Source organism: Amphiura filiformis, chromosome 9, assembly GCF_039555335.1.
Source record: "Amphiura filiformis chromosome 9, Afil_fr2py, whole genome shotgun sequence".
NCBI classification, from domain to species: Eukaryota; Metazoa; Echinodermata; class Ophiuroidea; order Amphilepidida; family Amphiuridae; genus Amphiura; species Amphiura filiformis.
This window is the reverse complement of record NC_092636.1, coordinates 245,311-389,489: the sequence shown is the minus strand read 5'-3', so window position 1 is coordinate 389,489 and position 144,179 is coordinate 245,311. Positions and strand designations below refer to the sequence as shown.

General features: G+C 37.5%; 3 protein-coding genes and 1 pseudogene across 3 annotated transcripts; 1 reads left to right on the top strand and 3 right to left on the bottom strand.

The window, feature by feature from the left end:
- Nucleotides 1-36,906: 36,906 nt before the first annotated feature.
- Nucleotides 36,907-66,631, bottom strand: LOC140160487 (tetratricopeptide repeat protein 36-like). Its single transcript, XM_072183722.1, is given in 3 exon segments — nucleotides 36,907-37,504; nucleotides 39,458-39,640; nucleotides 66,437-66,631. Coding segments are annotated over 3 exon segments (615 nt in total). The 5' UTR covers nucleotides 66,555-66,631; the 3' UTR covers nucleotides 36,907-37,190.
- On the top strand, nucleotides 66,591-94,668 carry LOC140160488 (SUZ RNA-binding domain-containing-like). The gene is made up of 5 exons (XM_072183724.1): nucleotides 66,591-66,716; nucleotides 90,864-90,913; nucleotides 91,305-91,464; nucleotides 92,590-92,693; nucleotides 93,210-94,668. The coding sequence occupies exons 1-5, from the start codon at nucleotides 66,663-66,665 to the stop codon at nucleotides 93,352-93,354; spliced, it is 513 nt and encodes a 170-aa protein (XP_072039825.1). The 5' UTR covers nucleotides 66,591-66,662; the 3' UTR covers nucleotides 93,355-94,668.
- Nucleotides 94,669-98,762: 4,094 nt separating this feature from the next.
- LOC140160445 (uncharacterized) lies at nucleotides 98,763-100,193 on the bottom strand. The gene has a single exon (XM_072183680.1). The coding sequence runs from the start codon at nucleotides 100,191-100,193 to the stop codon at nucleotides 98,763-98,765; it is 1,431 nt and encodes a 476-aa protein (XP_072039781.1).
- Nucleotides 100,194-105,717: 5,524 nt separating this feature from the next.
- LOC140160443 (high affinity cationic amino acid transporter 1-like) lies at nucleotides 105,718-143,006 on the bottom strand (annotated as a pseudogene).
- Between the last annotated feature and the right edge of the window lie 1,173 nt (nucleotides 143,007-144,179).

The following is a 144,179-nucleotide window of genomic DNA, read 5'->3' as shown; positions in this document are numbered from 1 at the left end:
TTGAATAAGACCAAATTTCTTGGAGTGACAATTGATGAAAATCTAACTTGGAAATTTTATATTACCAACATCTCAAAGAATATATCTAGAGGTGTTGGTGTAATAAACCAACTGAAACATTTTGTTCCCGAGCGAATAATGTATTCACTATATTGTACTTTAATACTTCCTTACATAAACTACGGTATCTTAGCATGGGGAAATACTTGTCAAAAATATTTGGAAAAGATTTTCAAACTTCAAAAAAAAGCCCTTAGAATGATATCGAATAGTCACTTTTAAGTCACTCAGCCCTATTTTCAAGAATTACAATTTGCTTAATGTTTATGATAGTTATGATCTCGAACTAAGCACTTTCATGTACAAGTATAATACCAATCTGTTACCAAAGGCCTTCAATAGTTATTTCGTTGAGCAGAGGAATCACCTCAGGTATCACACAAGAAACGCTGAAGATTACAAGATCTGTCTTACAAAAACAGAGTTTGCTAACAAAACAATAAGAACCGCCGGGCCAAGAAAATGGCATTCGATCGACAGATGCGCCAAAACGGCTACATCAGTAAAACTCTTTAGATCCCAAATTAAAACAAACCTTATGAAAATGTACACTTAATACCTCTTAGTTTTGATTTACTTATTTTTATTTTTATCCTTTTAAAACAAAAAATCGATTAAAATTAACTGATCTCTTAGCATTTATACTATATTCACAAAATGTCAGCTTTCTTTTTGCGATATACGTGAGCATATGTTATGAAATCCTAATTTGTCTTAAACTTATATTCTGCATGTTCTTTATTCATCATTTTTTTCCTGCTTAGTTCGTTCTACATGAATGTATGGAAGAGGGTGGGGGTGTTTGTATGTATGTAATTGTATTTTATTAGACAAATTAAGAAACTTAGGCTAAGGTTAAGGGGGTGCTTGTTCAGGCCTTTATGGCCTTCTGAGCATCTCCTCATTCAAATGTGTTGTTTTGCTGTTATTGTATTGTTGTATTTTGAATGAAATAAAGATTGATTGATTGATAATGTGTCTGACATCAGATACTAATGTTGTTTTCCTGTACATGGGTTCCCAATAATGTGTCTGACATCAGATACTAATGTTGTTTTTCCTGTACATGGATGCTCAATAATGTGTCTGATATCAGATACTAATGTTGTTTTCCTGTACATGGGTTCCCAATAATGTGTCTGACATCAGATACTAATGTTGTTTTTCCTGTACATGGGTTCCCAATAATGTGTCTGACATCAGATACTAATGTTGTTTTTCCTGTACTTGGGTGCTCAATAATGTGTCTGACATCAGATACTAATGTTGTTTTTCCTGTACATGGGTGCCCAATAATGTATCTGACATCAGATACTAATGTTGCTTCTGCTGTACATGGATGCTCAATAATGTGTCTGACACCAGATACTAATGTTGTTTTTCCTGTACATGGGTTCCCAATAATGTGTCTGATATCAAATACTAATGTTGGTTTTCCTGTACATGGGTTCCCAATAATGTGTCTGATATCAGATACTAATGTTGTTTTCCTGTACATGGGTTCCCAATAATGTGTCTGACATCAGATACTAATGTTGTTTTTCCTGTACATGGGTGCCCTATAATGTGTCTGATATCAGATACTAATGTTGCTTTTCCTGTACATGGGTGCCCAATAATGTGTCTGATATCAGATACTAATGTTGTTTTTCCTGTACATGGGTGCCCAAAAATGTGTCTGACATCAAATAGGCTACTAATGTTGTTTTTCCTGTACATGGATGCCCAATAGGCCCAATGTGTTTGACATCAGATACTAATGATGTTTTTCCTGTACATGGATGCCCAATAATGTGTCTGACATCCGATACTAATGTTGTTTTTCCTGTACATGGGTGCCCAATAATGTGTCTGACATCAGATACTAATGTTGTTTATCCTGTACATGGATGCCAATAATATATGTCTGACACCATATACTAATGTTGTTTTCCCTGTACATCGGTGCCCAAATAATGTGTCTGACATCACTAATGTTCTTTTACTTGTACATGGGATCCCAATAATGTATAATATTAGCTACTATATTCACCTGTTCCGTTGTTTTTATTCACACTACTTGCAGAATGTTAGGCCTAATATAAAAATGCTCCTACAGGTTTTCTTTATAATTTTCATGGTAATTTGTTTTTGAGTGCGCGGCTGCCGCGTCGTCTGCCGGACGCGTTATTTCTTTCTGCAACCATAATGGGCCGCAATGCGATAACACATAGTACATACATGTAATTATAGGCCTATGAGGCTAGATATAACACGAGTTTATTACCATTATTATTTCCTCTTACTTAAGGGATCTAAAATGAGCGTTTATTGCGTTTCGACAGTATTTTTTGTGGGACATGAGAGCACCTCAGACCTATCAATTGCATTCTGAATACGAAGCATGTCTTTCTGATATCAAATAATTTTCATTTTTTGAAAATTACAATATAATCTAAATTTTATGACAAATTATAAAATTTGATATTTTTCAAATTTTGATATATAACAGTCCTCGAAGTAAATTATATAAATCTAATGATATATTCTTAAAGTGTATGTAGCTGGGAGGAAAAGCCGACGGTCAATTGAAAGTTTTGACCTTTCATATTGAAGATATGGATTTTTCCCCCAAAAGACCTATTTTTTTTGGGTGTTTTGGGAAAAAATCCATATCTTAAATACGAAAGGTCAAATTTTCAATTGATCGTCGACTTCACCCTACATACACTTTAAGTATAAATCATCAGATTTATAAAGTTTACTTCAAGTACTGTTAAATATCAAAAATATCAATTTTAATGATTTGCCATAAAATGTGTATTAAATTGCGAATTTCAAAAATCAAAATTATTTGATATCAGAATGACATTCTTCGTATTCAGAATGCAATTCGATAAGTCTGATGTGCTCTTAATGTCCCAAAATAAATACTGTCCAAACGTTCATACCCCAGCCCTTAATAAAATAAAAGGCAATCGATAGAATTAAAATTCTACAACGGTTTACCTGGGGGTTCGAACCCACAATCTATGTATCCATAGTCTAATGCCTATATACGACTGTGCTATGATTCGTTGTGCCAGAAAGGTGTTTGTTTATGATACTTATTGATTACGGAATAAAGTGCATACACACAATATACTATTACTAGTATATTAGTACTAATAGTATATTAGTACTTGTGAGGACACGGTGGCTCAGTGGTTACGGCCTTGGACTCATAATCTGAGAGCTTGCTCGACGTGCGTTGGTTCGAGTCCCCGTCCCACCACCGGGTTGCGCCCTTGGGCAAGGCACTTTGCCTCGCTTGCCTCACCCCACCCAGGTGTTATGGTAAGCTGTTAGGGGTAGTCACAGTCGTTGTACTGACGAACCCTGCGCCAATTGTAGGCTGCAAACGTGGTTCCGACATATTCTAATAACGGCGGAATAAATGTAAAGCGCTTTGAGGCTGTTTACGGCATAAAGCGCTATATAAATATCTACATTTTTTTACTAATAAAATACGTATATATACTCCTAACCCTAACCCTAACCCTAGGCCTAACCCTAACCCTAACCCTAACCCTAACCCTAACCCTAACCCTAACCCTAACCCTAACCCTAACCCTAACCCTAACCCTAACCCTAACCCTAACCCCTAACCCCTAACCCGTACCCTAACCCTAACCATAAGACCCTAACCCTGACAATAATGAACCTTGCCTCGGACTATGCGGTTAGTGATATATTGCGGCCCATTATGGTTGCAGAAAGAAATTAAGCGTGCCGGACATGTAATACCGTACAACATCTGCCTATACAATCAAGCCCGCAAGCTAGGATGTAGTACCAGCCATAATTGGCATATTGATGATATTTAATGACTAGAATTTGTCATTTACATTATACTACCACGCATTCATTTCGTTGTTATCTTAATTCATACACAGTAATTTCGATTCCTGGAAAAGAACCAAAGTACAGAAGAGGAATTTTCGTGTGTTTTGTGTGTATTATTTTATGAAATATCTTGCCCGAATATAATTAAGCACGTTAACCTTAATGACTTCAAATCACTTCGTGTTTTTCATCACCGTAAAGGAGACTCTGTGGTAAACTCAAGTCACTGGTTTGTATCATCGTAATAGATCACAATTTTAGTTGTTAAAGATCAATTATAAACCTTGCGTAAAATATTTGGGAACAGCTCAGTAGTCCGAAGGTTAATTAGGGTAACTAGTCCGAAAAGTGTTAAAATTTACGGCATTTTACTTATAAGCAAAGGATAAGGCTAGGGTTAGTGTTAGAGCCAGGGCTAGTATTGGGGATGTTGTTTTTATTGTAGATGGGTGTCCAATAATGTGTCTGAGATGATATACCAATGTCCAAAGTTTATTTTAAGATGTGGAGGCATTTTGGATTTGACTCTGACCGCTAAAGGCTACGAAATGTCATACAGGGTAAAGAAAGCCACCTCATTTTGGGGTTGGGGTCAAAACTGCGCATTTTTGGTTCTACACAGGGGTACAAATTTCAACTTGCTCCGATTTTGGCAAAAATGGTGGCAAATTGATTGTCTTGACATAAGAATCAAGAAAAGGTACATAGTATTTACCATCTAAAACGTGTTCTTTACTTGTTGTATGCAATGAAAGTCAAGGAAGGGTCATATGATGGTCAGGGCCAGCCAATAGCGTTTGACACTAGGAGTCAAATACGAAATGCCTATGCCCCACTCAATAGTCACTTTCTGTGAAAAAATGAGGTGACTCGCTACTACCGTTTAGGCCCTTTACAATTAATTCTTAGTTTCCTGTTTCCCGCCCGCGTCCAAAGTAGAGAATTGCAAAATATTTAATTATTTTATTTTTATTTTGGATTTTCTCTTTTAAAATAACTTTGAATGACTTCCATTTGCTACTTTCTGACTTTGATCATATCAACTATAATGATGAATAAACAAAGAACATAACTGTACCATTACTAATGTATGAAATCAATCATAGTTGTAAAATAATTAAATGCATGTTCAAAATCAAAACGGGTTGATGTAGGTTGCGATCGCTTGTTTTAAAATAAAGAAAATAATAGATAATTAATAATTAATAATTAAAAGTCGCCTCATCCCTTGTTTTCAACCATGAAACAGGAAACTAAGAGTCAATTGTGAAGGGCCTTAATTTTTATAAGTCCCTTTGCTGCGATACCCAATTTCATTATTTGTCCACGAGGTACCATGTATTTTGAATGAGAGCACACAATGCACGATAAAAGCACCAGCTCTGAAACTAACATTAACTTAAATAAGGTTGATTTTTGCGTTACTTTAATTGTTTTTTTTCTGTTTAAACAAACATTACTTTAACATGTTTAAGTCCTTCATACCTCACTCGACCCCAACTCCAGTTTTTTTTAACCCCAATATGTCCAACTTACTGGATATTTTGTAATTCACTCCACTTCAATTTTTGCGCAATCCATTTCGACATTTGAAAAACCCGTTTTTGATAGAGAATAAACATCTTTAAAGTAAAGGGAAAATGAAAATAACAACAAATAGGCCTAATGTTTCTTCTCCTTAAACAAGACCAAGGACAATAACACTTTGGGTGCTCCATTTTATTTCAATGCAATGAGGTTAAGAAACTGGCAGTTGTTCTAAATATACCTTACACAGAGTGGGCTGACATTCAAATCATTTTTTAGATGTCTCTTGGACAAACATTAAAATTGGGTGTCGCTGTAAAATGTGTCATAAAAACAAAACGGTAAATGCAAATTCCGTGATTTTTTCACACATGATCTCTAATGGATATGTTATGTATAAAATGTTTTAAAACCTAAAAGGTTCAACTCGGTTCTTAAATAAAAATAGATTCTTTTGTCTATTGCACTTTTTTTTACTCACCCTGTATGTTTACAGTAATTGGTACACGATTATGCAAAACGAGCGTTCGTCGCTAACATTCATACATTCACACAGACAAGCGCATATTAAATTGGGCCAAAATAAATCGCTTGCTTGGCCTCCAGTGGGATTTTTTGAGGTGGGTCGGAAGGTCGGAAATATCTTGTTTATTATACTGTATTTGACCTGTTGGCATAGTCTCCTCCGCAGCCAGTTTGGTTACGCTCCCTCCACACAAACAGTCTGCCAATGGCCACTTATAACGCCGTTTCTGATTGGCTACACGTAAGTAGCCGTAGAGCTGTACATACGGGAACTTGATTGACCTCAGTCTAGCTGGCGAGATGGCGGGTCAAACTTGCTCATGAATAATAAAGTAGCCGTCTAGCCGATCGACCAATTGAAAGCTTTGTTTGACGTCAAGCTGGATGACGTCGGCAGAAAACCGTTAGCGAATCAAAAAGGACCAGTTCGTGACCATTGGCAGACTGTTTGTGTGGAGGGAGCGGAACCAAACTGGCTGCTGTGGAGACTACTGTTGGCAATGAACATTGGTCACGTGCAAAGATAAATCAATACCCAAGATACACCAGGGAGGCCCTATGTCACTTGATCGATAACGCAAAGTATCCTTAAAAAAACAAAATATTTTAGAATATCTCCTGAAATTCAGTGTTACCTAATAGAATAGGCCTATCTACTGATATTTTCCGTTATTTTAGAGAATGTTGTGCATTTTTGTGTTTTTTTACAATATTCTGGTCTTTTCTTAGGTTTTATTAAAATGTTTCGTTATTTTGCGTTATCGATCATGTGACATAGGGCCTCCAGGGAAGTGGTGTTATCCATCATCATCGTCATCATCATCATCATCATCATCATCATCATCATCATCATCATTACCACTACAACCACAGCAATCGAAATATGTTAACTGTAACTCGTCAGAAAAACAAAATGTTTAAAACAAATTATTGTTGTTTTTATTGCGCGCAAAGTTTGCAACAACGACGTCAACTAGGCCTACTAGCAGTACGACAGCAACTTAGCTCACTTCCGGTAATTTTTACCGGCGTGACCTCTGCTGTTACGTAACGTAATGTTGAAAATCAGGTGGCAAATACAGTTTTTCAGAAAACATCAAAAAATGGAATACACGAGTCGTTTCTCCCTTCATTTCCATATTGAGCCCATAGATAAGATATGAAACATGAGTATAGGCAAACAGTAACGTGTAAAAGTCCAATTATTGTGGAGAAAATGAATGTTTATTGTGCGCGAAGTAGCCGAAAAAATGAGAAAAAATGCATGTCACGATCACCAAAATGGTTATATTTGCAACTATGAGCCAACGCCGGTCGTATGCTTTTCTGTAATGATAGATATTAGCTAACTTGAGCTTGTATTAAATTTTCAGCGAAAATGATTGGTGGAATAATCGAGTCGTAGGTTGGAAAGTTGCTTTCAAAACGGCTTCCCTCGCAATCGTGCGTGACCATTAGTGACCAGTGTCCAGCAGGAGAATTAACAGCCGGCCTTGTCCATATAATCGATTAATAATTGTCAGGATCGTCCAGTTGACTACAGTGATATTAATTTATTCATACAAAATACTGCCCTGTCTTATTAAATATCGAAGTCAATATAAAACGTAATTTCAAGCCATTTGACTGAACTTACAAACAGTTTATAAAAGATTATTGTTGAACGAGACACTGAATTAGAAATAACATTGCAAACGGTATGAGAATAAGTTAGCAGGTTGTGATGGTCTAGTGGCTAAGGCCGTGCCTGAAGTGCGAGATGTTGGAAGTTCGAACCCTACCATAGCGGGTTTTTTTTGAAAATATTTATGATAGGAAGGGTTTCTGATCATTTGAAGCAGTAAAAATGAGGTAAAATAAAAGAAAGCATTTTTTTTATCTTGACCGCTTATGGTGTTCTATTGAAGATAATTAAAGTTACTCTAGACAACGAAACGCTGATTCCAATTATGTGTATGTCTGGGTAGGGTGTAAGAACGGTGAAAATTACAAATAATATTATGCCAAAATATCAGGTTTGAAATTCGTAAATTATGGCTGACGCTATCTTATTTTTTTTTTAATATGTAGGCCTACGCATAAAGAAAAACATTGCAAACGTGTCGCATAGAAATATTTTCAATTGATCATAATACTGACGGGCCTACACACATACACCATAGGCCTAACAGAACAAGAGAGAAAAAAATCGAAATGCTGTAGGATTCGAACCTTCAACCTCTCGCACTTCAAACCACGGCGTCAACCACTAGACCATCACAACCTACTGTACCATACTCGTATCTTTTACAATGTTATTTCTCATTCAGGGACTCGATCAACAATAATATTTTTAAAACTGCTTTTAAGTTCAGTCAAATGAGATGATAGGCCTATTACTTTTTATATTGACTTCAATATTTTGTAAGTCAATGCAGTATTTTGCTTGAATAAATAAATATCACTGGAGTCAACTGGACGATTCTGACGATTATTATTTGATATAATGACAAGGCCGGCTGCTATTTTGCTAGTGACACTTATCACTAACGGGACACGCACGATTGAGACACGGGCCGTTTTGAGAGTAACTTTCCAACCTACGACTAGATTATTCCACGTACCAATCATTTTCGCTGAAAATTTAATACAAGCTCAAGTTAGTTAATATCTATCATTACAGAAAAGCATACGACCGGCGTTTGCTAATTGCTCATAGTTGTAGATATAACCATTTTGGTGATCGTGACATGCAATTTTTCTCATTTTCCCGGCCACTTTGGACATGTTCAAGCTTCTTTATTTTCAATATTATTCAACTTTTACTCGTTTTTTGTTCTTTGCACAAATGTTTGGTATCTTATCCGTGATCATGGTACCCAATTTAAGCAAAAAGCGACCCGTGTCTCCCATTTCTGGAGCTATTTCGCTAAAACATGTTTGCCGGCCAAATTTTCAACATTTAGTTACGTAACCCGTGTTCACCAACCCGTAAAAAATTTCTATCGAACAAAAGAGGTCACGAAGTTGCCGTCGTACTGCTAGATGATGATGCTCAAATGAAAAAAAAATTGACTATTTATTTGAATGACCTTCGTATAAGCACATCATTTTATACACCAATCCGACTTCGCCATTACTGCGGTGTCCCCGATGTAAAACTGCGGTGTCCCGAGGTCGGGGGTTCCACCCATTATTGTGTGCTACACAGAATTGTACCCGGGAATTGTACACAACAGTGATAATCAATATACGATCATGAGTATTGAATTACGAATTAAATCTCCCGCTCTGGTACATCAGTGTTACCGACAATAGAGGGCCAAATACAGTAAACGCTTCTCGGATTGGTGTATTGGTTTAAAATACACTTCAGTATATAATTCTCCTAATTCTAATTCACAAAAGGTCCAGATCAGTTTGTCTCCAGCTACATCCGATTACGCTTTAAAATTGTTTGTAATCAAGTAGAAACATCTGAAGTTTTTTGTGTGTAAAATTAAACAACAAATACATAGGCCATCATCTGGAAAAATGATTAAGCACTAAATACGTGAAGATTAATTTGCCAGGTTCTTTGTAAATCACCAAAGTGAAACAAACAATTTCTTTTAACACGATCAAATCACAAACACTATATAATCTTTCAAAATAATTTTTATCGATAAAATTCCTCGATAATTGTCCGCCCATCATCGTCATCATCAGTCGGCTGCGGAGCAGGCGACTACAAGCTTTCTTCAACTATTGCGATCTTGGGCAAGCGAAACAATTTTGTTTGACTGCGGCACTGATCCCTTCAGTATCTCACAGGAGGTTTATATTGGGATATAAAGGGCATATTCTTTCACAGGTTCGTTGTCTTCATGACACAGTATTACTAGGCCTATATGACCGGGAAATTTGAGTTGATGAATCTTGACTCTGCATGGCAACCAGTGGAGTGGTGTTAGTCAGATTGTTGATGGTTTCATTAGGCTGCGTTCACATAGAAGTATACTATTCGGGTATACGGTGCACGTTTTGCAGGTTCACGCGTATAGCTTAAATCGAGCAAGGCAATTTCATAGTACCGGGTCACATAAGGCTACGATCGCATAGAAGTATACTATTCGGGTATACGATGCACGTTTTGCAGGTGGACGCGTATAGCTTAAATCGAGCAAGGTAATTTCATAGTACCGGGTCACATAAGAGCTATTCGAAAAGGCCGTATACCTGCGTTTAGTATAGTATAGTGGGAATCGCGCGTGTTCGATTTTAGTGCAGCGTATACCGTCCAAATTTTAAAAACCTAAACCATATGTGGGTAAATTCATTTTTTTAATAGATGCACTATCTAATTCTGCACATTATGACACCTCATTGAATGCAATGTGACCTCAAGAAGTAAAGTTACAAGCATTTGATAAGACGAAGAAAATGGGTAAACTGACATACTCGCTGTTCGCTATACGAAATACGCTCATTCGATCAGGCTGAGTTCACATAGTATACTCCTATATGAACTCAGCCTGATCGAATGAGCGTATTTCGTATAGCGAATACCGTATACCGTATACTTCTATGTGAACTCAGCCTTAGGAATCCGATCCACACGTTTGATGTTTAACATGACTCTGTAGCAAGATGTTGCAAAGGCATTCTCCGCCCATTATTGTCCACCTTAATGAAATTTGTCTGCACAAACTTCGATTTTGCAGATTTCAGAATGACATTTTCAAAACTCATTTTGAAAGAGGCATTAAGGTTATTTTTTTATAAAACAATTTCAACGTGCTAGAACAGGATTTAAAATGTGTTTTTAAAACTATTTTGAACAAATGTCATTCAGCAATTGACAGGTAACATGCAGGTAATTCTGGTCTATGACACCGGCAGCCAAATTTAGATTATAAAAGAAATGTCAAATTTTAATGCTAAGATGAGGTTAATTAGGATCGCAGCAAGCCAAAAGGAAGATACACATAGCAAATTTTGATCAATTTTGTCCCGGTATTTATACGAGCCCACTTCCCGAGTCGTTTAGAGTGAACTTATTTTTTTAATTTTTTATTCCAGAAAATAGATGCACACCCCATATAGAGGAGTTCAGATATCCGGACTTTTTGTCCAGTCGTGACTGTTGGAAATCCAGACTTTTAAAGTGTCCAAAGGTTCAAAATCAGAAATCCTTAATTTGAGAGCTCATTCTGGATATTTCGGTTATTTTTCCTTCATTAAATTGGATTTCCAAACTTTTTCAAGTGACATTGGCAACTGGAATTCCAGTCGTTTTCAGAAAGCAGACTTGGAAATCCGGACAGTTCTTTGATTGAAAATGTACTCCTCTATAGGGGGTGTGCAATTATTTTCTGGAATAGCCCAATTCCATTACCGTCCCATAAATGTGCAATTCCCGTCTCAATGGATTTAGAATGCTATATATGATTATATAACTGCGCGTTTGTGTAGAAATAAGCATAATTTCTCTGTATAATATCAAGGCAACCTTTAATATATACCATTTTGTTTTCCCATTTATTAAATAATTACTTCACATCAATTGTTTTAATGAAAATGCATTCTGTACGTTTTTACTAAATATAAATTCTATAGTTGTGATTATTTCAACCGTATGCATTGGCAGTTAAAGGGGGAAAAGAATTACTATGATTACGGGTGAAACAAATCAACAACAAATACAGGTTGTTTCCCACATCCTGACATGTTCTATTCTGTGAAATGTTTGGAACATCCATGAAAAGTAAAAATATCACATTATCATTATGTCCCTTTGTGGCAACTAAAATATACATTCAAAAATAACAAGCGAAAGTGCGAATTTCTAAGGGACCGTTCATTATTTCCACCGGAGGGGGGAGAATAGGCTACATGGGGAATCAGATGGTTTTGGTCAGGAAAAAAAGGGGGGTCAGATGGTTTTTTAGTTATTGAAAGGGGTCAGATGGTTTTTAATATCGGAGAAGTCTGCTCCCGGTCCCCTCCGGTAGAAATAATGAACGGTCCCTAATGTGTAAACAATATTCTTTTATCTTACCTATAATCATAGTAATAACATGAGAAATTTTGCTACCAAAATAATGCAACCGGTGTTTTCCTTTCAAAATATGTTTCGGAATATGAATTCACACCATATCGTCAACCTACTACAATAATTATAGTAATTTTAATTTTGACAACAAAGTACAAAAGCCTGGTTAAGGTTACACGAAGAAACGTATAAAAAACGTATAAAAGACGTATAAAGTTGTTGTCTAAAACCGCGTTTTCTCAGCAATCAAATATCGCAGTGAGTCAAATGTTGGTGCATGGATGTATCTTAACATTATTTTTGTGTGTTTATACAAATTTTTTAGAATCCGTTTGAAAATCCTTCGTTTAAATCATTTTTACGCACCATGTTCACAAGATCAAAAACACGTTCCATGCAGTTTTTTTCAAATATTCGCTCCGTATAAAACTACGCCGAGTGATTGTTTTCTCCTTTTTTGTATTGTATACTACAAATCGACAGAAGAAATAATGTTGCCATGGGGAAGAACCAAAAACAGTACCGATTAAATTTTATTAGCCCGTTTTTGGGAACAATTTTCGAGAATCTTGTACCACAAAACACTGTTATGTTACATTATCGATATCTGGATTGTGGAACATTAATTTAGATTTCTAACTTGCTACATTATTTCTCAAAAGTATGTCGATTCCTTTACCATTTGAATTTCACTCCAAATTTAAGGGGTATAATCCATACAAGATCCCGCCGAACGATTTTTCTTAAACTTCGTAACAATTAAATTTCATCGATATACTTCGAATATCTAAAATAAAAAAGAGGGGTCACGGAGTTAGTTTTCGAGAAATAACCATTTTAAAAATGCTGTTTTTGGGAAAAATTAGTACAGGCGTCTATGGGAAAATGGAAATTTTAGACATGTTTTCGATTATAACAAAAATCTACCCGAACAATTTTGCTTATTTTTGATATAATATGCGCACTGATGGGATATTTCATTAAAGCTAATAAAAAATAGGGGTCACGGAGTTACTTTTTTCGCAATTTGAGCAGAAATGGCATATTTTTTGGTTCAAAATACCAGTTCGATATCATAGCGCGTCACTCGCAAAAAACGTGTCGCAGCTCATACGCGCTATATTGTCCGCGTATGCAGGTGGTATCGCAAACACCTGCAGCATGACAGTGAGGTGATTTTCTTCGGTTTTATTAACCCTCTTGATTCAAAAGTTCTTTATAAATCGAAAACCAAAAGTGGTTAAGCCATGCGCCAACAAACAAAATGAGATATTTTACATAAATCTGTAATTTCAAATTGAATTGAATTTGAACTTTGTCAATGCTGCCGTTTTTTCTCGTTGTTTTGCATAGCAAAAATACTTGTAGGCCTACCTATGACAACTTTAATGACTTATCCTTCACTCCTATGCAATTTATAAACAATGTTAATTTTTTGCAGGCTATCACTGAATAGGCCTTTAATTATTAACTTAAATATTAGCGGATCCCGTTATTTATCATGTTTAGAATGATATTAATATTACTCAAATATCATCTCATTTTGGGCATGTACCCAGCAAACAAAAAAGTTTTCGACATCATTGGCAAAGGTTAGAAAAGGTTGCAAACGTTTAAATGTTGGGTTATTTAAAGGGTTATAAAGGGTATAAAACGTTTTCAAAACACTCAAAAACGTTATACTGCAAACATTCTAACATAATGTTATTTTAGTGTTGACAAAATATTTTGCAAAAACTATTTGCAAAACATATTTTTTACAATAACACTTTGAAAACAATTTAGAAAATATTATTGTAGTGTGTTTTCATACAAAACGTATTAAAACGTTTTCATAACCTTTATATAAGCCGACATTTAATTTACTTAAATCAAAACCCAAATGTTTAAAATGTTTTAACGTTTTTTGTGTTTGCTGGGACAACTTGGTTCGATCTACTTATCATTCTCGTTTTATCATTACATGATTAAGTTATAAAGTCAGTTGCACGCGAAGTAAGTCAGATGTGAAAATAGACATTTAAAAAAAAAATAAAATTGACTTCATGTGATATATATTTCAAATTACAGAATTTTACCTTAAAATACTATTGAAAAAATTTCATTATATTAATAATCAGTAAAATAAGAAACTACTTTATAATAAATAAGTTATAATACTAGTTAATAAGACAAATAAAAAAGGCCGTTTGACATCACCCCTTTTATATATTTTTTCGCAGGCCTACTGTGCCTGTTTAAATGGACAGTATGCATAAGAAATAAATATAGACCTAGTTTTATAATAATTATATATACCTATAGCCTATATTATTTTTTACGTATTATTGATTTCCTCTTGCCCAACCGTTACCAAAATTGAGTTAAATTGTGTTACATTACATTACGAAGTTACACTTTATAGGTAACCAAATGAGAGATGTGTAACGCTATAATACCATTTAATTACATCATAATTTTCTTTTCCATGAAATAATACATTTTTGGATTTCTGAAATGGGCTCACCCTAGTCTAATTAGGCCTAGGTCTATATATTTTGTTATCTTGGTTATTATTTTATCTTTATTTTCCCTCATTATTTAATTCTGTCTTTCTTTTTTCTTACCTTTCCTTCTTCTGTCTTTGTTTTGTTTTCCTTTCCTTTCTTCTTTTTATTCTTTCTCACTTCTTTCTGTCGTTGTTATTTATTTGATTGATTACATTAATTTTTTCAGTTTCCTTTATTCTTAAGGGGTACTACACCCATGCATTTTTTTTTTGCATTTTTTGCATTTTGTGAAGAAATGAGAAAAAGAAATTGGACAAAGTGGTATGCAAAATGAAGGGGCAAATCTTCTCGTTCAATTGGTGGCATCAGTATCAATGAAGCGTACATGCTTCTAATGATATAAGCCAAAAGGTGGTACATCACTGATGTTTTATTAAAATTCACTTCATTTTGGAAAGCTTACTATCAACGGATTTCGTTAAAATTTTGGATATGTGTTGCTAACACATTAGGGAAATAATGTTGATATGTAAAATGGGAATAAGCGGTCCCTGATCTCTTTTATGACTTCATGAACTTGGTGCTCCACAACTATCAAAAAACAACCGGTTAAAATGCTTCTATTTTCAATGTTGAGCTATATTTTGTATTTTGAACTTGCGACACCATTTCACTGAAACTTAATTAAGCCATAGGTAACAGGTTACCACAACCACACTACAGCAATGTTGAAAAAGATTGTATTTTTTGTCACCCATACCACCATATTAGGTAGTTTTCCGTAAGCTTCATTTTTGTGATTTTGGTAACTATTTTATATTTATTTGCCCAATTCATCTCAACTAGGCAATCTAAATTGTACTCACCATTTACATCCCAAGGTATTTTAGTATATCCACCTCACATATTTCCATTATATATCCAGTAACAGACAAAATATCAAAATTGATGCCTCATTATGACATGTATGATATCACAGACTACCACATGTTGATGCCTGAATTTGACCTGAACCAAGTGACCTATAACCTGACCTTTGATGACCTTATAGCCTTTTTTAATCTCTTTTCCTAACACCACATTATAGAAGATAAATACATGGTGTACTATTAAATTGTCTATGTGGAAGAGATTAGGCCTATTTAATTTATTCAGTGTTATAATCAGTGAGTACATTTCTATAGATGGTATAACAAAGGAGTTAATGTATTCTATTCATGCCCCCTACTTGAACATGTTGAAAAGAATAAATTATGGCCAATTTATGGTTTGTTATGAAACACACATCTGAGTTACCAGGATACATGTAAACAAAAAATATATAGGGCTAAAATGACTTACTATACAATGGTTTAAAAGCACCTTTTTTTATTATTATTTTATTTTTTTCTTTATTTCACATGATCCGTGCATATATTGCCTAGCTATAAATGAAAAAATATTTTTTTAGACCAATCAAACCAATACATGGGTGTAGTACGCCCTTAAATTTTCTGTTATTTCACTTTGTCTTTCTTTTTTTTATCTTCCTTTTATTCCTTCTCTTTTCTTTCTTTCCTTTCATTAGCTTTCTTTCTTTCTTTCTTTCTTTCTTTCTTTCTTTCACTCCTGAACTTTTCCTTTCTTGATTTCTTTCTTTAGTTATTTCTTTACTTCTTTGTTTATCTTTCTTTCTTTTACAAAAATCACTGGTACCGGTAAATGGCGATAAAAACATGGTACTCTCGCGTAGCTGAACTTCTTACCAGCGCCTGGCGCACACTCCACGCAGTTTTTAGTTTGACGCGCGCGTGGCGGCAAGAACTGCGAGGACAAGATTTCACAGACATTTCAGTTAGAAACGAGTGCGTACTAGACGCGTGGATTATACCCCTTAAGCTACTTTTGCAAAAATCGAGGTTTTTCGCCATCGATACCTCCGACATTTACAGCGGTGATGAGATTGTTTATCATAAGAGCCCCGATATAAGAGCCTGGTATTCACTATTCCATAATAGTCAGTTTGAGATCAATCGATTTCACAGATCACTCGACTAATAGGCCTACTATAGTTTTGAGCTGGAAAACTTTGGTACGTGTTCGAGTCCCTATGTGGTCCATTCCATCTATTTTATTTTATTTTTCTCTCACTTTTTCTTTTATCTTGTTCGTTTCTTTCTTTCTGACTGCAGCGATTGATTGTTTTGCCCGTTTTTTCATTATATAATTCAGGAATTTTTTAGGCTATAGGCCTACTAGTCTAATAGGCGCGGCCTATGAATATATTTTACAAATTAGATTAACAAAATATTGGTTGTTGGTTTTGTTACTGTTGTTGTAGTTATTGTTGTAGGCCTATAGGCCCCCTATATTGCATAATCAGGGTATAAATAGGCATACTAGGCCTATTATAGCCTATGGAAGCATTGATTTATTTCACGACAGATATCATCCAGGATAATTTTAAAAATTGAAAATTTAGAAAATCCAGAGGACACCGGGGTGAATCGGGACAAAACACAAAAAAGTTTTTTGACACCAAATTTTTCAAACCTAATTGATTGTTTTGTGTGTTTCTCTTCCCATGTTAAAAAATGGACTGTCAGTATCAGAATGGTGGCTTTGCACATGTGATACAGGAAATATGGAGCCCAGGACACTAAAATGAAAATTTCCTCCAATTGCTCCAAAAAAATGATGTGGTCAGAACTTTATCCCTCCCAGTGGAACCATTGGAGGAAATGAGCTGGAAATGCACAGGGACCTCACAAAAAGTGTCATATATGTGCTGTAAAAGTGAAGTCCAAAGAAATTTTTAATTTTGTTGATTTTTGTACTTTTCAGATTTGAACTTTTGAGAACGGGGTGAATTGGGACACAATGTACTGTAGCTTTAATGGTATTAAGTTTGGATTATTCTCTATGTGGCATCACCTTAAGCCTGTAATAGTTAGTTGTCCTCTACCCGGTACCACCCACCACTAATTTTAAAAACAGGAAGTGAGTTTTTACTGTCCCGGTACAAAATTTTACCACACCTAATTTTCAGAATTCCAGAAATAATTTTTTGAAAGGATTTTCAGGTTTTAAATAAATACGTACTTTGTTTTTAAAATATTGTTATTAATTTGTTTGTATCTTTAATGGTATAACTTGTATTAAGATATGTATTGGTAAAACAGACCTATTTGCACCTTCATTGGGCACAGGTCATTGGGTAGCTCTATAATTTGACTTAGAATTAGAAAATTAGAAAAACAAATTTGAAAGCCACCCACCCTTAACCCCAAAAAGTTTTGGAGGACAACCATTTGAACTATAATGTTGTTAGTCTTATCCTGAAGTTCCAGTAATTATTGAGTTAATTATGCTTTGAATATTGCTGTTAGAGTTGGAAAATGTTTGCCAATGTTCAATTTGTTGGACTGATAGAAATCATTCGTGAGTTGTTTTTAATGGCACTGGTTGCAAGTTGGTACCAGTATGGTATTGCTAAATTGCCCATAATGTGTTTGGCCAAAGGTTGTTTTGCTTTAGGCTGTATGTACATGATAATTGTTATTGATGGAAAATCACATGCAAGTAGCAAGAACATTTAACAGTTGTCTGCAATATGTGCGAGTTGTCCATTTTGACTGAAAGTCACAGCTCGCTCGTTATTTTTTCCTTTAAAAATGACACATGATTATCGGTATTTTTTTTTTTTTTTTTGGGAGAAATGCAGTATTTATTTGGTAAGAAACACTGTAGTATTACCTTATGTAAGTAGTGATAAGAAAAGAACAATGAAAACTTAAGTTTTAACATGAAATGTGAAGGTCAAAAGTTTTATTACTTTTTTACCGTAACAAGTACAGTCCAGTTGAGGGTACCAAAGAACATCCAAATTATGGCAGTAAACATGACATCAATTGTTGTTAAATAATGTTCTAAATTATTAGAGAAGTATTTAAATACTTGTTTAATGTCCCAATTCACCTCATTTGTGGGGATAAAGGGTACAAAACTAATTCAAACCTTCATCAAATACTATTTACTCTGCTGTCCTGATTCACCCCAAACTCGGGTAGGAGTAACAAATAATTCATGACGATGCGTGAGATTTTACTCATTTTGCGTGAGATTTACTACCTAGGCGTGAGATTATACTACCTTGGCGTGAGACCGTGAGAAAGTGACCCAATGCGTGAGACTCACGGCCAATGCGTGAGAGTTGACAGCCCTGCCTTATAGTAGTAGGGTTATTTCTCATGCAGCACATTCCCGGGGGTGCCACTGTAATGGTGAAGGGGGGTATCAGGCGCGTCCGTGGACTCACAAAAAGCACCCTAAACAAGTATTGCTGAGACTGAAATTTGCACCCCTAAACAAGTATAAGTAGCGTGATTTGCTACCCTAAACAAGTAGTTGTCTTTTCTCTACCCCTAAACAATTGAGGCAATTATTACCCCTAAACAACACTAAGAAACAGGTGCTTTTAACCATAAAATAAGTAAGAAGCTGTTGCCTTGGTCAATTTTGGAAATAACTTGACCAAAAACGTGTTTTTGCTTCCTTTATTAAATAAATGCATGTTCTGAAAAGCTTGAACATGTTGAATGTAAAAGTGTCAACTTCAAAGGTTCATAACTTGAAAACTGAGCCCCCTACGTACATATGAACTGTATCAAGAGATAGAGCTCTTTAAAATAAAGCTTTTCTGAAAAAATTGGACAGAGCTCCGCCGTCTGACAGAGAAATTTAAGGTTTCCAAGAGCTTGCTTTTTAATCACAAGTCACTTATTCACAGAGCTTACCTATAGTACTAGTAGTAGCCTCCATTAAAACAATAGGATGCACAACTATGTTTTCTCAAAATTTGAGTTGGCAAAATCCCTAAAAAAGTAAGTCCTAAATTTATTAATTTATTCAATTTGGCAACTGGCTAAATTGCGAAAAAACAAACAACCAGGTTTTGAATTTGGAGTTAATAGGACATCAGTAAAGTGGTCAAACATCGTTTTTTGGTATTTATCAATTATTAATTTAAATGAATAGGACTGGCAACCCACTAATTTCAGAAAATCATTGATCAATACATCATTAAAACAGTCAAGTGTCAATAGCATGGTTTAAAGAAAATATATTAATGTGCCCGTGCGCGTGCTGCACCATGAGAAAGTCACGACAAAACAAAGTCGAAAACATAGTAGGCTTATTCTTTCGCACAAATAGACCTAAATAGTTAACTTAATACCTTCAGAAGACAAAGCATGTGTAGCAGTTAGATAGTTAATAAAAAATATTAATGTGCATGAAAAATCGGCAAGTTGGAAGAAAATCATTTCGGAAACCATCTTGTAGGCCTATATAGTTTTTTTAATGTGCATGCATCATGCGAAAGTCGGGAGAAAAACAAAGTCCGAAACCATCTTGTAGGCTTATTTTTTGCACCGATAGAGCTAAATAGTTAACTAAATACCTTCAGAAGACATAGCATTAGATGGTTGAGTAAAATATTAATGTGCATGAAAAATCAACAAGTCGGAAGAACATTATTTCGGAAACCATCTTGTAGGACTAGCCATATAATTTTTTAATGTGCATGCATCATGCCAAAGTCGGGAGAATAACGCAGTCGGAAACCATCTTGTAGGCTTATTCTATTGCACCACTAGAGCTAAATAGTTAACTGAATACCTTCAGAAGACATAGTATTAGATGGTTATTACAATATTAATGTGCAGGAGAAAATTATTTCGGAAACCACCTTGTTGTAGGCTACAACAAGATGGTTTCCGTAGGCCTATTAAATAATTTTTTAATGTGCATGCATCAACGAAAGTCGGAAGAAAAATGATGTATATTTTTGCCAGTTTGGTATGGGTTAAGTGTCTAGCGTCGAAAGAATTGAGTCCGTTGGCAAAACCCTAGGGCAAAACTACCCTAAGTACGTAAGAGCTCCAAAAACATACCCTTTTACACCAATTTTACATGGATTTGATACCCTATTCGCGTTACGCACGTAACGTGCCCTAATCTGAAAAAATACCCTTTTTACGTGAATTTACGGACGCGCCTGATACCCCCCTTCACCATTCGAGTGGCCCCCCCGGGAGCACATTTTCTGTGGTGGATTATGTTCGTAACTGACCATAGGCCTATCATCAGAACGTTGCAAGTTCGCTCAGAGAGTTGAATGACAACTGAGCTCCACATTTATATACTCAGATGGAATAAAACATAATTTTAAAATAAAAGAAAAATGTGGAACGACTTTAATAAAATGAGCTCAATGCATTCAATCTTAGCACCCGTCTTAGCACTAACTAAAAAAGTAGAAATGCTTTTGATAATTATACTACTTACCCACAGCTAAATTGAGAATATAAAGTGCAGCATTTGACCGCCGATATTTCTTCCTAGAATACACAATAAGCACTAAAAAGTTCCCCACATAGCCAATGATGCAAGTGACGATTAAAAATGGCACTTCGAATCTTATTCCATCATTGTGTGTAATAGTCCCGGTAATAGCCGATGTGTTCATCGCGAGAGGTTGGGTTGTACTATTATATAATAGGCCTACAATATATCCCGGTTTCGTTGTTTTTTATTGACACTAGGCCTACTTGCAGAATGTTACTATGCTCCAACAGTTGATTGGTTCAAGTTTTCATGGTAATTTGTTTTTGAGTGCGCAACTGCAGTGTCGTAAGCCGTACCACATCCGAAAACGTTCTCTGTGTATTAGCATGATTAGCCCCTATCCAATCAACCCCGCAAGCTACGATGTACTATTGATGATATTTAATGACTAGTTCTAGTTACGCAGAATTTGTAATTTATATTACACTACCACGCATTAATTTCGTTGTTAATTCATACGTACAGTAATTTTGATTCCTGGAAAAGAACCAAAGCACAAAACAGGAATTTACTTTTTTTTGCGTGTATCATTTTATGAAATATCTTGCATAAATATAATTAACCATGTTAACCGTAATAACTTAAGGGATCTGGAATGAGCGTTTCGACAGTATTTTTTGTGGGACATGAGAGCACATCAGACATATCGAATTGCATTCTGAATACGAAGAATGTCTTTCTGATATCAAATAATTTTCATTTTTGAAATTTACGATATAATACAAATTATTAAAATTTGATATTTTTCACATTTTTGATATATAGGCCTAATAGTCCTCGAAGTAAATTGTATAAATCTAATGATTTATTCTTAAAGTGTATGTAGCTGTGAGGAAAAGCCGAAGATTGAAAATTTTGACCTTTCATATTGAAGATATGCATTTTTTCCCCCAAAAGACCAATTTTTTTTTTGTGTTTTGGGGAAAAAAATCCATATCTTCAATACGAAAGGTCAAAATTTTCAATTGATCGTCGGCTTTTCAATACACCTACATACACTTTAAGTATAAATCATCAGATTTATAAAGTTTACTTCGAGGACTGTTAAATATCAAAATATCAATTTTTAATCATTTGCCATAAAATGTGTATTACATTGCGAATTTCAAATAATTACTTGATATCAGAAGGACATTCTTCGTATTCAGAATGCAATTCGATATGTCTGATGCATGATGTGCTCTAAATTATGTCCCACAATAAATATTGTCCAAACGTTCATACCCCCATCCCTTAAATCACTTCGTGTTTTTCATCACCGTATATATGTATAGGAAATCCGGTGTACAGAATCTGGTTAACCCAATTCATTGTTTTACAGTTAGCAACCTGGACAACCGATTCTTTTGTCCTGCAAGGCTCACTCAGTCATTTACTGAGGCAATACAAACGATCGAATTTGGTGTTGAAATGAGCTAAATTTTGAGTTACACCTTTTCAATGTAAAATTAATTTTCTCGGCCAAATAAAAAGCAATCATTTTCATTTTTTCAGTAAATGTCAGGTCAAATTGTAGTGCTTGATACTTTTTTTTTTTCAAATCCTAGTGTTAAACTTAGGCGTGAAATTCAGTCATTTCGTGTAAGATTTTCGATTTTGATAGGCTTAAACTCTGCCCGCGAGCCTTTTCTTGGATCAACCTTTTAGCTTTTCAAAGTAATATAGTTCGCTAATGAAGGATTTTCCCCAACTTTCTAACGCACATCACCGTGAGCGATATATCATAGTTTTGTCAGAATTTACGTTTTGATTTCACAATTTTTTCACCGGCTGAAATTTTTTCAAAATCAACGCGTGAAATATAAGGCTAATAATACTAGCATTGTGGATCGATATCCCTGGGTTTAATAGGAATACCGGCATGATACAGTGTTGCCAGAACTTCCTATACTGATCATGTTTATAGCACGATGAGGATATTTCATCATCACGTGAGTGATTCGGACCAATGTGTTGAAATTTGCTTCTCCTCAAAACAACTTTGCCCGAAGGCTTACATGCAATTGGGCAATATTTTAAACAAAACTTTCTTTTACAAAACATTATATTACGCTGTATGTTTTATGATCAACAAACTGTTTGGAACACACTTCCAAAGAAATAACCTTCGTAACGCCCCGGCGTAACGCCCCAGACTTTCGTTATTTAAACGCCAGAAATAGATTGTCCTTATAAGAACCATCACAGATTGTGGCTTATAAGAACCGTTCATTATCATTGTTAACTTAAACAGGTTTTTGTTTTTAAACATCTTTATAAATTGATTGTTTTTATGTTTGTTTATAAATTTCGTGCTTTACGCGCTTTGAGTTCCTCATCAGAGATTGTGCCTTATAAGAACCATTCATTTTCATTGTTAGCTTAAACAGGTTTTTGTTTTGAAACAAAAGCCTGTTCAAGCAATTATTTAAAATTGCTTGCCTAAAACAGAATAACTTGGATGTTAATACTTGACGTAGTGTTTCAATTGTCATGAAGGTGACTGGGTATGGTGCCTTTTGTTTGTGTTTGTTTGAAACTGCTTTTGGAAACCCACCGAAAGTCATAGGCCCTAATGAAGCAGCCAAAACAATACCAGGTTAAACATGGAATAACCTTAAGGAAAAAAAACATTTGTGGCAACAATAAGCCTTGCATTGAAAGTCATGGTTAAAGTGTGTTGATTACCACACCAAAGTTTCCCTACATACACCCCCACTACCCACCTCACACACCTCTGCACCCACCCCACCCTATAGGTCTACATGTACATGATATTACATAATAATATATAGCATAGCCATACATTTAGGTATAGCGCTTAATTATGACAAATATGGTTAGGCCTACATGTCAAATTAAAAACAAACCCGAACACTGATGAATCTCTACAGAAACCCGAACACAAGTCTGAAGGGTGTAATGAAAATGGCAACCCGCGATGGGGGGGGTAGGTCATACAAAATTCACATGGAGATGGGAGGGACAGAAGATTAAAATCCCCTATAATAACACGCTAATTTTTCTAGGTTTGGACCGTGGATTTTCATGAACCTCAAGCTAGCTTTGCTCCAAAGCCAACCTATTTTCCATCCAATTGAAAGAAAAAATGAAAAAACCATACCATATGCCCTCTGACACTATAGTAAAGACCGGCACTATAGTAAAGGCTGGCGCGTCGGTCAGTGGACTTTCGCGGTTTGTGTGTGGGGTAGACCAATATCTCAGGTAGACAGTGATCTTTACTGCATAGTGGTCCTACTTTACTTGTTGGTGACTTGCCTATAGTGAAGCTTGCCTTCGGCAAGCTCTGTACAAATACATGTAGGAGTGGTATTAATTTTTTACAGAATGGATTGGCCTATATACATTTTCTTTACTAATACTAACTAGTCACTCGCTTGGGTTTATTTTACTTGGGGATCTCTGGATCTTCTAAGGTACTGCGAGGGCTCTGATCAAGAGCTACCTCAAGCGTGCGTCTCTTAATACGGACTAACCTAGGTAAACAAACACACAGACAGACAAAATGGTTTTCATAATCATGGAATCCATATAAATTGAAATTGCAGGCTATCACGGGAGCAAATTTTTAAAATTCACCTCATTTACCAGAAAACCCAATTGGGGATTTGGGCTACCAAATCGCTAGTCGGGCAATCTTCATGATCTTTGCTTTTCAATGGAAAATTGCCCTGGATGACAACAATGAAAATATCGACTATTTCTACTGGTTGCGCACGAGGTAAAAGCACCGAGTTTGACATTTTCAGAGCATGAAGGGAAAAAGGGTAAAAAAAAAAAAAATCTGACAAAACTATAATATATAGACCCACACGATGTGCTTTACAGAGGTGGGAAATATCTTTCTTTAGCAAACTATATTAGTTTGAGACGCTAAAAAATCAATTCCGTAAAAAGCTCGCAGGCGAACTCAAGGCCTATAAAAATCAAAAATATCACACTAAAAGATACAATTTGATGCTTAATTTTAAAACCAGGATTTAAAAAAAAATGTATATCCAAGCACCAAGTTTTTAACTGACATTACTGAAGAAAAAAAATATTGCTTTATATTTGACCGAGAAAATTAATTTCATAGCAAAAGGTGTATCTCTGAATTGTGCTGATTTTAACATGTATCGATCGACTTTTAGCGCGACTTAAGCGCGCTTCAGACTCCGAGTATTGTACGTACAATATTGTATGTACTGTATGTACGTTATTTAATCTATTGCCATTCTATTTCCAGTAATGTTTAAGTTCTAACGAATGTTTGATGACGAAAAATCGATAATATGTTACATACAATATCTAGCAGAAATATATTATCGATTTTACGTCATCAAACATTCGTTAGAACTTAAACATTACTGGAAATAGAATGGCAATAGATTAAATAACGTACATATTGTACATACAATATTGTACGTACAATAAAAAGTCTGTATACTGCTTAAGCATTTCTAAAGAATCGGTTGTCCAGGTAGGTGACTGTTTATATGATTGTAACATATATTCGCTAATATAGGCCTAGCTCAGTAGTCCGAAGGGTAATCATGGTCATTAACCTCCGAAAAGGGTTAGTGTTTATGGCATTTTAGTTCTAGGCTTAAAGTTAAAAAGTTAGGGTTAAATCAGTATTATTGATCGGGATAGCGCGTAGCGATAAGCTAGGGTTAGTAAGACAGGGCAGAGTTATGTTTAGGGTCAGGGTTAAGTTTAGGGTTATGATTAGTGCTTCGGTTATAGTAATGATTGTGGTCTATAGATTGTGGTTTATAACTTGGTATCTGATGTCAGACATATTATATTGAGCACCCATATACAGGAAAAACAACATTGGTATCTTATGCCAGACCCGTTAATGAGCATCCATGTACAGGAAAAACAACATTAGTGTCTGATGTCAGCGTTTTTTGTTTGGTAATCTTGAATATTAGATCGCAGGGTCAACAACATGTTTTAACATGAATTACCGAGCTTTAAAAAAAAAAAAGCTCGGTAATTCATTAATATTGTACTTGTACATAAAAATGCTAAGTGGAAGAAGTGCCCAACTCCATCAAAACTGTTTTTGAGATATTAAGAAAAAACTTAATATTTGGAAAAGTTTTATAGGCAGAATGTTTTCATCTTCAGGGGACCTTTGATACATGAACATTGGGCCCTTCTTCCACTAATATACTGCAAGTGCCAGTTCCGTAAGCAGATGTGTTATAAATAGTACATAAATTCGATAATAATTGCACAAGTACAAGCATGTAATATTCCTCTTTAACCAAATATTGGTGGGCCCTTCTTCCACTCAGGTAGGCCCCTATTCAATTCTAATTTGTAGGTGTCATTGGTTGCTATAAAATGTTATACTTTTAAAACAAGGGGCGGTATGACTTCTATAGTGATTATTGGCTACTGGCCTTATCGCCTATTAGTCTAGCCGAGCGACGGCTAGACTCCTGTTTCTTTCTTCTTCTTCTTAGTCTAGCGGAGCGGCGGCTAGACTCTTGTATCCCAGTAGTTTCTTTCTTAGTCTAGCCGAGCGGCGGCTAGACTCCTGTTTCTCAGCGGTTTCTTACACAGCCGTGACGTTAGTCACGGCTGTGTCTTTTTTCTTACAGGTTCTTTCTTTCTTCTGTCAACCTTTACATTTGCTCTAGCACTCCCATGCTTACATCGATTTTGACCTAACTTGGTCACAATGATCATTGACCATACCCCTACATGTCACATGAAACTTGTGGGGCCAACGGTCATGCAGGGGTCATAGGGGTCAAAAACGTGATTTCAACTAAAAAATGCATCTTCTCCCACAACTTACGTAGGAAAGCGACCCCACTTGCACACATGCATTGTTATTACCCAGTGTCTATGTGGTGTACACAGATTTGGGGTCAACGGTCATTAAGGGGTCACTTCCGGTATAAAACGAAAAACCTTCAAAAAATTTTATTAGCTAAGTAAAACATGGGACAGTAACGGTATGTTCACATATGATCTTCAGTCAACCAATGTATATTTGGTATTTTTTTTATTTGATGTCAAATCTCATTAAGGTGTCACTTCCGGTATAAAACGAGATACCTTTAAAATGCATCTTCTTCCACAGATTATGTAGGACAGTGACGCCACTTGCACACATGCATTGTTATTACCTAGTGTCTATGGGGTGTACACAGATTTGGGGTCAAAGGTCATTAAGGGGTCACTTCCGGTATAAAACGAAACAACTTCAAAAAACTTTATCAGCCAAGAAAAATATAGCACAGAGACGGTACATTCACACATGAATTGATGTTACTCAGTGTATACGTGGTATTTTTTATTTGGGGTAAAAGGTCATTAAGCGGTCACTTCCGGTCTGAGACAAAACCTTCAAAATGCCCCTTCTGCCACAAATAACATGGCAAAGTGATGCCACGTGCACACATATATTGACATTAGCCAATGTCTATGGGGTTTTCATATATTTTGGGGTCAAAGGTCATTAAGGGGTCACAACACGGCTGTGTTCGTGGTCTTAGACCACAGCTAAGTCTAGTTTCTTCTTTTTCTTACCTAGCCGGGACACCGGCTAGGTCTTGTGATGCTATCGGATCTTTACCTAGCCGGGACACCGGCTAGGTCTTGTGATGCTATCGGATCTTTTTTACACAGCCGTGACGTTAGTCACGGCTGCAGGTTCTTCTTTCTTTCTGTCAACCTTCACATTTGCTCTAGCACTCACATGCTTACATCGATTTTGACCTAACTTGGTCATAATAATCATTGACCATGCCCCTACATGTCACATGAAACTCGTGGGGTCGAAGGTCACGCAGGGGTCAAAAACGTGATTTCAACTAAAAATGCATCTTCTCCCACAAATAACGTAGGACATCGACGCCACTAGTACACATGCATTGTTATTACCCAGTGTCTATGTGGTGTACACAGATTTGGGGTCAAAGGTCATTAAGGGGTCACTTCCGGTATAAAACGAAATACCTTCAAAAATTTTTATTAGCTAAACAAAACATAGGACAGTAACGGTATGTTCACACATGAATTGTGGTTACCCAATGTATATGTGGTATTTTTTTATTTTGGGTCAAAGGTCATTAAGGGTCACTTCCGGTATAAAACGAAATACCTTTAAAATGCATCTTCTCCCATAAATTATGTAGGACAGTGACGCCATTTGCACACATGCATTGTCATTACCCAGTGTCTACGGGGTGTACACAGATTTGGGGTCAAAGGTCATTAAAGGGTCACTTCCGGTATAAAACGAAATACCAAATTAAAACATAGGAGAGTGACGGTATTTTAACTCATGCATTGTGTTTACCCAATGTAAATGTGGTATTTTTTTATTTGGGGTCAAAGGGTATTAAGGGGTCACTTCCGGTCTGAGACGAAAAACATTCAAAATGCCGCTCGGCCACAAATAACATGGCAAAGCAATGCCACGTGCACACATACATTGACATTAGTCAATGTCTATGGCGTTTTCATATATTTTGGGGTCAAAGGTCATTAAGGGGTCACAACACGGCTGTGTTCGTGGTCTTAGACCACAGCTAAGTCTAGTTCTTTCTTCTTCTGGCAACAGATTTCAAAATGCTTCTTCTCCTACATGTTACAGTCCTACAATGACGTCACTTGCACATATGCATCGGCTATATCCAGTGTCTAAAGGATGTTCACAAATTTGGGGTCAAAGGTCATTAAGGGGTCATTTCCGATATAAAACCAAATATCTTCAAAATGCCTCTTCTGACACAAATTACATAGTACGATGATGTCACTTCCAAATATTTAAAAATCACCGTTTTTACAAATTACATAGCAGAGTGTTGTCATTAGCACACATGCATTGCTATTAACCAGGGTCTTTGGGGTGTCTACAGTTTTGGGGTCAAAAGGTCATTAAGGGTCGCTTCCGGTCAAAAACCAAAAATCATCAAATATGTTCATTTTTTAAATCTCAAAACGTAACCAGACCAGAGTGACATAAACTTCATCGATGTATGCACGGTATTTTTATTATTTTGGTCAAAGGTCATTAAGACGTCATTTCCGGTTTTAAGCTAAATAACTTAAAGAATTTTTATCTCCATAAATAAGCATAGTAGATTTTTTTAATTTAAACTGTAACAATGCATTTTCTCGGTGTATATGAGGTTTTTTTTATTGGGGTCAAAGGTCATTAAGGAGGTCAAAACGTCAAATTTGCAAACGTCAAAATGTTTAAAATTACGGAAAAGTAGCTGTATCTCAGCCTATGGAAGACGGATAAAGCCCCTACATGCTACAGTGATGCACCATTAATGGTGTGAGATGTCCATAATAGCCGGTCAAAGGCCGGGTCAAAGGTCAAACTTTAAGTTAACACTGGCATTTCCGGCCCCGGCTAGGTCCAGATCTGTAACCAGATCTAGTACTTTACACAGCCGTGACGTTAGATACTAATGTTGTTTTTCCTGTACACGGGTTCCCAATAATGTGTGTGACATCAGATACTAATGTTGCTTTTCCTGTACATGGGTGCCCAATAATGTGTCTGACATCAGATACTAATGTTGTTTTTCCTGTACATGGGCGCCCAATAATGTGTCTGACATCAGATACTAATGTTGTTTTTCCTGTACATGGATGCCCAATGTGTCTGATATCAGATACTAATGTCGTTTTTCCTGTACATGGGTGCCCAATAATGTGTCTGACATCAGATACTAATGTTGTTTTTCCTGTAAATGGGTGCCCAATAATGTGTCTGATATCAAAAAAGTATACTTTGACCTATCTATGATGTACATGTTATGTACGGTTATGGAGTTATGGGCAAAAGAGTAAACATTGTGACCATCAAAATTTCAAACCCACCCCTGGAATTACTTTTTCTGCCAGGATTGTTCCTTCTGCAAAATGATTTAAAAAAACGTTTTGAATCAACTGAATCGGACAATCCGTTACGAAGATACAGCCTTCTAAAGATTCACAAAATTGGCCATTTTACCCCATTTTTAGAAAATCCCGATTTGCATATTCACGGAGCGATAATTGTGGGACTCAAGCTAAAGAAGGCATGATATGTATTGTTTTTTATTTACTAAATGTTCTTTTATGCAAATATTAAAAATCCAGGGTCATAATTGCTATATTTTCTTCTTTACATTATTAAAATGGCTGAATCACAAAAATAACTCTTTTGCCAGGACTTTTAAGGTCAATGTGTGATTTTCACATTTGAGGGTGCTATTATGTGCCAATTATGACCTTCAAATGCCTATATTTCCTAAACCACACAACCAAATTGACTGATTTTGCACAAGATTTTGCTCTGGGGTCTAGATTATAAAACTCAATATAGCATAATTGTACATCTTTGGGAAAATTGTTTTATTTGATGACAAAAATGATTTTGTGTGTAACTTTTTCATGCGTGACCGTACAAAAAGGCTATATTCACCTTCAACATCTAATTAGGTAGTCGGGTTTGCACAGAAGTTACTAGGAGACAATATATGGAATTCAAAATGCTCTCTAGTTTTCCAACTGCTGCAGATTCTGTTACATTTCTACCATACATTTGTGTATGTAGGCAGAGGTACACACAATATCAAGCATTGTGGCCACCCTAGTTAAAGGTCCAATTTTGCCTCCGTTGGGGCGAAAATGAAATTAGCTCTGATTTTGATGAAACTGGTCTCAAATTGTATAAACATAGCAATTAAGGTCAAATTGTTTCATCAATATAGATATTTTGATGTGTTACTGATGTACGAAACATCCAACATAGCATAAACTATTATTTTGCTGATTTATCATAGAAAGGTCAATAATTTCAGGCTTTGGGACTAATTCAACAAAAGCATTCAGACGTTTGACGTCACAATGTTACATTTTTGCTCATAACTCCATAATCAACCGTAGATAGGTCAAACTATACTTTTTCTGAATCCTTATGACTAGAGGAACACATTGCTCATTTTTTTAAACCAAGTCAAGCAATTTTGAACTTGACCTCTGTGTAAAAGTTCAACGACCTTTTCCCACCAAATAAGAGTGCTGTTGAAATCTTCTGTTCTGTATCTCCGCCAAATTTAACATGATTTGCACGGTTGTTACAGGAATTTATTGGACTAGAAAGAGAGCCCAAACAGGTGACACATGCCTTGGCCACAATAATATATACCTAAAGCTTGTAGCTGATATGATTAACACATAATGTTTATATTACATCGTTAAGTTATGTGTTTTAACTGAACTTTCTTTATAATGTAACAATGTAATGTAATTTCGTAGACAGAATACAAAACAAAAACAGCCGGTGCCCCTGGATCAGACCCCACCAAAAATAAACAATGACTCATGCTATATATGCCACTTCATAAAACTAATAATCCAACAATTGGATTCAATTTGCTTTATTTTCATGAATAGGCTATAATATAAAATATTCTCATTGTTGAGCTATCAAAAGATATTCAATTCATGCACCTTAAGGTGGTACTACACCCCTGATAAATTTTGGGACTAATTTTGCATTTTTCTCAAAAAATTACTACACATTGGTAACAAAAGTTATGTATATTATTGGGGGAAGGAATCCAATTAATTCACTGAAATTTCAGTGATTAAAGACAAGTGGTTCATTATACGAGGGCAGTCAGTATGTTATAAGAGTGGACTCGTGACGTCATATGTGGATTGTTTTCACAGCATTTCTCAATGATTACATAAACACTGTACCTTTGTCTTTCAAACAACACATGCAAAAATTATATCACACACATGATTACGTAACAGCATTAGCATAAAATCAATGGTCTAGAGTCACCTGGTGAAATTGAGTCGTTTTTGTTAAAGGAAATGAGAGGCTGAAATGAGGTATTGTGGTATTTTTTATATTTTCTCGGGAATTAAAGAATGGCGAATGCTGCCTTTTGGAACAGTAATAGAACACAAACTACCAGTTCATTAAGCCATGTTTGTTGGGCTGTAAAGGTTTTAGTTTGCTTAAAATGCCTGGTCAAATATGTCTTATTTTTGACAAAGACAAGATTTTTCTTTCTATACAAATCTTGATATTGCCAAAAACAGCAAACGTGGAAATTTAATTTTTTTCACCAGTTCTGTTGACTAATCTCCAAAAATTAAAACGGGAGACTCCCTAGAAAATATTTGAATCCATGTTTAAAATATAACTGTTATTCTACCATTGTTACATTTATACAAAAAGTAGTGAGTGCGGAGAGAGAGGCCATCGTTTTAATAAGAAATTTATTTTAAAACTTTTCTGTTCATTTCAGGTTGAGATCATCCATAAAAATTCATATAAATATTTAAATTAAAATTTTCATAGAAAATTGTAATATTTTAGGCCCTATTTACATGGAATTTTGCCATTTTCGTGCATTTCCACCATGTTGTATCGGTCATCCTACCTACGCATGCATGAATTATTGTTTGATTTGCACCAGTTATCATCGCACTGAGTACTAGCTCTCACACGTGACCAGTCATTATATTTTAGTCTGTTTCATTTTGGAGATAATTAATGTCATTTGTAATAACTGCTTTTTTTTTTTCTTCATTTTTGCAGAATAATTTTGCTTCCATTCAAGCCCTAAAGTTGTTTATGTTTCCAGTCTTCCCATTTCCACCACAGTTTAATGACAAGTCTCATATTTTACCAAATGCAAACTGAGGACCTAGTATTTATTCCTGCGAAAACTAGCCTTATGCCCTTGTACTTTCTCTGTTCTCGGACATTTTAAACACGTGTCTTTGCTGTAATTTAAAAAGCCGCCTTTTTGAGTGATTTGGCAGTGTCCCTAGTATATTGATTTTATGCTAATGCTGTTACGTAATCATGTGTATGATATAATTTTTACATGTGTTGCTTGAAAGACAAAGGTACAGTGTTTATGTAATCATTGAGAAATGCCATGAAAACAATCCACATATGATGTCACTAGTCCACTCTTAAAACATACTGACTGCCCCTCGTATACCGTAAAACCCGTCTACAAGCATATAGAGTGCTTCTGATGAAAGCTACATTAATCCAGGCGCCATTATGGAGTTTGAGCAAATAAATTACGGATCCAAGCATATACAAACAAGTATTATTTTAAGACCAATCTATTGTATTGGTAGATTTACGTTTGCTTCGAATTAATTTAGCTTTCATAAAAAAACACTATATATGCTTGTAGACGGGGTTTTACGGTATGTTAAGAAATGAGGTACATTCTAGCGGTACATTATTCAATGCTGTGTGACGACACACATTAAAAAGTTTATATGCAATGGTATTGACATCAGATACTAATGTTGTTTTTCCTGTACATGGGTGCCCAATAATGTGTCTGATATCAGATACTAATGTTGGTTTTCCTGTACATGGATGCCCAATAATGTGTATGACATCAGATACTAATGTTGTTTTTCCTGTACATGGGTGCCCAATAATGCCCATGGGTGTACAGCAGAAACAACATTAGTATCTGATGTCACACATTTTGAGGCACCCTACAGGAAAAACAACATTAGTATCTGATGTCAGACACATTATTGGGCACCCATGTACAGGAAAAACAACATTAGTATCTGATATCAGACACATTATTGGGCACCCATGTACAGGAAAAACAACATTAGTATCTGATGTCAGACACATTATTGGGCACCCATGTACAGGAAAAGCAACATTAGTATCTGATGTGAGACACATTATTGGGCATCCATGTACAGGAAAAACGACAGTATCTGATGTCAGACACATTATTTGGCATCCATGTACAGGAAAAACAACATTAGTATCTCGAAACGTCGGTTGATTTTTTGTCTGTTAGGTTTTGTTTGTCGACTATGTACACAGTGATTTTCATCACTTCAGTGTACTTTTGTACTGTTTTCCTGACACCTCTGTGGGTTCTGGAATTGGCAATTTTTGGCCATTAAACTTTGGCACTCGGCACCAAACTTAGCCTGTTTTTAGGCCTACATTGGTTGTTTGGTTTTTGTCTTATGTGCTCAGTGATTTTCATCGCTTGTTCTAGTACACTTTTTCTTCTCATGCCTATTTTGTCCTCCCCCCTTCGTACTGTCTAGTCCGTATTTTACTTGTTCCCCCACGTCAAGTTTGTGTCCTCGTCCGTTGGATTCACCATTACCTACTTGTACACATTGGTAACAAAAGTTATGTATATTATAGGGGCAAGGAATCCAATTCACTGAAATTTCAGTGATTCAAGACAAGTGGTTCATTATATAATGTTAAGAAATGAGGTACATTCTAGCGGTACATTATTTAATGCTGTGTGACGACACACATTAAAAAGTTTAATCAGGTTTATCAGGCTCGTTTTTTTAAAATACATTAGCGTTATTGGTGCGGGACAAATTACAAACAGGCAATTTTGTAAATTTTATACCAAATATGAAAGACAAAAACAAACAAACAACCCTGTTTTTCAAACTTTAAGGTTCCGCACCAAACTAGCTTAGTTCGTTTGGATTGTGATCCAAGGCGCCCACTATCATGAGCACGTCGGAGCGCATAGCACTTGCGCTGCGTCACGGGAGCACACCTATGATACTGGTGTCACGTAAAATGGATGGAAAGCCCCCAGCTATGGTCGCCAGTGAGGTGTAGGAATGTGTCAAGTCGGATTTGTGTTTTGCTATGGTAGTTAATCCTGTTACATCATTACTTCTATGGCGAATTTAACTTAAAACATACCAAACTTAAATGGAAGGTAACACAAACAAAAAACCTGTTCTATTGGCAGCGACGCAAAAAAAAAGGTCTACGGGCCTGATCGACCTAGATTTTCCATTTTTTCAGATTTTTTTTAATTTGTTGTATGCATGTAAAATCAGCATTATTTTGCCAAAAAGTATATATGATTTGATTTTTGCAAAATGTGTGCAAAACAAGGGAAAAATTACGCAAAAAATTGCAATTTATTTACAGATCAATAAAAATCCAAAATCTGGTTAAATATGCCCCTCATGTGACTAATTTAACCATATATATGGATTTTGGAGGCCATTTTGAAAAAGTGCCCTCACAAAAAAGTTCTCAGGTTACAGGCTTTTTACCCAAGAAATTCTTGTTCCCCATGCAAAACTGGTCCAGATAAACCATATGAGAATTTCTCGTTCTCCAAGTGGTACTTGGCTCAGTTTTAACCTGGTCTAATCACAGCTCCAACTAATTTGTGTGTCAAAGTTTATTGTGCAGGCTATTTTTACTGACATTTATGAAGTTTGTGGGTTGCAGCGTGTATTTGCTACAAACTCCATAAATATACCACTGCCTCTAGGCAAAACAAAATCATTGCAGTGAACCAAACCCAAAGTAAATATTTCAGAACCACCTTCACATTTTGCTCAACATAGCCTGGCTCTCACCAAATGAACAAAAATATATAATATTGCACTGCACACACACATGTAACCATATGGTTGCCTTTTCCTAAATGTTCATCTTGGTAAAACAATTAAAAACTGTTTTGATTTAAAATCTTGTATATTGTGTATCAAACTATGCAGAGAAACCCACTCGCACTTCATGTTTTACAAAACATTATTGTTGCCTTTCTCAATGACTGCATCTACATGTACTGATTTTATCGCGTCTGACATCATCTGTCAATCAAAGTCGAGCATGCGTTGTTTACAAGTGTTGTGACTTGCTGAACGCGGGTGACTTATTGTTAATTTTGCACCTTCAAACACACAAACCATCTCTAGATATGCCCGACATAAAAAAAAATAAAAGTTAGGTCTTTATAGTAGGAAACTTTCTTTCGCAAAGGCACCATGTCAACAATGCCTAGAAATGTTGCTTTTTGCCTTGTAAAAGTATGTAATTTTTCGCCATTTACTGCTATTCCTTTCCTCTGATCAGCACCACATAAATCGGCCTTCCTTTTATGCGCTATTAACCAATCAAGGATCGTAATCGACAGTAACGTCAGACGCGATAAAATCTTTTTATCTCTGGCTTTGATAATAGAGCGATTTCCAGCATGATTTTTTGGGTTGCCAGTTGGTTTTCCTTCTAGGAAATGCAGTCATTCCTCATCAAGTTTTGACAAAGGCAACAGTGGTTGCTGAAAGTCACAAGTAAATGTGCATAATTGGATCAGATACAACTTAAGTTACCTAATTGATTATTCTTCATCAGTATTGCAATACAGTCAAGCTATTACAGGTCACAAAATTATTTCTTAAACAATCAACAACAACAAAAACAACAAGATCCCACAAAAAAACAGATCAGTTTCAGTGATGATCTAGAATCAAACATTATTACTGAAGAAGAAAGTCACTCAAAACTTTGCACTTCCTGATATTGTTTTCAGATCAAACAAAGGACCACCTTTGCTGTATCGTATCACAGATGTAGAAACCTTAAAGGTGAAGCATCCAAACAAAACCTTAATGTGTAAGGGATATCCCAAAATCAAATCCCTCATGCGTTATTGACATGGAAAGAAATGTTAGGGGTTTGACAAGAAGTTTTGAACTAAAACTCGATACAAATCCTTAACACGTTTGCAGACTTGACCAAGATATCTGTTATCGAACCAGTAATTACCACTCAGAGATCGAGTTTCTTATGCGGGAATTGATTATCTCACGACCATCAAGTGCCACTTGAGAGATTACACTGGTCGACTCCTAGTGCATGACACTAGGATCAATAGTACTGCTGCATGAGACCTTGGTTTACAGCCAATACTGATAACAATCGGTGCGTCTGGCCATCTAAGTGACTATTATGCCTCAAACTCAATATCAATCTTGGGGATTTGGAGCCTTTCAGACACCATCCATACCTGTATCAAACTACACAAGGATTTTTCCAAATACATTAAGGAATCGGATATTAACGTTTTTTTTAACAGACCTCAAAGTAAACTTAATGGTATATACTTAAAGTGTATGTAGCTGGGATGAAAAGCCATTGATCAATTGAAAATTTTGACCCTTTTTATTGAAGATATGGATTTTTTCCCCAAAACGCCAAAAAAATAGGTCTCTTTTGGGAAAAAAAAATTTGATATCATAAGGACATTCTTCGTATTTGGAACACAATTCTATATGTCTAACATGCTCGCATGTCCCACAAAAAATACCGTCCAAACATTGCTACCAAAGCCCTTAAAAGGATTTCTCTTTCGAGGTTTGTTAAGGGATTCCCCACACACACAAGGGATTTGTTTGGACACCTCGCCTTTGTTACCAAATTACTGAGATAAACAATAACAATTTCAAAGCAGATTTGGGAGAGGTGGTAGTTATGAACAAAAGTTTATTCATACAATGTAAAATGTCTGTTGCTAGTCTGTGCATTCACCGGCTCTTAGTCTGTTGCCTGTGCATTCACCGGCTCTTAGTCCGTGCATTCCGGCTCTTATTTTGCCAATAACTTCTGAGAGCATTTGATTACACATGGCCGCATATGGATTCATTCGCACCACTTGAGCTTTTGAGAACTCACTACCAAGATTGGCGGCCTTCTTGAAGTCCTTCAATGCTTCATCGTCATGCCCCTCCAGTCTATGTATGGCGCCCTCTGAGTGTCACGCTTGACAAGCTGATTTACCTTGGCCATGGCTCAGGTTAATAGCTGAATTCAGGTCCTCCAATGCACCTGAACAGAAAAGTGAAAACATCAATTCAAGTTATAATTAATTACAATGACAAAATGCCCTTTGAGTCCTGTGAAGCCTAAAACCGATATCACAGAAACCAACATATTTAACTGCAGAGCGCTCAATCTGTTTAACTTTAAAATTGACTGCTCAGTGTTAGAAGTGGGTAAGTGCAATAGCTGCCATGTGTAGCTGCCAAATTGCCAAGAGCAATTATTGCACTTACCTACTTTTGGCACTGAGCAGCAGAATGTTCACCTCCACATTACGGTACATAATAATCATAAAAAGTTGTACAATTTCTGTGTTATTCTTTCTACCAAATTACTGGTTGTAGTAAATGGGTCATACCAGGGCCGTAGCAAGGTTGAAAAATGTGGGGTGGCCAAATTACAAATATATGCCCAAATTGAAATAAAGATATAAAGAAAAACATAACAAATTTCTCAAAAAGTGGGGCGGCCATGGCATCCCCGGCCGTCCCGCTTGCTACGACCCTGGGTCATACCACCTCAACTCCACCAATTAACCCCAGCCCTCGATCTGAAGGGGCACGGCAACTTTTTTAGGGCAAGTTGATAATTGCCTTGGATTTTCACTGAAAAGGCAAGGCAGCACAGCAGTTTGTAATATTTCAAGAGGGCATCACGGCAACTGTTGAAAATTTGAGACGGGCACCAAGGCAATATCTCAAAAGTGAAGAAAACACACAGAAACATAGATAGATAATTTTATAATGAAGGGGCAGGGCACGGCAAGTGACTGCCTTGGGTAAATGGCATATTTTGAGGGCATTACGGCAGTGGGGATGGGCACCCACAGCAAAATGCCATGGGTGCTGTGGGTTAATTTGAGGGCTGATTAACCCCTGAGCACTACCTGCCGATCTAACCTTGCCACTGATTGGTCAATTACATGATATCTTCACTTTAATCACCAATCAGAATGGAGTTTTGTAAATAATCCACCCCAATTTTTTGTGTGGTGAAATCATTCTAAAAATGTTGCTGATTGGTCCAATTGATAATAAAAACTTCTTTTTGACCAATAGGCAGGTAGTTCTCAGGGGGGTTAGCAGGTTGGCTGGTCACCCTCTCAGATTTTGTTTTAAATCACTTATATCAATGCCCTATGGGTCAACTGAACACATTTTAAATAGTAGGTCTCAACTCCTTGTCGTTTCTGAGTTCATTGAATTTTGGTTCTTTAGAAGTGATCTTCCCATTTAATTGAAATATACACAAAATTTATACACAAAAATGTACCAACCACATTTTTACCATGTGGGTAACAACCAAATTCACAACCAAATTCACAGAAGTTCAAAATTCCTGTATGAACTTCCTAGACACCAGAAACTCTAGTGGTGTCAAGCCATCTTCATGGTTAAATTTGAATCTCTCATTGAGATACACAGTAAATTGATTCTGTGTATTAGAACATTAATATCAATTACCAGTGGCGTGTCTGGGGGTGTTGGGTGCTAAAGCCCCCCGCACTTTGTGAAAGATCATGTAAAATCAGCTGTTTTTTGCCATTAAGCCCCCCGCATAACTCTGAAAGCCCCTCTGAGCCTCCCCGCAGGAACAGATCCTAGACACGCCAGTGATTACTGTGTATTTCAATGCAATCTCCAAACAGTTATTTAACCATGAAGATGGCTTGACACCACTAAGATTTCTGGTACAGAGGGAAAAAAATGAAGTTATAGCCCCTAAATTACTTAGGCAGGGACACATTGAATTAGTATGCATTGCTAGCTGTTCAACAGAATCAAAAGTAATTCAATGTACAACTTTATCCAACTTTGAAAAAAGAAATAAGCATTTTTTAAAGTAGCACAGTATTTCTCTGGTTTCCAACCTGGAATAACAAGTAATTTAGGGCCTATAACTTCTTATTTTCCCCTTCAAATTGTGTTGTCTGCAGTCGACACTGGTCACATTACTAACCTGCTACATCTCCCTTTAGCCTCAATGCTTGGGCTCTGTTGTTATAACATGATGGGTTATTAGGAGCAGTTGCAACGGCCTTGCTGAAGAAGTCCAAGGCACCGTCTATATTACCAGCCTCGGCACTTTTAACACCCTCAAGTTCCAATACTTTGGCTTGATGATCTGCTTCACTCACTGCACCTGTATCAAAAAATATAGAATATTGAGGAGAACACGGTTAAAGGTGGGTGACCCGATTGACAGCCTCATCCCCCACTTTTTCCTAGCAAAATGGAGATTTTGGCATCAGAAGAAAGCTCATATTTTTCTCATAATCCCAGTCCCAAATTTTAGGACTGAAATATATACTCTGTTTAGATGTTATAAATGAAAAAGTGATAGTCTCATCCCCAAATGTGGTATACCACACATACCACAATGGCCATAGACCGGTATACCGGTCCGGTCTATGGCCATTGTGAAACACATTATTACTTATAGTATCAAAAAGGCATTATTTGCCTCAGAATTTGGCAATTGCATTATTTGGGTAGAGGCCTCAATGTGAGGTACAATTTAACACAATACCAAAAACATCTGACCACCTACCTTTAAGTTTAAAGGAGTATTTCGTGATCCTAGCATCCTCTTTTTATGACATTTTTCAGTACATATCCACGAAAAAACCATATTCCCAAAATGTCAGTTGATTCCGATTTTGCGTTTGCGAGTTATGCATGATTATGTGTATTACACGGCTCCATAGACAATACGTTGTAATTTCGTTCTGGTGCACCAGAACGAAATTAAAATTTCGCGATATCTTTGCTAAGCGAATTAATCTGCAAGAAATATTTTGTACATAAACATTATGTAGCCAGAGTATTCCAGTGATATAAAAATCTCAACTTTTTTTGAGAAAAGTGGGGGATGAGGCTGTGGATCACGAAGTGCCCCTTTAATACAGTGTAGCTATTAGGCAATATTAGTCCAGTCAAAGTGGGTTTTGACTCACCACTAATTGCAACAGAATTGTTTTCACTGCTATGAATGTCAGAGATGTCCCCTGAACAGCATACAAAAAGTATACTAAAATATACTTGGTGGAAAGGTAGTTTTTGGCGGGAAAAGGTCATACAGGGGTCAAATTTCAAAATCGCTCCAATCATTTTAAAAACTATACCAAATTATTCCTCTAGTCATAAGGATTCAGAAAAAGTATAGTTTGCCATATCTGTGATGTACGGTTCTTGAGTTATAACCGAAAAGGTCAAAGGTCAAATGTTGGGTTCAACAGAGGTCAAAAAACTAAAAATTGTCTGATTTTAACCAAAATGGTCTCAAATTGTTAGAAACACAAACATAATTTATTTAAAGAATATTTGCACTGTTTAGGTTGTTTAATTACATGCGTAACATCGAAAACTAGGTCGGGGTCAATAGAGGTCAATGGTCAATGACCTCTTTTACCCTGCTACCTAGGTAACGAAACGTCCAAGATATGGCAAACTATTCTTATTCTGGAGTGTTTTTAAAGCACGAACACATTGGGACCATTTTTATGGAGATCGGAGCATTTTTTCGAAGTTGACCAATGTGGAGCCCAAAATGTGACCTTTGACCTTTTTGCTTATAACTTGAGAATGGTACATCACAGATATAACAAACTATACTTTTTCTGAATCCTTAAGAGTAGAGGAATGCTTTGGTATAGTTTTTAATAAGATTAGAGCAATTTTGAAATTTGACTCCCGCCAAAAACTACCTTTCCACCAAGTATATTTTAGTATATTTTTGGTATGATGTTCAGGGGACATCTCTAAAATGTATAAAAGTGAAAAAAATTCTATTGACTGGACTATATGGGTACACCTAAATAATGCATACTGGTACATGTTTTTAAGAACTTGGACTTGGACTTATTGCTTTCCTCCCTCGGATCCTGGGAACCTTGGAGCTAGCAGCCGTTTCACCATGGAAGTTCATATGCCCCTGTTTGTGACCATACTCCTTGCATTGTAGATTGATGTAATCCCAAGTTCTTGGCAGCTGCTTTTTTTATGTTGTCAAGCCAGCGCTTTGGGGGTCTACCTCTAGGCCTGTGTCCAGGTATTCTACCTTCAAGGGCATGTTTAGGGTATCTGTCCTTTGGCATCCGTACGATGTGTCCAAAGTAGAACAATTGTTTGGCTTTGATTGTGTATAGTATTGTGACCTGGCTGCTTGTTGCCCCTCTTATTGATGTGTTCCGTAGCCTATCTCTTCTGGAGACTCCCATTATCCATCTTAAACAAGACATCTCGAACACCAACAATCTCTTCTTGCCTCTTTTCTTGAGCGTCCAAGCTTCTGCGCATATGCTATTCAAAAGTATCTCATTTTGGAAAATGGATCTCATTTTGTAATCAGCTCAAATTGAACAGAATTGAGAAGCAATTTGAGATCCAAAATGAGATCCAATTGGAGTGTCAAATTGAGATATAATCCACCCAATTAGTTTTATTGGGTGCTAACTATTATAGTTGGTGAAGTATGGTACATGTACTACAGGGCTGCCAACTTTGAAACCTCAAAATCACCATAGTGCTGTGATCAAGCAGAAATCAGCATTTTGAAAATATACTTACGGTTCTCAAGATATTTCTTTATTCAAGGCATTTATTTTATTTGTACCTTTTGCTTGTCGAGTATCCTTTGACTTTATTTTGTTTAATATGCACCATCGGATAGATGAGTGCCACTGATGTAAAAGCAATTTCCAAATAAAAACTTGAAACTTAAAAACTACAACAATTTCATGGTAAATGCCATGCATAGCTACATTATGTATAGCCATGCATAGTTATGTATAGCCATGCATAGCCATGCATAGCTATGTATAGCCATGCATAGCTATGTATAGCCATGGATAGCTATGTATGGCCATGGATAGCTATGTATGGCCATGTATAGCCATGCATAGCTATGTATAGCCATATGTAACCATGTCATAGCCATGTATAGCTATGTATAGCCATGTATAGCCATGTATAGCCATGTATAGCCATGTATAGCCATGTATAGCCATGTATAGCCATGTATAGCCATGTATAGCTATGTGTAGCCATGTATAGCCATGTATAGCTATGTATACAGGGCTGCCAACTTTGAAAAATACATTTCAGTATTCCCAAACCTCAAAATCACCATAGTGCTGTGATCAAGCACAAATCAGCATTTTGAAAATATACTTACGGTTCTCAAGATATTTATTTATTCAAGGCATTTATTTATTTGTACCTTTTGCTTGTCGAGTATCCTTTGATTTGATTTTGTTTAATACAGTTTTGTTTGTATATGCACCATCGGATAGATGAGTGCCACTGATGTAAAAGCAATTTCCAAATAAAAATTTGAAACTAGCCATGTATAGCTATGTATACAGGGCTGCCAACTTTGAAAAACACATTTCAGTATTCTCAAACCTCATTGCTCCATTTTTTCAAATATTTTTACCCGATGACCCTTTTTAAAAAATCTTATACTCAATGACCCCCTTTTTTCAAAATATTATACCCAATGACACCCTTTTTTAATTTTGTTTGTACCCAATGACCCCCCTTTTTTAAATGGCGCTTTGTACCTGGTAGGCCCCTACTTCCCGACGCCGGGAGGCACATACCCGTCCCTTTTAAAGGGTGTCCCCCCCCCCCCCCGGGACTATATTATAATAGATAGTGGCCAGCACATTTATAAAGGACTGATTACTCACTACAATCTTCACTCTTAAACTGTGTTTGTTTTTCTGAATGTGCTGATCATGTTGATTGCTAGTCGGAAACTCCTGCGAAGCTATGGACATGGCATCTTACCTACTCCATTCTATCAGTGCCTTGTGTGTTTCTCTTCAATCATTTTGTTGAATGTAATTTTATGAATCAAATAAAAAAGATAGAAAGTGACTTCACATAAGTTATGTGTCATTTTATTTATAATAAAGAAGTTATTAAATTAATAAAGTAAGACAATTTATTTATCTATAAGTGCATGTCAAATGGGGTACACATTGTTCAATACTATAGGCCTACATGAATAAATTATGCCCATATTATAGCTAGGCCTAAAAAACGACACAGGATATGATAGATAACTACTTTCATATCAATAGGGGCCATATGATCACAGATTGTTGAGAATCTGTGATATGATGAAGATTTTGATTCTATAGATCTGTTATCAACATGATATCATGCTGTTCAGTGGTCAAGGAGTAAGGACCCCGGTCAAGGACACTGATATGACATCATAGGTGATGTAATTTTCTTCTGCTGACCATATGATGCTGTATATTAACTATTATTGTTACATTTAGGCCTATACCTAGAACTTTTTAAAGTCATAATTAGTTCAAACATAACTTTGGTAATACTCGCTCGTTTTCATTCGTTGAAACGGCAAAACATACTTACTTTTCCTTACAATCGAATACCAACAATTTTAAAACATTCCACCTCAGAGAGGGGTTGTCATGGTCCCATATACTGATATACCAGGCACTGAAAAAGTGCTACTCACCTTGAGTAAATGTTTACATAACTAATTAGGTTTAGTAACTGGTCAAGATGTGTGATAAATGAGTGAGATTTTGTTCATAGTCGGGGTTGCCAACCAACAATTTGGTAGCCCAAATAGGGAGAATTTGAGACACTATTTGCTCATGGCTCGTGCACAGAAGTAAGGGCCTATACACAGCACGAGCCCAATTGGTGCTTTATTGACTTACAGAATGTAAGGCAAAGCAACACTGAAAAGCAAACATCTCTTTTACAAAATCGCCAGATCAAGGAGTTTGTTTGTACAGTGTTTGTAATATGAAAAGCACCACAAACAGTCTGCATAGGAGACTATTCCATGAAATGTGGTAAACATTTTCGTAACAAAATGCTCCAAAAATGACACATCCGTCCGAATTTTCCTAGTTAAATAAGTAACAATCATGAACAATCATGCAAAGATCGCTCCCTCAAATTACTAGCTCCATTGCTCAAACGATATAGCAAGAGAAAGTAAAAAACATAGACAAATTTAGACTACGGCTATAGTTCATTTGCTGGCGCAAATGAGCTAAAAATGGGTGACGGATGTGTGGCCACATTGACCCCAAAATTTTCACCCAATGACCCCCTTTTTTGTTTTCCTGAACTCCCTCTCATCCAATGACCCCCTTTTTTGTTTTTCTGTCACCAAAAGACCCTCTTTTCCAGAATTTTAGACAAATTTTTCACCTAATGACCCGTCTTTTTCATTATTTTTTCAAATTTTGTATCAACTTAAATATTTTGACCCAAAATTTTTCCCCGTGTCACAAAAACCCCATTTTTTTGGTAAGATTTTCCCCAGTCTCATCAAAAGACCCCACATTTTGTGGGCCTTCTCACCGAAAGACCTCTTTTTGTGGTGTCTAGGCTCTCGCTAAAAGACCACTAGTTTTGAACTGCTGTCCACACATCCCCGTCACTTCCAAAGTCAAATGCCCCCACCCCCTGGGTTCAAAGCCCCGGAAGCTCAGCAATTTTAGGCCAATTTCCGTATCAATTTATCATCTGAGACAGGCTTTTTCTGTGTAGTCATTTCATGGGGGATTGACATGGGCGGGGGTGGAAAAAATTATTGAAGTATAGTGAATCCAGCACCTTTTGGCAAAAGATACTTGTATATAAGTTTATGGTACAAAATCACACGAAGCACTTTTGGGGCTAAAACGGGCAAATATGAGGTTAATTTGGTCAGAAACCCATATTCAGGCATCAACATTGGGTGGATAATAATAATAATAATAATAGCTTTATTTATACACGGTAAAACATGTTCAATACAGTATTGTTCTTCCACATGTCCGTGTGGATATTAAAAATATTACTAACAAACACAAGTTAATTTAAAATATATAATATATTAGTGTACATAGACTAAAAACTAAAATTAAATTAATACGATCTTTTACTAAAAGACAAATATTATAATAAATAAAATAGTAACCCTGCATTCTTCCTCATACAGTCACACTCTCACATGCACTCCTCTCTCACCCTCTCAACACACATCCTCCATACATCTTTCACAATAAAACGTTATAATATGATTTATGTACAAGTTATATTTAAATTATTAAAACACATCATCAAGACCACTATTGCACAAAAACATACAAAATGATAAATTATTCAAAAATATTTTTAGGAAATAAATTATTAAAACACATCGTGATAATTTGTGGATGATTGTATGGACCACCCCCCTGGCAAAAAATTGGGGGGATTTTTCCCCCCCCCCCCCAGGATCTACGCCTATATATGTATTTCCCACTTTCCCTTGTGGCTGAGTATGCCCAGCATTTATATGCCAAGTCTTTGTATGAACATTAAGCGTTGATCAAGGATCAAACCACTGAAACAGCTACACACGTATAAGAACATGAACACAGTACATCAACTGAACTTGTTTTTGTTTATGAAATAACTTCTTTTAATTTCTTCTGCTTCATTGTTTCTTTTCTTTTAATAATAAAGTTTATTGTATCTATACAATAAACAGATTTACCTCCTGTGAAAGAGACTAATCCTGGTCCAAAGCTTGTGCTTGGGCAAATCAATATGATTGATTTATTGATTGGTTGCCTAGTAATGGCTTTATGCAAGGGCCAATGAGGTTTAAGGTCTATTGTTTGAAGTGGCCAATGGGAAGTGTTCAATAACCTTCTAACACTGCCAGTTGGTCAGGGATTAGGCACATTTGCTATCTGTCATGGAAGGAGTAAGGTTGGGTCTCCAATGTGAAGAAAATTTTCCCACCCACCACACCCAAAAATTTAGGTTATATCCCAGTATTCAATACCTTTGTGGACAGTCACTTGGGAGCAGTAGTTGGATGGGAAGGCTTCCATGTCGTACGGGGTATAGAGGTATAGACCTAAAGGGTATTGCAGTCTGCATTTTAATGGTAGCTTCTGGGCATGGACAAATTACCAGGAAGAGGGCGGTTAAGCTGACCAAGGGAGCGGATTCAATAAGTGGACATTTTAACTTCTCTTGGAGAGGTTAGGCCATATTTGGTTATACAGATCTAGGTGTTCAGGAAATCCCTTTAAGGCCAGAGTAATGGAAGACACATTCGTTCACACCCAAATTTGAGATTTCTTGATAGTTGTCAACATTAACATGTATTCTTTCACTTGAAACTGATAAAATACAACTTGCTAATATTTACTCGTATTTTTGCTTGATTTGTTTCACTCTTTTCAACTCTAAAAAGTCACATGGCTCAAGACAGCTTAGTAAATTGGCGGAAATAATAAGTCAGAAATGCGTGAATGCAAAATATTGTGATTCTGCTGCGATTTGCTTCCCAGTGATTGTGGCATAACTCTCTGCGCGTATGTCCAACGCAGTAACGGTGCATTCGGTATGTTGCTCACGCCAGCAAATGTGGTGTAAACAAAACAAAAGTTTGCAGTCAAAATGCCACTTAAATTTTTTAATTATTTTAAATTTTGGCGCACTGAAAGCAGACATTGTAGATTTATTGGTGCAAAAAGATGCATATTTAGACCATGCACCAGGTACAGATTTTACAAGCGTGACAGTCGTACCGTTTTAAAATATAAGGACATTTTGTGCATAATTTTGACATTTTTTTACTAAAACGTCGATTTCTCAGAGTTCACTTTTGACAATATTGCACGATTTTTGTGACAAGATAATTCGAAAAATATGCAAGCAAAAGGTAAACTTTTTGCACTATCGTTTAGAGTACATCAATTCATCAAAGCCTAGGGAAGGTTTTCTCATTTTTTCAAAATATTTGTTTTAAACAAAAATATACACCATTATGTGCAATTTTTTAGAGTGACAAAATTGCTTTTTTCACATGTTTTTTCAATATTTGAAAAAAGAGACAAATTAAAAAAAAAAATAAAAAACCTTCCCTAAGTTCATGTCTCTTCTTTATGAAAAGCTAACTGAATTTTTTTTTACTCGAACGGATTTTTTTTCTAAGTTGTCACAAAAAATTGGGGTAAAAAGTGAACTTTTGTGATTTTTTCAAAAACTCAAGATTTTTGAACAAATCTGACATCACCATGGGATTCCTTGACTCATTTCCTTTCCAAAAATGTATAGTTTTATATACTTTTGACATACAAGTCAGAAATAAAGATGCTCGAAAAGGTCCATGTTCTCTCCCATTAAAGGGTTCTGTAGCTTGACAGTTAATAGTAACTTAATACATTGCTGTTAATTTTTTTTTTTTTTTTTAAAGTTGGGCCACACATGGCGAGTGTGGAAAGGGCTTTAGAATACCCTGGAGGGCCCCGTATCTTACAAGAAATTAATTTGGGTTAACTTCTCTGCAAGAAGAGAAGTTGGGCTACACTTGTGTGTGCTAAAAGAGCCAGGGAAATTTCGGGAGGGCCCCGTATCTTATGAGGAATTAAGTTGGGTTAACTTCTGCGAAAAGTGAGGTTGGGCCACACTTGCATGTGTGCTAAAGGGCTGAGGAAATTCCCTGGAGGGCCCGGTACCTTAAGGGGGGCTTGGTTAACTTCTTTGCGAGACAAGAAGTGGGGCCACACTTGTGTGTGCAAAAGGGCTTGGGGAAATTCCTGGAGGCCCCATATTCATTAATTCATTTTCATTCATTCATTTCTTTCATGCATTTATGTATTGTACAAGGAATTAACTTGGGTTAACTTCTCTCTGAGAAGTTGGCCCCGTATTCAATTCATTCATTTTCATTCATTCATTCATTCTTCATTGCATTCATTTATGTATCTTACAAGGAATTAATTTGGTTAACTTCTCTATGATAAGATAAGATTGGGCCACACTTGTGTGTGTGCAAAAGGGCCCGAAAAAATTCCCTGGAGGGTCCGTATCTTATACAATTACAAGGAATTAAGTTGGGTTAACTTCTCTGTGAGACGTTGGGCCACACTTTGTTCCGGAGAGGCTCCGTACTTTACGGGTAAGTAGTGTATAGGCATGGGCTCGGGAAATTACCGTATCTTATGGGTGAGTAATTTAAGAATTGGCTCAGGAAATTCCCGGGAGGGCCCCGTATCTTACGGGTGGGCCGACACTGTGTGTAGATGGGAACAGACTCTGTATTTACGGGGAAAGTAAAGACTATCCAGGTCGAAAATTGTGGCGGTAAAAAAGGGACAGGGCCACAAATTTAATCTTGAATCCAATTATATGAAAATAATTGGATCACCATAGGTCATTGCATAAGTGTTTACAAATAGTAATAATTAAGTAACTAATAAATTTGAGAAATAGTGCATGAGAAGTTGAGCGAAATATGTCAAATATCAGATTACTTTCCTGAATAATTCTGGCTTCAGGAAAGTAGGATTAATGTATACCCTTACCAAACATGAATGCCTATTTGGCATTCTGTAGGCATTCGCCAAGCCCTCGAGTGCCAAGGATAGCGGTACTAGGTGGTCACTAGCACTCAGCAGCTAATGAATGCCTATAGAGCTGGTTCACAGGCATTCGAATGCCTCACAAGAATGCTACCGAATGCCTATTTACTCATTAAGCCCTCGTTAAAGCTCAATACTATTAACTTAGGCATTCCTATAGGCACTCAGTGGCATTCGGATAAGTCATAGGCATTCGGTTAAAAAAATTCTTAAGTAATAAGCATTCCACTGAAAAATTTCTAAGTATTAGGCATTCGGTTAAAAAAATTCTTAAGTAATAGGCATTCCACTGAAAAATGTCTAAGTATTAGGCATTCGGTTAAAAAATGTATAAGTAATAGGCATTCCATTCAATTAGGCATTCTGCTAATAGCCTTGACTAGCATTCTTAGTGGTTGACCCAAGGGTCAAACAGGTGCATGATGGGAATATATTTCTAACTGCCATTTTGAACTGGTGTGAATGCAGAGATGATTGAATCTTAATCCTTTCATGTTTCCAGCTTTATTATAGGCCTTATTTTTCACTCTTTACATTTGGGATGTTACATGACAATGCATATTATGTGGACAACATCATACATGTATGGGATCCATGTATAGTTATCTTTGTGTGCAATAATATGCCACAATATGGATGGTGTAAGGTAAGCTTAAATATAGATGTAACTTTGAATATAGGTTTTTATGTAGGCAGTTTCTTGAAATATGGAATGGTCTAGTGTTAGGAAGGAGGAGCTAGTTAGCATATTGGGGCATTATTAAAACATTAATAATAATAGTGTACATTTATACCACGCACAAATCCACTAAAAAAAGCACTCATATGGCGCAAAATTAGGGGAATTGTCTTTTTTTCACTTCATTTATTATGAAGGGAATAGTTTGGACCTCCACAGTTGTTGATTGTTATTTAATTTTTTTCCAGGAGTCAATTTGGAGAATTACATCAAAGAATAAAAAGATAAACAATACTGAATTCTAAGCTGATTTGACAATTATATCGTTCAACCAGAAGAACTTGGAGTCACATCTCCGGTAGTGTCTACACTAAAAATATCATAGACTCGACAAAGACATACGCTGAACTAAAATGCCTCTGCGTCTGTCACAATGGATAAAAAATGGAGTATATTCTGGGCTTAATTACCATATGCGATTTTCTGCAGTGCAGTATATTCCTATTCGTCACTCTCGTATAATTGCTTAGCCAGCATAGCTATATAATAATACAGTGGTTCAAGTGCTTCACCTGTAAGTGGTTGGAATACCTATAAGCGGTTGGAATGCCTATAGGCAGTTGGAATGCTTCTGAGGCGATTGGAAATTTCATTGGCGGTTGGAGTGCTTCATAGGCGGTTGGAATGCCACTAAGTGGTTCGAGGCCTAGCTCATTTACATATTTCGCCTCTGAGGAGGGCTTATGAACCACTTACGAACCACTAGTAGCGGTTGAGGGCTAAATAAGTGGTTCGAGTGCTAACCTGTAGGCGGTTGGAATGCTTCCGAGGCGGTTGGTATGCTTCCTAGCGGTTGGAATGCTTCCTAGCGGTTGGAATGCTTCCTAGGCGGTTGGAATGCTTCCCAAGCAGTTCGAATGCTTCCTAGGTGGTTTAAATGCTAGGCGGTTTGAATGCCTCCTTGGTGGTTCGAATGCCTCCTTAGTGGTTCGAGTGCTTAGCTCATTTACATATTTCGCCTCTGAGGAGGGCTTATGAACCACTTACGAACCGCTATAAGCGGTTGAGGGCTAGCAAACAGGCGGTTGAGTGCTAACAACCGCCTATTAACTCAATATTATAGTATTGGAGGCATTCATTACCGGTTCTTTACCATTCAATGGAATGCCTAGTGAGTGCTAGGGGAATGCTAGTTTTTTAGGTAAGGGTACATGCACTTTTCTAAGGAATTTATATTAAAGGATTGACTCAATAAATGTATGTAAACTTCTCTTGAGAAGTTTTCTCTTGAAAAGTTAAGCCAAGTTTGATGTATTATAACGGTACCCTTTGGGTCCGTATTTTATTGGATAAGCTGAAGTTAAATCCAATTCTGGTTTACAAATAAATGGAGATACTCCTGACGGATATGGGGGTAATAGTTTCCAATATGTGATGTGGGGTGATCAAGCAAAATCAGTATGAAGTCAGGCATATTCAATTTTCATTTTTTTGCATGAAAAGCATTTGCAATGCTTTTCATGCAAAAACTGAAAATTGAACACTTATTTCCAAAGATGTTGAACTTGAAGTGTTTCAAAAACAATAGGGTCAATACGCCTATTCTTGGTCACACACCTATTCTCGGTCAGTTTTACCGCTGACGATCGTTGCTTTAATTTTAGCCGTATCTTTATGCAAAGCGCCCTTACATCCATATTTGGACGTAAAACAGCCATTTTAAGAAAACGACAACTCCAATTTTTATGCAACTTTCATAAATGGAATTCTAGACATCAATTACCGTACTGACGCGAGTATAGTCCCACCTTCGAGTAAAGTCCCACCCCAAAATTTTGTTTGTTTGTTTGTTTGTTTGTAAGTTATTTATTTTTTCGGCTTTGGAGTGTCCCAGGACCTAGACCTAAATGCTAGGATCATTCATGGTTGACCTAAAAAAAAATAAAAAATTTCAAGATGTTTTGTATTTTTAATATGAAAATTGATACTTGGTATTCTTGTCATAATCTATTAATGATTTCAAAATGCATTCAAATGCAATGCATTTTGAAATCATTAATAGACTATGACATGAATACAAATTATCAATTTTCATATTAAAAATACAAAATATCTTGAATTTTTTTAAATTTTTTTTTTAGGTCAACCATGAACGATCCTAGCATTTAGGTCTAGGTCTAGGGACACTACAAAACAGAAAAAATAAAAAACTTTAAAAAAAAAAAAAAAAATTTTTTTAAATTCGAGTATAGTCCCACCCCCAATTTTGAAAAATGTTGGGGTGGGACTATACTGGCCAGTCATCGGTACATACAAATCAGCACCAACTTTAACATAATTAGGCATATAATAATGATTATTGTCAAAAATATTGATTTTCAGACCCTCACAGACCCCCTGTCCAAATACTTGTTTTGGCGGCACCAACTCATTTTTGGCGATTTGGATGAAAATGGTGTCAAAATGCTCAGGAGATCATACTGCATCAAATAAGCCGGTTCCCTAAGAAATTTGAACACCAGGATTCCTTAACCCACCACTATTTACATAGAAATTTAAGGGGGAACTACACCCCTGCCCAATTTTGTGCCTAATTTTGCATTTTTCTCAAAAATTATAGCACATTGGTGACAAGTAAGATGTATATTATAGGGGCAAGGACTACAACTACTGCACTGGAAATTTAATTTCAGCACAGACAGCACTTGTGGAGTTACAGTCAAAAATGAGGGAAAACCAATATTTGATCAATAAATCAATAACTACTTGCCTTGAGTTGCTGAATTTTCAGTGCAGTAGTTGTAGTTCTTGCCCCTATAATATACATATCTTACCTGTCACCAATGCGCTATAATTTTTGAGAAAAATGCAAAAATAGGCAAAAAATTGGCCTGGGGTGTAGTACCCCCTTAAAAGAACTGGCCGGTCAAGGAAACCTACATAAATATGTTTTCTATACTTCACTTGACCCAAATATATGATTTTTTACATTTGTATGGTGATAAGACAATCGCACATGGAATTTTAGAGGGATTTTGATAGCAGTTCCATTAAAAAAAGCTGCTATCATCATGAGACTAAGATCTAGAAACACCACCGAAATGCTGTTTTGGGGAATTTTGCTAGCTGAATCTTTTTGATGAAAGCAGAGGGCTGACAGTAAATTTCGCTGATCCCTCCTGTACTTTTCTATGTCGATTTAACACACGATTCCTGCTGTTGTTTTGGTTTGGTCCCCCGGTATACGCATGGAAGTCGCCATTTGAGGTTTTAGCACCCGGCTACCATGACTACGCGTTCAGCATCGCGTACAGTACGCATTCCCAACTGTCAATCATTGGGGGTCAATCACCTCGAGCTTGACAACGATATCTGAATAGACTATCGCCAAGTCTTACGTGTATGCGCGAAATTTAGGTTAATTTACGTGATTGAAACAGAATTTTTCTTGATTGAACAAATTCATCAGGATCGGTAGAGTAAACTCGGTAACAAAGTTCTTTGTATCTGATCCAATTATACACTTACTTGTGAACGTTTCAACAACCACTGTTGCCTTTGTCAACACTTGATGAGGAATGACTGCTGGAAATCCCTCTAGCGTCGGTTGTCAGTAACTGCAGTCATTCCTCATCAAGTGTTGACAAAGGCAACAGTGGTTGTTGAAACGTTCACAAGTAAGTGTATAATTGGATCAGATACAAAGAACTTTGTTACCGAGAATTTTTCTTGTATAAATCTTGGCCCGGATAGCGGGATTGTTGGTTGATTTAATGCATTTGATAAATTAAGTTCATGGATGCGCTAAAAAATATAATTAAAAGTATTAAAAAAGCTGTTCAACATTTGATTTTAAATGCACTGTAGCAGGCTTGAAAAAGTCTAACCGTGGATGTATATCCTGTCTGGACGCATCACACTTCACGTGTGATGTGTCCTGCTATTCGCCAAACTCCGATAAGCAGTCGAAGTACTTCAAGGACGTCCCGTCACTTTAAGCTTCCTGAGAACACCTTTGTACTTAACTTACGAAACCACAAACTCACTAACTTCAACTTGCACTACATGTATTCATAACATAAAACATCTATTAATTATTACCGATCCTGCAGAATAACTTACATATATTGTCAATTTTATGGAATCCCATTGCTGAGAATCGACAATTCCACAGAGAAACGTCAGACATGCTTCATAAATCACAGCTGTTACGCCAAATTTATACCACTCGCTTGTTTTTACAGAAAAGCGATGCAGCATGGCACCGCAGTGCACCAGGGCGTGCCGTGTGCAAAATTTCTAACGGGCGGCATAACCCGTTTTGTGATTGGTTCATTGGTTGTATATTAACCATTTATCGCGATTGTGAAGCCAATCAATGAACGCGACGGCCTTCATGGGTAATGTAGAATCCGACCACGAAAAGCGAAGTTCGTCTAACCTGATTGGTTAAAAAAAACTACTTGGACCAGTCAGCATGCCCACTCAGTTCTTAACAGCCACGTGCAGGTGATTTCCATGTGGTGTTTCAGCGATGGAGTATAAATTCAGCTTGACAACTCATCTGGCAGGTACAAGGACAATACACGGAGACAATCACTGACATTACAACAAAAAACTATAGAAAGCCTTGAGAACTATTTAATAGATGAATCCATCTAAATATTTTAGCATTAAAAATATACAGGTTTTCGACCCTTGCTCTATCCAATTATTTCAATTATACCTTTGGGATACCTGGGTGGACTAGAGGAGAACTTAACCAAACCAAAATGTTTTTACCAGATGGACATTGTTGATGTTGTAAATAATTTAACTAGGGAAAACATAGTTTTGACAAATGGTGCCAAAAATTCATTTCATAATGTAGGTATGCCAGGCAAACCTTAGTTAACACATTTGCTAGTCAGCCAAATTCGCCGACAATGTCAATGCATATTTACATAGAAATTTAAAACAACTGGCCGAAGAAGGAAACCTACATAAATATGTTTTCTATATACTCCCTTATGAAAAAACAACGACCAAATCATGATCGTAACGATCAAATTCTTGATCGTTACGATCAAAAAAATGGTCGCGGCGACCAAAATTTTGACCGTCAATGATCGTACGACCATAATAGGACTGATAGAGAATGGTCGTAGAAATGATCATAACAAAAATGTTGGTCGTATTTTTGGTTGTAATCCAAATATTGGTCGTAAATTTGATCGTTTTTTAAATCCAAATATATTTGGTCGTAATTATTGCTTTGATTGTGAATACAGTTGATCGTATTTTTGGTTGTAATCAAAATTTTGGTCGTTTTTTGGATCGCTTTTTCATTCCAACTAAATTTGATCGTACATTATGATCACAATTTTGATGGTTGTAATTTTACGATCATTCAAGATGGTCGCAATCATGATACTTATATGATCTGAGAATTACTCAAATTCATCATTTGAAAATTACAATCACAAAATTTTCATAAGATTAGGAACACCTATAAATCTCAATCAAAATCATGAAAATGACCAGATATTATATTTAGATGAAATTTTCCTTTTTTTTGCCATTTTATTTCATAATCAATTTATTTCCACAGTAAAAATTGCTTTTACAATAAAATTGACTTCAAATGTTTAAATACAGAGATATGATATACCACGCATAGAACATAATTCCTGAAATGTTTGTTGATGCCACTTTGGCCACTTGTTCTGCATGAATTCGCCATGCACCCTTAGCGTTACATCGTTATATGTTATTACGACAGGTGTACATTACAATTGTGTAAAAGTTTATGGTGATAAAATATGAATTGCAAAATAAACATTGAATTTAAAACAGGCAGATATCATGCAACTACTTCAAGTTAATTGAGCTATTAAGCTGAGATATTCATGTATAGCAGTAAAACATAGTACTACTACTACTAGCAGAATATAAGGTACTGCATATTGTAATATCAATATGTTATGACTAAGTATGATGATGAGTATATACCTTACATACCAGCCGGGATAACAGCAGATTGTCTTTTAAACCAACTATAGTTTGATATTCAAACTTATTATAGCCTTCAGCTTCATGCAGCTACTTACAATTAAGAAATAAATGTCCTCAAATAATCATTGCATATTATCTTATACAGCACAGCATTTCAGCACTCATTTGTTGATGTTGCATTCTGTTTTATCAGCATTAACTTAGTGACAGCTAGTAGCCCATGACCTTTTGTGGTTCATTTTAATTATTAATTTTTGACTCATTTTTCAAAAAAAATTTACAAAATAAAAGTGACTAATAATTTTATTATCATATATGCATAAATATTTGTTACATTTTTCTCCAAAAATACAACCAAATAATATTTTGAAATAAAAATTTTCTCAAGGGTCAAAGCCCGTAGCCCCCATACAGCCAATCACAATTCACATGGCCAAAGGTCATGGTATATTCAAAAAATTGGATGCATGCAGTCATGGCAGTTGCAGAGCATGAGAGATCACAAATAATATGATATATCTTTTGATTTAAAAAAAGTTCATGAGAAAGAATGTGAGAAATATGATCTCTGCCTACATGTATAAGGACCATATGCATCCAGCCAGCGCAGGTAGTATAGTGAAATGAGATGGACATGAATGATGAAATGAGTGTTACATGTAGGTAAGCTTATTAAAGGGCATATGTATTTTTATGGAATTGAATGGTCATGATCAGATGATGGTTGGCAATCCTTTCTTTGCATGCACCTGGCCTGGATCAGGAAATTATTCTCTTCCATTGTCTTCTGCAACTACTCACACATCATATATGATTCGAGAATCGAGAACTTTTTACTTTAATAATAATGTTGAGTTATAATCAGTTATATTACATGTAACTCATGCAGTTTAGTTATATTAATTTTTATAGGCTTATACTACATGTACATGACTTTGTTTTAAAGATTAATTTAGGCCTAAGTGAATATCTTGTCCAGCATATATACCATTCATAACTGTTGATGCTTTTCTTGGACTTATGAAAATAATTCAGGGTTAAATGGTGCATGCATGGTTTGTACGTACTAGTGAGTCATTTTCAGTCGCAGCAGTGGGAAATTTTACGATCATTAAAATATTGATCGCGATAGAAGCAATCAAATGCAGCGATCAGAAATAGCAATCGTAATAATGCGACCGTTTTAATGGTCGCATTACACAAAATTACAATCATTATTTGCGATCAAAAAAACGATCAAAAGTTGGTTGCATATATGGTCGCATATTCGCGATCAAAATTACGACCATTAATAACGGTCAAAATAATGATCGCTGGGGTACCAAATGTGATCAAAATTACGATGATAAATACAATCAAATTTTGGTCGTAATTATGGTCGCAATTTTGGTCGTAATTATGGTCGCAAATTTGGTCGTAATTATGATCGCATCAACATGGTCGTTCTTTTCATAGGGGCTTCACTTGACCCAAATATATGATTTTTTATGGTGATAAGACAATCGCACATGGAATTTTAGAGGGATTTTGATAGCAGTTCCATTAAAAAAGCTGCTATCATAATGAGACTAAGATCTAGAAACGCCCCCAAAATGCCATTTTGGGGAATTTTGCTAGCTGAATCTTTTTGATGAAAGTCAATCTTTGACAAGATGTAACTTTGCTACGGAAAGTGCTATGAAAAAAAGGTTTTCAGTTTTGGCTTTGTTTACTCAAGGGCTTTAATTTGATGAATACTGGACACTTCATCCCCTGGACACTTCATCCCCTGGACATTTCATCCCCTGGACATTTCATCCCCTCGTGTTAAAACGATATGGTAGCGTTCTTTGAGCGTGACAGTGAATCAAGAATGCATATGAATATAATAATTGTTTAGAATCTTGAACTTAGAAGGAACTAATATAAGGAAATTAATAATCTTATTTATCCAATGTATGCACGCCGTGTTCTGAGCTATCACCAGCTGATCACACGCATAATAATAGCTAATAATCGATCAATGTTGAATGGCAGCAGGGCCTATGATAGACTAATAGTTAATAATAATAGTTTATACATTCAATGAATTTACCTAAATTGAACAGTGCATACGCGCATATCTTTTGTTATTACTGTGAGTATTGTTATCATTATATTATTACTATTATTGTTAATATTATTAGGCATATTACCCGGTATTATTATTATCATTATTATTATTATTATTTACTGTGGGTTTTTTTTGTTGATAGCTCAGACTATTTATTATTGTTATGTTAAGTGTATTCTCTTTTTCCTGTTATTTATGTATTTATTATGTATTGTTTGTTTGTTTGTTTGTTTGTTTGTTTGTTTGTTTGTTTGTTTGTTTATTTATTTATTTATTTATTTATTTAGTTATTATTTACCTAAAGTTGTTCATCTAACAAAATTAGCATATTTTTAATACTATTTATCTGTTTATTGTATATTGATAAATATGTCTGCATATATATGGAAGGATGGCAATATTTTTGTATTGTCCACTTGATGAGGTGATTAGCGCAATGTCATGTTATACAATAGGAACAATAGCCGAATGGTTACAGGAAGTTGAATTCTTTCAATCATTGACTGGTGTGCTATTAATCAATGGAATCTATATAACTATATAATCATTCGCGAATCTGTAATATAACCAGTGTCTGCAATCAGTGCGTAGCAGTAACAAAATGCTACACAATTTTCATCATTTGCTACACAATTTTGGAATGCGTAGCAATTTTGTACCATTCATAAGCATTCGCTCCCAATTTTGGTGAGCATTTTTGCTACACAAATAAAATTGCTTAATGCGGACCCTGAATATAAGCTAATATAACCAGAGTCTTATCACTGATAAGGTGCGATTAAAAGGTTCTGAAAGTAGTAAAGTACAAGGATAGTTAGAACTTGTAGGAGAATTAAATTAATACTAAGCGGTAAAGACTAAGGAGTACTATACATAAAAACTGGAATTCCATCAGTTCAACTGATAATAAATATCTGCATTATATTTTTCTTTTCTCCTGTTTTTGTCCATTTATTTTTCTTGCTTTCCTCCAAAGATCCCCTTTACCACCTCCAAAGATCCAATTTTTTCTTGTTTTCACCCAAAAAGCCATTTTTTTGCTCCCAAGACCATTTTGTGGGGACACTCTATACTGTTATAAGATTGGCAACCAAGTTTTAGAATATGGCTCAAAAAACTGCAGAAAGAACTGATTTTGGGGGTTTTCCGCACATGCATGTCATTTTACTATTAGCGTGCCCCCCCCTCCCCGGAAACTTTAAAGTTTGAACTACGTGATTCCCAACAGAGTTTACACTCTGCATCTGTATGGATTACAATCCATGGCCCCTAAAGACCGGGTTATAAAAATCGCACGACCGCAAATATTTAAATTTGATTTCTCTAAATTAAATTTTCTAGATTAATTTTCTAAAAGTAAGACAAACTCAGTTTCACCCATACAAAAATATTAATCAACATAATTTGTCAGTCGAGTATACATGTAAGTCCTATTTGTTCACCTGAAGATCATGTGGTTACTTATTTTGTTTATTTATTTGTTTGTTTATTTATTTTTTAGGAACTATTGCATTAATGTTTGTTTGTTCATTTATTTATTTTAGGAACTGTTGCATTAATCCAACAATTCAAACAACATATATTTGTATTTACTTCCAAATCTGGGTGTTTGATATACGTGTGTGCACTCTATTCATTATTTTATTTTTGCATGTCGTGTGTAGAGACCCTGTACGGGTGTTACTGATAATGATAATAGTCATTATCAAATTTACATTCGTAAGTTATTACGTATTAGTCTAATGTGAGATTTGTGAAAATCCTATCATTCAACAAAGAATTTATCGGGGGAAAGCTCTTTGACCGTTTCCAATTAGGGATTTTCCTTTTAACAAAGGAGCACCGGCGTGGTACAATGCCCTGCAGCATGTAGCAATATCCAGGCGGCGGATGACATGATCGAGCCGGCAACTTTCGTGAAACCGCCCGGCCGTATGGCATTTTCCATATACTCGGTTAGTTTTGTGGGGTTCATTATCGAACCCCAACGGTTTTAACTTGTATTTATATTATTTATCAACATAGGCCTATTTGTTTGTGATATTTCAAGCATTTTAAAATTTCAAAATAATCCCATTCAATTACACGGTTGACGATGAAAATTTACTGAATTTAGGGACTGCACGTCATACACCACCTGGCAATATCCATCGGCATGATCAAATACTATCATTTGCAAATCATTTGCAAATCAGATAGTCAGATTGCACCCTTTTTCATATATGATTAATATTATAATACTTTATATAGGCATGGTGTTTGCTAAAAATCAGTAAATAAATAATGTGCATGATCATGATGTGTATAGGCAAAAAAAAATGCCTTGTATGTAATGTAATGTAATGTAATGTAATGTATAGGCCGTAGGCTAAACATCATAAATGAAAGAAAGAACCATAAAAGAAACAAGTACGGAATTATTTTAGACAAGTGTCAATTGTGTGTATGACTAGCCTGATCATGCGAACGACATCAACTGGCCGAGCTAGTTTCCAAAACTACGTGTTTGATATTCCTAGATAGGGAAGACGGTGCGCCGTGAACAAGTTATATGTGACATGATCAAGGGAAATGAGTCACATGTCGATCCTGGTCAAAAATGAGTTTTACATGTTTCTAAAGAGGACTGTTAGTGCATTCAGAAACTAAAAACCTCATGTTGTTGACGGCATTTAATTGCGAAGTTACGTCAATGTATCAATTGCTGAAAACAATATAAAACAAAGGAATTTTAACATTTTCTTTGTCAATATCTCAAAATCAATATCAGCGACATCTGACTCATTTCCCTTGATCGTGTCACATATATGAAGTTTAAAATGCAATCATGAATATGCCGAACCACCTACATCTTCCAAATTTGGGCGTTTACTGTTTGGTATACCTAGGTAGGGAAGACCTACGGTCACATTTTTTAAGTTGGGACCCTAACAAGGGTGGATTTGTCACATTTTTTCGTTTATTTGCCATTCAAATGCTCATATTTCTCAAACAAGACATCACAATTGAGTATATTTAGTCTCATTTGGTCTATATACATTATGACCTTGTCTCTAGCTCTTGACCCCGCCTCTTGACATTCAGCTTTCTGCACACTAGTCATATTGAAAGAGAGAAGAAAGCAAGAGAGAAACTTAGAATGAAGAACTACCGGGGAAGGACTAAAAAAAAACTTCACCAAAAGACCCTATACCACCGAACTGTAATTCCATGCCCGGAGGTTCTATACACAGTATCAGCATAATACTCGTAACGCGTGGTGAGAAAAGATCATGCAGCTAGCATCAGAGCTCATCTGTAAAATGAGAATAAACCTATTATGTGAGGAGGAGGTGGTCCAGGTTTTGGTACATTTTATACCACTAAATCAAATTAAAAGACTAGAACAAAAGATGAACGATCAAGAAGGGTTCCCGTGTAAAAACTTTATTTGAGCATTTATCCCCAAAAGACCCTACCATGCATAATCTGAGACGAAAATACCTAGTCTCAGACCATATATCTAGCTGTATCCCCATCATCACCATGCACTACATAATATTCGTAAATGAATGAAAGAAAGAAACTTGAGAAAAAAAGGACTCTGGCGGGGAAGGACTCAAAGACTGAGCTTTTCACCAAACGACCCTTAAATACCATCGAGCTAGCTGTAACCCGTGCCCAAGGAACCCATGCACACAGCATTGATAGGCCTACAAGGAGGAGGTATGATAACTTGAACAAGAGTAGGAATGACCTTGAAAAGCGTCTGAAAAATACAAGATGTCAGTTATATTCCGGTCTGAAACTATCAGACAATATTTTAAAAACATTAACATCAACAATTTGCAACAAACCCAAATTATGAAAAAATCACCACAGGGTAGTTATATATTTCTCCATTTACGATCCAAAAGTGTCTCCTTTTGATATACCACGTCACAATTACATGCATGTATTTTAATGGGGCTCAACTTCGTCATTACTGTGGTTTCCTCATTTTTGACAATTAATGTTTCATTTCGAAAATACCTAAAGGATTTGATCCGATTTGTGCATGATGATCAGGCCCGACGCAGGAATTCATTTGGGGGTGCTGATTTTGAAAAAGTGGACCTTTTTCCAAGGGTGGGGGGGGCAATTTTGTGGAAAATGAACAGTTTCTTCCCAAAATTTGGACCTTTTTTGTCCACAAAAGCGTACAAACCTGATTTTTTTTGCTCGCTGCGCCGCAAATTCTGAAATTTTGGCACCTTTTGTATATTTTCCCCAATTTGGGGGGAAGGCGTGCACCTCGCACCCTTCTCGACTGGGCCTGATGATGATGGATGCATCATAATATTTGGTCGTGCTTATACACGTCACCGTACTGGAAGTCAAGTTGTCATTCACCGATTTTTTTTTTTAATTTCATGATAAATTTATGTGAGACCTTATACTTCGGGACGAATATACTTTCTTGCTGATAAAGCGTTAAATCAAAAATAGTATAGGCCTACCATTCCTTTTTATACAATTTTTTATAACCATGAGTTTTAAGTTCAGTCAACTTTCAATTGACCCAGAACACCCTCCCGGGTCCGTGGATAACGACTGCGACTGATACGTAGTCTAAGCTATTTTCTATTTTCATCGCCACCCCCGTGCCACTCCGTGCCCACCCCTCCATGCCAATGTATAATGTCATGTAGTTAGTGATATTTTTAATTAACCCCAAAACAACCTCTTTTTTTCATAGGCCTACATCATGCATTTTTGTAAAATTAGTTGATTTTCAAAAAAAAAAAAAATAGATAACGACTGGTAATGTAGACTAACCTATTTTCAGCCACTGTCCCACTCCCCAGAGCCATGGAACGACATGCAGTGATGTTATTAATTTTTTAATAAACCCAAGTGAACCTACATGAAAAGAGAAACTTGGCCCCCCGCTTGGCACTTTTGTCGTCTTAAGCCACTTGTGAGAATTGATATGGGAATATTCTAAGGATAATCCTGGGGATTAAGCCCTTATATCAGTTTTTATCTCCCTGTGCTTGTATCGACTTTAATTTGTTTCCCATTGTCATACTTGGATGCACACTGACCACAGAATGTTTTCATTTTATTTGAATTAGTTGTTTGGAGGTTTTGTTTTGAAGGACCATTGACTATGACAGAATATCCAATTTAACAATTTTGAAGTCGGCTTTTCAAAAATCGCCCAATATTTAATTGATTTCGCGGGTGAGATTTTCAAAGTACCGGTAGCCAAAATGTCGCGAAATCGCGGGAGCACTTTGTTTGTCGCGGGACGGAAGTCAAAAGTCGCCCCATTGGGCGACTAAAACTGGCAATATAGTTATATGTATATAGATGATTGAAAGAGTTCAACTTCCTGTAACCATTCGGCTGACGGCTATTGTTCCTATTGTATAACATGACATTGCACTAAATCTAATCACCTCATCAAGTGGACAATACAAAAATATTGCCATGATCCTTCCCTAGGGCCTATATGCAGACATATTTGATGTTATATACTTCATTAATATATTCTTGTTCATTTATTGGTTAAAAGCGGATCACATGACCAAAAATAGTTCTACCATCAGTACTCCTATCCGTAAATAGTACCTCTAAGCCGTAAATAGTATTTTCAATGTCCCGGATGAGCCGTAAATAGTACCTCCAAGCCGTAAATAGTACTTTTGACCATGCCTTCGCGTGCGCGCATTCGATCGCATTCGATGCAACGGAACAGTTCACGCACGCCGAAACTGCCATAGCGTCATTTGGCGCTGCTGTAATTGGTTAGCCCGATTTTAGGCTATTCGATTTTTTGAAGGGTAGGTTGTGCTTAAATTGGTCGTGCTGTTCACTCAGGATAGAAGCGGGAGAGTCAAAAGCGTCAAATGATTTTCTTTTAACAAATCAATGAACAAAGAACATATTAATGAAGTATATAAAAAAATATATACTGTTTTATTGAAGTTCTGGTTAAAACTATGGTCCCTCGTTAAGATCAATTAATACTATTTTCCTTGGGCTGCGCCCTCAGGAAAATAGTACTATTGATCTCACCTCGGGGCCATAGTTTTAACCAGAACTTCTCATGGCAGTATTTGTATACTATTATCTTTTATCACTATCTTATTTTAAATATAGGTCATGTGTCTTATGGTGGGACCACAAAATACCTGGTGGCGTTACATTTTTCTCTCCCCTTTCTGATTTAACTTGTTGTCACAAAGCTATTCTTGGTCCAATTGCATCAAGTTTGGGCTTATTATACAGCTTGATTATTCTAATTTTCAAATATGTTTCTCAATTTGGAATTCAAATTTGTTTAATTAGTGCAAAATATTAAAATGTTAACGAAGGTAAACCTGGTGGATATGTGGTAGAGGATATGTGGTAGAGGAATATGTACAATCTCTATGGCAAATGCTTTGAAGACATGATATCTTTTTGAATTTTAATTATATCATTGTCAAATTGTGTGCTATACATGAAAATCATACCTCAAATGAAAGCTTGTTTATTCATTATTCATATTCAGCTATTAATTTTATCTAATCGTGTTTACAAGTATTCACTGAGAACTGCAAGTCGCAAGAACCATAACTTTTTCCTATTCACTTACACACAAATGCCAAAATTTTCAGTCACAACATGCGTTTTGGCTCTCAATTGTTGTATCTTGAGAATTATACACCCTAAAATAGGAAAAGTATACATTTTTGTTTTTTTTTTTACCCCAGGAATCTAAATATGCAGTTAAAATAAATGTAGGATACACTCTAAAGAAAATATTTTCAAAAATGTAATCAACATTTTGTGCATGAAGTTGCGTATATTTCCGCACCCTGTATCACCACTTTGGTCAATCATAACATAGCAAAAGTATACATTTTATTAAAGCTCATAGTGTGGCCTGTCACAAAATTAGATTTCATTTGAGGTATTCCATATCAGTAGCAAATGCAATAAATAATCAATTTACTAGTAAAATTAAATTTTTTCATGATATCACCCTATATATTTTCTTACGCACCCTGTATACCAACTTCAATTTTGCATAGTTGGATTCCTTGGAACATAAGCTTTCCAAAATGTATAGTTTTGCTGGTGTGAGATGTATAGTTTTAGATATGTATCAATTTTAGTGAAAAGGAAGACAAATGATCAAAATCAGTGCTTGTAACGCAAATGTGCCCCACCATATGACACATGACCTATAACATACTATCCACATAACAGATACATGGTTCCCATAAAAATGTACTAATTTTGTTAGATGAACAACTAAGTAAATAATAATAAATAAATAAACAAACAAAATGAATAATAAATACATAAATTATAATAATTATAAATAAATAAATAGCCTATAGATACATAAACAATACACAATAAATACATAAATAACAGGAAGAAAGAGAAGAAATATACTTTAACTTAAATAGTCCAGGCTAATATCAACAACAACAAAAAACAAAGTATAATAAATTAATAATATAAATAATAATAATAAAAATATTAATAATAATATAATGATAACGATAGGCCTACCCGGTAAAATAACAAAATAATAATACTTTTAATAATAATACTAGGCGTAATACTGAATTAGAATCATCCGTGTAGGGGGCCTACACGCACTGTTCAATAGGTAAATTCATTGCACTATTGCCATTCAACATCGATCGATTTTTACGCGTGATCAGCTGGTGATAGCTCATACAGAACACAGTGCATACATTGGATAAATAAGACTAATTTTAAATAAAGATTAATTTCCTTATATTATTTCCTTCTAAAGATCCTAAACAATTATTATATTCATGCAATCTTTTTACTGTCACGCTCAAATAACGCTACAATAGCGTTTTAACATGAGGGGATGAAATGTCCAGGGGATGAAAATGCGAGGGGATGAAATGTCCAGGGGATGAAAATGCGAGGGGATGAAATCAGGACCGCGACACTCCGGAGGACAGCAGAGGACAGAAAAATGTGACTCTCCTGCTAGTCTCCTACACAACCAGTTAATTATGTTTTTGTTCATACGCATACAGTCTGGCCCGCGCCCGAGACTAGCAGGAGAGTCACATTTTCTGTCCTCACATCGGTATAGGCCGTCTGCACGTTAATTGTACGGAGTGTCGCTTCTCTACCTTTATTTTCTCTGATGAAATGTCCAGTTACCGCTGAGCCATGTGAGCTCAGCTGAGACCTGAGTTAGACTCGCTGAGTCTCATGGACGCCGTTCCTATGTCCATCAGACTCGTATTTCCCATTTTGGATGTCAATGGGAAATACACACTTAACGATTTGCGCCGGTTAGAAACTTGAAAAAAAATCTTTAAAATTTTATCAATGTATATAAAAGTGGTACCAACCTTATTGTGCTTGCTAATTTAAGACTCGGTTGAAACAAAATTAAGGATCGAATGCATTTTAGTGTCCAAAAGGCAAAATTATCGTCAAAGTTCTGCCGAAATCGGCACCCCTTGCGAAGGGTTCAGAATTCGAATCGGGAACGAAAATATCCGATCTTTGCGATCAAAAACACAAAATTACAACTTTAAACATACTATTGGCAAAAGACATTATTACCAAACAATATAGAATAGAAAATTTGACATCATTTTCTCAAAATATTGAAGAAATTTGCTCACTAGACATCGAAAAAGTACGCAATCCAATTCCCGTTCAAACGCGTGAGAAACTGAAAGTGCATAATCCCGACTAGACCTGAGTAAGCTTACTGCTTAACTTTTATATTAAAAGTTATTTTAATCTTACCACCATCTTGCATTTGCTCTTCTTCATCGTCATCTGGTACTTCAGCGCCTGCTGGTAACAGAGGGTTGAAAATAGCATTCAAAATAGCCTTGTCTTTCTGGTGTGATGACATTTTCATGAGTCGATAAAGTTCAATTTTCACCAGGCATGCCTGCTTTTCACGAAGATGACGAATATAACAACATAACCTCTCACCTTTGACCTCTAGATTTAACCCCAAACAACAATGGCAGACGACGGAGACGTTTGGGATAGTTGGGAAGATATGGTTGATAGTGGGGTAAGCTTAATCATATTTTTATGATAAATATATTCTTTGAAGAGTTTTTAATCCGTGTATTTTTGTAGATGTTCCAAAAGACCACAAAAAGAGGTAAATTCTGTACTGGTGGTCTTCTTGTGTCAGTCAACATCAGCGGTTGCAGAATTCGACTACCAGCGGGCTACCAGCATGACCAGTACCGGGCAGTATTAAGGGGGCGCAACACTATACTAAAATGCAGAAAACCTTAGACGAGCGCGTATTGTAAGGATACATCACGTATATACTGCGTTGCACGCACTTGTCTCTGATTGGCTGCTAGGCGATATATTGTTGCTGAGTGGACATTTATGAATGAACTGTGCGCCGTACGCGTTGTTAGCGCCGAATTTGCAACATCACGGTAGTCGCGCTCGTAAAAGGTTTGCTGCATTTTAGTATAAATAAGCGTCCCACTGGATAACGTGTGATTTTGGCCTACTTCGAGCGCCGAGTGTGATCGGAATCCGTCCCTCACGTGAGGGACGGAAATCAATAGATAAATAGATGCACTGAGAAGTTAAGGAGTACTTTCATTCAATTAAACTTGAATGGATATTTGACTCTTTAATAAAGTGAATATCTATGACAAATGAATTAAAGGTGTTACATGTACTTTTGTCATAATGTCGCATTTTGGCTTGTGAGGGACGGAAATCAATAGATTTGATAAACCATGGCAATAGTTACATCTTTCTTTTTTCTATTGAAACTTTTGGTCTGAATTACACTTGTAACATATAATATGTAATTTGAATGTTGTCTCCATCATATCAATACAAGAAACAGCTGAAATTTACTTTGAGTGGTTCTTGAAACGGAACATAATCTTAACGTTAGGGACGGACATTTTCTGTGTGAGGGACGGACAAAATGTGACGCCATTTTGAAATTAGTGGAATTTTTTCAAATTGCCTCAAAATCTGTCCCTTGGCCTCTTAAAGTATTATTTTAACTAATAAAATAATGCTTTGATAATTTTTAGTGTGTGTAAATTACCACAGCAAGTGATTGTGAGGGACGGACAACTTGGGTGTGAGGGACGGACATGCTGGTTTTCTTTCAATTTGGTACAAAAAGCATGTCCGTCCCTCACACTTTGTGTAATTAAGCTTGCGTAACTCTGGAATGAAATGTTTCTAATTTTTGTAACTTTATATCAGGATACCTGGGCATCAATGTCAATAGATGGGGTATGTGTCATTGTAATTTATTCAAGAACTTTTACGAGAAAAAACTTTTTACGATTAATTTTGTGAGGGACGGACAAAATTTGATAACATCAACTTCAACGACCCTCCTTCCTTAACAGGGACACATTTTTTATTCATCTAAATTGTATTATTGATAGTAAATTGTATTGCTGTTAATTTGCAAAACAAAATAAGCTACAGGAACTCATCATGTTATTTAAAGCTTTATTTTTATATTTGTACTGTGATGTCCGTCCCTCACAGTGTAATTTTGTTGACCTAACTTTACGGAACCCGTTTACATGAGAACGACTGGCAAAATTGTACTTTTTCTTTTGGATTAGTAAAATATGATGTTTTGAGATAATTATTATGCACAATATGCACAAATTTATAACAATTTTAATTTTTGGCCAAATGTTACCTAATTTCCGATCACACTCCGCCATTCCTGGCGTCCCTGCAATACTTGGCAAAATAAATTTGGTATTAAATTAAAGCTCCGTTTCTGTAGATTCCAAAACTTTTGTCGGCATATATCATGTATATCGATGACCGTTGACTTTTTTTCGCTATTTCGCGGTGCAAAAAATATGGCCTAAAAATATACTAAATTCACCACTCACATTTCAAACTCGGAAGTTGTCTTCATCCGCCACAGAGAATTGCTTTTGAGATAAAATGTCCGGTTTTTTCTGCATGTTATCATTGACGACACTTGTCGAATTCATATGAGCTGATATCGAGTGATTTAAAGTGAACATGTCGGTAGATATGGTCGCTACAATCTCATACTCACTATGGACTATATTAGCCGAATTTCGTTCTTACATAAAATGCGTAGTGATTTAGTGTTGCGCCCCCTTAGGGGTGGTGCAATAATTATGTGTACCCCCGGCAGGGCTGTCAACTCTCACGCATTGGCCGTGAGTCTCACGCATTGGGTCACTTTCTCACGGTCTCACGCCAAGGTAATATAATCTCACGCCTAGGTAGTAAACCTCACACAAATGATGAAAAATGAGTAAAATCTCACGCATCATCATGAATAATTTGTTGTTCCTACCCCCCGCTTTTCACATTCTCGGCTACCGTAGCTCAAATAATCATGGTTCAAAATGAACATTGGAGTCGGCAAATCACGATAGGCCTCTGTCTCACGCCAAGCAATTCCAAAAGTTGACAGCCCTGACCCCGGGGTGAATTCTCAAAATGGTCTGCCAAAATTGCTTCCCCCCTTTGGCCGTGCCAAAAACCTTTGCCCCCCTTTCGGGCGTGCCAAAAACCTTTGCCCCCCCTTTTGGCGTGCCAAAAATCTTTGCCCCCCCCCTTACACATGCAAGATTTTGGGGAACCCAAATTTAAAACCTTAAATTGTATTAACATATAATGCAAGCGCAGTGAGCAGGAAATTTTGCATATTTGAGCGTGTTCGTAACATTTTCCTACGCCTTTTAGGGCGTAATATAGAAACGGTGCCCAAAATATCTGTGCCAAAATTGCTTGCCCCCCCCTTTCGACCTGCCAAAAATCGCTTGACCCCCCTTTCGACCTGCCAAAAATGCTTGCCCCCTTTTGGCCTGCCAAAAATCTTTGCCACCCCTATAATTCACCCCGGGGTACACATAATTATTGCACCACCCCTTATAAGGATTTAAAAGTTTTCAAAATCCACATTTGTCACTTATTAATTAAATTAGAGAAAATTTGTAGCTCAACACCGAAAATTTCATGTCTCTGCGACATTTCGTTCAAGAGAAATGTTGTTTTAAAGATCAGTGCGAAATGCGGAAAATCGCATATTTCGACTTTTCCTCCAATATGCGAGAGTTTGCACAAAACTCACTAAAACTGATGACAGACAACAATTTAAGCACGTCTTTGAACCAAGTTTAATTTCATTTTTAGATTATCTGCCTTGCCATTTTGTTTTGGAAAGCACTTGTTAATGAGGGTGAAGTACAAACACCCATTCCCCCCGTTTCAGTTGTAACAATCATGATCTTTTTGCATAGGCCTACTGAATATGCAGCAAAACGGCTTCATGCAGATTAACAATGCCTATTTTAAACTTTAAAACCCATTTTTGAGCCTTTTTGAAGATTTTTGGATACAATTTCTAGACTTTGCAGGCGCCTGCTCGGCCAATAAAGCATTTTTTCCCAATAAAAATTCATCAGGGTGACTTTTCGTAATCCTTGTTTATCATCATGATTGAAATAGAACACATTTCATGACGCGCATTTCTTATTTTGTAACGCGAAGAATGTAAAAACAACGCGTTCATAACGACGGCCGTTACAAGGGGGCGCAACACTAAATAAGCGTCCCATACAGGGTTCACAGTTTGCTCTCAAATAACCGGGTCCACTTTTTTATGCTGGACCCATTCAGATCCCATTTAGTTGAAATTTGCGGGTCCCAAATCGATTCTTGTGGGTCCAAATGTACGAAACTTCAGAAACACCCGGAAATGTATTTTCAGTACTGGCGCAAACGAAATTAAAGTATGCCGAATTCGGCACCCAAAACCTACCAAAGTCTAGTCAAATTACTGGGTAAAAGACGACTTGCCGCGATCGGCCGACTTTCTCATAAAGAACTACAATTACTACCTAATAACATGCTTTACTTTAATCATCTAATTATTTGGTTATTTTGTAATATTTACTCGGTTAAAATACAACTACCGCAAAAACGTGTTTTCGCGATATGTCTCCAGGAATTGACCTTGTTTTGTTGGAAAGAAAAAAAGCAAGGTACACCAACTTGATGTGGGGAAACAAGTAAAATACAGACTAGACAGTATGCAGGGGGACAAAACATCAGACGTAGGCAGAAGAAGTAGGCAAAGTTCGATAGCCAAAAATTACCAGTTCCAAAGCCCACAGAAGTAAGTGCTGAGCCTGCAAAAACAACAAGGATCAATGGTAATACAAAACTGCACTAGAACAAGTGATGAAAATCAAGTGATGAAAATCACTGTGCATATAAACAGACACGCTAAACCAAACATCCAGAGAAGGCACAAAACAGGCAAAGTTCGATGGCCAAAAATTGCCAATTCCAGAGCCCACAAAAGTGTCAGGAAAACAGTACACTGGAAGTGATGAAAATCACTGTGTACATAGCAGTGAAACACTTAACAGACAAAAAACAACCGACGTTTCGAGCAGATAAACTGCTCTTCTTCAGGGACAGACAACAAAATATAAAGCAAACAACAAGAACTACATGCTGTAGTTTAAAAACAAATTCAAGTCAAAAATTGAAGGCAAGTTCAAATTGAAATAAGTAGCAAAATAAGACAGCAAACTCAGAGCAAAATAAGTTGTGTCTTCTCTCATTGAGAGCAAATTCACTACAAAGTTAGTAATGGCAAACAATATGTAAATAAGCACCACCACGGGACAATAGAGTATTGTCCTAATTGACAGGAAGTAAATGTCAAGTGGGGTCGCAATCAATAGAGGTTGTAGAGAATGAATAGATAGGATAAGTGGACAAATGTCACTCAAACTTTAATATTATGAGAAAAGTAATGCATATTAAATAAAGAACAAATAATGTTTATAGACCTACACAATACATGTATCAAGAAAAGTGAAAAATAAGCCAAAAATTGCTGGATAAAACACAAGACAATGAAGGTCTCAAATATTAAAGTGTAATATGCATACTGAAAAGAGGGGGAGGTAGAAAAACAGAAAGTATGAAAGCATGTGGTCCATGCATGATAAAATTTAATTTCAGTGCATGTACAGATATAGGCCTGCGGATGAAAGTGATAAAGCCAAAAATCACTAAAACCAAAGCACAGTGAAATACCGTTGCAAATTGACATGAAATATGCCAAAATAGGTAGTGATACAGGGACTGCTAAAAGCTGGAAAATATTAGCAAGCAAGGAGGCCTACAATAAGAAGGCCAAATGTGAATTGACACATCAAACAAATAGGCCTACATGTAGGTCCAGAAATAAATGCTAACAAGATCCATAGGCCTAAAGATACACTGGCATGTTAATCTTTAACATTCAAGCCAAGTGGTTGGGTTGTCTGAAGTTTAGAGATCCAGTCTTTCTCAAGTTTCTTTCGCATGAAAGTGTCAGTCTTAGGGGGTTTGTCAATACACATGACAGTAATGTGATTTGCAGAATGTCCTGGGAGGTTGAAATGTTTAGCTACTGGTGTATTTCTGTTAAGACGAGCATCAGCACAATGCTCAGTCAGTCTGGTTTCCAGGCTACGACCAGTCTCTCCCACATACTGTACTTGACAATTAGCACATGTGATGAGATAGATCACATTCTCACTCTGACAACTGAGGTGTTTGTGGATGACATGACTTTCACCTGTGGAAGAACTAGTGAAAGACGACCCTTTCTTGGTGTGTGCGACTGGTGAGCCACCACCCCATTTAGGTTTAGAGTGGATCTCATGCTTACATAAAGAACATGAGCCACATGCAATCGAGCCTCTAGGAGGAGGTTGGGCTGGAGGTAGGGATGAACGTACAATCATGTCCTTGATGTTAGCACTTCTCCGATAAGCTACCATGGGTAGGTTAGGAATTGCCTTCTTACATCTATCTGAAGAATGCAAGATACGCAAGTGTTTGTGAAGTATCTGAGAAAGTTTAGGAAGCGAAGGATGGTAAGTGATGACCAGTGGAATGCGTTCTGGATTATCAGAGTCTGGCGTCTTAGGCTCGAGAGCATCAGATCTAGGAATCTCTAGAGCTTTGTTGATTTGTCTGTTGATAACAGAACCAGGATAGCCTCTGGCCTTTAGAAAGCATTCAAGTTCAACTTTTCTCTTCTGAAGTGTCTCAGGGGAGGAGCAGATGCGGTTCAATCGGAAAGCCAAGCTGTACGGAAGACTAGACTTGGTATGCTTGGGATGACAGGAAGTCCAGTGAAGAAACTGATGTGAATCAGTGGGTTTAGAGTACAGGTCCGTGTGGAGAGTATCATCTCTGATGGATACCATTACATCTAGAAAGGGTATTTCCTTGGTAGAAGATTCAGAGGTAAACTTGATAGTTGGATGGAATGAATTGCAGAAGTTGACAAAGTGCTGAAGTTCATCCGGTCCATGTGTCCACAGAAAGAAAATATCATCGATATATCTCATCCACATGAGGGGTTTCTTGGGGATTGAAGAGAGTAGACGTTCTTCAAGACGACCCATGAAAAGACAGGCCATAGAGGGCGCCATTTTCGTTCCCATACTGGTCCCAAATATCTGCTTGTAGTTTGTGCTGTCAAATGTGAAATTATTGCAAGTAAGAACAATTTCCATGAGGTCACAGAAAGCATCAAGTTGGTCAGGAGAGTAAGTGGGTTCAAGAAAAGAACGACATGTATCTATATCCTCGTTTGCCGGGATATTAGTGTACAGGACTTCGTCTTAAAGTTCACTTTCACAGAGACGATGAGGAGAACACTAACACCACTCCTACGACTGATGAAAGTCTTCTTAATCATCCCCTCTTGAAGCGGGAAAGTCTTTTCACACCCAATGCTGGTCAAGATCCATTTCTTGATGCTTATATCACTGAGGTTAAAGCAGACATTATCCAAGGGATAAAGCCTAAAACATATCGGAACATCTCTCGTGATGAGAACAAGGCTCTTCATGATATCAAGAATAATCGTAGTATTGTTATCAAGGAGGCTGATAAAGGTTCTGCAGTTGTCATTCAAGACAGGGAAAGTTATGTTCACGAGTGTTTAAGACAACTCAACAACTCTGATCACTACCAACAACTTGACCATGATCCTACCCCTGAATTTGAAAAGCGTGTGTGTAAAGGTCTTAACAAAGCCTTGGAGGTGGACCTTATAGATCATGATTACAAGGTTGCGCTCACACCCAAACGTCCCAAACCAGGTAGATTTTATACTCTACCTAAGATCCACAAACATTTTGACACTATACCAGTTGGTCGTCCAATAGTTAGTGCCAATGGCAGCGTCACAGAGAAGGTTTCTCTTTTCATTGACCACCATCTCAAACCACATGTCTCCACTTTGCCATCGTATGTTCAGGATGACATGGATTTCCTTCGCAAGATAAAGGCCGTTAACGCACATGGGCCCCTTGCGCCTAACACCATACTTTGCACTATGGATGTTTCAGCCCTGTACACTAATATCCCGGCAAACGAGGGTATAGATGCATGTCGTTCTTTTCTTGAACCCACTTACTCTCCTGACCAACTTGATGCTTTCTGTGACCTCATGGAAATTGTTCTTACTTGCAATAATTTCACATTTGACAGCACAAACTACAAGCAGATATTTGGGACCAGTATGGGAACGAAAATGGCGCCCTCTATGGCCTGTCTTTTCATGGGTCGTCTTGAAGAACGTCTACTCTCTTCAATCCCCAAGAAACCCCTCATGTGGATGAGATATATCGATGATATTTTCTTTCTGTGGACACATGGACCGGATGAACTTCAGCACTTTGTCAACTTCTGCAATTCATTCCATCCAACTATCAAGTTTACCTCTGAATCTTCTACCAAGGAAATACCCTTTCTAGATGTAATGGTATCCATCAGAGATGATACTCTCCACACGGACCTGTACTCTAAACCCACTGATTCACATCAGTTTCTTCACTGGACTTCCTGTCATCCCAAGCATACCAAGTCTAGTCTTCCGTACAGCTTGGCTTTCCGATTGAACCGCATCTGCTCCTCCCCTGAGACACTTCAGAAGAGAAAAGTTGAACTTGAATGCTTTCTAAAGGCCAGAGGCTATCCTGGTTCTGTTATCAACAGACAAATCAACAAAGCTCTAGAGATTCCTAGATCTGATGCTCTCGAGCCTAAGACGCCAGACTCTGATAATCCAGAACGCATTCCACTGGTCATCACTTACCATCCTTCGCTTCCTAAACTTTCTCAGATACTTCACAAACACTTGCGTATCTTGCATTCTTCAGATAGATGTAAGAAGGCAATTCCTAACCTACCCATGGTAGCTTATCGGAGAAGTGCTAACATCAAGGACATGATTGTACGTTCATCCCTACCTCCAGCCCAACCTCCTCCTAGAGGCTCGATTGCATGTGGCTCATGTTCTTTATGTAAGCATGAGATCCACTCTAAACCTAAATGGGGTGGTGGCTCACCAGTCGCACACACCAAGAAAGGGTCGTCTTTCACTAGTTCTTCCACAGGTGAAAGTCATGTCATCCACAAACACCTCAGTTGTCAGAGTGAGAATGTGATCTATCTCATCACATGTGCTAATTGTCAAGTACAGTATGTGGGAGAGACTGGTCGTAGCCTGGAAACCAGACTGACTGAGCATTGTGCTGATGCTCGTCTTAACAGAAATACACCAGTAGCTAAACATTTCAACCTCCCAGGACATTCTGCAAATCACATTACTGTCATGTGTATTGACAAACCCCCTAAGACTGACACTTTCATGCGAAAGAAACTTGAGAAAGACTGGATCTCTAAACTTCAGACAACCCAACCACTTGGCTTGAATGTTAAAGATTAACATGCCAGTGTATCTTTAGGCCTATGGATCTTGTTAGCATTTATTTCTGGACCTACATGTAGGCCTATTTGTTTGATGTGTCAATTCACATTTGGCCTTCTTATTGTAGGCCTCCTTGCTTGCTAATATTTTCCAGCTTTAGCAGTCCCTGTATCACTACCTATTTTGGCATATTTCATGTCAATTTGCAACGGTATTTCACTGTGCTTTGGTTTTAGTGATTTTTGGCTTTATCACTTTCATCCGCAGGCCTATATCTGTACATGCACTGAAATTAAATTTTATCATGCATGGACCACATGCTTTCATACTTTCTGTTTTTCTACCTCCCCTCTTTTCAGTATGCATATTACACTTTAATATTTGAGACCTTCATTGTCTTGTGTTTTATCCAGCAATTTTTGGCTTATTTTTCACTTTTCTTGATACATGTATTGTGTAGGTCTATAAACATTATTTGTTCTTTATTTAATATGCATTACTTTTCTCATAATATTAAAGTTTGAGTGACATTTGTCCACTTATCCTATCTATTCATTCTCTACAACCTCTATTGATTGCGACCCCACTTGACATTTACTTCCTGTCAATTAGGACAATACTCTATTGTCCCGTGGTGGTGCTTATTTACATATTGTTTGCCATTACTAACTTTGTAGTGAATTTGCTCTCAATGAGAGAAGACACAACTTATTTTGCTCTGAGTTTGCTGTCTTATTTTGCTACTTATTTCAATTTGAACTTGCCTTCAATTTTTGACTTGAATTTGTTTTTAAACTACAGCATGTAGTTCTTGTTGTTTGCTTTATATTTTGTTGTCTGTCCCTGAAGAAGAGCAGTTTATCTGCTCGAAACGTCGGTTGTTTTTTTTGTCTGTTAAGTGTTTCACTGCTATGTACACAGTGATTTTCATCACTTCCAGTGTACTGTTTTCCTGACACTTTTGTGGGCTCTGGAATTGGCAATTTTTGGCCATCGAACTTTGCCTGTTTTGTGCCTTCTCTGGATGTTTGGTTTAGCGTGTCTGTTTATATGCACAGTGATTTTCATCACTTGATTTTCATCACTTGTTCTAGTGCAGTTTTGTATTACCATTGATCCTTGTTGTTTTTGCAGGCTCAGCACTTACTTCTGTGGGCTTTGGAACTGGTAATTTTTGGCTATCGAACTTTGCCTACTTCTTCTGCCTACGTCTGATGTTTTTGTCCCCCTGCATACTGTCTAGTCTGTATTTTACTTGTTTCCCCACATCAAGTTGGTGTACCTTGCTTTTTTTGTTTCCTGTTGTTATTATTCAAGGTATCCTCTTGTATCATTTATTGATCCTTGATGTGTTTTGTGTCCTCGTCCGTTGGATTCACCATTACCCACTTTTTCTTGTTTTGTTGACATATTTACATTATTGTAACATAATATTTGCACGATCCGAAAAAAAATTGCAAGTCAACCTCTTCCACAGTTCCCCTCGTATCGCTGATCAAATATCTGTGCATGAAATAGCGATGAGGTGTGTATCATGTTGCAGCGATTTTTATATAATTGTATGTAATTTATGAATGAAAAGACGGGATGAAAAGTTGTTTAAAAATGTGCTGTGAGCCGATTGAGCTGGGTTATCGCGCAATGACGATCTATGATGATATTTTCTATTTCTTGGATGGGATTTTTCCGGGTCCAAACACAGACTGCTGGACCCATTCAGGTTACATAATCTTACTTTTTCCGGGTCCAGTGAGTTCAAAAAGCGTCCTGGACGCGAAAACGCGATAAACTGTGAACCCTGGTCCCATAGGATAACGTGTGATTTTGGCCTACTTCGAGCGCCATTCCTGGCGTCCCTGCAATACTTGGCAAAATAAATTTGGTATCAAATTAAAGCTCTGTTTCTGTAGATTCCAAAACTTTTGTCGGCATATATCGATGACCGTTGACTTTTTTCGCTATTTTCACGATGCAAAAAATATGGCCTAAAAATATAATAAATTCACCACTCACATTTCAAACTCGGAAGTTGTCTTCATCCGCCACAGAGAATTGCTTTTGAGATAAAATGTCCGTTTTTTCTGCATGTTATCATTGACGACACTTGTCGAATTCATATGAGCTGATATCGAGTGATTTAAAGTGATTTAAAGTGAACATACTCACTATGGACTATATTAGCCGAATTTCGTTCAAGATTACATAAAATGCGTAGTGATTTAGTGTTGCCCCTTATAAGGATTTAAAAGTTTTCAAAATCCACATTTGTCACTTATTAATTAAATTAGAGAAAATTTGTAGCTCAACACCGAAAATTTCATGTCTCTGCGACATTTCGTTCAAGAGAAATGTTGTTTTAAAGATTAGTGCCGAAATGCGGAACATCGCATATTTCGACTTTTCCTCCAATATGTGAGAGTTTGCACAAAACTCACTAAAACTAATGACAGACAACAATTTAAGCACGTCTTTGAACCAAGTTTAATTTCTTTTCTAGATTATCTGTTTTGCCATTTTGTTTTGGAAAGCACTTGTTAATGAGGGTGAAGTACAAACCCCCCCCCCGTTTCAGTAGTAACAATTATGATCTTTTTGCATAGGCCTACTGAATATGCAGCAAAACGGCTTCATGCAGATTAACAATGCCTATTAACTTTAAAACCCATTTTGAGCCTTTTGAAGATTTTTGGATACAATTTCTAGACTTTGCAGGCGCATGCTCGTCCAATAAGCGTTTTTCCCCATAATAATTCATCAGGGTGACTTTTCGTAATCATTGTTTATCATCATGATTGAAATAGAACACATTTCATGACGAGCATTTCTTATTTTACGCGAAGAATGTAAAAACAACGCGTTCATAACGACGGCCGTTACAAGGGGGGCGCAACACTAAATAAGCGCCCCATAGGATAACGTGTGATTTTGGCCTACTTGAGCGCCATTCCTGGCGTCCCTGCAATACTTGGCAAAATAAATTTGGTATCAAATTAAAGCTCTGTTTCTGTAAATTCCAAAAAATTTGTCGGCATATATCGATGACAGTTGACTTTTTTCGCTATTTCATGTGCAAAAAATATGGCCTAAAATATACTAAATTCACCACTCACATTTCAAACTCGGAAGTTGTCTTCATCCGCCACAGAGAATTGCTTTTGAGATAAAATGTCCGGTTTTTTCTGCATGTTATCATTGACGACACTTGTCGAATTCATATGAGCTGATATCGAGTGATTTAAAGTGAACATGTCGGTAATGTCAATAAGCCCAATCGCCATTGTGACTTCCGGTTTTTGAGAGCACTTTTAGGACACTTTGACCTCTGACATATCGGGAAATTTCTCTAATTATTATTTATTTATCTATTATTGTAAAAATGTTATCATTAAAAATATTTAAATAATTAATTTATAAAACAAATATATTTTTTTGATTTGTTTTTATTCTAGTAAAACTTTTTAAAATTATTTTTGTATGCACAAAAACCAATATTTCTGATAGGTCAAAGGACAAAGTGTCCTAAAAATTCAAAAACTGTCCCAGAATGCATTGCAAACTTCTAATGCCGATTTGGCTTATTGCAAGCCTGGCTCCCAGGGACCCGGGCACTGTAGACACAATACCCGGGGCGGCCCGGGACTGTCACCCTGAAATTACCAGAATGTAAGTCCCCGGTACCCAGGACTGTACCCGCTGTACCCGGGATGTACAATCAGTCGTCCCGGTCGCGGGGCCATGGAAATACTTAAATTTTGGATTTGCTGATTAAAAACATTGAAAATTAATACAGCACTTTGAAACCTGGCTGGCATGGGCGGGGACAGTACCGGGGGTTTCACCCACAATTTGTGCCCCGCGCCCCGGTACCCGGGACGGTACCCGGGACAATACCCGGGGCATAGCGGGATTATTACAATTGCCTTTGGTAATCTCCCCCCGCTACGTCCCCGCTGTGCCCGGGTCCCTGGTAGCCGGGCTTGCAATTGACGGAAGCATAAAGGGTACATAACACAAAATAGCTTTCCATGGACTTTACATGCAAAATAGGGGTCACGTTTTAGGCTATAAGTCGAGTTACCTCTAGTTTTGAAATATATATTTGATATCATCTTAATCAGAACAAAATTCTGCATTCTTGAAGAGGCTAAAACATTGCTTTTAGGCCTTAAAAAGTATTTTGTTATCTTTTTCACTATATTTTGAATTAATTTAAAGAAATTTTGGGTTATTTTCTTTATACTTTTAGACAGGGTGTCGATTTCAAACAAAAGCATGATAGCTGACACTTGCCATTTTTCGTCATTTTGATGCACATGAACGCATAATGGTTGCTGATTTGCCATTTTCATGAAGATATTAATTGATGTTAAGAGTAAACGTTCTTTGAACATCTTTTACAATTGCATACCGGTAACTTGAATATTAAAACATTCTCAGTACATTCATTCATTCATTCATTCATATTTATTCGGCAAAATCGACAATAACAATAAATATAATCAATCACAAATTATCACAAATTTAGCATTTACATGAAATACATGGATACAAGCAAAGCCACCAAAAAGCCGAAATGCCAGGATAACCCATAAAGTCTAGCTGCAAATGTGTAAACTTATTTCCAATGGGGTCCAACATAAAGACAAGACGGTGCCTGGGACGGAGGACAAAACAAGCAAAAGGACAGAAAGGAACAGGTTACACAAATGCAGCTGACTCTTGGGTTAACACACTTCTGGCAAGGTGTTTTTTATGGCATATTTAAAAGTATTTATGTCAATAATAGCTTTGATTTGGGATGGTAAATTATTCCAATCAAGTGTGGATTGATAGAAAAAAGACTTTTTGGTGTAAGCTCTCGGGACATGGAAATTTGAAGCACTAGACCTAGTGGTATAATTATGAACATGAGATATTTTTGTAAAGAATTGATCAAGATAAGACGGGCCAGTGAGTGAAAAATATTAAACATGTGATTTAGCCTTAATTGTCTAGCCCTGTTTTGGGTATCAAGCAGTTTGACAGTGTCCAAATTGATTTGACCAACATGATCTCTCGAGGATAAGTTCAAAGTAAAACGAACCATTTTGTTTTGAGTGATTTGAAGCTTACGTTGACTTTCCTTTGATAAACCAGTAAACCAGGAGGTGCTACAATAGTCTAAATGACACTGCAATAATGCAGAGCAGAATATTTAAAAAGACGAGAAATGTCAATCAAGTAGGCCTACCCCCCCCTCCATCATCGGTTTTATCCCATTTTGTCCAAAAAGCACATGTAACGAATGGCTTTTTGAAATTAAATATTAATGTAAATTAAACTTTGAATGTTATAACAATTTACAATACTGGACAGTGGTATAAATAAAACATACTAGAAACTTAGATATCTTAAATTTATTTTTTTATGCAATTTTATTAAAATTGAAGGCCAAAACTTGAGTTTTGGCCTTGGGACTATAGTCGTGATAAACTTTTGCCGGAAACCGCTTCACAGGCGGATTTCTAAATCCTTTTTATATAGCGCAATTTTTCTCAAAAAGTAGACGGAAAATGTTGTGTCATTTTCAGATATGTTATGCAGAATTTTGTTCTGATTAAGATGATATCAAATATATATCAAAGCTAGAGGTAACTCGACTTACGGCCTAAAACGTGACCCCTATTTTGCACATAAAGTAGATGGAAAGCTATTTAGTGTTATGTACCCTAAAGTTAATTTTTTATTACTTCCGTGGTCCGGGAATGCGCTAGTGAATTGCGATCGCGTAGAAGTGCCAAGGTCACCTACTACGCGCCGCAACGAAGACCAATGGGTCAACCGGCTTGTTGTCAAGTGCGTTGATCAGCCAATCAGCGTGATTGTTTATTTCTTCTGTGCATGTGTGCACGCTCGTCTACGCTAGGCGCACACAGCTTGGAGACCCATATAAATGACTCCATTCTCTCCAGTGAAATAATTCCCAAAAACTACAACGTTTTGAGAAAAGACAGAAATAGTAATGGTGGAGGTGTGCTATGAAAGGTGATTTGGTGGCCTCACACAGGACTGACAATGACACTGATGCAGAAATCTTGTGGGCCCAGCTGGAGATCATAAACCTCTTCTGATAGGTGTGTTTTACAGGCCGCAAGTCACTGTGTTACACGAAAGTGAATATCTTATGCAGCTGCGGAAGTCAATGGAAAAAATAGACCATACCAAGAGACACCAGTTATGGCTCGCTGGGGACTTCCCAGGTATTCATTGGCCAACACTATCTACTGTTCCAGGTGGCTACAAGCCGGGGCTCTCAAAGGAATTCTTATCTCTGATCAACGACACCGGGCTGGAGCAAATGGTGGACTTTCCGACGAGGAAAGGAAATATTTTAGAACTCTTCCTAACTTCACATCCCACCTTAGTTGAGAAGGCCTATGCACTGCCGGGCATGAGCGATCACGAAGTATAGCCTGTGTTATCCTGTCTACAAAGCCACGGAAAGTTAAACAACAACCGTGGAAGATATACCTGTACAAAAAGACTAAAGTTGAGAGTATGAAGGAAGACCTCACCAACCTTTATAGTGCCAACATTGTTGAAAAAGCCAAGGATGTTAATTGTTCTACTGATCGCCTGTGGTGTGATTTCAAGACTGGCTTGACCACTTGTATGGACAATCATATACCGTCTAAAACAGTCACCTGTAGAAGTTCTTCACCATGGTTAACTCAGAAGATCCGGAGTGCCCATAAGCATAAACAATGTGCCTACAACCTGTATAAGAAAACCAGGACCCCTGAAGATGAGGCTAAATTCAAACGCTTGAGGAAAGAGATCAGCAAAATGACTAGGAAGACGAGAAGACGCTATGTACGACGAACTTGCGAAGCTTCTTCTAAGAGTTTCTGGGGTTATATCAAGAACCTCAAACAAGATACTTTTGGGAGTTGTACGCTGAAAGATCAGGGCGAGTTGGTATCAGACAATACTCGCAAAGCTGAAGTACTTAACGAACAATTTCAGAAAGTCTTCACTGAGGAAAACAACACTGACTTACCAAGTGTGGCCGGAGAACCTTATCCATCCATGCCAGATATTCAGATCACCCTCCCAGGGATTGTCAAGCTTCTCACCAAACTTCAAATCAAGAAAGCATCAGGGCCTGACAATCTGCCCTCACGTGTCCTTAAGGAATACTCTTCAAAACTGGGAGAAACAGTGGCAAATGGAATTCAACAGTGATAAATGTTTTGTCATGAAAGTTACTCATTCCACTCAGCCGCAGACAGTCACACATAAGTACAATCTTGGAGGAACAACTCTGCAAGTGACTTCACTACCAATCACACTTATTTCGGGGTGGATCTGGCCAACGATCTCAAGTGGAACCACCAAATCAACAAGGTGAAAGCTTCTGCCAACCAAAGCTTAGGTTTTCTCAGGAGGAATATTTCTTCATGTTCCAGAGACACTAAAGTTAGGGCATTCAACACTCTTGTAAGACCACACTTAGAATACAGTTCAACCGTTTGGGATCCATACACACAAGACCACATCAATCAGCTTGACAAAGTCCAGCGTCGGGGTGCCAGGTTTGTTTACAATGATTACAACTACAACAGCCATCCTTCAGATGTGATCAACAAACTGAAATGGGAGCCTCTAGTCACTACGAAGGAAAGAGCGAAGACTTCTGGTGCTTCACAAGGCTTTACATGGTCACCTGTCCATCCCAGCTAACGAAATACTGCGCCCAACTACACGTCCGTCCCGTTATACCAACGACCGTACATTCCAGAGAATTCAGACCAGGAAAGATTGTTATAAATACTCGTTTTCCCACGTACAGTGGTTGATTGGAACAACTTGCCATACGACATCATCTCTACAGAGAAATCAACATCTTTCAAGACCAAGTTACATAAGCACCTAAGAGAATAACAAATTTTTATGCGCACTCACATTCCTGTCCAGATTACTTCACCAGTTGCTGAGCAACGAAAGGAGTGTTGGGCAGTATCAGAATCAGAATCAGAATCAGAACCACGGAAGTAATAAAAAATAACTTTAGTACCTATTCTGTCGGTCCAGTTTCTAGTCTGGGCAAGGATTCTCGAGTACTATACTATACATGTAGGATAAGCCACTCGTTTGCGCAAATGAAGTCAGTCACACAGCCAATGCGCGATCATGCATGTGATGGCATGCACTGTGTAGGAGTGTATTTTCTGTGGAAGAGGTGATGCATGTTTACGTCATCGTTTCAAAAATATTAAATGGCGAAAAACGGCGAACAATTGGTCGTTTCTTTCCATTACTATCATACTGACTATTGTGAAAAACCAAGTAGCTGAGGAGTTACCTCAATATGCTAGGAAAATATTATAACCAATGACCCCATGATGAGACTGGCTAAATAAGCTGTATTTTTGCCGGAAAGGGTCCGAATAATTGGCAGTCGATGTGCGCCATCTTGGAAAAATAGCTCAAATAGACTTCCTCGATAGTCGTTCAAGATTGAGGAGATTTTAGCCTGACGATGTTAGAATTAATCAAGACGGACTGTCGTTTGTACTGCAGCGGTCTAAATGTGCATATTTCGTACATAAAATTAGCTCGAAAATCAATAAAACAAGTAACAAATTTTCTCTCTACTAACACAAAAAGTAATGAAAAGAGTATTAAATAAACGTACTTTCAAATTGTGTTACAATTGTATACATGTGTACTTGCATGTCTGGAACTAAGACTAATTTGTGCACTGAAATGTTCAAGAACTGTCAATCATGGACGAAAGCTGTCAAATAAAATACAGGATAAGTCCTTTTAACCGATAAAGCAGTAACGTGCATCATAGCCGTGCACAGCAAGTATGTAAGTTTTAGGCTGCGCACTGGATTGCATAGCAATCGGCATATATAGCAAAGTCAATCAATGTCAATCAAACTGCCGGCGAAGTGACTTCACTTTTTATACAGGGATTGAATACGAGTGTCATGGCCCTGGTCTTGGGCCCAAGCTTCTGGTGGCTTACGGTTTGTAATCAACGACAGAAACCGGCTGCGAAGGAGACTATCGATGTTGTCACTCCAGGCCAGGGGTAGTGTTAACCCCCGATCAGGGGTGAATGACCCCCTAAATTTAAAAAATATCAATTTTTCACCCTCTATATTGGGAATATGTGCAAGCTCGGGGGTGAACTAGAGCTGACCCTCTAACCGGTTAATTATAAATGGCGGTTAATTAACCGGTTAATTAACGTTAATTAACTGGTAAGATTGGTTAATTATGGTTGGAAAATATATAAATCTGAGCTCAGAATTCAATATGCCATCATACTGAAGAACATTGTGCAAGCATTTAACATGAGCAGATGAAGTGTGCTTGTCCACCTTTAGCTTTAAAACTTTTTTAAAATTTTAAAATTAATAAATTATTTTCATATAAACTTATACATGTACATGTATGTAATGTCAGTTCACCCTGTTTAAAAAATTCATTCATTGACACAGGCGCACAATGACACTGTAAGTCTGTAACTCACATACATTTTTAATTTTATCAACTTTTTATTTATGGATTTGAAACAATGGGCAAAAATGGTACAGCTCACTCTGCTGTGGATTTTTTGGTACTTGTACAACAGATGGTGAGGGGGGGGCATTCTGCCTGGTTGAATGTGTACGGGGATGTGCCACGGTTTTGGGATACCTTTTCAGCAATTTTGGTATATCTATGGGTAAGGTGCAAAAAGCGCCAAAAATTTGCACATTTTGGGTCATATCAATTTGTAAGTGCTCTTTAGCAATGTCATATTTCATTGAACCGTATGACAAAACAGGCAAAAATAGTTTGCACAAGATTTAGATAATTGGTCATTGTATGAAATCAATGGAGATGTTTACGTCTTTTGACTTCTTGAAAAGAATGAATTCTGATGGCTTTCAAGCATAAAATCCGACACAAATATGAATTTATTGATGATAAATAAATGATGAACATAAAACCTGTATTTTCTTGGATATATTTGATATTTTACAACAGCAACAAGGTGAGTTCGGGAAAGGTGTGTGACATGATATGTGAATACTGGCGGGGAGTGGCAGCAGTGTATGCTTTTTTAAATTTTTTTAATTTTTTACAGCACAAAAAGTTCATATAAATTTCGGACAACCAAAAATATTTTCGGACAACCAAACATCTTTTTGAGGTTGTCCGGCGGACAACCTCAAAAAAATTCTTAATTCGAACGCTGATACTGAATGATACATGTTGGAAGTATCCGACATATCCAAGGGCGGTTCCAGGACTGTTCCCCCATCCGGGGTGCTTAAAAAAAATTGTAAATGTAAAAAAATGTGTGCGAAGCGCGCATTGCGTCGCTTGAGCAACACAGGGGGTGTCTGCCACTCAGAAGTTGGAAATTTTGCAAAATGAAGACCTACTTGAAGCGATTTGGTGGACCATTTTAGCACTAATTAGTGTGTAAATTTTAGTTTGAAAAAAGCCCAAAATTTGTGAAATGACTGGCCATGAAGCCTTTCGTTTCCCTATTGTTGTAGATTTTTAGTTGTCAATCATGAATTGCTGCAACGTTTTAGTATTTTACTGCATGGCATTCCGCAAGCACCATGACAAATTATGCCTATTTGGGCCCTTGCCCTCTATAGTGCAAGGAAAAAAGAGGAAAAGGAGGGAGAGAGAGGAAAAAGAGAGGAGAGAGAGGGAGAGGAGGGGAAGAGAGAGGGAGGGAGAGGGGGAATCCATACGATATGCTATACCATACGATTATTTTTAATAATAATAATAATAATAAAACCATGCTTATAAAGCGCAATACACAATTAAGTCTCAAAGCGCTACATAAAAAAACACTGTATACAAATAACAATAGAACAACAAGTTTAAAATGTAACCATGGTTACAGGCATGATAGAGAAATGAAGCATTAAACATTTTTAACATTAAACAAGTATGTTTTCACAGAGCATTTGAATTGATCAACAGTCTTAGATATTTTAATATTGTAAGGAAGATTGTTCCAGAGCTCAGCTGCAGCAGAAGAAAATGAGCGTTGACCATAAGATTGAGTTGACACTGGTGGAGTTACAAGAAGAAATTGAGAAGTAGAGCGAAGATTGCGTGTAGGCTTATATTCATGAAGAAGTTCTTGTAAATAAAGAGGTGCAAGTCCATCATGAAGAGATTTGTAGGTAAGAAGAAGAATCTTATACGTTATGCGGGATTTGATAGGTAGCCAGTGTAGTTCGCGGAGAATTGGAGATATATGATCACGAGATTTTGTAAGTGTTACAAGTCTGGCGGCTGAGTTCTGAATGCGTTGAAGCTTAGATATTTGTGAATCAGGAAGACCATAAAGTAAACCGTTGTTATTATCCAAGCGATTAACGTTACGAAGGCATGAACAAGTTTTTCTGTAGTATGTTGATCAAGATATTGACGAATTCTGCTAATTTTGTAAAGAGCATGAGAGGCAGATCGACAAATATTATTTATATGAGATGCCATGTTTAGATCATTTTCAAACGGAACACCAAGATTTGCGCATTTAAAGATGGTTCAATCTGAGCATCGCCGATACACACAGTTGGAATACTATCACTGGATCTGAAGCGTGATGTAATATGAAGAACTTCAGTTTTGTCTTGATTTAACTTTAGATGATTAGCAGTAGACCAGTTTTTAATATCCCTAACACATAGTTCCAATCCTGTAGTAAAATTGTAGCTGATGATTTATCATCTTTCAAAATAACATAAACCTGTGTGTCATCTGCATAGATCATTCTACTAATTCCGTGAGCATCAATTATGCTTTCCAAAGGGGATGAGTACATTGTGAAACCTAAAGGACCAATAACAGAACCTTGAGGTACACCCTCATCAAGAACATGAACAGAAGATTCCTTGCCATCAATAACTATCGACTGAGAACGATTTGTAAAATATGACTGGAACCAATTTAGAGCAGATCCAGTTATGCCGTACTTATCAGAGAGACGTTGGAATAAAATGTCTTGATTAATAGTGTCAAATGCTGCTGAATAATCCAAAAGAATCAGAACGGCCTCCTGGCCCTTATCTGCAGCAAGTAACAAGTCATTGAAGACATGTAACAATGCAGTCTCTGTGCTGTGATTAGATCTATAAGCACTTTGCATTTTGCCATTTAAATTGTTCTCAAGAAGGTAACTTTGTATCTGTGAAGTACATGCACGTTCGATTGTCTTTGAAAGAAACTTTAAATTTGCAACAGGCCGGTAGTTTTTTAGTGTCTCCGGATCTAAACCAGGTTTCTTGATCAGAGGAACAATTTGAGCATGTTTTAAATCGTCTGGAAATTTTCCATTGTTGAGTGATCAAGTCCACATGTCGAAGAGGGGGATTTCATGATGATGTTCCTAACATCTTCCTCAGAAAGAGGTTTAAATCCAGAGAAGATGGCTGTTATAGTAGATTCACAAATATCTGTTGAAATAGCAGTAGTAGAAGGCAAGTTCTTAAATTCCTCACTGATATGCTTGATTTTGTCAACAAAGTAACTTGAGAACCGGTCAACAAGTGGAACATTGGATGTGTCGGCAGGTAGAACCTTTGTAGATTTAATAGGGGTACATAAACTGTCAACCTTTTTAAACAGCTGGCGAGAGTAGCATCCTTCCAATTGCATAACATGATAATCTCGCTTGGCGTGTTTAATAAGTTGGTGATAACGATTAGACTCTTCTTTGAAGATCTGTCTATGAATTTCAGTTTAGTAGAATGCCAGCGGCGTTCACAGCGACGCACTTGTTGTTTCACTTTGCGTAACTCCTCATTATACCAAGGTGCGTGCGGCCGACAAGTTATTTTCCGAGTTATAAGAGGGGCATGTTTGTCTTGTAAATTACACAGAACAGAATAATATTGTGTTACTAATTGATCCAGATCCGAAGCAGGTGACAAATGTAATGATGAGTTTAAGATATCACTACGGAAGGCGTCTAGGTCTATATCACGAAGTTTATGCATCTTTATTTCCATCTTCACTGGATCAGGTCTACCAATATCTAGTAAACATTTGACAGCAGCGTGATCAGAAGGTAGATAGCCAGTAGGAGAAAAATCAGACTTAAAGTTAACAGATTCACGAGTCAAAATTAAATCCAAGGTATGTCCATCTCGATCGTTGGGAAAGTGATATGTTGCTTCATGGAGGCGGATGTAATAATATCCAAGAACATTGTAGCTTCACGATCAGATAAAATATCAACATGGAAATTAAAATCTCCCGATATCATTACATATCCTGGAATACAGGAAACAAGTTCGAGAAATTCAGAAAATTTGCTCATAAATGTACTTGTAGTTGATTGTTTATTTTAAATCGTTGTGGCGATAGATGACAATGAGCGAAGAGGTTTTTGGTCATTAGCAGATATTGAAAGATCAATATATTCAAAGGACAAAAGCGGGGTTGTTTCATTTACACGCACATCGAAGTTTTTTTCGAAGAAATACCAATATACCACCACCAGTTCTGTTTTGGCGAGGGACATGATGTAATTGATAGTCCGGTAGAGTTGAAGTAAGATCAGCGATAGCGTGATTATCACGATGATCACCATCAAGCCAAGTCTCAGTTATGGCGAGAATATCAATACGATTAGTAATAATTAAGTCCGAGATCATTACTGTCTTAGATCTGATAGATCTGGCATTCCATAGAGCAAAGTTTGAACAAGCAGACTTATGAGATTGTGATGAATTAGTGGGTTGATCAAGAGTATTAGCAGCTTCAGATGTTGTAGCTGGGATTGGTCTATTTCTTCTCCTTCCTCGCTTACCCGGTGAGATCTTCGAGGTGGACGAGGTTGGATTCCAATAGTATCAATCAAGTTCAGAATAGTCTTGGGCAAAGAACATGTAGTAGTAGTCGAATTAAATGAAAGTAGTTGTTCCCGATTATAAACAATTTTATGTTGGCAGAGTTTAACATCAGCAGTGTTTTGATTCACATTATCAGGTCCAGGGTTTGGATTAACATCACCAGAAACTAAAAGACTTAGTTGAAAAGTTGCTGTAGAATTTGAGTTATAAGCAATGCGAGCAGCTAGAAACTTGAGATGATGTACCACTTTCTGATTACAACAAGGTATATTACATAGGCTGTAAACAGGTTCAAGTTCCATAGTATCCATGTTAGGGCCTATCATAGGGCATACAAGCCCAGACAGGATGATAACCAAGATAAGCACTTCCATTGTCAAATGATGATTTTATTGATCCACCACAATGGAAGAAATATTGATTATTGGTTATTGGTCAACAGTGAAAGTCATGGATGACTCAACAGGATGTTGTGATGTGTGTGTGTAACCATAGTAGAACCGGAAACAGTGCACAAACAAAATTGAAGATTCATAAATTTAAAACTTTCAGCAAATATTCAAAAAGTATAGCATCCAAAGGTATCAAAAATGTCCAGCAGAATCTAGAAGACAGCAGCTATCTAGTGATATAATTGTCAAATCTCAGTTCACATTATATCCAGCACAAAGTAGACAATAATACAGACAGTGTTTTTGAGTGGTCACCTGTACAGGAGCGCCAACCTCAAGCTTAAAACAATAAGCCTGGCAAAATTTGGGCCCCCCACCCGCCCCAGTGCAGGGAAAAAAAAGGTAGCAGTGATTGGTCCATACTATTTACACTTTTCACAATTTTTTGTGACTATTAAATTGGATACCATACCCATCGGCAATATGGTCCACTCATGATGACGACTAGAATATGCAATTTCATAAAATCTACAAGAAATAATTTTCAAGCCCGACTTGTATTCAATGTTAAATATTGCCATTTGGCATTGATTGGTTTCACCCCTCTTACCTTATTTGGCAATTTTTCATTAGATATATAAAATTATATTAGTGTCAATCAGCTAAATTGAGTCTAAAACATCCGGGTGCACCGTAGAAAATGGTAATGGTGCATTGGTGACACCCTGGATTGGCCCATAGTTACAAATTTTGATTGGTATAATTATTACAGGATGGATGGATTTCCTTTTAAACTTACACAACACAATATCTACCAAAAATTAATACTAGTATTAAGGGCTGGGGTATGAACCTTAGGACAGTATTTTTTGTAGGACATGAGAGCACATCCAGACCCGGCCATCAGACTGTGGCTAGCGGCCGGGGATCATGTGCTTGGTATGCACGGGGTCTAAGGTTCGACTCCAGGGAGTACTAAGTGACTTCATTTTTCATCTTCTCTCCTTTTTTGTTTCTTCTTTAACTTCCGATAACAAAAATGAGAGTCTGGTGTTAGGGTTAATTACATTAATGTTGATGAATAATTGTTCATTTGTAATAAATTCAAAGTTTGATATGCTAATAAAGTTCCAGTTTGTCTTATTATCAATTTCCAAAAACAGGGTCTGGACAAAAGGCTTGAGAAGGAAGAACAGACACTACAGGAATCACGGTAAGGGAGCCTTTGATTATCTGTCTTGTTAAATTAATATTCATCACATTTTTCAATCTGCAAGTTGTGCACCAAAAGACTTGTTGGACTCCCAGAAGATTATCTTGAGAAGTGGTGGAAAATAAATAAAGTAATTACCCCCTTCATTACAAGATAATAACTCAAAATCTATGCATTCATGGCAACAAATTTTGGGCTATCAACACAAATTTATGAGTCATTAATCAGTGGCATAACTTGGGGGGGGCAACATGCCCCGGGTGCTACCACTAGGGGGTGCCAAATCGGCCTCACTTACCCTGAGCACTACCAACCCTAGTTACGCCACTGTCATCAATATTTGTAACAGAACTCTTTTTACTATTTCAAATTTCATAAATGTAATCAATAGAAAGAAAGAGGAAACCAGCAAGATCACACAGCAGCCTATTGTGTTAGAAGAGGAAACACATAGAACTCAATACCAACCTACACTCAAGTTAATGAGAAGACAGGGTGATGAGGATGATAATGGTGAGCAGCAGAAAGCAGATGTTGCTGAGACTAATAAGGTAATATGTAACAGTTAACATGATGCAGGTATAATTTACTAATCAACTAATTATGTAGGCCTTGTTAATTAGCTATGTTTGTCCATCAGGGCATAATATTTAACCGGTATCGCATCGCATTTTGCAACACAATGTAGCCAAATTGTTATGCAATCACACAAATATGTCATTGCTATACATAATTATTGCTGGATACAAATAAAACTTTGTCACAATTTTGCTATGCAAAATGCTGACACTAAATTATGCCCTGATGTGATGTCCATATGTTCCTGTTTTTGTTTTGTTTTTCTTGGGGGTTCTTGATATTTGGGGGGAATCCTAGTACGGTAGGTAAAAAAGGTTGTTTGGTATCTCTTGCAGTGGCGTAACCAGCGGGGGGGGGGCATTTGAACCCTTGCCCCTGTTTGCCCCCCAAATGAAAAAGTTTAAAGTAGGCCTACTTCTGAGAGTTATTAATTAACCTAGGCAAGTACAAATCGCGCAGCAGTTGGCGTGCCAAAGAAGCATTGCACTGAAATAATTATTCTCATACATGTACCTCCAGTTTCCAAGGTCTATTTACTTTGTACTTCTAAGTGGACAGACTGTACATGTAGCAGGTCTAAAAAGTCAAATGCAAAATGCATTTTTTTTGTGTTTTTTAATCTTTGTCTTGAAATTTTAAAAAAAAGGTGCTTTTTAGGCGTCAGAGGAGTAGTGGGTGATTCTGTTCAATTTACAATATATGGTTCAATGCAGTCATGACACAAATGATGCACAATTCACACACATGGGCTTGGTTTTGCATATACACGCAGCACTGTTAAGTTCCACTATGCTTGTTTGTTGTGTAAATACGAGATGATTTCTCCAGTAGTTTTTCACTATGCTTTGTTGTGTAATATGTGAATGTCTACTCCAGTAGTGTTTTATATTATTTTTTTTAATTTTCGGTAGTTATTATTATTATTATTTTTTTTTTTTTTAAGTGAAAAAAAAAATCTAATGCGCAAAATAAGTGGTCAAAAACGAAATGCGCGCTACAGGAAACAAACAAGATAATGACACAAAAATACTCATAATGATATAAGTAATATGTCAATATAATCATCAGATCTGTCACTACTTGTTTTTATTACACAGGCATTACCTAAGTCATTAGCTGAGAGACAGGCAGAATATGAGCAAGCACGACTGCGAATACTAGGATCAGCAAAGAATGAAGAAGATGAGGAGGCGCTGGACAGGTAAATGGCACAACATCTGCAGTGTGCAAATTAAGAAAAAAAATCAGGTCATCCAGTGGATGACCAGGTCATGAAATCTGGTCATCCGCCAAAATTGTTGGTCATCCGCCAAAATTGTTGGTCATCCGTATATATATTAAAATTTAGAATTTTAATTTTTTAAAGTTAAATTAGAACTTCAAATTTTTTTAATCAACCATGAATGATCCTAGCAACTAGCTCTAGGTCAAGCAAAATATTAAAAAAATATTTAATAAAAGTATGGGTGTCCAATGGATAGCCTGCACTAAATTTCTGGTCATCCGCCAGCAAATCTGGGCTTCAGGATGACCACTTGATTTGCACACTTGTGGCCTGTATGTAGGTCTATTTCCTCTTGTACCATTTTTATGTTTTGTAATTTGTATACTTTGTTCTTTTTTTTTGTTAGTTTGTTTTGACATTACAAGTTGGTTGCATACATAAATAGTGTAATTAAAGGTTTCACTATTATAATCTCTGTCTTTCTTTCAATAGGTCAATGGAACCGGCAAGAACATCCAAACCTGCAACTACTAGTAATTCTAAACAATCTAAACCTGCAAATAATGTGGTCAAAAGTAAGAAACAGAAGAATACCAGTTCTAAATCTAAGAAAGGGTCATCAGCTCCAAAGAGGTAACACAGTGCCAGATAACTGGGGTTGTCACATTTCATGTTGCCAGATAGGTTTATTGGGACAATTTGCAAACTGTATAGTGCGATATTTTTGCTGGGTTAATTTTTTGTGATTTTATCAATTCTGGACAGTTTAGTGCGTGTTATAATTTGCATTTCCAAATATATTCTCATTATGTACTATGTGTAATAAATATTTTCGCAGGGTTATAATTTTGTGGCTGCCTGTTTGACCACGAAAAGAACAAAAATTAACCCCCACAAAAAATTCCTGCTACACAGGATACTAAATGGTCTATTCCATTTCAAATCTACACTCCCCTAATAAAAAGATTTAAGACATGTTGTCCACAGAAGTATGTTTGTCAAAATTTATTTAGATATAAAGGTTAATTATTTGGAAACCCTATACACTTCTCTTGTATATGGCTAGGCTTGGGCTGAGTATTTCAAATGCAAGTTACCCAATTTTCTATATTCTATTTAAATCCCATACACCCTCTGTTGTAGACTTAAAAAAAACCTAAATCTTCCACAGGGGAGTATGGATTTCAAATGGAATAGTCCAATCCACATTAATGTGGTACAATCCAGATGAATGTAGACACACAATTACAGCATGAATATTGGACATTTCAAAAACAAGTGTAATTGTGTGTAATGTATAGCCTACATGTCATAAAATGTAATAAAAGCTTGTGACCTAAAGTTTGTTCAGCTTAAATAATGCGGGAAAAATACGACTCATAACATGTATTGATATAGAATACATTTGTAGCATGCAGGCAGTGTGGTGCAGTGCTTATCGCTAGTTGTGCTCTGTGTAATGCGTGACTGACGCACGCATATACATGTGAATTTATGTGAGTGTGAGTTGGAACTTTATTGATGTGCACAGTAGACCTGTTATCGATTGTCGTATGTGTCGTATTATCGTCGATTTGGCCCTAAATCCAACACTTCAAAAGAAATTGTCCTTTTTCGACACTTTACGACACTCATCAAAAAAGAAAAAAATGAAATTTCCATGCTATTTTGTCCAAATAAGCTTACCGTACGATCATGTTTTCATCAGAAAGTCGAAAATTACCCCCCGAAGTTGACCCGAACCTGGAAGTAGAACGAACCAGGAAGTGTGTTTACACCGGAAGTCGGTGATCGTAATTCATATCGGTATGATTTTAAGCTTATCTATAGACTTTTTTTATCTCATTACGAGTTTTGACACGTGTCGATTGTCGTATTTTTTTTCCCCCGACACAGTGTTGAATTAGAAATCATGTGTCGATAACAGGTCTAGTGCGCAGTAACAAAAGCCGAATATGGTATTCACCATAAATTGCAGTATTACAGTGGGCTGGTTTAGATGAATACAGTAAATTGTCACATTATGTGGATGTGCCATTTAGACATGCACATATAAATAATTGCATGCATCCGCTGCATCAAGTACTTGTTTATTAACCTCCCTGTGGAGGGTGTTGTGAGGTTGGGTGGGGGAACTGGCGTATTTGTCATTTCAAATTCTTTCTGTATGACTGAAACAAAAACATACAAAAAAGTTCCTTGTGTGGACTTATTGGTTTGTTGACATTTGACTTCAGAATGTTATTTATAAATATTTCACAGGCAAATTATCCACCTTTAAAACATGCAATAAAATAATTCCAAGTCATGATATGAGGCAGAATAACAAAAACCCAACAACTGTTACTGTATGCCTTCCTCGTGGCAGTAAAGTAAATTCAAATTTGTGATTTCCTCAAAAACTGCTCATTTCTGCAGGAATCTGTTGTCGTCAGCCTGTTATGCTTTTTGCCTAAGTCGCTTTTGTAATTTTGAGAACAAAGTACAAAATATGGTTCAAGTATGCATTTAAACATATTTATTCACCAATCTTTGCACAAGAACAAATGATAATGATAGAAATGAAAGGGAACAATCTGAAATAATTAGGGTGATTACATAACTGATGCATGCTTGAACCATATTTGGATCTTTGTTCTTAAAATTGCAATATCAATTATCATCCTTATGTTTGGAAAAACAATATCTAATTTTCTGCCTCGATAGAGGCATCATACGGACTAATTTTGTGTCAATGAAAAAACATTTTCATATAGTGAAATCAATTAATTTTGTGAACGTATAGATATTCTATTGTGGAAGTTGTGTACATTTTGTTGTATGTTGCAATTGGTCAAATTTTGTATTTGTAATCAAATTGGTCCTCCCATTTCCTGTCTATGATAGATGCACATCGGAATGTATAAAATTGAGAATTTGCATAGCTTTTTGGTGTAAAATGCATATAAATTCTCAAATGTACACCCTACATTTTTGACAGGGAAATCCCACTGTTATGTTATAGGCGCCTCCGGAAATTGCATATGATTTTTGCGAAGTCACCCATGGGAAATCCCATATTTTTTGTTAAAGGTAACTTTGTCATGGGGTGGGGGAGGGGTGGACAATTTCTGGAATAGCTTGATACTGCTGCATGATCTCCATTTTGGCCTGTTTGAGATTAATTTTGTTTCATCTGGCCTTATATTATATATGCCTTTGAATAATAAAGGCTATGTTTCATTGATCTATGTTGGGTTGGAAATGTACGTAAGGCTTTGTTGTCACTGGAAAACCATTTTATAATCTGATTTTGCCCCAAATGGAGATGAGGCCAGCAAGGTTGCGCTGAGCCTACCACATGTAAGTGAAACATTCTAACAGCTATAATATTTTGCAGTAAACCTTTGACGAAAACGCATTTCAATAAGTGTACATCGCGTATTTACTGCATTGAAACGCACTTTTCTCTGTGTGCTGTTGCCGAGTGGAAATTTATTTTAAATGAACATGCGCGTCGTACTTGTTGTTCGCTCAGCTTTGCAACATCACAGTAATAATAATAATAATAAAGACAGATTTAATATAGCGCCTAATGCAAATGCCTCTAGGCGCTTTACACAACCAAAAACAGATTAAAATATCTTAAGCTACAAACAAAGAAAATTTAAATTTACAGTAGTATGCGCTCTTCAAAGGTTTACTGCAAAATACTATAAGCCTCAAAATTGAATGATTTCCTCTTAGTAATCATCTTAATTCATCCCTTGTAAAAGTGGCACAATTGTGATTTTACCCTTTCGTTGTTAACTAAACATATCTCGAGATTAAAACAAGCAAATTGAACAAAACAAAGCGGCATTTGAGAGCTAAGAGTATGACCTTGGCGTTGATGTAAGCATCATGTCACAACGGTATTTTCTAATTGCCATAGAGGCGCTTTTCACTTGCACAATTTTTTTTTTGAGACTGTAGGGGTTGTAGCCCTTCTACAGGGCTGTAGAATCCTGTGGTAAGGAAATGGCCCAAGACAAAGGCTTGATTTATTCTGTAAAAATCTGTCAATTGACAGAGTTACATGTAAAATAAAGGGAATCAAACAGAGACTTCAATGGAATCCAACCTTTTTTTTTGTTTCAGGCCACAGTTACCATCCTCATATTGGGTTAGTTTATTGCAAAATTCACATGCTTCGCCACCCACATGAGATCACTTTGATAACAGGGGATCAGCGGAACAACTTTGCCATCCTGCCCTTGGGCAGCAGGGAGCCGGGGAAAACTTCCCCACAGAAAATCTTCAGGAGAAAATAGGACGGCAAAGAGTAAAGTGTCCTTAACGTGGCTGTGTACTCAAGACATTGTTTCTTTCAGCGAAATTGAGCTTTTTTGAAATATATTTACCTTGTTATGTTTTTTATAAATACAAGGAAAGAAAATCCAGATTTGTTAACTCCAGCTGCTCTATTTATGGATTTTATTTCACTATTTCACTCGTTTCCGCAAAATTAAAAGGAAATAAAATTTTTGTTGTACCATCGGGTACACGCACTTAACAACGCATCGCGTTTTGTATCACACAATTTGTTAACGCACAGATACGCTACGCATACGCAACGCTTATCTGCATGTGCGGCGCATCTTATGGAAGCACCACGGAAGCACTGATTTCACAAAAGCCTAGCGGTCAAATGGCTCACGATATTAATAGATTTCGCCCAAACTTCTCAAGGGGCTGTGGAATTACCCGATGTTCACGTAATGCAAGGTAGAAAACAAGAACTACCGCATTCTCCTGTCTTCAGTCTTCAGTCTTTATGCTCCTAAATAAAGCAGATAGCTTGTCCAAGGAGAAATGTGCTGCTCAAAACACAGGTGCAGTTGTGCCAATAGTGCAGGATATGTACAAGATGTGCGAGTAAAATGAACTCTAGATGCTTAGAGAACCTGGTGGACTGCAGAAGGCTGTAAAGCTCTAACTGCAGGGAGTGCTGCTGACTGGAAGGCTTGGACTGATGTTGATGTTACAGCTTCCACAGGCAGGCAGTTCCAAATTGGTATCGTCGTGAATGAAGAAAGAATACTTGTAGGTGTCCCGAGATGCTCGGATGGGCTGATACCAGAGATGGTGGGTTAATCTCCCAGCGGTTGGATGCAGTTTGATGATGGGTGGAAAGTTGACATTTATGAGTCCATGATGTATTTTGTGGAACATTGAACACTGAATGAACAGTCTCCTTGTTTTAAGAAGGTCCAGATCTAACTGGTGAAGTAGTGGTGTGACGCTAGCCCGCCTATCAAATTTTCCACAAATAAATTGGGCTGCTTGGCGCTGGACTGTTTCCAATGACTTGATGTCCCTAGATGTATATGGACTCCATGCTGATGCAGCATATTCAAGCTGAGGTCTTACTAAACTTTGGTAAGCCTTTAGTTTCACCTTCTGTGAGCATGGTCCAAGATTTCTTCGGATGACGCCAAGGGTACTCACTGCCTTAGATCGAATGTTAGCAATGTGCTCTTTGAAAGTCAAATCACTGGAAATGGTGACTCCGAGATATTTGTGACTAGCAACTTTTGGATGACTTGTTCTGCTACAGAGTAATTGAAGACAGACTGCTGCTTTTTACGGGTGATGGTGAGATGTTGACATTTTGATGCATTGAAGGCCATTTGCCAACTGTCAGCCCATGCAAAGACAGCTTGCAGATCTTGTTGTAATATCTGATGATCTTCAGGTCCCCGGATTTCTCGGTATAGTATGCTATCATCGGCGAATAATCTGATGTTGGACCTTATCCCACTTGCAATATCATTAATATATATCTAGAAGAGTGTAGGACCAAGGACAGATCCTTGTGGGACCCCTGATTGTACTGGGGCCCAAGCTGAGCACTGACCATTGATGTTAACAGACTGTTTGTGATCTGACAAGAAGCCTTGTATCCATTTGAGTGTTCTTCCCCTGATGCCATAATGGTCTAACTTTGTGGCCAATCTATGATGAGGGACCTTATCAAAGGCCTTACTAAAGTCAGCAACAGAACATCCATTTGCCCACTTCTATTCAAGCATTCTGCCCAGTCATGAACTGCCTCGATAAGTTGGCGTCTCGCAGGATCTTTTTTTCCCGGAAGCCATGCTGGTTGTCTACTATGATGTCATTTGCAGAGAGATGTTTGGACATGTGTGATAAAACAATATGCTCCATTATCTTGCATGAGATACAGGTCAAACTGATTGGCCTGTAATTTGCTGGATTGGATTTGGTACCCTTTTTGTATATCCCAGTCACATGAGCTTTCCTCCAGTCATCTGGAAGCTGGCCAGTCGCATACGATTGCCGAAAGATATAATGCAACATTGGACCTATCTCAGTGGCATAGTCGTGAAGAAGTCTGGCAGGAATGCTATCAGGTCCCCCAGCTTTAGATGTGTTTAACTGTGCCAGTTGTTTAATCACTCCAGCCAGTTCGATGTCTAAGTCATCTATGCTGGAGAATGGCGAGGGGCCCTTGTCAGGTACGGATGTCAGGTCTTCATGCGTAAAAACCGATGAAAACTGTTGATTTAGTGCCTCCGCTTTTGATTTATCAGATGTAAAAGACTCTCCATCAACTACCAAGGTAGGTATGCCAACAGCTTCCCGCCTCAGTGATCTTATAAATGACCAAAATGTTTTCGGACTGGTATCAAGACTAGGCCCTAAGATTTCTTCCATGTAGTGATGGTACGATTCACAGAGTAATTTGGTTACATGATTACGCTGTTTCTTGTAAGAGCTCCACAGTCTCTCAGATTTGGATTTTCTTGCAGCACTGTATAATTTGTCCCGTTTCCTCATATGCTTGATTATATGATGGTTTATCCAGGGGTGGGATGGTTTCCCCTTGGACATATGATGGGGGACAGACTTTTCCATAGCTTCCAACAAAAACGTTTTAAACATATTCCAGTTTTCATTGACTGTTCTTGTGTCTGGCTTACTCTGGAAAAACTCAGTAGAATTCTGTTCAAGTATGTTCTTTAGATTTTCTGTGTCTGCTTTCTTAAAGTTGAATACCTTATGTGGGCATTTGTTTTGCCGTTTAGGTGCCAGATTGATTTCAAAGATTAGTATATCGTGATCACTGATGCCGGAAGCAACTCTAATATTGTTCACGATATTTGGGTTTGTTGTACACACCAAGTCTAAAACATTTTGTGAACGGGGTCTTGTAATCAGTCTGTTCAGCTGGGTCAACCCTGTTTCGGTGAGGAAGTCGAGGAACCCATCATGCAGCTTTTTGCGTGGGCTTCCAACTTTGGTCACACCAAGATCCCAATTTATATCAGGAAGGTTAAAGTCACCACATAATAAGATATTTGTGTGACTTCCATTGTTCTTGTTCATAATCTTGGCTAAGCTGTCAAATAAATGGTCGAAAGGCTCAGATCCACTTTTAGGTGGATGGTAAAAACTACCAATGTAGATCTTCCCGGCATTGACAAATTCCATAGATGACCACAATATTTCACAAGGGTATCTAACTCGGGCATATCCACGAGACAAAACAATCTTTCACAGCAAGAAAGACCCCTCCGCCTGCTTCATTCCTATCTTTACGGGTGACATTATACCCTTCCGGGAAAATTGAGTATGTTGGAATTGTTGAGCCTAATTTAGACTCACAACCTATGATGACATCCGGATTATGTTCTTTCACAACTGCTTGAAAAGACAGTCTTCCCTTTTCACCTTTCAATCCATCACAATTTATCACCATTGTTTTCAGCTTTGGCAAGCTACGTTTCTTTGTTTTCAGTGACGGTTTGGATCTCGATCATTAGATTTTGTTGGAGTAGAAGTGTCTTGAGGAACAAAATTGCTACTTATATTAAGTTCAGATTCGTCAGTTAATGCTTCAAAGGAATTATGACTAGAAAACTGATCACTGTTGAAGAATGCAGAACCAATGTTGGGCATTCCACATTTGTTGCAGAGCCAAGACAAATTTGGATGACGCACATACAGCTGGTAAATTTGGTCTGAGATAATGGCAGTCTTTATGATACCAAACATCACAGGTGTCACATTGTATGGCTACATGCCCATCTTCAACTTCGTGATCACAAATTCGGCACAGATACTCTGGGCCTGGGTTGGGCTCAACACCACTTAGGATAAGAATTAATATGATTGTTTGATGTGTGCGTAAACCATTTAAGTTGGACTTCATCAAGCCCTGGCCTGATAGTTATGCTCTTTGGATCTAGTATAATGAGCCAGTGATAACTGGTGGTTAAAGCTATCTTGGGCTTTGTCAAACTGTGGCTCATTATTGAAAGAAGCATTGTTCTCAAAGGTCTCAAATGGTAGATTGGTAGAGCATGTAGGGGATACACATATGACCCACACGTAGTAGAGTGAGGAGACACTCAAGGCAAATCGGAAAAGAATATCCATAATTATGATGGTTTGTAATCAGTTCCAAACATTGACAATGTGAGCTTCGTGCAAAATGTGACCACTTTAACCTTCAACGGCCTTTATTTCAATGTTCATTTTCTCAGTAAAATGGTCAAAATACATCATCTATATATAGATAAGCAATTATGCTCATTATAAAAAGCATGATCGACTTAAGACACGGTTTTCTCATTTTTTTATATTTTGGTCTATTTCCTATTTTAGGCATCATTTTTTGCAAATAGGCGTTTGGGAATTTTAAAAAGTTCATTTTGATGCCTTATATGGTCAATATCTCAAAAAATAAGGCCATTATGAACAAAAAAAACAAAAAAACGTTTTTGGAATGGTGCCTCAAAATTAAGAAAAAAACAAAACAAAAATTGCCAAAAATTCACTTTTTTGTGATTTTCTTCATAATTGTTGTTTTTGGACCAAATCTGTATTTATATTGAGATTTATTGATGTATTGCCTTTATAAAAATGTATACTTTTATATGTCTTGCGTGAATAATTACAAAGTTATGGCACTTTTATTACATGCATGTCTGAGAGTACACAGCTGCCTTAAAATGACTAAAAATGGGACAAATGGGGATAAAAATTTGTCTTTGCCCCCTCATATCACACTGAAATTCTGGCTATATTCTCCAGTAAGGCAATGGCTTGAAATAGCCTATGATGACCTAATTTAAAGGCCCATTCAGTGATTTGCTCATCCGGACGATCGTAAAAATCATAAAAATTCAGATTTTGGTACCTTTGTCATTGTCATAGATGTGCTAACATAGCCTGCGAGTGGTTCAGCCGAAAGCCTTGTATTTAACAAAATAAGACATTTTATACGAATCTGTAATTTAGATACTGACAGTATCTTGGCTACATGTATTTGAATAAGGCTTCATCTTCATCAGTACTGCTGTTTTCTTTGTTTTTGCCAAATTTGTCATTTAAAAAATACCAAATGACAATTTGAATGACTTATCCTTAATGTTTAAGCAATTTATAAACAATTGTAATTTGTTTACATTGCGCTGGGATCACTGAATGGGCCTTTAAGTGGATTAGATGTTTATGTGTAGACACATAGTCAATCTTGAAGATTTAGAAGTGCAATTTAGAAACAAAAGTATAGTAAGAGTATACCATGTACATACTCTAATAAAGAACTTTGGGAATAGGACTCGCTAAATATTTTAGCCTGCGAGGTAGGTACCAGGGAATAATCACACGGCTTGGTAGATGCGTCTTGGTTCACTCGTCTCGGCAAGTCCATCAGATTGGTATTCGGTTTATCGTCTCTTCATCGTTGATTTGGCATGAGTAGGGGCGCTAATATAAAGTTCTTCATAGAACCAGAGGTTCAACCAGGGACTTATTTAGGCTTTTAGAATCAGCCAAGCACGAATATTATCACACAAACATGAAGACAATCACAACCACAATTTACGGATATTTAAATTATATTTATTACTTACTACATCTTCTTCATTCGGTATGAAACTTTATATTGAAACTAACAAGTGAACTAGGAGTAGAACAAACTCCATTATCAAGTAATAATTAGCGAGAATTGTTCTCGCCCTAAACTAAGTTGTGTTCAAATCTTGGCCTTTACGGAGAGTTTATGGAGAGGTGTTAACCTTCTGAGTGATTGCCACAGACTACAATTCATTCTCAGTTTGCGTCGTCCACAAGACATTCGTTCACAAAAGACCATTGTGACGTTTAACGATAGTCTAATCGAAATGATACGAGCGGGGATACGAGAGAGTGATCTCACTCGGGGTGAATGACACCATAATTTTGAATAAATAAATAAATTAAAATAGAAGGCACGGGATATAAAATAATATATCGCCACAACATAACAATAATTATTGTTTCTGTAAGGCAGTTGTAGACACAATATACACCATGACTAGGCTATTGTCTGCTGATATGGTTTGTGGAAGAAAAAGCAATGTAGAAAAGATGTTAAATATTGGAATTCATTTTTTATGTGTGTGGCTAGAACTAGCTCCGTGCGCAGTACTGTTACCAATAATGACACTCCAACTCCAACTCCTCTTGTACTTTGCGCTCACCTCCGCTCTCGCAATCGGGGCATCACAATCAGAGGGAACTGAGCCAGTTCTAGTGTGTGGCTATTGTAGATACTGTCAATATAAGGGGAGAGCGTGGCACAATGGTTAGAGTACTTGCCTTTAGTGCATGAGGTCCCGGGTTCGATTCCCGGCGGTGGTGATTTGCTGGGATATTGACTTGGAAAAAAAATCTGAAATTAATTGGGAACTTCTGTAGATTAAATTCAGACTTCCGCTCTCCCCATGGTTCATTTAGAATTTGGTAAATGAACACATGAAAGTACTCCATCCTTCGGAGGGGACGTTAAGTCATCGGTCCCGTGTGCAGAGAGTCATACCTGTACATGTGTCTCGCAGCCAGTTTCGAAGAGAGTAGGGTGTTAACCCCTGACTGTTCCCAACCTATCCTGAACAAATCAAATCAAAAATCAATCACTGACATCAGAAAGCATGGTGTAACAGTGAAGAACCGCGTTCAATCATGCTTGCTCTACACTGTCAATAAGGGGAAAAAATACCACCATGTTTTATGGGCGTACAGACCTTTCAAGTAGGATCGTTCGGTCTGTGTTTTTTCTTTTCTTTTTTCTGGAGGCTAAAATTACCCAAAAATTTCACCAAAATTTGAAGATGTTTTGCAAACATATTTTCTAAAAATGTGCAGCCAAAATTAATAAATTTGGCCCAAGACTCAGCTGAATTTACATGATTTTAGCAAAATAAAAAAGACACTGCACCATCAGATTATGTTAAAATTTGTATTCAGGGTGTTCCAAGATGACAGAAAAAAATGTTAAGCTTTGTACTGATAATTTTGACCCACCCTGTCTAGGTACTGAAAAAATGGCATTTCAGTGCATTCTAAACAAATACAGAAATACAACCAAATGACAAATGAGGTTTTCTATCGGTGTCCCAACTATTTCAGTTTACTGTTGAAGATTTGTAGTAACATTACACATAAATTTCAGAGAGAGAGAGAAAGTATTTAAAGCTATTATTAAATGACTGTTTCTTTGTTTTTTAAGGGGGGTACTTTCAAAGTAACAAGGATGCAGGGACAGTAATTCAAAACTAGTATAGGGGTCTTTTGGTGAGAAATTTGATGCCAAGAATGGGTCATTGGATGAGAAGCTTCTAAGCTTGGGGGTAATTCAATGAGACTTGGACAATTATGGGTCCATAACAGTACGGAAATACACAAAAGTCTGAAAAAGTAGTCTAAATAGACAAATTTGGTGGGGAAATTACAACATTCTAGTAATTTAAGGGGTCAGTGGGTGCACATACCCACCACCCATTTTCCATTTTCAGTGAGGGCAACCCCCCAATTTTAAAAAGATTATATTCTAAACTATGTTCTGCCAAATAATTTGTTGCAAAACCAATTTAATTTGTTGAACATCATCCATGCTGCAGTGCAAACCATTGGGGCCCTAAAATTATAGACATTTAAAACTGCATGCTTCCCTTCTCCATTTCCCTTCCCCTCCCCTATCTTTAGGGAAGAAGACCGGAAAATGCAAGTGACATAGTCCACATTAAAATTGCTAAAGGAGGAGGGGCACATTGCAGGCAAATAGCAGTGATGTAGCATGGGTCATCATATGGAGGGCACAAGATCTGATCGGGGGAGCACAAGTCATATTTCGGCAATTTTCCTGTGGGATTTTCTAAATTTTTAGGTCAATTGGGGGTGGGCATGTGTCTCTAGCGCTATGCCACTGGGAAATAGGTTTGGTTATGCAACATGTTTTCACAGATTGTAGTTTCATTTTGTAGTCTTGTAAAATAAAAGAGGTGTACAACTGGCAAATAAACAAAGAGAGTTACAGTTTTTGTGCGAATATAAAGTACATGTACATTTTACATGGAGACTTGTAGTGAACAGCCTTGTAAATATTCAATCAGATGAATCGGTTGCTCCATTCAAATTCCACACTACACCTGTGGATGATTTGTTAAATACCTTCCACTGGGGAGCATAGTAACAATACTGGCTTTGTTTGCGAAATGAGGACAATAGTCTGCATATTGTTATGCAGCATTGTTATGGTAAATGATAGTACAACTCATTGTTGCTAATGCCAAACTTGTCAAAGTAATTGTGATTGTATGATGATAGCATGATATAGTGTCCGCTTCATTTATCTCGTCATCAAAGCGGGGGGAGAACATATGCGCTTCAAGCGGGGAAGAACACATACGAGGCTGAACTTTACCCACACAATTTCTCCTTTTTCAGGAGAAATACGCATAAAAAAATTGCAAAAAGTGCCAACTTGTAATGTAATAATTATTCTCTTCGAATAGAGATAAACTTGTTTTTGCAATAGACCTGACCTTTAACCCAAATCTTAAACAGAGGGAGGGTGAGTTTCAAATGGAGCAGCCTAAAGTGTTCATTCTATCTGAAATTCATTCTCCCCTGTGAAAGATATTTCCAAAATCTTTCACATTTGTAGAGTGTGGATTTTAAGATTTATCTATGCTGTTGTCTCATGGTGGGAGGTAGAAGTCGGAACTTCAATCTCCCAATAGAATGGTTTGGCACTGTCTATCCCATCCACAATTTGTGCTTCTTTGGCGACGCGAGCTTTCTTCATACTGCTCTTTCCTTTAGCTAGAATAGGTTTGCTCTCTGCCTTCATTGCTATTTCATCTTCTGATGAGTACAGTCGCCTTTCTTTACTGTGCCATATGCCATAGAATAAATAGATCAAAAGGCCTGAAAGCAAGATAAGAAAAAGTATGAGTGTGAAATTATTTTGAGTTTTGACGGGCTTCTTGGAATCTTCAAGATACACAGCAAATCAGGACTTCAATTAAGGGAAAAGCGGTGATTTGATGCCCCTTCCATTAGTCCTATAAATAGTCCAATATATTGATTTACAAGCTTGCTAACCCCACCCATCCCTCTGTAATAAAATGAAATTTTGGACTGAAACAGGTTTGTAGGATGTGCTGGTCTGCTTAGTAAGAGCTGTGTGGATACCCTGCCCTCCCCTGTCAAATAACACCCATCAGTATACCATTGGTGGGGTAACTTTGCTACCAGGTGAATACAAAATACAAATGAGTGATAGGCTAATCCACTTGAAATCCATTTCCTCTGTGGAAGTCAAGACCTTAATCTCCCACACAAGGAGTTTAGATTTCAACTGGAGTCACCCATGCAGGTAACCCCATTTGAAATTAACACTCCATGTGTGTGAGATTGAGGTTGTGTCTTCCATAGAAGATGTATGGATTTCAGATGGAATAACCCAAAGTGAATGTTGTCATTCGTACAGTAACTTTCTAGAATTAGTGCCCCATAAACTTGCAATGGAGCACCTGAATACATAACCCACCCAACTCCATGGAAAGTGAAAAACAAAATGTGGATCATACATACTGGGTATACATACATGCTGGATTTTAAGTGCTCAATAGATGCACATAGAGGGTGGATTTTGGTTCAACTTTTATACATGATAGGCCTATGTACATGTATAAGCAACAATTTCCCATTCTTAACTCAATTTGGCCAAAGTATGGACTTGGGTGGGTTTTGTATTCATGTATTCAATTGTTAAGAAAAAAAGAAGCTGAAAAACTGGCCTGAATGTTACCTACCTACTACCATGAATCCAACATATGTAACCCATGTTGAGCCATCCATTTGTACCATTAGATATATATTAACAAATAGACTAGCGGCAGGTATAAATGGCACAAGAGGCACCTGAAATCACACACAAAAAAGGATATCATTAGAAAGCATTATGTTGTGAGTCTAGGATAAAAAATTTATGATAAAAGTAAGCATATTGTATGTAAGATACATGTACAAGTTAGCAAACATAACAGACTTGTAGTCAACAGTGGCAGTGCCGGGAATTTTTTTCAGGGGCATGAATTAAAAAAAAAAAAAAAAATTGGGGGAGGCAAAATCAACAAATTTTGTGCAAAATTGCTGTAAAAAGTGGAATTTGTCTTCATTTGGGGGTTTTAACTGGAAGAGTTCTGACTTGGAGGAGTGGCATTTCAATTGGGATATGAGACTTGAGTCCTAAAGCTTGAGTGTGAGTCATTTGTGATTTGGGACTCGACTTGAGTCACAAGTCCTAAAATGTTGAGTCGAGTCCGAGTCGTCATTTGAGTTGAGTCGTTACAAGTCTAAAGCTAAACAGAGAGATAACACAATATCTCTGAACAGAGATACTGTATTTCCTTGAATAGTCGCCCCTTCAATTTAATGCCCCTACCACTTTTTTCAACCAAGATGTTTAAAAAAAATGTTGATATTTCCATGCTATCTTGTGTAGTAAGCTTACCAAGGTGCACACCTTGTCGCTAATGACATCGGTAATTGGCAAAAATCTGGTTGTAAACCCATAAGTGAACCGGAAGTCTAGGGGCGACTATTGGAGGAAATACGGTATATTGCTTGTTTCAAGGAGTGGCCTACATCTTGCTTGATGTTTATAAATTGATAATAAGAAACAACATCAAATATTATTATGAATATCTTCTAATGACTTTTAATTATTTAGAATTTTAAATCATTAGAATTAGAACCAGTTAAAACTGGTAAGTATTAGCTGATATATTTGAGTCCGTGTACAGATGCATGGTAATATGCCAATTTGTAAATCTGTTAATGTGTGTATTTAAAATTGAATTTGTATTAAATTTAAAGACAAAGAAAAGAAATGAAGATGATTATGGTATTTCTTGTTGCCAATATGGGCTTTTCCATTTCAAATCCACACTCCCTTAGACTTCTCCGTAGTCCACTTGCCCATTTTGCATACTCTGCCTATTACATTTAATACTCCCTCTGTTTGTTAGCATCCCAAGTGGACTACTTACTTTGGATTACGGTTAACTTGCTTAACACGGTTATCTATGGATGAGATTGTCGGATTTCTGGTCTACTAAAATTGGCGATGATGTAATGCATCTTTAAATGGATCTGGCTTCTGATTAGTCGCCCAGATCTCATTATGGTTTAAATCCTCCGGGCACGTGCCATTACCATTAACTACATCATACAAAACTACACAGTTTGTTCAGTATTGAAGTGAGATATGCAAGATATGTTGCATTCAATAACATAGGCCTACGTGTACTTTACTTTTACTGTCACTATTTTATAAACTCTTTGTGACCATTTTTCTATTGAACACATTCATTTTAATAAACATCAGTATAATTTTGAGTTCAACAGAATGCGTTCATCATGATTAATAAAAACAATATTTTTTTAAATTTATCAAAGTTCAACTATGGCATAGTCTAACCCCCTGTGAAAGATTTTGGAAATATCTTCTACAGGGAATATGATTTCAAATGCAATGAGCACATTAGGCGGCTCCATTTGGATTCCATACACCCTCTGAGAAAGATTCAACCTGAACCTTCCCTTGAGGGAGAGTGAGTTTCAATTGGAGCTGCTAATGTGTTGATTCCATTTGAAATTCATACTCCCCTTGTGGAAGTTATTTCCAAAATCTTCCACAGGAGTAGTGTGGATTTTAAATTGAATAGCCAAATTTGATAAGTGAATTAAACATCAGTTGTTTTGAGGGTATTGTGAAGAACCATAACTATGTATATAGGAGACTAAGGTCATGTCTTCCACACGGGGTATATCAATTTAACTGGAATAGCCAAATGGTGCTGCAATAATATGTCTTCTAATACAGGGTATATGGATTTTAACTGGAATGGTCAAATGATTCTGTATTCTTGCCCATTATCCCATTGATGATCTAATTAAAGACAAAATATACGCCAGGATTGTACGATCTTTTAAAATGAGTTGGGTCAATTTTTCTCAAACATGATTTTTTTGGCATATTTGTAATATTTACACATGTCCCAACTTCTACTTAATTAGATTTGGCCAATATTGTTGTTTTCTTGTGTTTTTAGGACAACACAGCAAGTTTGAATTAAAAGTCATAAATTATAACTTTAAATGCCCCATAGAACACCACAGTTACGGGGTTAAGATGAGTTTTCTTTCATTTTACCTTCTAAGTTTGGCATAAAATGACCAGAAAACTTTTCCTGACAGTTGATACTTATAATGTTTTATAATATTTGGCTAATAACCAAATTAAAATTTGACTGCAATCATATATTAAGGCTTTAAAGAGGGAAGCCCCACCAGAGCAGTTCTTCTAGGGTGAACCAAACCTGCCTGGTTATCAAATTATCAGTGATAAGATTATCTCTGAATTTGACTGGTGCTAATTGATATTTTAATTTAATTGATTATTGCATCAATTAGCACCTGTCAAATTCAGAAATAACCTTGTCACTGATTAATTTGATAACCAGGTAGGTTTGGTTCTCCCCAGAGAACTGCTCTGGCTTATAAGACAAACATTTCACTTGCCTTGAAAACAATGTCTGTCTGATTCTGAGGCTGACGCCATATAATTAATATCAACAGAAAGATGAAGCTACTTAATAAGCCAATGGTGAATACAGGCCATGCTTCATGATGCAGTAATTGATCTCCAGCAAATACAATGATGGCACTGAAGCCGATGAACACAGCTCCTGCAAGTAAATCAGATTCATCAACTAATGTTAATATTTAATAAAAGCAGTATGTTGTGATCCTATCCTGGCCTATGTAGCCAGAGGTTTCCAGTTGTATAAAAATCTCAAAAGATCACGAAATGCCCCTTTAAGCAAGCAATAAAGTAAGATAATTTGATTCGTGTAAAAATACATTACTACAAGCTCTCTGTTAGTTTGTTTACTATGTTAATGGCTCAAATGTAAAAAGTCAAATACTACAAGATGTTCAAAATTTAGTGCAGCTTGTAGAGCACTTCACAGTTTACTAAACATGCAAAGTTGCTCATTGCAATCTTTTTATGTTTATAAATAATTAATATACATATTTCTAGAACCTATAAGTATATCAAAGATCTTTTCATAGCAGTTATAACACAAGAGGAGGTCCTTAACTTCAAAATTCTGATTTTTGCATGATTGTTAAGTACTTTGATGAATTTAAATACTTGGTAAAAAATATGGCCCAATGTGCTATGTGACAAAATCTGAGAATTTTTAATACATCTTAATCAGCCAATCAGATTTGATCCCAAGACTTAATCAGCCAATCAGATTTGATCCCAAGACTTAAGGTGGTACTACACCCCTGGCCAATTTTGTGTCTATTTTTGCATTTTTCTCAAAAAATATAGCCCATTGGTGACAAGTAAGATATGTATATTATAGGGGCAAGGACTACAACTGCTGCACTGAAAATTTTATTTCAGCACAGACAACAGTTGTGGAGTTACAGTCAAAAATGAGGGAAAACCAATATTTGATCAATAAATCAATAACTACTTGTCTTGAGTCACTGAAATTCCAGTGTAGTAACTGGATTTTGTTACCAGTGTGTTATTATTTTTTGAGAAAAATACAAAAATATTCATAAATTTACCACAGGGGTGTAGTACCCCCTTAATTGGCCAATCAGATTTGATCCCAAGACTTAATCAGCCAATCAGATTTGATCCCAAGACTTAATTGGCCAATCAGATTTGATCCCAAGACTTAATCAGCCAATCAGATTTGACAATGCACTCATCCAATCTAAGTTCCAAAATGAACAATTTTGATAATAAAATGGGACTATTAGTTTCACAGCCAAATTAATGAAAATTATTTACTTTTGGGACAAAAATTGTAAATGTTCATAAATCACACAATATTGCTTGAAATGATGTTTCTGTGTTTAAAGGCTAACTTTGATACATATTTAGGGAAAACTGAAGCCTCGTTGGGCTGTTCTGGATGAAATCCACACTACCCTCATGGAAGACTTTGGAAATATGTTCTATAGAGGGAGTATGTTTTTCAAATGTAATTGGTCAGGATTAATCATTTTGAAACCTATACTCCTCCTGTATTATGATTTTACCTATATCTTCCACAACTGGAGTAAGTATTTCAAATAGAAGTTACCCGATTGTCTATGCAAGACTCTAGCTAAATCTTCCACAGGAGTAGTGTGGATTTTAAATGGAATAGCCCATTCTGAACATACCAAGTAGACATACAGCAATCTTTGCAACTTTGGCCGACAAAGGAGTGGCCTCTACATGCAGTGGTAAGAATGACTGCTTGTACATATCACTCCAACTAAACCTGTGTGATTCATCAGGATTTGGGTAGAGCTGAGAAGCAGCCGTAATTGAAGAATAGTCTGGTTCGTACCTAAAATGTGATAATGAAGTGTCTCACATCAGATCAGCTTAGAATTGGTCAACGCTTATTGGAATTTACTATAGTATTAAAAAAATGCATCTGATGTCAGACTTTGTTGGGCACCCATCTACAGGAAAAACAACATTAGTATCTGATGTCAGAGACATTATTGAACACCCAAGTACAGGAAAAGCAACATTAGTATCTGGTGTCAGACACATTATTGGGCATCCATGTGCAGGAAAAACAACATACGTATCTGATGTCAGACACATTGGGAACCCATGTACAGGAAAAACAACATTAGTATATGATGTCAGACACATTATTGGGCACCCATGTACAGGAAAAACAACATTAGTATCAGATATCAGACACATTATTGAGCACCCATGTATAGGAAAAACAACATTAGTATCTGATGTCAGACACATTATTGGGCATCCATGTACAGGAAAAACAACATTAGTATCAGATATCAGACACATTATTGGGCACCCATGTGCAGGAAAAACAACAGTATTATTTGGCATCCATGTACAGGAAAAACAACATTAGTATCTGATGTCAGACACATTATTGGGCACCCATGTACAGGACAAACAACATTAGTATCTGATATCAGATACATTATTGGGCACCCATGTACAGGAAAACAACATTAGTATCTGATGTCAGACACATTATTGGGAACCCATGTACAGGACAAACAACATTCGTATCTGATATCAGACACATTATTGGGCACCCATGTACAGGACAAACAACATTAGTATCTGATATCAGATACATTATTGGGCATCCATGTACAGGAAAACAACATTAGTATCTGATGTCAGACACATTATTGGGAACCCATGTACAGGACAAACAACATTCGTATCTGATGTCAGACACATTATTGGGCACCCATGTACAGGAAAAACAACATTAGTATCTGATATCAGACACATTATTGGGCACCCATGTACAGGAAAATAACATTAGTATCTGATGTCAGACACATTATTGGGCATCCATGTACAGGACAAACAACATTCAGTATCTGATGTCAGACACATTGGGCACCCATGTACAGGAAAAACAACATTAGTATCTGATGTCAGACACATTATTAGGAACCCATGTACAGGACAAACAACATTAGTATCAGATATCAGACACATTATTGGGCACCCATGTACAGGACAAACACCATTAGTATCAGATATCAGACACATTATTGAGCACCCATGTACAGGACAAACAACATTAGTATCTGATATCAGACACATTATTGGGCACCCATGTACAGGAAAACAACATTAGTATCTGATATCAGACACATTATTGAGCACCCATGTACAGGAAAAACAACATTAGTATCTGATATCAGACACATTATTGGGCACCCATGTACAGGAAAAACAACATTAGTATCTGATATCAGACACATTATTGAGCACCCATGTACAGGACAAACAACATACGTATCTGATGTCAGACACATTATGTACAGGACAAACACCATTAGTATCAGATATCAGACACATTATTGGGCACCCATGTACAGGACAAACAACATTCGTATCTGATGTCAGACACATTATTGGGCACCCATGTACAGGAAAAACAACATTAGTATCAGATGTCAGACACATTATTGAGCACCCAAGTACAGGAAAAACAACATTAGTATCAGATATCAGACACATTATTGGGCACCCATGTACAGGACAAACAACATTAGTATCAGATATCAGACACATTATTGGGCACCCATGTACAGGAAAAACAACATTAGTATCTGATATCAGATACATTATTGGGCACCCATGTACAGGACAAACAACATTAGTATCTGATATCAGATACATTATTGGGCACCCATGTACAGGAAAACAACATTAGTATCTGATGTCAGACACATTGGGCACCCATGTACAGGACAAACAACATTCGTATCTGATATCAGACACATTATTGAGCACCCATGTACAGGACAAACAACATTAGTATCTGATATCAGACACATTATTGGGCACCCATGTACAGGAAAACAACATTAGTATCTGATATCAGACACATTATTGAGCACCCATGTACAGGAAAAACAACATTAGTATCTGATATAAGACACATTATTGGGCACCCATGTACAGGAAAAACAACATTAGTATCTGATATCAGACACATTATTGAGCACCCATGTACAGGACAAACAACATACGTATCTGATGTCAGACACATTATTGGGCACCCATGTACAGGACAAACAACATTAGTATCTGATATCAGATACATTATTGGGCACCCATGTACAGGAAAACAACATTAGTATCTGATGTCAGACACATTATTGGGCATCCATGTACAGGACAAACAACATTCGTATCTGATGTCAGACACATTATTGGGCATCCATGTACAGGAAAAACAACATTAGTATCAGATATCAGACACATTATTGGGCATCCATGTGCAGGAAAAACAACAGTATTATTTGGCATCCATGTACAGGAAAACAACATTAGTATCTGATGTCAGACACATTATTGGGAACCCATGTACAGGACAAACAACATTCGTATCTGATATCAGACACATTATTGGGCACCCATGTACAGGACAAACAACATTAGTATCTGATATCAGATACATTATTGGGCATCCATGTACAGGAAAACAACATTAGTATCTGATGTCAGACACATTATTGGGAACCCATGTACAGGACAAACAACATTCGTATCTGATGTCAGACACATTATTGGGCACCCATGTACAGGAAAAACAACATTAGTATCTGATGTCAGACACATTATTGGGCACCCATGTACAGGAAAAACAACATTAGTATCTGATATCAGACACATTATTGGGCACCCATGTACAGGAAAACAACATTCGTATCTGATGTCAGACACATTATTGGGCATCCATGTACAGGACAAACAACATTCGTATCTGATGTCAGACACATTGGGCACCCATGTACAGGAAAAACAACATTAGTATCTGATGTCAGACACATTATTAGGAACCCATGTACAGGACAAACAACATTAGTATCAGATATCAGACACATTATTGGGCACCCATGTACAGGACAAACACCATTAGTATCAGATATCAGACACATTATTGAGCACCCATGTACAGGACAAACAACATTAGTATCTGATGTCAGACACATTATTGGGCACCCATGTACAGGACAAACACCATTAGTATCAGATATCAGACACATTATTGGGCACCCATGTACAGGACAAACAACATTCGTATCTGATGTCAGACACATTATTGGGCACCCATGTACAGGAAAAACAACATTAGTATCAGATGTCAGACACATTATTGAGCACCCAAGTACAGGAAAAACAACATTAGTATCAGATATCAGACACATTATTGGGCACCCATGTACAGGACAAACAACATTAGTATCAGATATCAGACACATTATTGGGCACCCATGTACAGGAAAAACAACATTAGTATCTGATATCAGATACATTATTGGGCACCCATGTACAGGACAAACAACATTAGTATCTGATATCAGATACATTATTGGGCACCCATGTACAGGAAAACAACATTAGTATCTGATGTCAGACACATTGGGCACCCATGTACAGGACAAACAACATTCGTATCTGATATCAGACACATTATTGAGCACCCATGTACAGGACAAACAACATTAGTATCTGATATCAGACACATTATTGGGCACCACCATGTACAGGAAAACAACATTAGTATCTGATATCAGACACATTATTGAGCACCCATGTACAGGAAAAACAACATTAGTATCTGATATAAGACACATTATTGGGCACCCATGTACAGGAAAAACAACATTAGTATCTGATATCAGACACATTATTGAGCACCCATGTACAGGACAAACAACATACGTATCTGATGTCAGACACATTATTGGGCACCCATGTACAGGACAAACAACATTAGTATCTGATATCAGATACATTATTGAGCACCCATGTACAGGAAAACAACATTAGTATCTGATATCAGAAACATTATTGGGCATCCATGTACAGGAAAAACAACTTGAGTATCTGATATCAGAAACATTATTTGGCATCCATGTACAGGAAAAACAACTTTAGTATCTGATGTCAGACACATTATTGGGCATCCTTGTACAGGAAAAACAACAGTATCTGATGTCAGACACATTGGGCACCCATGTACAGGAAAAACAACATTAGTATCAGATGTCAGACACATTATTGGGCATCCATGTACAGGAAAAACAACATAGTATCTGATATCAGATACATTATTGGGCACCCATGTACAGGAAAAACAACATTAGTATCTGATGTCCGACACATTATTGGGCATCATCATCATCATCAGTCGGCTGCGGAGCAGGCGACTACAAGCTTTCTCCAACTGTTGCGATCTTGGGCAAGCGAAACAACTTTGTTTGGCTGCTGCATCCCTTCAGTAACACCCAGGAGTTGCTGTACAGTGTCCGCGGCCGTCCCGGTTTCCTCTTCCCATGTGGTGGAATATAAAGGGCATATTCTTTCACAGGCTCGTCATCTTCAAGACGCAGTATATGGCCGAGAAATTTGAGTTGATGAATCTTGACTCTGGTAACCAGTGGAGTGGTGTTGGTCAGATTGTAGATGGTTTCATTTGGGATCCGATCCACACGCTTGATGTTTAACATGACTCTGTAGCAAGATGTTGCAAAGGCATTGATCTTGTTTTCCATGTCCTTGGTGATTACCCATGACTCGCAACCGTACAGAAGGATAGTGACACAAGTTGTCTCAAACAGCTTGATTTTTGTTCCGATTGGCAGGGATGGGATTCTCCAAAGGCGTCCCAGTTTCCAGAAAGCGGCCCAGGCTAGTGCTTTTCTTCTTTTTAGGTCTCCAATTCTAGAGCCCATCTTGGAACCCAAGTACTTGAAGTCTGTGACATGGTTGATGGTACTACCATAGACTTCAAGTGCTGGCTGGGCGTTACAGTTTGCAGTCATATATTCTGTCTTAGGTGCGCTGATGACAAGGCCTAGATCTGCTGCTGCTGTTGCAGTCCTAGTAAGCTGTGACTGGGCCGGCCGGGCTATAGAAGATTCCAACAGGGCAATATCATCAGCAAAATCCAGGTCATTCAGCATCTTAGCAGGATACCTGCTTGACCGAAGTGGGTAGGTAACAATTCCAGCGTCAATTCCAGAAGTTGATTTCTTCAGGAGGTAGTCTACCAGGATAATGAACAGGAATGGTGCCAACACATCACTTTGAAGCACTCCAGTTGTTACTTGGAAAGGCTCTGAGATACTTCCATCTACCATAACGGCACTATTGGAGTCCTTGTAGAGCACCTGGATGGCATTGACCACAACCTTTGGTATTCCATAATGCCGCAGCACTGAGAACATGACGGACCTGTTGATGGAGTCAAAGGCTTTTTTGAAGTCCACAAAAGTGACTGTCAAGGGAAGTTGGTACTCCTTGAAGCCTTCTATGATCCTCCTCAAAATGTGTATTTGCTGAGCACAGCTTCGACCTGATCTAAAGCCAGCCTGGTTGCTTCTCAGTAAAGGATCAATGTCATAATTGGAGTTGCTCCCTTAAAATAAAAGTGGATTGTTTTCTGGGTAATTCACCTTAATGTCATGATCCCTTAAAGCTAGTTGCAGGTATGTGCACTGAAGCTTGCAATCTAGATGTGGTGTGTGTATTGTATGTAGAGGTCAGACCTGGATCCTAGGTCAGCCCATTTCTTTTGTGGACAATTCTTTAGGTATTGTCAATATTCAGATTTTTGTGTGTCATGTAAATTAGTCTCTGGCTTGGTGGATGCATGTTCACAGAAATTCTTGGCATTCAATTTTAACATCCGATTGAGATAAGATCTGCTGCCCATTTCACTGAGGAAGTGAAATGTTGTTTTATTCAGCATGATGGATATTTCTCTATACTAACATCGTATGGCTAAAAAGGCTTTACCAGTTTGCGATGCTTCATACAGAAAGATATACCAGGTCTTATGGAAGCTTAGAATCAGCAATAGAAGCTAATTTGTGCCTTGTGTTTGAGTCGGGTTTGGCGAAGTTTAAAATGGTCGTCGTGGTTGAAGCTGACACTTTAACTTTTCCAACTTTGTGAGAACCATGCTGGTTTAAGACATTGTTCGTCCGTACATGGGTGTGTATACTCTACTCTTGGACTTGGACGTTGGGAACCGTTGTTTTCGTCGACATTCTGCATTCCATGTAATTAACAGTTGGTTGAACTAGGCGTGGCTACGTGTGTGGCATCATTGAGAATGGATTCAACGCACTGTATAACTGACAACGTTGTGATGGAACTCTAGTCATGTAACGACGTTTAAAACGTATCCTTTCCAAGTGCACTTGGTATATTTTTTTATCGCGAGTGATTAAGTAAATTGAGTATACTCATTATTTTATTTCATCTAACTGACTAGTCATAATATATTTAACCGTTATTGCCATTTATTTTTTCATGCGTATAAGAGAACTTTTTTGAAGTATTTATTACAATCCTTTTGTTGCGTGACATTATTCCGTCTCTTTGTTGTTCACATTATTTGCTGCGTGGCTTTGCTTAGCGTCGGTTGGGAATTTCAGTCCAATCCTGACATTTGTGGGGGCTCGTCCGGGATATAAAAACGAAGCTAATAGCAAAAGTTACCAGTTATTTTGTGAACAAGATTGATGACTATTTTGCGCATTGTTGGAAGAGTGTTTGGTTGTGTCAAAATAGTGTCAGCAAGGTATTCAGGTTCAATAGGCTCATTTGCAATTCTGCTTTTATATACGATTTGTGCATTGAATTTCTGGTTGCGCTCTATTGCAGTCATTTTTTCCCAATCATGGATACTGATAAATTAACTTTGTCAGGAGAAAAGATGGGTTTTACAGGGAGGACCTAAAACAATTTGTCAAGACGCAGCGTGACCTTGCGCGAGATGAACGTGCAGCACAGCGCGAATATGAGAAAAGAGGCACTTGTATTGCAATTAAGAATTGAGGAACTAAGGAAAGAAAATGCAGCTAAGGGCATTAAAACAGAACATGCATCTGCAGGCCAGGGTAAAGCAAAAATCCCCAAATTGCCAGAATTCCGTGAGGACAAGGATGACATTGATGCTTACTTACAAAGATTTGAAAGGTACGCGGAATCAAATAAATGGGAAAGGGATGACTGGGCTTTAAATCTTAGTGCATTGTTGCATGGGAAGGGTTTAGATACTTATGCTAGGCTTGCACCAACTGATACTTATGATGTTCTAAAATCTGAATTACTCAAAGCGTATCAAATGACCGAAGATGGATTTAGAAGTAAGTTCCGTGCAGCTAAACCCGAACAAACAGAAAGTGCTCCACAGTTCGCGACAAGATTGGAGAACTATCTGATTAGGTGGGTAGAACTGGCTGCTGTAAACAAGAATTTTGCTGGGTTATCAGACTTGTTAATACGTGAGCAATTTGTCGCTGGCTGTAACAAAGACATGGCGTTGTTCTTAAAAGAAAGGAAACCTAAAAATGTTGCCGAAATGACTCAATTGGCTGAACAGTACATAGAGGCGAGAGGTGGATGGAATGCTTCCTTTGGAGGTAAGTTACCACATCAAAAGGTCAACAACCTTCAGGTAAGAAGACTAACACTACCCCTCCCACTCATGGTACTAATCCAAAGCAGAGTACGAATACTGGAGGTAACCAACGAAGGTGTTTTATTTGTGACAAAGTAGGACACATGGCTAAAGACTGTTATCGCCGCACTAGACCTACTTTGAAAGCTGCTAGTTTACAGGGAAGTGCATCACATGGACACAAATCAGGGAAACAAGGTAAGAAGTTAAATCAGACTGATACTTCATCTTCTCTTTGCACTGCATGTAGTTGCGAGTCTTGTGGACAGAACAGAGTGCAGGCTGCATCTGCTTGTTTGCTGGGCTCAAATGAAATGTATGGTGAAGGTGTGAAAGCAGACGATGCGTATGTAACGATGTCTTGTGGTCATAAACTTCCTCTTGCGAGTGCTGCGTGTAGTGATAATTTAGTAGAGGATATGCCGGTCGTTAAAGGTTTTCTTGGTAGTAAGGAGGTTCAGGTGATGAGAGATTCTGGGTGTGATGCGGTAGCTGTAAGGAAGAGACTTGTGCCAGAAGAGAAATTACTGGAGTATATGATGACAAATGTCGTCTTATTGATGGTACGGTGAGAAATTTTCCTGTTGCATGTCTGGATGTTGATACACCATATTTCACTGGTCATGTTCATGCTCTGGTGATGAATGATCCTGTGTATGATTTGATTTTGGGTAATAATCTCCGTGGGGTACGTGAACCTAAGGATCCTGATCCTGATTAGAAACCACGTTGTCAGTCAAGTGTAAACACAGATGACGAGGACCATGGTGAAGTTAGTAATGTGATGAACGCTGTACAAACTCGTAGTCAAAAGGTGGCAAGTGAGAAACTCAAGAAAGCTCTTAAGGTACCAAAGGTAGTTACTGAGATTATTTCTGCTGATGAGTTGCAAAAGGCTCAGGCTAATGATCCAAGTTTAAATAAGATTCGCGAGTTAGCAGAATCGGGTGAAGTAAAGGTGAGTCGTTGTGGTGGTACATCAAAGGTTGTGTGTAAGGATGGTATTTTGTTCCGTGAATTTCAGTCTCCATCTGTCAACTTTGGTGAAAGTCTCAACCAAGTTGTTGTTCCTCAACCATTTCGTATGCAAGTTATGAAGTTGGCTCATGAAACGCTCGTAGGAGGACATGCTGGTGTGAATAAAACCACTCTCAAGGTCTTGAAACATTTCTTTTGGCCTGGTGCACAAGCAGACATTGGTAGATTGTGTAGATCATGTGATATCTGTCAGCGAACATTTCCCAAAGGTAGAGTAACAAAGGTTCCTCTTGGTAGTATGCCGATCATCGATGTTCCCTTCAGTCGTATAGCAATGGATCTTGTTGGTCCTATTTTTCCGTCTACAGAGCGAGGTCATCGTTTTATCCTTACAGTAGTGGATTACGCTACTCGGTTTCCTGAGGCAGTTCCGCTTCGTAACATAGATTCGATATCAGTAGCAGAGGCACTGCTGGATATTTATTCCAGAGTTGGTTTTCCCCGTGAGGTACTTAGTGATCAAGGTAGACAATTCACGTCTGAAGTGATGGCTGAAGTCAATAGATTGTTATCTATCCGTCAGTTAACCACAACTACTGCTTGGCATCCGATGACAAATGGTATGTGTGAAAGATTCAATGGTGTGTTGAAAGCTTCTCTGAGAAAGATGTGTGAAGAACGTCCACGTGATTGGGATAGGTATATCAATGCATTACTTTTTGCGTACAGAGAAACCCCTCATGCTAGTACTGGGTTTTCTCCGTTTGATCTTTTGTATGGTCGATCTGTGAGAGGTCCTCTTGGTATGTTAAAGGAGTTCTGGACAGGTCAGATTGAAGAACCAGAAACCAAGACCACATTTGAGTATGTTCTGGATCTGCAGGATGGTTGCAGAAAACATGTGATCTTGCTAGGGAAGAGATGAAGAAGTCTCAAGGTAAGTACAAGATGTACTATGACAGAAAGGCTAAGGCTCGGAAATTTGATGTCGGAGATGAGGTATTGTTGTTGCTCCCTACAGACCATAACAAACTTCTATTACATTGGAAGGGTCCATTTCCTGTGGTAGGTAAAGTAGGTAGTATGGATTACAAGGTGGATTTCGGTACCAAGGTGAAGACATTTCATGCAAATTTACTGAAGAAGTATTTTCGTAGAGATACTGATCAACCATCCAAGGTAGTGGCTGGTCTTTTACAGATTGCGTGTAGTGCCATCATTGAAAGTGAAGTACAAGAAGAGTCAGAAATGTCAGAGGAAGATGATGTGTCTTTGACAAATGAAGATCTTCTACAGATTCCATCTTTTCAGGCTGAAGAAACCATAGCTGATGTACATATCAACCAAGACTTGACAGAAGAGCAGAGTTTGGAAGTGAAGAGATTGTTAGGTAACTATAGTAGTGTACTAACCGACAAACCAGGGTTTACACATCTAGGTTCGCATGATATCAAACTTACGGATAGTACACCGGTTCGTATTAAGCCATATCCTATTCCATATGCCTTACGAGACTCAGTGAAGGAGGAAATTAAAACAATGTTGGAGTTGGATGTGATCGAACCATCAACTAGTCCATATGCATCGCCACTGGTTGTCGTCAAGAAAGCAGATGGTAAGAATCGAATATGTTGTGACACTCGCAGAATTAATGCGATTACCGAATTTGACGCAGAGGGGATTCCTTCTCCTCAAGAAATCTTTGATCAATTGGGAGATGCACAGTATTTCTCAAAGTTAGACCTCAGTAAGGGTTATTGGCAAGTTTCACTGACTGAGAATGCCAAACCGCTTGGCAGTTGTATCAATACCGGAGAATGCCGTTCGGGCTCGTCAACGCTCCTGCGACATTTTCTAGGATTATGAGGAAACTGTTGAACAATCTTGACAAAGTAGTAAACTACATAGATGACATATTAGTGTATACAGTCACCTGGGAAGAACACTTGGAGAAATTGAATGGCCTTATGAAGAGGCTTAGAGATGCGAACTTGACTGCTAAACCTTCAAAGTGCTATATCGGCTGTGAACGTGTCGAATTCCTAGGTCATACTGTTGAGAAGGGATGTCGTCATTCAAATCTAGATAAGTTGGAGGTCATACAGAAGGCTCCACGTCCTGTGACCAAAACACAGCTGAAGTCGTTTTTGGGTCTTGCCGGTTTCTACAGGCAGTACATTCCGAACTTTGGAGCCATAGCGGTACCATTGACAGACAAGACGAAAGCTGGTGAAACAACGAAAATCAACTGGGAGAGAAGCCAAGAAGTAGCATTTCAGACCCTCAAGAGTATGCTTGGAAAAGCACCCATTCTACATCTACCAGACTTCCATCGTCAATTCATTCTACGCACAGATGCAAGTGATGTAGCGATCGGAGCTGTCCTGTTCCAGGAGTTCGAAGGTGTCAAATTTCCACTTGCATATTTAAGTAAGAAGTTGAACAAAGCACAGAGAGGATATGCGATAATGGAGAAAGAGTGTCTTGCCGTTGTATGGGCAATTCGCAAGTTAGAACTTTATTTGTACGGACGAGACTTTGTCTTAGAAACAGATCATCAACCACTGCTATGTGTGAAGCAGTGTTGTAGTCGAGACCGGCATATCCGAGACCAAGACCGAGACCGAGACCAGGCAGTCCGAGACCAAGACCGAGGCCGAATATCAGAGTATTTTAGTCGTAAATTAAGATGTGTTCATGATTTGACGTGTCATTAAGCGCAAAATGTTGTAATTTTACCCTAAATGGGTCCAAAACAAAGTACCATACACAAGGCAGATTTTGATTTTAGACTGGACGTCTCCCTTGCTAATATTTAGGAAGACATGTCCTCCATCTCCCTCTTCTGTGTTGATAATGAATGATATATAACTGTAAATATAATCTATAGGATTCTGGAGTTTGAGATTGAGTTTGTTTATGATGAATTTATACGATATTTTGAACTATTAATAATTGGGCCTAATTATAGGCCTAAATAATTGAGCAGTTCTTGAGGTAAGAATTGGAATGACAATTGACAATTTAGTTAACCTTTAATTATTCAATAATTTATGAAAACTGTTTGAGCAGAATTAAGGACTGCTAAATGACCAGAATGGTGCTATTTTACTGGTCTCGAACCCGGTCTCGGACCGAGACCTCGAGACCAGGAGGGCCGAGACCGAGACCAGCAGGTCTCGAGACCAAGACCGAGACCAATACCAGGCTTAGCTGGTCGCGAGACCGGTCTCGAGACCGAGGCCGGTCTCGAGACCTACAACACTGGTGTGAAGCGTTCCAAAGTTGCAAATGGTCGGATAATGCGCTGGGCATTGTCATTGCAACCATATCACTACAGGATTGAGGCAATCAAGGGAAGTGACAACATTGGCGCAGACTACATGAGCAGGATTTCACATGAATAAGGTGATGTGTATTTTGTGTAGCATTGGAAATTCAAAGGTAGAATTTGTGCAATGTACATTGGGAGAAGGTAAGAGTCATGTGAAAAGTAATTTTGAGTATATATCTTCTTGGTGAAGACGGGTCACAGTTACAACTGTAAATCCGCTTAAGGTTAAGTGGTAGATGGTAAGTTGTGGAAAATGTAAATCCACTTATTTTTAAGTGGTGATTGTGTGTTATATGAAAATTGTGTAGACACAATTTGTTTAAGGGGGGACGTAAATGTCATAATTGGAGTTGATCCCTTAAAATAAAAGTGGATTGTTTTCTGGGTAATTCACCTTAATGTCATGATCCCTTAAAGCTAGTTGCAGGTATGTGCACTGAAGCTTGCAATCTAGATGTGGTGTGTGTATTGTATGTAGAGGTCAGACCTGGATCCTAGGTCAGCCCATTTCTTTTGTGGACAATTCTTTAGGTATTGTCAATATTCAGATTTTTGTGTGTCATGTAAATTAATCTCTGGCTTGGTGGATGCATGTTCACAGAAATTCTTGGCATTCAATTTTAACATCCGATTGAGATAAGATCTGCTGCCCATTTCACTGAGGAAGTGAAATGTTGTTTTATTCAGCATGATGGATATTTCTCTATACTAACATCGTATGGCTAAAAAGGCTTTACCAGTTTGCGATGCTTCATACAGAAAGATATACCAGGTCTTATGGAAGCTTAGAATCAGCAATAGAAGCTAATTTGTGCCTTGTGTTTGAGTCGGGTTTGGCGAAGTTTAAAATGGTCGTCGTGGTTGAAGCTGACACTTTAACTTTTCCAACTTTGTGAGAACCATGCTGGTTTAAGACATTGTTCGTCCGTACATGGGTGTGTATACTCTACTCTTGGACTTGGACGTTGGGAACCGTTGTTTTCGTCGACATTCTGCATTCCATGTAATTAACAGTTGGTTGAACTAGGCGTGGCTACGTGTGTGGCATCATTGAGAATGGATTCAACGCACTGTATAACTGACAACGTTGTGATGGAACTCTAGTCATGTAACGACGTTTAAAACGTATCCTTTCCAAGTGCACTTGTTTTTTTTTTTTTTTATCGCGAGTGATTAAGTAAATTGAGTATACTCATTATTTAATTTCATCTAACTGACTAGTCATAATATATTTAACCGTTATTGCCATTTATTTTTTCATGCGTATAAGAGAACTTTTTTTAAAGTATTTATTACAATCCTTTTGTTGCGTGACATTATTCCGTCTCTTTGTTGTTCACATTATTTGCTGCGTGGCTTTGCTGAGCGTCGGTTGGGAATTTCAGTCCAATCCTGACAATCAATGTGAGGTCGGATTCTGTTCAGAAGGATCTTGTTGTACACTTTTGCGGCAATGGACATAAGTGAAATACCACGGTAGTTTGTCATGAGAGAGAGGTCGCCTTTCTTTGGTGGAGGAATGATGACATTTGTGACCCACTGACGTGGCGGTGTCAGCGTTGAGAATACTTCCATACAGAATTTGAGAATCATATCAATCATGCTATCCCTCCTCCCTGAAGTGCTTCAGCAGTTATAGCGCAGTCCAATGCTGCTGCCTTGTTGGTCTTCATGGCTGCTATTGCTTCAACTACTTCTTCACGAGTTGGGGGCTCAGTGATAATAGGAAGATCTTCAACAGCTGGTGCAGGAAGTTCGAAGAAGCTGCTGTGCCACTGTCGTTGTTAAGGAGTGAGCTGATATATTCCTTCCATTCCTCAAGCAGTTCATGGTCACTGGTTGGGGCTGATCCATCTCTCTTTTTGACTTTTACCCCTTTCCTTGAGTTCTTCACAGAAAGCGAGTGTATGATTTTCCAGGTGGTGGTGTAATTCCCCATTGCATCGGCCAGCTTCAGGTCTTCCATTTGCTTATTGAGTGTAGCAAGCTCATCAGATTTATAGGAGTTGTTAAGGCTGGTGTTCAAGTTCCTCCATCTTTCTCTAGATTGACGAGACTTTGAAATGGAGTACCGCTTTTTGGCCTCATCCCTTTCAAGTTTAAGTCTGATGCTTGCATCTGATACCCAACTTGGCAGTCCGTAGGGCTTTTGCTTTCCAATAACTTCCTCAGCAACTTCACGAACTGCTGTCTCAAAGGTCTCATACCTATCAGAGATGGGTGTGGCATCATCCATGCTCAAGACCTGGAATCTGTTTGTTAGTTCCAGCTGAAATTCCTCCTTTGTATCAGGATCTTGCAACTTCTTCCAATTGAAATTTGGTCTCTTGCAAGTTTTTACTTTGCTTGTTCGCAAACTGGCAGCTAGACGGACGCTCACAATACGATGATCGGAGTCCACTTCTACTGAATTGTATGCTCGACAGTTGTGGAGAGAATTTACCCACTTGTTGTTTTTTCGAATGTGGTCTAACTGTGCATGGGTTGATCCAGCTGGATTGGTCCAAGTCCAGAGACGATTCCTGGGTTGGGGGAATCTCATTTGGGCCGGTCTGAGGTTGTACTCCTGGCAAATGTTGACCAGACGCTCACCATTGTCATTGGTTGAATCATGGTAGCAGTATCGACCAATCACCCTAGCATGGGAAAGATGACTATCTGTTTCAATTCTGGCATTAAAATCACCAAGGATGAGATGGATGTCGTGCCTTTTCATACCATCCAAGTGGTCAGATAGAGATGAATAGAAATCCTCTTTGTCAGAAGATGTTGAGCACTCAGTGGGTGCATATACAACAGTGATGCTAAGCTGAGGGTTACCATGGAATGTTACAAATAGTATCCTCTCGGAAACAACTTCAACACTCTTAAGACATCTGTGAACATGCTTGGACAAGACCAGACCCACTCCTCCATGCATTTGCTTGGTAGCAGAACTGTATACTATAACCCAGTTCCTATCGTCTGACCAAAGGTCATCAGTTGGGCTTGGTGTAATGAGACGATGTTCTTGAATTCCGGCAATGTCAATACCTGCATCAGCACAGCCCATGAATAGCTGATGGATTTTGCCTTGTTGATTAATAGTACGGACATTATAAGTAGCTATTACAAGAGGTTTGAAGGTAGACAGGCGACAATAATCAGGGCCAACAGTTCGTGATGGTGTGCCGAGTTCCCGCTGGTCCGTCATGGAGTCAACAGTAGACTGCCGCTCATCTACCCTCGGAATGTTTAGAGATTTGCTTGTAGTTTTCGTAATCATTGAGTTGCAGGGAATTATTTTAGAAATGTACACTTGATACCTCTTAGTTTGGATTTACTTATTTTTATTTTTCTCCCTTTTAAAACAAAAAATCGATTAAAATTAACTGATCTCTTAGCATTTATACTATATATATTCACAAAATGTCAGCTTTCTTGTGCGATATACGTGAGCATATGTTATGAAATCCTAATTTGTCTTACACTTATATTCTGCATGTTCTTTATTCATCATTTTTTCCCTTAGTTTCCTGCTTGGGGGGGTTGTATGTATGTATGTATGTATGTAATTGTATTTTATTAGACAAATTAAGAAACTTAAGCTAAGGTTAAGGGGGTGTTTGTTCAGGCCTTTTTGGCCTTCTGAGCATCTCCTCATTCAAATGTGTTGTTTTGCTGTTATTGTATTGTTGTATTTTGAATGAAATAAAGACTGATTGATTGATTGATTGATTGATTGATTGATTGATTGATTAGTCCAGTCCCAGCAGCTTTACGGGTGATCAGCCCTGTTTCAGCTTATTTCTGGACACACAGCAGCCGAGATCTACCAATATGCAGTAGTTCGCCTCTGATCTGGAACATGTTGGCCAGTGTTGGAAGGTTGACCAATGATGACATGTTCCACACCAGCCTATTGACCGTTGGGAAGTAAATCTTCCTCGTCCGCTCTTTGGCCCATGATGAAAATTCAGAGCCATTGAGATAGGCTTCTCCAATATGACGAGAATCACTACGTCCTTGTCCCCTTAGAATACTCAAGAAAACAAAGATGGAGCTTGAAGGGGAAATAACGGAGCAATATCTCATCATGATTGTGTCGCTGGCTGTACTGTCTACATCGTTGCAGTAGCAAAAACAAATGGCTAAGACATTTGAACATACTGGCCGTTGAACCTGATGGTTTCCTCCGCCCTAAAGCTGGCATGTTCAACAACTGAGCTAGGGAGGTAGAGGGAGCTCATTCCCTCACTCTGGTAAAATACCAGCCCACACCTGAGAGCACCCAATGGGAAATCCAACACCAGAAACAGGATGTTAAACACTGTTTCTTTGCAACCGGGGTTGCAGGTGTTGGCAAAGGTAATTTTCAGCTCCCCGACACTGCGACAGTGTCTCCCTTTAACAAGGGCATCCATGTACAGGAAAAACAACATTAGTATCTGATATCAGACACATTATTGGGCACCCATGTACAGGAAAAACAACATTAGTATCTGATGTCAGACACATTATTGGGAACCCATGTACAGGAAAAACAACATTAGTAACTGATGTCAGACACATTATTGGGCATCCATGTACAGGACAAACAACATTAGTATCTGATGTCAGACACATTATTGGGAACCCATGTACAGGAAAAACAACATTAGTATCTGGTGTCAGACACATTATTGGGCACCCATGTACAGGAAAAACAACATTAGTATCTGATATCAGACACATTATTGGGCACCCATGTACAGGAAAAACAACATTAGTATCTGATGTCAGACACATTATTGGGAACCCATGTACAGGAAAAACAACATTAGTATCTGATGTCAGACACATTATTGGGCACCCATGTACAGGACAAACAACATTAGTATCTGATATCAGACACATTATTGGGCACCCATGTACAGGAAAAACAACATTAGTATCTGATGTCAGACACATTATTGGGAACCCATGTACAGGAAAAACAACATTAGTATCTGATGTCAGACACATTATTGGGCACCCATGTACAGGAAAAACAACATTAGTATCTGATATCAGACACATTATTGGGAACCCATGTACAGGAAAAACAACATTAGTATCTGATATCAGAAACATTATTGGGCATCCATGTACAGGAAAAACAACATTAGTATCTGATGTCAAACACATTATTGGGAACCCATGTACAGGAAAAACAACATTAGTATCTGATGTCAGACACATTATTGGGCACCCATGTACAGGACAAACAACATTAGTATCTGATATCAGACACATTATTGGGCACCCATGTACAGGACAAACAACATTAGTATCTGATATCAGACACATTATTGGGCACCCATGTACAGGAAAAACAACATTAGTAACTGATGTCAGACACATTATTGGGCATCCATGTACAGGACAAACAACATTAGTATCTGATGTCAGACACATTATTGGGAACCCATGTACAGGAAAAACAACATTAGTATCTGATGTCAGACACATTATTGGGCACCCATGTACAGGACAAACAACATTAGTATCTGATATCAGACACATTATTGGGCACCCATGTACAGGAAAAACAACATTAGTATCTGATGTCAGACACATTATTGGGAACCCATGTACAGGAAAAACAACATTAGTATCTGATGTCAGACACATTATTGGGCACCCATGTACAGGAAAAACAACATTAGTATCTGATATCAGACACATTATTGGGAACCCATGTACAGGAAAAACAACATTAGTATCTGATATCAGAAACATTATTGGGCATCCATGTACAGGAAAAACAACATTAGTATCTGATGTCAAACACATTATTGGGAACCCATGTACAGGAAAAACAACATTAGTATCTGATGTCAGACACATTATTGGGCACCCATGTACAGGAAAAACAACATTAGTATCTGATGTCAGACACATTATTGGGCACCCATGTACAGGACAAACAACATTAGTATCTGATATCAGACACATTATTGGGCACCCATGTACAGGAAAAACAACATTAGTAACTGATGTCAGACACATTATTGGGCATCCATGTACAGGACAAACAACATTAGTATCTGATGTCAGACACATTATTGGGAACCCATGTGGGAACCCATGTACAGGAAAAACAACATTAGTATCTGGTGTCAGACACATTATTGGGCACCCATGTACAGGAAAAACAACATTAGTATCTGATATCAGACACATTATTGGGCACCCATGTACAGGAAAAACAACATTAGTATCTGATGTCAGACACATTATTGGGAACCCATGTACAGGAAAAACAACATTAGTATCTGATGTCAGACACATTATTGGGCACCCATGTACAGGACAAACAACATTAGTATCTGATATCAGACACATTATTGGGCACCCATGTACAGGAAAAACAACATTAGTATCTGATGTCAGACACATTATTGGGAACCCATGTACAGGAAAAACAACATTAGTATCTGATGTCAGACACATTATTGGGCACCCATGTACAGGAAAAACAACATTAGTATCTGATATCAGACACATTATTGGGAACCCATGTACAGGAAAAACAACATTAGTATCTGATATCAGAAACATTATTGGGCATCCATGTACAGGAAAAACAACATTAGTATCTGATGTCAAACACATTATTGGGAACCCATGTACAGGAAAAACAACATTAGTATCTGATATCAGAAACATTATTGGGCATCCATGTACAGGAAAAACAACATTAGTATCTGATGTCAAACACATTATTGAGCACCCATGTACAGGAAAAACAACATTAGTATCTGATATCAGAAACATTATTGGGCATCCATGTACAGGAAAAACAACATTAGTATCTGATGTCAAACACATTATTGGGAACCCATGTACAGGAAAAACAACATTAGTATCTGATATCAGAAACATTATTGGGCATCCATGTACAGGAAAAACAACATTAGTATCTGATGTCAAACACATTATTGGGAACCCATGTACAGGAAAAACAACACTAGTATCTGATGTCAAACACATTATTGGGAACCCATGTACAGGAAAAACAACATTAGTATCTGATGTCAGACACATTATTGGGCACCCATGTACAGGAAAAACAACATTAGTATCTGATGTCAGACACATTATTGGGCACCCATGTACAGGAAAAACAACATTAGTATCTGATATCAGAAACATTATTGGGCATCCATGTACAGGAAAAACAACTTTAGTATCTGATGTCAGACACATTATTGGGCATCCATGTACAGGAAAAACAACATTAGTATCTGGTGTCAGACACATTATTGGGCATCCATGTACAGGAAAAACAACATTAGTATCTGATGTCAGACACATTATTGGGAACCCATGTACAGGACAAACAACATTAGTATCTGATATCAGACACATTATTGGGCACCCATGTACAGGAAAAACAACATTAGTATCTGATGTCGGATACATTATTGGGCACCCATGTACAGGAAAAACAACATTAGTATCTGATATCAGACATATTGGGCATCCATGTACAGGAAAAACAACATTAGTATCTGATGTCGGATACATTATTGGGCACCCATGTACAGGAAAACCACATTAGTATCTGATATCAGACATATTGGGCATCCATGTACAGGAAAAACAACATTAGTATCTGATGTCGGATACATTATTGGGCACCCATGTACAGGAAAAACAACTTTAGTATCTGATGTCAGACACATTATTGGGCACCCATGTACAGGAAAAACAACATTAGTATCTGATGTCAGACACATTATTGGGCATCCATGTACAGGAAAAACAACATTAGTATCTGATGTCAGACACATTATTGGGCACCCAAGTACAGGAAAACAACATTAGTATCTGATGTCAGACACATTATTGGGCACCCATGTACAGGAAAAGCAACATTAGTATCTGATGTCAGACACATTATTGGGCACCCATGTACAGGAAAAACAACATTAGTATCTGATGTCAGACACATTATTGGGCATCCATGTACAGGAAAAACAACATTAGTATCTGATGTCAGACACATTATTGGGCATCCATGTACAGGAAAAACAACATTAGTATCTGATGTCAGACACATTATTGGGCACCCAAGTACAGGAAAACAACATTAGTATCTGATGTCAGACACATTATTGGGAACCCATGTACAGGAAAAGCAGCATTGGTATCTGATGTAACACACATTATTGGGCACCCATGTACAGGAAAAGCAACATTAGTATCTGATGTCAGACACATTATTGGGCACCCATGTACAGGAAAAGCAACATTAGTATCTGATGTCAGACACATTATTGGGCACCCATGTACAGGAAAAACAACATTAGTATCTGATGTCAGACACATTATTGGGCATCCATGTACAGGAAAAACAACATTAGTATCTGGTGTCAGACACATTATTGGGCACCCATGTACAGGAAAAACAACATTAGTATCTGGTGTCAGACACATTATTGAGCACCCATGTACAGGAAAACAACATTAGTATCTGATGTCAGACACATTATTGGGCACCCAAGTACAGGAAAACAACATTAGTATCTGATGTCAGACACATTATTGGGAACCCATGTACAGGAAAAGCAGCATTGGTATCTGATGTAACACACATTATTGGGCATCCATGTACAGGAAAAACAACATTAGTATCTGATGTCAGACACATTATTGGGCACCCATGTACAGGAAAAACAACATTAGTATCTGATGTCAGACTCATTATTGGGCACCCATGTACAGGAAAAGCAACATTAGTATCTGATGTCAGACACATTATTGGGCACCCATGTACAGGAAAAACAACATTAGTATCTGATGTCAGACACATTATTGGGCATCCATGTACAGGAAAAACAACATTAGTATCTGGTGTCAGACACATTATTGGGCACCCATGTACAGGAAAAACAACATTAGTATCTGGTGTCAGACACATTATTGAGCACCCATGTACAGGAAAACAACATTAGTATCTGATGTCAGACACATTATTGGGCACCCATGTACAGGAAAAACAACATTAGTATCTGATGTCAGACACATTATTGGGCATCCATGTACAGGAAAAACAACATACGTATCTGATGTCAGACACATTATTGGGAACCCATGTACAGGAAAAACAACATTAGTATCTGATGTCAGACACATTATTGGGCATCCATGTACAGGAAAAACAACATTAGTATCTGATATCAGACACATTATTGGGCACCCATGTACAGGAAAAACAACATTAGTATCTGATGTCAGACACATTATTGGGCATCCATGTACAGGAAAAACAACATTAGTATCTGTCCGAAGGACAGTACGAACACCAACAAAGGACAAGTCGTTATTCCTTATGTCAAAGGCATCTCCGATGCCTTAAAACGCATTTACAGCTCATATGGCATAAGAGTGTGTTTTAAGCCAACGCGCACACTGCGTCAACTGTTAGTTGCGCCTAAGGACAAAACGGACAAAAAGGACGTCACGGGTCCCGTATATCTGATTCCTTGCCAGGGTCAGACCACCCGGGGTCCCTGCTCGGAATCATACATAGGGAGAGACTGGCAGGTCTCTAAAAACACGGTTCCTTGAGCACAGGCGGCCTAGCTCCACCTCGTCCGAGGTATCTCAGCATATACACATAGAGTCCCCAGGACATCACGTGGACCTAGAGAAAGTGCAGATCCTCGACAGAGAACCTCGGTACTTCGAAAGAGGAGTCAAAGAGGCCATCCACATCCGGGCCAACCAACCCTCTCTGAATAAGGACGGGGGCGCTACAACTTAGCAGAGTCTACGATCCAGTTCTGACGTCACAAGTCAAGAGTCGTCAAATCGATCAACGAACTGGATCATTCTGCTGAAGAAGGTTGTAGTAATAACAACCGAAAATTTCAGGTGAGCAACTTTATGTGTTGTGAACAAAAGTTAAATTCTTCATTTATTAGTATCTGATGTCAGACACATTATTGGGCATCCATGTACAGGAAAAACAACATTAGTATCTGATGTCAGACACATTATTGGGCACCCAAGTACAGGAAAACAACATTAGTATCTGATGTCAGACACATTATTGGGAACCCATGTACAGGAAAAGCAACATTAGTATCTGATGTCAGACACATTATTGGGCACCCATGTACAGGAAAAACAACATTAGTATCTGATGTCAGACACATTATTGGGCATCCATGTACAGGAAAAACAACATTAGTATCTGGTGTCAGACACATTATTGGGCACCCATGTACAGGAAAAACAACATTAGTATCTGGTGTCAGACACATTATTGAGCACCCATGTACAGGAAAACAACATTAGTATCTGATGTCAGACACATTATTGGGCACCCATGTACAGGAAAAACAACATTAGTATCTGATGTCAGACACATTATTGGGCACCCATGTACAGGAAAACAACATTAGTATCTGATGTCAGACACATTATTGGGCACCCATGTACAGGAAAAGCAGCATTGGTATCTGATGTAACACACATTATTGGGCACCCATGTACAGGAAAAACAACATACGTATCTGATGTCAGACACATTATTGGGCACCCAAGTACAGGAAAACAACATTAGTATCTGATGTCAGACACATTATTGGGAACCCAAGTACAGGAAAAGCAACATTAGTATCTGATGTCAGACACATTATTGGGCACCCATGTACAGGAAAAACAACATTAGTATCTGATGTCAGACACATTATTGGGCATCCATGTACAGGAAAAACAACATTAGTATCTGGTGTCAGACACATTATTGGGCACCCATGTACAGGAAAAACAACATTAGTATCTGGTGTCAGACACATTATTGAGCACCCATGTACAGGAAAACAACATTAGTATCTGATGTCAGACACATTATTGGGCACCCATGTACAGGAAAAACAACATTAGTATCTGATGTCAGACACATTATTGGGCATCCATGTACAGGAAAAACAACATACGTATCTGATGTCAGACACATTATTGGGAACCCATGTACAGGAAAAACAACATTAGTATCTGATGTCAGACACATTATTGGGCATCCATGTACAGGAAAAACAACATTAGTATCTGATATCAGACACATTATTGGGCACCCATGTACAGGAAAAACAACATTAGTATCTGATGTCAGACACATTATTGGGCACCCATGTACAGGAAAAACAACATTAGTATCTGATATCAGACACATTATTGGGCACCCATGTACAGGAAAAACAACATTAGTATCTGATATCAGACACATTATTGGGCACCCATGTACAGGAAAAACAACATTAGTATCTGATGTCAGACACATTATTGGGCACCCATGTACAGGAAAAACAACATTAGTATCTGATATCAGACACATTATTGGGCACCCATGTACAGGAAAAGCAACATTAGTATCTGATATCAGACACATTATTGGGCATCCATGTACAGGAAAAACAACATTAGTATCTGATGTCAGACACATTATTGGGAACCCATTTTACATGAAAAACAATTTTTGTATCTGATATCAGACACATTGGGCCCTGTGTAAAGGAAACAGCATTAGTTGATTGAGTTAATAATTGAGTACTTATGTACAGGGAAAAGCATTAGTATAATTATGCTATACGTTAAAAAACATTATTGTACATAAAAATGTTTGGTAATAATATTATGTATCATTGATCAAACGTAACCATGCATAATTCTCTCCTTGTGAATGGAACCATAATTTAATATTAGTATTATGGTATATTAGATAAATGCAAATTCTTTTTAAGAATCATATCTCAAGATGATTAATAATCTGGTCATTGATGTGTCGATTTAAGGGTATACGAGGTATTGTTGGTCAAAGCAGCCAAAAAATCGATTTTCATTATCTGAATCAATATATTATTGAAAAATAACACTTTGGTGTTTTCACATGCTCATTCTACAGATCATATACTTTGAAAACTTGCTTAATTTATTGTTAATAAATAGAGAGGGCGGCCTATCTGCTGTGCCCTAGCAGGACATCAGTCAATATGAGACATTAAATATTAAATGCGAGGATCCAGAGGATACATGCCTGAGAAATATATAATAATTAAAGAAATGAAGCTCAGACAAACTGGCATTGTAATAAAGGAGAGAAAAAATCAGAACCGTTCGAATTTGAACCAGCGCGCACCCACGATTACATGTCGTTGAGTTCACCCCACACGCCACAACAGCTCATGGCGGACCTGCCGGCGAATTGAACATGATTTTATTCTCCGACTCGAAAATGTCTCACGGCCAATTTATTATATTATGCCAGTTTGTCTGAGCTTCAGTTCTTTAATTTATTGTTGTTAATGAGTTATGTATGTTTTACAAAAGTGTTGTTGTTTCAGCCCTCTTTACAACATAACTCAAGAACCACAGGACCTACAAAAGTATATCTGTGATATTTGAATTCTTCTACACGCTCGCTATGAATTGAGCGATGCAATTTTTGCTAAAGCTCACTACCATTCGCAAGATGATGTGAACGACTTTTTTTTTTGCTGCTTCGACCAACAATACATCGTATACCCTTAATCAGCATAATTATAGTACAATGAACCACTAGATTCTACGTGTATTAAAGGACACTCTCTTACCTTAGGATTATTATACATGTAGCAACCAATGCGTAGGGAAGTAACGTTCCAAGAGCGACGATGTTCACCAGTGATTCAATGTCGAACATCATACCCATAATACCTGTGACAAAGTCATAATTCAGAACATAATAATGTACATAGCTACAAATTGATGCCGATTTTGTTTTTTAAAGTTCCAAGATACTATAGGTCTGAACCTCTGCGTTAATATCACAGATACCAAGTTAGTTGAACGTACAGAATAAAAGGCAGCACGACCTCTTGACTCAATACTGATGCATATCACCTAAAGAACATTCCACCCCGGGCATTCCACCTTTAGAACTAAAATGGAAGTGCGAGGCAGTGACGTAGCCAGAATTTTTTCAGATGCGGTGGGGAAAATGGGGAAGGCAACTTTCAAAGGGGGCAAAATAGGACGAACATTTTTAAAAATTGTGTAAAATGTACAAATCCGGCCTAATAATCTTAAATGTTAGGGCGGACAGCACCCCGGGGTGCAAGACCTCTAACAGGATCCGGCTGCTCCATTGCCTGCCTTTGGCCCGCTTTGGCCTCGCCACTGGGGGATTCATATCAGCCTAATTACTGCGATGATAATGGAGACCAGATTATGGAGGCCAGATTACTGAGTGACATCTAAGCAAGCCTTACCAGCAAGTATGCCGCAGATGAAGCATCCAACAATAGGTGTATGAAATCTGGTACTGATATAACCCATAAATTTAAACACCAACCCATCTTGTGCCATGGAGTAGAGGAACCGCGGCAGCGCGAACATACATCCAAATAAGCTACGTAAAACGAAAGAAAATAGTATTAATCGAAGATCGAATTAAAAGGACTAGTTTGCGTCTGACGTCCTGTCAACCAGACTAAAAATGCTTCAATTATAGAAATGGTGTGCAGAAAGTTGTCAGTAGCACAATCAATTCACTTATTTTCCAGAAAAAAAGAAAGTCCAGTTCATTATGGCATGACCAGACGAATCTATTAGAAATTATAAATGTTGTTATCGTGTCTCATTGAAGGTGAATGATGCACAACATTTAGAAGTTCATTCTTACTCACAGTCATACAATACACCGATCGTAAATGTTTCATTTCAATTTGATACGTGGTTCGGTATGTGTTCCTTGAGTCCTTAGGGAGCGCCTCTAAATTCTCACGTTACTTTTAACGTGTACACACCGTGACACGTTGGAGTCAGCACTCGTTAACGTGTACACACCGTGACACGTTGGAGTCAGCACTCGTTAAAATGGACTGCACTTTACCTCCCTCCACGTTAAACACTTACAAGTTAAATGTACACGGTATAGTACACTTTGGTGTGGAAGTCCAAACATTAGTCCAAATTTTGGAATATCACCCGTTAAACATTTCATCGTGACCCGTTCAGTACACGTTAAAATTAACGTGGGAATTCGGAGGCGTTTCTTTAGTAAATTGAAACACAGTTATAGGGTCTATGATTAATCCTCTGCACGCGGGTGTCGACTGCAGACGACAAGTTTCATTTTTTTAAAGTCAAAAATTTCAGAATTATAAATTTTCATGACCATTTGGAATCAGCATGAAAATGCATTAAAATGAGTACAAACAAGCCTAGTATTGGTTCAATGGTTCTTAAGAACATTTAAACCTTACTTACCTTGTTATTAGTCCGCAAATACCGCCAAAGGTGATGACGTAGCCAGCCACCCACCATCCAACATCATTGAATGCAGTCGGTAGTGGTGTCTCATTATCTAAGTCATAATATGGCACCATTAATGTAATGACTACAGACACTCCCAGATAAAATAGGAATACCATGATGACGGAGAGGATCGTACTAAGTGGGATGTTACGTCGTGGGTTCAGGGCCTCTTCACCTAGATAGAAAAAATCACATTAGGTTATAATTATTACAATACAGTATAACACCAAGAACATGTAATTAATATTTCATTGCCGGCTGTTTTGAGCCAAATCGAAGCACGGTATACAGTCCACTGCCTATGTACGTATAGACAACTCAGTTCTGGTAACCAAGTGACATGAATATACCGTTTGGGGAACATAGGTTGTGATGATAATGCAAACTTTGTCTTAGGCAATGTGGCTGGAGAAAGGGGGTTTCTTTCAGTTACCCTTCCTGACAGATTATTACTAATACCGTATTTCAGCATTTTAGGTAAGAAAGAACAAAATTATAATTTAACGGAAATCGTACATTTGCATGTCAGTAAATTTGTAAAACGAGGGAAGCTATTCTATAACGCATAATGACTTAAAGCCATATTATAACATTTTCAAACAAAATAGATTAGCATTTATTTGCCATAAAATGTTAGCTTTTGCTGTCAGATATATCCCTTTTATTTTTGAGCCGAACAACTACGGCAAAGCAAAGAAAATTGGAATTTACTACCAGCGTACATGTCGCCAATACGTACCACTCCTTCGGTCATGTTGTGGTACGACCCTTTGTTGTGTATATCACCGTCCCGCACGCCGTGTACGTACTGTGTGTTATGAACATCGTGTATGCGTTCGACTAATAATTCCATCGTAATAATAAAGCGCCGGATTCCGGCGTTTTATTCAAAATCTCGGATTTTGACAAAACTACAGCACCTAGAGTCTTGATTTTTGCAGGGTATATTGGTTTAATAAAGTACAATTTAATCGTGCAAAAAAAGGAATTTTAAAAATTCAGTGAGGGAGTCTTCCTCAGCGAATGTTATAATATGGCTTTAATTTAACTTGTACAATTAACATGACAAAGAGGACTTGTTTCTCATCTTTTTAAGAATGGGCTATTCCATTAAAATCCACACTGTGAAAGAATATGGAAATATCTTCCTAGGAGTATGAATTTCAAATGGAATGAACACATGCAGCTCCATTTGAATTTCATCCACCCTCTTAGAAAGGTGTAACTTGAATTTTCCACAGAAGGGTGAATTTCAAATAGAGTTAGTCAATGTGCTAATTCCATATGAAATTTGTACTCCCTCTGTGGAAGATATTTCCAAAATCTTCCACAGGGGTCGTGTGTATTTTAAATGGAATAGCCCATTCATTCACCTACTTGCAGTGGAAATAACATCAAACCCAATGAAGCCATAAAAACACATAGCAGCTCCAGACATCACACCAGTAAAACCGTAAGGATTGAACCCGCCATCTCCATAAATATCGCACTCTTTCACCACAGTTCTATTTCCTATTATACTCTCACAGCTTCCCTTTGGGATATCTTCGTAAGGAATACTCCAGTAGTTTAGGTTGATTTGGAAAAACCCGCATATTATAACGTAAGCTATGACGTAAAGATTCAATCCCGCGAAAATATTGTTGACGATTGATGATCCACGAACACCAACTGCAAGTAATGCTGAATGGAAGACGGGAAGAAAAAGTAAACAAAAACACATGAATATATAGGTTGGGTTTTTTTCTTTTCTTTTATTTTTGTAACGTTGTCGGTCGAAAAGTACCGTAAAGCTTACGCTCGCGTGTTTTAAAAAAGACCTCATGAAATTGAGAATGATTGTGAACAAAAGCAACCACGTCATTTTTGATTAGGTCTATATCGGCATGTCGATGTATGTCGGCATATCGATATATCGGCATGTCGATATATCGACATGTCGGTATAATAAATTGCCAAGACCCTCGCCTTACCTGCCATAGCTAAGCTGAAAGCAAGTGCCAAGAAGTCAGGATATTCTGCTAAACCGTAGTAATCCAATGGAAAGTTTGCTCTCATGTGTGCCTCCATAGTTCCTCCGAAACAAGAGTCTATGTAGGCACTTACGCTACTGAGCTACAGACGCCGCACCTGTTAAGAACACTTATGTTAGTCTAGCCAGTAAACGGGAATGCAACATAAGGCAAAAAAAACGTTCTTTTTGCAGACTTTATTATTATTATTATTTTTTTTTTTTTTTTTTAGTTATTAAACAAAGTAATAGGCCCAAAAGAGTAAAACATAAATAACTACCACTTTGGATTTGTTTCTATATTTTCAAAAAGCATTTCTTCAATTGGAAACAAAATTGACATGCATCATCTACAGACTCATAACATATTCATACCAAGTGGTTCTAATCCCACAGGTGTTCTGATGTATTAATAATCACATATGAATGGGGAGATTGCTGATTTAAAAACTTGCAAAAATAAGTATCCTTTTACATGAAAATGGTCAAACAGAATTTGATATCTTGCCCCGCTTGTCTGGCCAGAATAGGGCAATTGCAATCGCGCGCTTGCATTATAATCAGGCATCCGAAAAACTTGCATTATAATCGGGCAGGCAACAATTTAATATTAGCAAGCACACTTGGATTATAATCGAGCACCCGCTATCAGGAAAACGTGCATTGCGTATAATCGAGTACTTGATCATAGGCGTAGATCCGGGGGGGGGGGGGATTTATCCCCCCCAATATTTTGCCAGGGGGGGATGCTCCATACAATCATCCCCCCCCCAATGTTGACGCCTGAATATAGGTTTCTGACCAAATTTATCTCACATTTGCCCACTTTAGCCCCAAAAGTGCAAATTTTCGCACGCTTCGCGCGCATTTATTCAACTTTTGCACCATATTGCATCAGTTTAGCTACAATATAGCAAATTTTTTCACGCGCTTCGCGCGCATTTGTAACATCAACTTATTCTGTCGCCAAAAGGTGATGGATTCACTATTCTTCAAGAATTTTTTTCAACACCATCCCCCCCAATGTCAAAAAGAAATCTACGCCACTGTACTTGATATTGACTTTTTGCAACTTTTGAATTAGAGAACTGTTTCATTTAACGTGTGCTCACAAGTCACCTACAGGTATATGAAATTAATGATGCTAGGAATCTGCTGATGATGCATGCCAAAAAAACTTTTCAATTAAGTACTTTTTGAAATATAGAAACAAATCCAAATATTCTTTATATAGATTGAATAGAACGAATATTTGATGTGGAATATTGGAGCATTAAGTGGCACTTAGATACCTATTGCATTCTGAAGGAAGATACTCCATCCAACCATAAACGCCAATCCTTCACCAACACTAACATAACAATATACATATGCTGAACCTGCTTTGGGAATTCGAGCACCAAACTCGGCGTAACAGAGAGCTACATCAAAATGGAGAGAGAAAAAGGCAGTAGAAAGTTTCAAGGAATGATACAACTTAAAGCCATATTATAACATTTGCTGAGGAGAACGCCCTCAAAACATTTTAAATTCTGGTTTGTACACGATTGTAATGTACTTTAGTCAATAAAGACACTCTACAAAAATCAAGACTCTAGGTGCTGTAGTTTTGTCAAAATCCGAGATTTTGAATAAAACGATGGAACCGGCGTTTTATTATTACGATGGAAATATTAGTCGAACACGTATGCACAGTACGTACACGGCGTGCGGGATACACATACACACACACCCCGAGGATCGTACCGTATTACAACCGCGGGAGTAACTAGACCCTCCCTCGGGTCCATGGAGAACGACTGGTAATGTAGATTACATAGCATTAAGCGGTCACTGAATTTTAGCGTTCAATATAGGAGGTGTGATCAGTGTAGTGGCATCAATTTGAGCTAATTTGTGTAGAGAGAGGAATTGGTTTTGGGCTGTGTATTTAGAATGGGGGGGTGAAGGACTATGGCATATTTTGGTAGGCTATTATGTAATTATGTATCGTTCCATTATCCAGGCCGGACCTAACCGAGACTGTGGGACAGTCTAGGGAGTAACTAGACCCTCCCTCGGGTCCATGGAGAACGACTGGTAATGTAGATTACATAGCATTAAAAATCAACCCAATACATGGTGTGGGAGCGGTCACTGAAATTTAGCGTTCAATATAGGAGGTGTGATCAGTGTAGTGGCATCAATTTGAGCTAATTTGTGTAGAGAGAGGAATTGGTTTTGGGCTGTGTATTTAGAATGGGGGGGTGAAGGACTATGGCATATTTTGGTAGGCTATTATGTAATTATGTATCGTTCCATTATCCAGGCCGGACCTAACCGAGACTGTGGGACAGTCTAGGGAGTAACATATGCATGGGCGCTAGTAGTAAATTCAGTAAATTCCAATTTTCTATGCTTTACCTCACTTGTTCAAATCAAAATTAAAACGGTATATATCTGACAATAAAAGCTAACATTTTATGGAAAATAAATACTAATCTATTTTTACAGAAATGTTATAATATGGCTTTAAGCGGTGTAGCTGCTGGGGCCACTCACCATGGTAAAATGTGGTCCCCGTCTCTAGTTCTCCATCAGTAGCGTAGCCAGCGAGGGGGGGCGGGTGTCAGGTGAGGCAGAATGACCCCCGAAAAAAAAAAAATGAAAGAAATTGGGAAGGCAAAGGAAAAGAAAAGGGCGAAGAGTCTGTTTCTCACTCAAATTCACCCCGATCATGAGGCAAAATAGTGTAAAATACCACATTTTACATACAGTATCTCTAAAAAAACTACTATAACCGGGTCAAAATGATTTTCGTCTTTACCCCGAAATGTTTTATTCCCCCTCCCCCGACGAAGAAAGCTGGCTACGCCGTTGCTCTCCATACTTAACATGCTTAAAAATCAAGCAAAACTGTATTATAAAACAGGTGTACCCCATGGCTGACAAGTGGACGGATCTTGAAATGTTCAATTAAACCATATTTATTTCCAAAATGACGATTTCAAAGCAGCTCTTAGCCACCCATACACGATCTTACCCGATAAAGCAGCTACAACCGCAGCCATGAGGAAAGACAACATCATTGCTGGTCCCGCCTTATACTTGGCAACCTCCCCTGTAACAACATACACACCAGCACCAAGCGTATTACCGACTCCAAGAAGCACCAGATCGAACAAAGTAAGACATCTCTGCAGATGGCTCGATTTCATAGCATTTTCATCAAGATGCTTCTTCCGCAGAAGAGGTCGGAAAATTTTCTTGACAACCATTTTTGCTTTTGATAGTTTGTTGAGTCCTTCGACAACTTATTTCTACTCAATCTATCCAATGTTCCAATGGCGACTGAAACGAGTTGTCTTAAATATAACCAACTCATAAAAACAGCAGCAATTACTTATGTTTTTATTTCAAGACGTATTCCAACGACATAATTATTACCAAAATGGCGGATTAAAAAGAGTCATTAACCTTCTCAATGGCAATCAATGTATATCTTGCTCTCTTTCAGGTCAAAGGTTTAGCTGAGTTATCAATTAGCATTCGATGTGAGAAGTGGTGATAATTGCAACGTCATATGTGTTAACCAATGTCACGGCTATTAGGCATGCGGGCATTTTCATATTATATCATATTATATCTCGCACAAAATTACGATAACTTGTCTGCATTAACCTTTAGTAGCTTTGTTTGTTCGTTGCTTATCTTAGGCTGGAAAACTTTCACTGAGATAAGTCTTATCTGGTACTATACTATAATAGTAAATGCAGCTAGGGTTCAATGTCTTGTGTTCTAATTTATATGCAACGATATTTTATTTTAGTTCAAATGAGGAATTTGGAAGACCGATTTAATATAGATGATAGAGGCTACAGCCTGTACAATAATTACACTGCGCTAAAAAGTATCCTTACACTTGGAAAATAATCGTAATTTTAAAACTAAATCATATTTGGGTAAATTTAATTTAATTTTAATCTAATCCTGTACATTAAGACACCCCATTGAATCCAATGTGACCTCGAGAAGTTTAATACAAGCATTTCATTAGACGAGGGTCCCGTTTTAAAAGTGACAAACTGGTCCTAAACAAGGCGAAAAGATTCCAGCAGTGGAATGGTTTCATCAGTCAAGCTTTTTTTAGTAAAGCAGTAAGTTTATATTTCAGTTTGTTCTTCTCTGTACTTTTCACAACTTTTATTTTATTTTTCAATTCTTTTGTGTCAGTATTCCTTTGTTACTTTTGTTTTAAATTTAAATAAAAATGGCCCACATAGATTAGCTATCCATCACTCTTAAACCAGAAGTCTAGGCCTTGAAATTTCTTGAATAGGCCAATTTGTCACTTTTAAAACTGGACCTTCGTCTAATCAGATGCTTGTAACTTCATTCTTTGAGGTCACATGGGTTCAATGGGGTGTCACAATGTGCAGGATTAGAAAAAC

Excerpts from the sequence above, each read along its gene's own strand:
- LOC140160488 (XM_072183724.1), top strand. The coding sequence starts at position 66,663 with ATGGCAGACGACGGAGACGTTTGGGATAGTTGGGAAGATATGGTTGAT. Across the intron at positions 66,717-90,863 it reads AAGATATGGTTGATAGTGGG|GGTCTGGACAAAAGGCTTGA; the intron begins GTAAGCTTAATC and ends TTCCAAAAACAG. Across the intron at positions 91,465-92,589 it reads ATGTTGCTGAGACTAATAAG|GCATTACCTAAGTCATTAGC; the intron begins GTAATATGTAAC and ends TTTATTACACAG.
- LOC140160445 (XM_072183680.1), bottom strand. The coding sequence starts at position 100,193 with ATGGAATTTGTCAATGCCGGGAAGATCTACATTGGTAGTTTTTACCAT.